The sequence below is a fragment of the Caloenas nicobarica genome, chromosome 3, assembly GCF_036013445.1.
Source record: "Caloenas nicobarica isolate bCalNic1 chromosome 3, bCalNic1.hap1, whole genome shotgun sequence".
In the NCBI taxonomy this organism is placed as follows: domain Eukaryota; kingdom Metazoa; phylum Chordata; class Aves; order Columbiformes; family Columbidae; genus Caloenas; species Caloenas nicobarica.
This window is the reverse complement of record NC_088247.1, coordinates 94038608-94181360: the sequence shown is the minus strand read 5'-3', so window position 1 is coordinate 94181360 and position 142753 is coordinate 94038608. Positions and strand designations below refer to the sequence as shown.

Here is a 142753-nt window from a genome sequence, read left to right as displayed (position 1 = left end):
GCAGCACACGTTTGACTTGCAACTTGCACAAGGTATAGTGGTTGTTTTTTTAGTCCTTTATTAAAATGCAGTGTAACGTACAACACAACGAACCGTTTCCTAAGCAAAAAGAAGTCAAGAATTTAAGGGGAGGGAAGAGACATGCCATCGTCTCTAAATTACGTGGCATAGAATTACAGGTTCCGCTCTCTTTTTAGTGTAGTCTTAATTCCCTAAGGGGAGCAAAATGATCTTTAAAACGCGTGGCTGTTTTTTCAAGTGTTCTCTGACAAAAGCCCTCTTTGATCGTTTTTGTTCTGAGTGTTAATACTCGAGGTCTTCTCTTTCGGCAGAGGATGCTAAAAGGATGGCCGCCAAAGAAGAAAAATACGATCCGGGTTACGAAGCAGCGTATGGAGGAGCTTACTGTGACCGTGCGCCATATGAAAGTGAACAGTACCATTTCTCTTCAAATGGAACCGGTAAAGTTCCGTGCTTGGGGCGTTCGTCCTGTAAAGCATTACTCCTGGTTGAAAAATAGAGGAAAGCTGGAAACTGCCAATCTCTTTTTTTGGAATTGTTTAGGGGTTGTTTGGGGAGGCTAGGGGGCTTTTTGCTAGTGGCGTCATCTGTATTTTTAGTTTTAGCGGTATCGGTTGCATTTTTTTTAACCGTATTTCGTTTTGTGTGTTCGTTCGTTTGTTTGTTTTGGCAGCAGTCGATCCACAGTACTGTGAAGGGTCGTCCTTCGGTGAAGTTCCTAATGGACAGTGGATGAGCCAGTCCTTTGCAGACCAGATTCCAGAGTTCGGTGCTGGTTTGACACGGGAGGAAGAGGGAAGCGGCGCCTAAGCTGTTCTGCAGCTGTGAGTAACGCGTATTTTCTGGGTAGGATGAGAGAGCTCTGTCTAAGTAGCGATCGGGCCATATCCAGGACGAAGGGAGCGGAGACGTCATCCCAAGTCACAGCACTGGGGAGGAAAATTTGTGTGGCACAGGACAGGCCCTGAATACGCTAGCGGAGCCGTTTCAGGGTAAGGCGTTGTCCTGGTTTTGTTAAAAACAAGACCAGTTTTCTTTTAGTGATTTTTCCTTTCAGCCGAGTTCTTCTAGGGGGCTGCACTTCTGAGTTTTAGCTTGCATGCTTTTCTCAAACACTGTGCGTGCTGCTGATACCGTCAAGGTCAAGACCAACGGAATGCTGAAGCAGCCTCATGTTTAGATTTATCGCTATGACAGCCAAGAATTCCACACATCCCATAACGGAGAGGGGCGTGTTTGGGGAGGGGTGGATGGAAGAGGTGGCTGAAACTGATTGGTACCGAGTATTGCATCCCATCATCGTCATACCCCCTATATGAGAGGGTGATCACGAGGGCCAAGCTCTCTTCGACCGTGGCCGGCATCTGGAGAGGACCCCGTCTGTCTGCCCGAGATCTGGAAGGCCTCAGGCCCTGCATCCCGTTTCCGGTTTGCTGTGAAGTCCCGCCCGTGACTTGCGGGGGCCTGACCTGCAGCTGCTGGAGCCACGCCAGCTCCGCGCACCCAGCTCCGCCGCTGCCGGAGTGACGCCAGCTCCACATCCAGCATTCGAGATGGCTTTTGTATCTTTTGTATATGTATTCCCTATTTATTAGTAGCATTAGTAAAACCCTCTGAACCCTTCCAACTTGAAGTCTAAGTCTCTCTTCCTTCCCTTTTATCTTCCTTATCGTCTTTTCCGATCTAAAGGAGGGGGTGGAGGGAGGGCGAAGAGGGTAACAGGGAGCGTCTGCCGCGGTTTGTTGCCGCCTTGCCTTAAACCTTGACAGGCGTCCCTGCCCCTCCATCTCTTTCCCCCTTAAATTCCAAGGCAAGGAGCTGGAATTCCTTATAACCGAACGGTGGTTCTTGAATTCCGCGGCATTTAAACTCTCAGTCGTCTCTGTGTGATGAGCCTCTTCGCCTGGCCTTGGACCAGGAGACAAGCCCTTGGAACACATGACGTTGCAGGGAAGGGAAAGACCTCGTTCTCTCTAAAAACCGCGTACAGCTACGTTGTTTGCATCGGGTACGGTTAGAACAGGGCGAAGGGGGTTTGTGGTTTAGCAGCTGTTAGCATTCGGTTCTCTTCAATCTCTAAGACCTTGGAGAGTGTTCTCTTTCCTCTTAGATGGAAAAATCACTAAGTTAAACACAAGCGCAGCGGTTCCAAGACTAAGAAGTCAGCTGTAGAAAGCACAGCTCTTTTCTGAGGAGCTTGCTTAAACGAGACACGTTTTTGGCCAATATTAGTGACTGAGGAAGAACTGAGATTCCCTGCTCGTGCCTGACCGTCTTCTTTCCGTCTTCCATCAGGAGGGAAGAGATGAAGTAAAAGCAATAAGCTGATCAAAACATGAACGTTTTGGTGATCTTAGGACAGTAGGTGCCTGACACACGTGAAAAACAGATGCAAACGGTATCTCGGCAATGCGCGCTGGCCAGAGATTCCTGTACCGGTGTGTTTTATCCTTTCCTCACAGGAGGCAGCGACAGTTGTCAAGCGTTGAGTGTAGCCAGTCAGCGTAGACTCTAACCCTGCTGTCACAGCTCTCACTGAGATCCCGCGCTGTCGACCTGGTGCGAGGCAGGCGTGGTGTTTGCAGTTTTCTTCCCAAATTAAGCGGCTGAATTCCGAGCGTCTTCAATCAAGAGAGGGTGCGTGACGATTCCCATGGTGTTTATTGGCGTCAGCCTAAAGCTGTTCAGGACATTGTCCAAAAGGTACAGGATTTGTCTTGTCTATTACGTAAAGTGTGCCGTATCGTGTATTGCTGTTTACGTGGATGTTTTCCCGCAGGTGCTCCAAGTGCCTTGCATCAGGGATGTGTTGCAATTCCATTTTATTTTTCAGCAAAACTCGACGTACGTAATGAGCGCCGCCGAGTATGTAGCACAGTAGGAGATAACTACTGTAAGACAATCCCGTTTGATTGGAAGGGAAAGGTCTCCTGAAGGGCGTCACCTACGAGGTTCTCTAGGTATCGAACAGAGCAAAGTGTACAACGACGGTTTCGCTAAACATTGCGGTTCTGTGCGTTCTCCCTCAGAACCGGTGCTTTTTTCATTACGGCAATACCAAAGTTCTTAATCGGTCCTAAACCTGCCCACGTTTCACAATAAAATCGGGAATCGGACTGCAGTGTCCTAGAACGTGCTCTTGCACCTTGCTGGCGGGGGTCTAAACACACAGCGGGACGTGGGACACACAGAAACTCTGCCCAACAGTCACCACGCAACAGAACCCGTTAAAATGCTGCCTAAGTTTTCATTTTGAGCTGTTGAATGTGGGCCAGGCAACTAAAGGCAGCTTGGATGTATTAGGCTGGTGCAAAAGAAACGGCGGGTTTTGCACTGTTGAAATTTGCCATTGCAAATGTGAAATTGCAATGTGAAATCCCCCGACCAAAGCCCGCGCCCAACTGGTGTCGCTCCTCCTTCCAGCGTGATGGCTGCGATGCGGTCCAGAACGTTAGAAGTTCTTTTGGGGGGGCTTTCTCGACCTTCCCGTGTGCTCAGTCTTGACGGGAACACGATGGTAGCTGGGGCTAAAGGGAGGAGGCGGGTGACAGGGGGCAGAGCGTCCCACGTTGGAGTGTGGTCTTCACCTTTTCGCAAGAGGCTGAGAAGAGGCCAGCCCTTTGGCGTCTTGCTGAAAAGCCTGGGCTGCGCTGCCCCGCGGTCCCGCCCCCCGCCCTGTAGCCCTGGCCTTTGGTTCCAGCCCTTTCCCCATAACCCCGCAGCCCCCGCGGCCAAGCCCTGCCCCGCGGCCCCGCCCCTGCCATGGAGCCCCGTCCTGCGGCCACGGCCAGTGCGGCCGCTCCTGCCCTGTGGCTCCGCGCCAGGCCCGGCCCCAGCCCTGCGACCACGCCCCCCAGAGCCCCGAGGCCCTGCGACCACGCCCCCTGCCGTGCCGGGGCCACGCCCCCCGTGCCGCGAGGCCCTGCGACCACGCCCCCTGCCGTGCCGAGGCCCCGCCCCTGGCCGATGAGCACGCCCCAGCGGCCCGGGGCTCGGCCCTCGGGCTCGGCCCTCTGTGCTGTTCTGGATCCCCAATTGCATTGCATTGCATTGCATTGCATTGCATTGCATTGCATTGCATTGCATTGCATTGCATTGCATTGCATTGCATTGCATTGCATTGCATTGCATTGCATTGCATTGCATTGCATTGCATTGCATTGCATTGCATTGCATTGCATTGCATTGCATTGCATTGCATTGCATTGCATTGCATTGCATTGCATTGCATTGCATTGCATTGCATTGCATTGCATTGCATTGCATTGCATTGCATTGCATTGCATTGCATTGCATTGCATTGCATTGCATTGCATTGCATTGCATTGCATTGCATTGCATTGCATTGCATTGCATTGCATTGCATTGCATTGCATTGCATTGCATTGCATTGCATTGCATTGCATTGCATTGCATTGCATTGCATTGCATTGCATTGCATTGCATTGCATTGCATTGCATTGCATTGCATTGCATTGCATTGCATTGCATTGCATTGCATTTTCTAAAAAACCATATTTTCATAACGTCTTTTTGTCTGTCTTTCCTTTACGTTGCTCTCGGGATGTTTCGGCATAGCCCTGCTCGTGAAATAGAGCCGTGCAACCCTAAGTGGTATAAAACCTCTTCCGAAGTGCTCGAGTATTCCCAAAAGGCTCAACTTCTACATCGGTCTGGAATGTCATAGCAATATCACGCGGTGGTACAAGCAGGCACGGGAGATCCTAAGCCATCTGGGTGATAACTTCTTGGTGCAGGTCCTGAAGGAACTGACCGGGAAAGGTGCCTTCCTAGATTTGCTGCTCCGAAGAGAGAGGTCTCGTGCGTGAAGCGGCAATTGGTGGCTGCCTCGGCCTGCGTGACCACGAAGCGGTCACGTTTAGAATCTGTGCAATCAGGAGGAAAACGGCCAGCAAGACCTCAACTCTAGATATGAGGAGGGCAGACTTCCGGTTGCTCAGAAAACTACTCAGTAAGATTCCCTGGGAAGAAGCCGTTGAAGATGCTGGGGTCTGTCTGTGTTGGCCGCTTGTTAAGTAGCACCTACTAAAAGCACAGGACCAGGCAATTCCAAACTGCCGAAAGTCTAGCGGGCGAGGCAAAAAGCCAGCTTGGTCGAGCGGGGATCTTCTTGAAATACGGCGAAAAAAAGAAATCCTATGGTCAGCGGAAGCAAGGGCTTCCGCTCACGAGAGGGCTACAGAGATGCTGCTCACCACTGTAGGGAGGAAATTCGCACAGCCAGAGCTCAGTTGGAATTGAAGCTGGCCAGTACTGTGAGGGACAATAAGAAGGGCTTTAAAAGATATGTTAATGGCAAAAGGCAAACCAGAAATAACATTGGCCCATTACTCGATGAGCATGGTCACCTCATAAACAGGGACACAGACAGAGCCCAGGCGTTTAAAGCTTTCTTCGCCTTGCTCTTCGACACCGAAGGTGGACTTGGGGGTCCCCATAGGCCCGGGTTAGAGAACCATGGCTGTGTGAACACTAAACTCCCAAGCAATGCAGAACTGGCGCAGGATTTGCTGCTCCAGCTAGATCCCTACAAGTCGATGGGGCCTGATGGGATTCATCCAAGAGCGCTGTCGTGCTTTGATTGCGGGGCGACAATAAAACCGTGGCAGATGTGTTGTTAACCTCCTCTCCCCTCCCTTTCCCCTTCAGCCCCTCCCTCTCCCCCCTTCCCACTAAGGACAGGCGATTGGGAGGGAAGGAAGGACACAGAGAAGAGAATTGGAAAAAATTAAAAATGTTTCAGTAATGCTACTAATAAAAAGAGAGAAAATAATACAAAATATACAAAACCGACCTTGAAGGTCCCGGCAACTGCTCCGGCAGACGTAGGGCCGGCACCCGAAGTCCTGGACTGGACTCTGCAGCCAACGGGAACTGGACTCAGTCTGTCACTGGGCCTCAGTTCGCAGGGACAACTCGCAAGGTCCTCTCCCTATGTCGGCCATAAGGAAAAAGGACGAGATCCTCGTGATCCCCCACTTTTATAAGAAGTATGACGTGAATTGCATGGAATACTTCAGCTGGTTCACCTCCTGCTTGGACGTCTCGCGGGATGCATCATTATCGATGACCTTGCGTTCCATTGCTATGTCTACCAAAACGTGTACCTAACTTTCAGGAAAACTGCAGTTAGTAAGAAGACTTTAGCTGACAGAGAAGCTTGTTTTTAACCAAACCAGGACAAGCGCTCAAAGAGCTGGCTGACGTCACAGCGAGACCTCTCTCCGTGATTTTTCAATGGTCCTGGGAAGCTGGAGAGGTCCCAGACGACTGGAAGCTGGCAAAGATTGTTCCAGTCTACAAGAAGGGCAACAGGGATGACCCTGGCAAGTACAGGCCTGTCAGCCTCGCTTCGGTGTCTGGCTAAATTGTGCAGAAGATTATTCTGGGACTTCCTGAAAAAATACCCGAATGCCAACGCAGTCATTGGTCCCAGCCAGCACGGGTTCATGAGGGGGAAAGTCCTGCGTAACAGACTTGATTTCTTTCTACAACAAGGTTAGCCACCTGGTTGACCAAGGGAAGCCTGTCGATGTGATCTTTTGGGATTTCAGTCAAGCCTTCGATACTGTCCCTCACAGTATCCTCCTGGACAAGATGGGCGGAACCAATGCTGGGGGGAACCAAAGCTCAGCGTCGCGGGGATGAGGGGAAGGTAAAGGAGGGGACACCGGGTGTAATAAATTTCGACTCCAATTAACTTCAACAATTACGGTTTTATTGCCAAATAGAAGCAGGCTGCAATAAGCAAAGACAGCGCTGGGCGGCCCCGCTTAATAGTGGCAGTGGCGCGCAACACGGGGCGGGTTCTTTCAGTTTTTATATCCTCCGGCCGGCCCTCCTGCGCATGTGTCTTCTGTTGCTAGGTGGTCGTCGTTGTGACTTTGCAACAACCTTGACACGCCTCTCCCGCCAAACGACCCACCACCCTTAGTTTTAAAACAACTTTCCAAAGTGCTCATCAAGTACAACAAATAACAAAACATTTCAACAAAGGGACTTTAATGAACAAATTCCTTGTATTTATCACACCGGGCGAAGGGATTCCGTGTGACACAGGGCGGGACCAAAGGTCGGGGTCACGGGGGTGGGGGGCAGGTAAAGGAGGGGACACACGAGGGGGGGGGAAGGGATTCCACGTGACACAGGGCGGGACCAATGTCGGGCGGAACCAAAGGTCAGGGTCACGGGGGTGGGGGGGAAGGCAAAGGAGAAGACACCTGGGGGGGGCCGTGCAGCACGTGCCAGTCACTGGTTTGCGGGGGCCGTACATCCTGCCGTGTCTTGCCTCACAGCCACCTGCAGCAAGGCTCCCTCCCTCCCTCCCTCCCTCCCTCCCTCCCTCCCTCCACGCACACTCCCCGCACCCTGACGCCCTTCGCCCACCACAACGGGCCTCAACCAAGGCCACCCCCACACCCGTTCCCTCGCCCGCCGCCAGCCCCGGCCCGGCCGTTACCGCGGCAACGCCGCCCGCCCTCTCCCCGCCCTCTCCCTCAGCCCACTGGCCAGCCCACAGGGAACGGACTGAGCCGCCGACCAATGAGGGGGCGGCAGGCAGGCCCGTGGCGCACGCAGCAGCCAATCCGCCGCCGGGGCCTTGCGGAGCAGGGCGGGGCCGGGTCCCCGCGTGCCCGCGGCGGCGGCTGCGCTGGGCGGGGCCGGCGGCCGCCCCGGCGGCCCCGAAGTGCCGGGAGCCCAGGCAGGGGGGCCGGGGGTGCCCGGGCGGCCCCGGGCCCTGCGGGGTTCCGGAGCACCGGCGGGATCCCGTCCTCCGGAATAAACACCTGGGAGAAGCTGGGAATTCTCCCGCTCGGAGCTGGAGGAGGAGGAGGAGGAGGGAGAGGGAGATGCTCTGAGAGGCTGCGGGAGACAACCCAGCTCTGTTTTCCTTCTGAGAGAGGAGTTGTCAGAGAAACTGGTGATGTCACCCAGCGGATTCCTGAGATCGCGGCAAAGCCCGCGTGTTCAGAGAGCTGAGAGGGTCTCTTGCCCGGCTCCCAGCCGCTGTGAATAACACGCCGCGGCTCCCTAAGGTCTGTGTGGCCCGGCAGGGAACAGCTGCCCTGGGACGAGGTGCGGAGCAGGAGGAGAAATCCCTTGTCGCGCTGGCTTTGCTCTGGGCATCGAGCCTTTAGTACCTATGGACGAGAAAAGAAAAAAGCAGATGTTTGTCAGCCTGGATGGAGTCATGCCATTGGAATCTGTCAGTCTGCAGGGAGCCTTGACAGAGAAGTTGAGAGACTGGTCATGCTATTTCCGCTTTTTTTTTTTTTTTTTTCCTAAAAGCAGAAGAATTGTCATAGTAAAACTATTGGCAGGCCGTGACTCCCTCCTGCTCAGGGAGCTCCGGAGTGCACTCGACTTTCTGACATACGCTGGTAAATTGTACTTCCTGTAACACACGCTGGGGCCGCTGCTCCTGCGGCACTTAAACAACAAATTGTCCTGGTTTCAGCAGCTGATAATCAGCCCCTCTCTTCGGGGCAAGACATGTAGCTGATCGAGAAAAACAAAAGGCTCCTTTTTCTCCTCTCCCGCAACCGCCCGTGGCATGAGGTGAGGTTTGTACAAAGGGTTAAAACAGTGAGCTGAACCGTGTAAGTTATTCTTGATGCGCTAAATATTAGCTCATGCTTCAGGGACCAGTAACGCAGTTTTTCTTGCTCTTTGTCTCAAGGTCTGCTACGTTATGCCACCGTCCAGTGCAAGACGTGCTGCGTTTCCTCGTGCGCAAGATAAAGTTCATTATTACGTGAAGCTGAAAGACTTAAGGGATCAGCTGAAAGGCATCGCGCCAAACACAGAGGTGCAGGAGGTGCAGCACACGTTTGACTTGCAACTTGCACAAGGTATAGTGGTTGTTTTTTTAGTCCTTTATTAAAATGCAGTGTAACGTACAACACAACGAACCGTTTCCTAAGCAAAAAGAAGTCAAGAATTTAAGGGGAGGGAAGAGACATGCCATCGTCTCTAAATTACGTGGCATAGAATTACAGGTTCCGCTCTCTTTTTAGTGTAGTCTTAATTCCCTAAGGGGAGCAAAATGATCTTTAAAACGCGTGGCTGTTTTTTCAAGTGTTCTCTGACAAAAGCCCTCTTTGATCGTTTTTGTTCTGAGTGTTAATACTCGAGGTCTTCTCTTTCGGCAGAGGATGCTAAAAGGATGGCCGCCAAAGAAGAAAAATACGATCCGGGTTACGAAGCAGCGTATGGAGGAGCTTACTGTGACCGTGCGCCATATGAAAGTGAACAGTACCATTTCTCTTCAAATGGAACCGGTAAAGTTCCGTGCTTGGGGCGTTCGTCCTGTAAAGCATTACTCCTGGTTGAAAAATAGAGGAAAGCTGGAAACTGCCAATCTCTTTTTTTGGAATTGTTTAGGGGTTGTTTGGGGAGGCTAGGGGGCTTTTTGCTAGTGGCGTCATCTGTATTTTTAGTTTTAGCGGTATCGGTTGCATTTTTTTTAACCGTATTTCGTTTTGTGTGTTCGTTCGTTTGTTTGTTTTGGCAGCAGTCGATCCACAGTACTGTGAAGGGTCGTCCTTCGGTGAAGTTCCTAATGGACAGTGGATGAGCCAGTCCTTTGCAGACCAGATTCCAGAGTTCGGTGCTGGTTTGACACGGGAGGAAGAGGGAAGCGGCGCCTAAGCTGTTCTGCAGCTGTGAGTAACGCGTATTTTCTGGGTAGGATGAGAGAGCTCTGTCTAAGTAGCGATCGGGCCATATCCAGGACGAAGGGAGCGGAGACGTCATCCCAAGTCACAGCACTGGGGAGGAAAATTTGTGTGGCACAGGACAGGCCCTGAATACGCTAGCGGAGCCGTTTCAGGGTAAGGCGTTGTCCTGGTTTTGTTAAAAACAAGACCAGTTTTCTTTTAGTGATTTTTCCTTTCAGCCGAGTTCTTCTAGGGGGCTGCACTTCTGAGTTTTAGCTTGCATGCTTTTCTCAAACACTGTGCGTGCTGCTGATACCGTCAAGGTCAAGACCAACGGAATGCTGAAGCAGCCTCATGTTTAGATTTATCGCTATGACAGCCAAGAATTCCACACATCCCATAACGGAGAGGGGCGTGTTTGGGGAGGGGTGGATGGAAGAGGTGGCTGAAACTGATTGGTACCGAGTATTGCATCCCATCATCGTCATACCCCCTATATGAGAGGGTGATCACGAGGGCCAAGCTCTCTTCGACCGTGGCCGGCATCTGGAGAGGACCCCGTCTGTCTGCCCGAGATCTGGAAGGCCTCAGGCCCTGCATCCCGTTTCCGGTTTGCTGTGAAGTCCCGCCCGTGACTTGCGGGGGCCTGACCTGCAGCTGCTGGAGCCACGCCAGCTCCGCGCACCCAGCTCCGCCGCTGCCGGAGTGACGCCAGCTCCACATCCAGCATTCGAGATGGCTTTTGTATCTTTTGTATATGTATTCCCTATTTATTAGTAGCATTAGTAAAACCCTTTGAACCCTTCCAACTTGAAGTCTAAGTCTCTCTTCCTTCCCTTTTATCTTCCTTATCGTCTTTTCCGATCTAAAGGAGGGGGTGGAGGGAGGGCGAAGAGGGTAACAGGGAGCGTCTGCCGCGGTTTGTTGCCGCCTTGCCTTAAACCTTGACAGGCGTCCCTGCCCCTCCATCTCTTTCCCCCTTAAATTCCAAGGCAAGGAGCTGGAATTCCTTATAACCGAACGGTGGTTCTTGAATTCCGCGGCATTTAAACTCTCAGTCGTCTCTGTGTGATGAGCCTCTTCGCCTGGCCTTGGACCAGGAGACAAGCCCTTGGAACACATGACGTTGCAGGGAAGGGAAAGACCTCGTTCTCTCTAAAAACCGCGTACAGCTACGTTGTTTGCATCGGGTACGGTTAGAACAGGGCGAAGGGGGTTTGTGGTTTAGCAGCTGTTAGCATTCGGTTCTCTTCAATCTCTAAGACCTTGGAGAGTGTTCTCTTTCCTCTTAGATGGAAAAATCACTAAGTTAAACACAAGCGCAGCGGTTCCAAGACTAAGAAGTCAGCTGTAGAAAGCACAGCTCTTTTCTGAGGAGCTTGCTTAAACGAGACACGTTTTTGGCCAATATTAGTGACTGAGGAAGAACTGAGATTCCCTGCTCGTGCCTGACCGTCTTCTTTCCGTCTTCCATCAGGAGGGAAGAGATGAAGTAAAAGCAATAAGCTGATCAAAACATGAACGTTTTGGTGATCTTAGGACAGTAGGTGCCTGACACACGTGAAAAACAGATGCAAACGGTATCTCGGCAATGCGCGCTGGCCAGAGATTCCTGTACCGGTGTGTTTTATCCTTTCCTCACAGGAGGCAGCGACAGTTGTCAAGCGTTGAGTGTAGCCAGTCAGCGTAGACTCTAACCCTGCTGTCACAGCTCTCACTGAGATCCCGCGCTGTCGACCTGGTGCGAGGCAGGCGTGGTGTTTGCAGTTTTCTTCCCAAATTAAGCGGCTGAATTCCGAGCGTCTTCAATCAAGAGAGGGTGCGTGACGATTCCCATGGTGTTTATTGGCGTCAGCCTAAAGCTGTTCAGGACATTGTCCAAAAGGTACAGGATTTGTCTTGTCTATTACGTAAAGTGTGCCGTATCGTGTATTGCTGTTTACGTGGATGTTTTCCCGCAGGTGCTCCAAGTGCCTTGCATCAGGGATGTGTTGCAATTCCATTTTATTTTTCAGCAAAACTCGACGTACGTAATGAGCGCCGCCGAGTATGTAGTAGGAGATAACTACTGTAAGACAATCCCGTTTGATTGGAAGGGAAAGGTCTCCTGAAGGGCGTCACCTACGAGGTTCTCTAGGTATCGAACAGAGCAAAGTGTACAACGACGGTTTCGCTAAACATTGCGGTTCTGTGCGTTCTCCCTCAGAACCGGTGCTTTTTTCATTACGGCAATACCAAAGTTCTTAATCGGTCCTAAACCTGCCCACGTTTCACAATAAAATCGGGAATCGGACTGCAGTGTCCTAGAACGTGCTCTTGCACCTTGCTGGCGGGGGTCTAAACACACAGCGGGACGTGGGACACACAGAAACTCTGCCCAACAGTCACCACGCAACAGAACCCGTTAAAATGCTGCCTAAGTTTTCATTTTGAGCTGTTGAATGTGGGCCAGGCAACTAAAGGCAGCTTGGATGTATTAGGCTGGTGCAAAAGAAACGGCGGGTTTTGCACTGTTGAAATTTGCCATTGCAAATGTGAAATTGCAATGTGAAATCCCCCGACCAAAGCCCGCGCCCAACTGGTGTCGCTCCTCCTTCCAGCGTGATGGCTGCGATGCGGTCCAGAACGTTAGAAGTTCTTTTGGGGGGGCTTTCTCGACCTTCCCGTGTGCTCAGTCTTGACGGGAACACGATGGTAGCTGGGGCTAAAGGGAGGAGGCGGGTGACAGGGGGCAGAGCGTCCCACGTTGGAGTGTGGTCTTCACCTTTTCGCAAGAGGCTGAGAAGAGGCCAGCCCTTTGGCGTCTTGCTGAAAAGCCTGGGCTGCGCTGCCCCGCGGTCCCGCCCCCCGCCCTGTAGCCCTGGCCTTTGGTTCCAGCCCTTTCCCCATAACCCCGCAGCCCCCGCGGCCAAGCCCTGCCCCGCGGCCCCGCCCCTGCCATGGAGCCCCGTCCTGCGGCCACGGCCAGTGCGGCCGCTCCTGCCCTGTGGCTCCGCGCCAGGCCCGGCCCCAGCCCTGCGACCACGCCCCCCAGAGCCCCGAGGCCCTGCGACCACGCCCCCTGCCGTGCCGGGGCCACGCCCCCCGTGCCGCGAGGCCCTGCGACCACGCCCCCTGCCGTGCCGAGGCCCCGCCCCTGGCCGATGAGCACGCCCCAGCGGCCCGGGGCTCGGCCCTCGGGCTCGGCCCTCTGTGCTGTTCTGGATCCCCAATTGCATTGCATTGCATTGCATTGCATTGCATTGCATTGCATTGCATTGCATTGCATTGCATTGCATTGCATTGCATTGCATTGCATTGCATTGCATTGCATTGCATTGCATTGCATTGCATTGCATTGCATTGCATTGCATTGCATTGCATTGCATTGCATTGCATTGCATTGCATTGCATTGCATTGCATTGCATTGCATTGCATTGCATTGCATTGCATTGCATTGCATTGCATTGCATTGCATTGCATTGCATTGCATTGCATTGCATTGCATTGCATTGCATTGCATTGCATTGCATTGCATTGCATTGCATTGCATTGCATTGCATTGCATTGCATTGCATTGCATTGCATTGCATTGCATTGCATTGCATTGCATTGCATTGCATTGCATTGCATTGCATTGCATTGCATTGCATTGCATTGCATTGCATTGCATTGCATTGCATTGCATTGCATTGCATTGCATTGCATTGCATTGCATTTTCTAAAAAACCATATTTTCATAACGTCTTTTTGTCTGTCTTTCCTTTACGTTGCTCTCGGGATGTTTCGGCATAGCCCTGCTCGTGAAATAGAGCCGTGCAACCCTAAGTGGTATAAAACCTCTTCCGAAGTGCTCGAGTATTCCCAAAAGGCTCAACTTCTACATCGGTCTGGAATGTCATAGCAATATCACGCGGTGGTACAAGCAGGCACGGGAGATCCTAAGCCATCTGGGTGATAACTTCTTGGTGCAGGTCCTGAAGGAACTGACCGGGAAAGGTGCCTTCCTAGATTTGCTGCTCCGAAGAGAGAGGTCTCGTGCGTGAAGCGGCAATTGGTGGCTGCCTCGGCCTGCGTGACCACGAAGCGGTCACGTTTAGAATCTGTGCAATCAGGAGGAAAACGGCCAGCAAGACCTCAACTCTAGATATGAGGAGGGCAGACTTCCGGTTGCTCAGAAAACTACTCAGTAAGATTCCCTGGGAAGAAGCCGTTGAAGATGCTGGGGTCTGTCTGTGTTGGCCGCTTGTTAAGTAGCACCTACTAAAAGCACAGGACCAGGCAATTCCAAACTGCCGAAAGTCTAGCGGGCGAGGCAAAAAGCCAGCTTGGTCGAGCGGGGATCTTCTTGAAATACGGCGAAAAAAAGAAATCCTATGGTCAGCGGAAGCAAGGGCTTCCGCTCACGAGAGGGCTACAGAGATGCTGCTCACCACTGTAGGGAGGAAATTCGCACAGCCAGAGCTCAGTTGGAATTGAAGCTGGCCAGTACTGTGAGGGACAATAAGAAGGGCTTTAAAAGATATGTTAATGGCAAAAGGCAAACCAGAAATAACATTGGCCCATTACTCGATGAGCATGGTCACCTCATAAACAGGGACACAGACAGAGCCCAGGCGTTTAAAGCTTTCTTCGCCTTGCTCTTCGACACCGAAGGTGGACTTGGGGGTCCCCATAGGCCCGGGTTAGAGAACCATGGCTGTGTGAACACTAAACTCCCAAGCAATGCAGAACTGGCGCAGGATTTGCTGCTCCAGCTAGATCCCTACAAGTCGATGGGGCCTGATGGGATTCATCCAAGAGCGCTGTCGTGCTTTGATTGCGGGGCGACAATAAAACCGTGGCAGATGTGTTGTTAACCTCCTCTCCCCTCCCTTTCCCCTTCAGCCCCTCCCTCTCCCCCCTTCCCACTAAGGACAGGCGATTGGGAGGGAAGGAAGGACACAGAGAAGAGAACTGGAAAAAATTAAAAATGTTTCAGTAATGCTACTAATAAAAAGAGAGAAAATAATACAAAATATACAAAACCGACCTTGAAGGTCCCGGCAACTGCTCCGGCAGACGTAGGGCCGGCACCCGAAGTCCTGGACTGGGCTCTGCAGCCAACGGGAACTGGACTCAGTCTGTCACTGGGCCTCAGTTCGCAGGGACAACTCGCAAGGTCCTCTCCCTATGTCGGCCATAAGGAAAAAGGACGAGATCCTCGTGATCCCCCACTTTTATAAGAAGTATGACGTGAATTGCATGGAATACTTCAGCTGGTTCACCTCCTGCTTGGACATCTCGCGGGATGCATCATTATCGATGACCTTGCGTTCCATTGCTATGTCTACCAAAACGTGTACCTAACTTTCAGGAAAACTGCAGTTAGTAAGAAGACTTTAGCTGACAGAGAAACTTGTTTTTAACCAAACCAGGACAAGCGCTCAAAGAGCTGGCTGACGTCACAGCGAGACCTCTCTCCGTGATTTTTCAATGGTCCTGGGAAGCTGGAGAGGTCCCAGACGACTGGAAGCTGGCAAAGATTGTTCCAGTCTACAAGAAGGGCAACAGGGATGACCCTGGCAAGTACAGGCCTGTCAGCCTCGCTTCGGTGTCTGGCTAAATTGTGCAGAAGATTATTCTGGGACTTCCTGAAAAAATACCCGAATGCCAACGCAGTCATTGGTCCCAGCCAGCACGGGTTCATGAGGGGGAAAGTCCTGCGTAACAGACTTGATTTCTTTCTACAACAAGGTTAGCCACCTGGTTGACCAAGGGAAGCCTGTCGATGTGATCTTTTGGGATTTCAGTCAAGCCTTCGATACTGTCCCTCACAGTATCCTCCTGGACAAGATGGGCGGAACCAATGCTGGGGGGAACCAAAGCTCAGCGTCGCGGGGATGAGGGGAAGGTAAAGGAGGGGACACCGGGTGTAATAAATTTCGACTCCAATTAACTTCAACAATTACGGTTTTATTGCCAAATAGAAGCAGGCTGCAATAAGCAAAGACAGCGCTGGGCGGCCCCCCTTAATAGTGGCAGTGGCGCGCAACACGGGGCGGGTTCTTTCAGTTTTTATATCCTCCGGCCGGCCCTCCTGCGCATGTGTCTTCTGTTGCTAGGTGGTCGTCGTTGTGACTTTGCAACAACCTTGACACGCCTCTCCCGCCAAACGACCCACCACCCTTAGTTTTAAAACAACTTTCCAAAGTGCTCATCAAGTACAACAAATAACAAAACATTTCAACAAAGGGACTTTAATGAACAAATTCCTTGTATTTATCACACCGGGCGAAGGGATTCCGTGTGACACAGGGCGGGACCAAAGGTCGGGGTCACGGGGGTGGGGGGCAGGTAAAGGAGGGGACACACGAGGGGGGGGGAAGGGATTCCACGTGACACAGGGCGGGACCAATGTCGGGCGGAACCAAAGGTCAGGGTCACGGGGGTGGGGGGGAAGGCAAAGGAGAAGACACCTGGGGGGGGCCGTGCAGCACGTGCCAGTCACTGGTTTGTGGGGGCCGTACATCCTGCCGTGTCTTGCCTCACAGCCACCTGCAGCAAGGCTCCCTCCCTCCCTCCCTCCCTCCCTCCCTCCCTCCACGCACACTCCCCGCACCCTGACGCCCTTCGCCCACCACAACGGGCCTCAACCAAGGCCACCCCCACACCCGTTCCCTCGCCCGCCGCCAGCCCCGGCCCGGCCGTTACCGCGGCAACGCCGCCCGCCCTCTCCCCGCCCTCTCCCTCAGCCCACTGGCCAGCCCACAGGGAACGGACTGAGCCGCCGACCAATGAGGGGGCGGCAGGCAGGCCCGTGGCGCACGCAGCAGCCAATCCGCCGCCGGGGCCTTGCGGAGCAGGGCGGGGCCGGGTCCCCGCGTGCCCGCGGCGGCGGCTGCGCTGGGCGGGGCCGGCGGCCGCCCCGGCGGCCCCGAAGTGCCGGGAGCCCAGGCAGGGGGGCCGGGGGTGCCCGGGCGGCCCCGGGCCCTGCGGGGTTCCGGAGCACCGGCGGGATCCCGTCCTCCGGAATAAACACCTGGGAGAAGCTGGGAATTCTCCCGCTCGGAGCTGGAGGAGGAGGAGGAGGAGGGAGAGGGAGATGCTCTGAGAGGCTGCGGGAGACAACCCAGCTCTGTTTTCCTTCTGAGAGAGGAGTTGTCAGAGAAACTGGTGATGTCACCCAGCGGATTCCTGAGATCGCGGCAAAGCCCGCGTGTTCAGAGAGCTGAGAGGGTCTCTTGCCCGGCTCCCAGCCGCTGTGAATAACACGCCGCGGCTCCCTAAGGTCTGTGTGGCCCGGCAGGGAACAGCTGCCCTGGGACGAGGTGCGGAGCAGGAGGAGAAATCCCTTGTCGCGCTGGCTTTGCTCTGGGCATCGAGCCTTTAGTACCTATGGACGAGAAAAGAAAAAAGCAGATGTTTGTCAGCCTGGATGGAGTCATGCCATTGGAATCTGTCAGTCTGCAGGGAGCCTTGACAGAGAAGTTGAGAGACTGGTCATGCTATTTCCGCTTTTTTTTTTTTTTTTTTCCTAAAAGCAGAAGAATTGTCATAGTAAAACTATTGGCAGGCCGTGACTCCCTCCTGCTCAGGGAGCTCCGGAGTGCACGCGACTTTCTGACATACGCTGGTAAATTGTACTTCCTGTAACACACGCTGGGGCCGCTGCTCCTGCGGCACTTAAACAACAAATTGTCCTGGTTTCAGCAGCTGATAATCAGCCCCTCTCTTCGGGGCAAGACATGTAGCTGATCGAGAAAAACAAAAGGCTCCTTTTTCTCCTCTCCCGCAACCGCCCGTGGCATGAGGTGAGGTTTGTACAAAGGGTTAAAACAGTGAGCTGAACCGTGTAAGTTATTCTTGATGCGCTAAATATTAGCTCATGCTTCAGGGACCAGTAACGCAGTTTTTCTTGCTCTTTGTCTCAAGGTCTGCTACGTTATGCCACCGTCCAGTGCAAGACGTGCTGCGTTTCCTCGTGCGCAAGATAAAGTTCATTATTACGTGAAGCTGAAAGACTTAAGGGATCAGCTGAAAGGCATCGCGCCAAACACAGAGGTGCAGGAGGTGCAGCACACGTTTGACTTGCAACTTGCACAAGGTATAGTGGTTGTTTTTTTAGTCCTTTATTAAAATGCAGTGTAACGTACAACACAACGAACCGTTTCCTAAGCAAAAAGAAGTCAAGAATTTAAGGGGAGGGAAGAGACATGCCATCGTCTCTAAATTACGTGGCATAGAATTACAGGTTCCGCTCTCTTTTTAGTGTAGTCTTAATTCCCTAAGGGGAGCAAAATGATCTTTAAAACGCGTGGCTGTTTTTTCAAGTGTTCTCTGACAAAAGCCCTCTTTGATCGTTTTTGTTCTGAGTGTTAATACTCGAGGTCTTCTCTTTCGGCAGAGGATGCTAAAAGGATGGCCGCCAAAGAAGAAAAATACGATCCGGGTTACGAAGCAGCGTATGGAGGAGCTTACTGTGACCGTGCGCCATATGAAAGTGAACAGTACCATTTCTCTTCAAATGGAACCGGTAAAGTTCCGTGCTTGGGGCGTTCGTCCTGTAAAGCATTACTCCTGGTTGAAAAATAGAGGAAAGCTGGAAACTGCCAATCTCTTTTTTTGGAATTGTTTAGGGGTTGTTTGGGGAGGCTAGGGGGCTTTTTGCTAGTGGCGTCATCTGTATTTTTAGTTTTAGCGGTATCGGTTGCATTTTTTTTAACCGTATTTCGTTTTGTGTGTTCGTTCGTTTGTTTGTTTTGGCAGCAGTCGATCCACAGTACTGTGAAGGGTCGTCCTTCGGTGAAGTTCCTAATGGACAGTGGATGAGCCAGTCCTTTGCAGACCAGATTCCAGAGTTCGGTGCTGGTTTGACACGGGAGGAAGAGGGAAGCGGCGCCTAAGCTGTTCTGCAGCTGTGAGTAACGCGTATTTTCTGGGTAGGATGAGAGAGCTCTGTCTAAGTAGCGATCGGGCCATATCCAGGACGAAGGGAGCGGAGACGTCATCCCAAGTCACAGCACTGGGGAGGAAAATTTGTGTGGCACAGGACAGGCCCTGAATACGCTAGCGGAGCCGTTTCAGGGTAAGGCGTTGTCCTGGTTTTGTTAAAAACAAGACCAGTTTTCTTTTAGTGATTTTTCCTTTCAGCCGAGTTCTTCTAGGGGGCTGCACTTCTGAGTTTTAGCTTGCATGCTTTTCTCAAACACTGTGCGTGCTGCTGATACCGTCAAGGTCAAGACCAACGGAATGCTGAAGCAGCCTCATGTTTAGATTTATCGCTATGACAGCCAAGAATTCCACACATCCCATAACGGAGAGGGGCGTGTTTGGGGAGGGGTGGATGGAAGAGGTGGCTGAAACTGATTGGTACCGAGTATTGCATCCCATCATCGTCATACCCCCTATATGAGAGGGTGATCACGAGGGCCAAGCTCTCTTCGACCGTGGCCGGCATCTGGAGAGGACCCCGTCTGTCTGCCCGAGATCTGGAAGGCCTCAGGCCCTGCATCCCGTTTCCGGTTTGCTGTGAAGTCCCGCCCGTGACTTGCGGGGGCCTGACCTGCAGCTGCTGGAGCCACGCCAGCTCCGCGCACCCAGCTCCGCCGCTGCCGGAGTGACGCCAGCTCCACATCCAGCATTCGAGATGGCTTTTGTATCTTTTGTATATGTATTCCCTATTTATTAGTAGCATTAGTAAAACCCTTTGAACCCTTCCAACTTGAAGTCTAAGTCTCTCTTCCTTCCCTTTTATCTTCCTTATCGTCTTTTCCGATCTAAAGGAGGGGGTGGAGGGAGGGCGAAGAGGGTAACAGGGAGCGTCTGCCGCGGTTTGTTGCCGCCTTGCCTTAAACCTTGACAGGCGTCCCTGCCCCTCCATCTCTTTCCCCCTTAAATTCCAAGGCAAGGAGCTGGAATTCCTTATAACCGAACGGTGGTTCTTGAATTCCGCGGCATTTAAACTCTCAGTCGTCTCTGTGTGATGAGCCTCTTCGCCTGGCCTTGGACCAGGAGACAAGCCCTTGGAACACATGACGTTGCAGGGAAGGGAAAGACCTCGTTCTCTCTAAAAACCGCGTACAGCTACGTTGTTTGCATCGGGTACGGTTAGAACAGGGCGAAGGGGGTTTGTGGTTTAGCAGCTGTTAGCATTCGGTTCTCTTCAATCTCTAAGACCTTGGAGAGTGTTCTCTTTCCTCTTAGATGGAAAAATCACTAAGTTAAACACAAGCGCAGCGGTTCCAAGACTAAGAAGTCAGCTGTAGAAAGCACAGCTCTTTTCTGAGGAGCTTGCTTAAACGAGACACGTTTTTGGCCAATATTAGTGACTGAGGAAGAACTGAGATTCCCTGCTCGTGCCTGACCGTCTTCTTTCCGTCTTCCATCAGGAGGGAAGAGATGAAGTAAAAGCAATAAGCTGATCAAAACATGAACGTTTTGGTGATCTTAGGACAGTAGGTGCCTGACACACGTGAAAAACAGATGCAAACGGTATCTCGGCAATGCGCGCTGGCCAGAGATTCCTGTACCGGTGTGTTTTATCCTTTCCTCACAGGAGGCAGCGACAGTTGTCAAGCGTTGAGTGTAGCCAGTCAGCGTAGACTCTAACCCTGCTGTCACAGCTCTCACTGAGATCCCGCGCTGTCGACCTGGTGCGAGGCAGGCGTGGTGTTTGCAGTTTTCTTCCCAAATTAAGCGGCTGAATTCCGAGCGTCTTCAATCAAGAGAGGGTGCGTGACGATTCCCATGGTGTTTATTGGCGTCAGCCTAAAGCTGTTCAGGACATTGTCCAAAAGGTACAGGATTTGTCTTGTCTATTACGTAAAGTGTGCCGTATCGTGTATTGCTGTTTACGTGGATGTTTTCCCGCAGGTGCTCCAAGTGCCTTGCATCAGGGATGTGTTGCAATTCCATTTTATTTTTCAGCAAAACTCGACGTACGTAATGAGCGCCGCCGAGTATGTAGCACAGTAGGAGATAACTACTGTAAGACAATCCCGTTTGATTGGAAGGGAAAGGTCTCCTGAAGGGCGTCACCTACGAGGTTCTCTAGGTATCGAACAGAGCAAAGTGTACAACGACGGTTTCGCTAAACATTGCGGTTCTGTGCGTTCTCCCTCAGAACCGGTGCTTTTTTCATTACGGCAATACCAAAGTTCTTAATCGGTCCTAAACCTGCCCACGTTTCACAATAAAATCGGGAATCGGACTGCAGTGTCCTAGAACGTGCTCTTGCACCTTGCTGGCGGGGGTCTAAACACACAGCGGGACGTGGGACACACAGAAACTCTGCCCAACAGTCACCACGCAACAGAACCCGTTAAAATGCTGCCTAAGTTTTCATTTTGAGCTGTTGAATGTGGGCCAGGCAACTAAAGGCAGCTTGGATGTATTAGGCTGGTGCAAAAGAAACGGCGGGTTTTGCACTGTTGAAATTTGCCATTGCAAATGTGAAATTGCAATGTGAAATCCCCCGACCAAAGCCCGCGCCCAACTGGTGTCGCTCCTCCTTCCAGCGTGATGGCTGCGATGCGGTCCAGAACGTTAGAAGTTCTTTTGGGGGGGCTTTCTCGACCTTCCCGTGTGCTCAGTCTTGACGGGAACACGATGGTAGCTGGGGCTAAAGGGAGGAGGCGGGTGACAGGGGGCAGAGCGTCCCACGTTGGAGTGTGGTCTTCACCTTTTCGCAAGAGGCTGAGAAGAGGCCAGCCCTTTGGCGTCTTGCTGAAAAGCCTGGGCTGCGCTGCCCCGCGGTCCCGCCCCCCGCCCTGTAGCCCTGGCCTTTGGTTCCAGCCCTTTCCCCATAACCCCGCAGCCCCCGCGGCCAAGCCCTGCCCCGCGGCCCCGCCCCTGCCATGGAGCCCCGTCCTGCGGCCACGGCCAGTGCGGCCGCTCCTGCCCTGTGGCTCCGCGCCAGGCCCGGCCCCAGCCCTGCGACCACGCCCCCCAGAGCCCCGAGGCCCTGCGACCACGCCCCCTGCCGTGCCGGGGCCACGCCCCCCGTGCCGCGAGGCCCTGCGACCACGCCCCCTGCCGTGCCGAGGCCCCGCCCCTGGCCGATGAGCACGCCCCAGCGGCCCGGGGCTCGGCCCTCGGGCTCGGCCCTCTGTGCTGTTCTGGATCCCCAATTGCATTGCATTGCATTGCATTGCATTGCATTGCATTGCATTGCATTGCATTGCATTGCATTGCATTGCATTGCATTGCATTGCATTGCATTGCATTGCATTGCATTGCATTGCATTGCATTGCATTGCATTGCATTGCATTGCATTGCATTGCATTGCATTGCATTGCATTGCATTGCATTGCATTGCATTGCATTGCATTGCATTGCATTGCATTGCATTGCATTGCATTGCATTGCATTGCATTGCATTGCATTGCATTGCATTGCATTGCATTGCATTGCATTGCATTGCATTGCATTGCATTGCATTGCATTGCATTGCATTGCATTGCATTGCATTGCATTGCATTGCATTGCATTGCATTGCATTGCATTGCATTGCATTGCATTGCATTGCATTGCATTGCATTGCATTGCATTGCATTGCATTGCATTGCATTGCATTGCATTGCATTGCATTGCATTGCATTGCATTGCATTGCATTGCATTGCATTGCATTGCATTGCATTGCATTGCATTGCATTTTCTAAAAAACCATATTTTCATAACGTCTTTTTGTCTGTCTTTCCTTTACGTTGCTCTCGGGATGTTTCGGCATAGCCCTGCTCGTGAAATAGAGCCGTGCAACCCTAAGTGGTATAAAACCTCTTCCGAAGTGCTCGAGTATTCCCAAAAGGCTCAACTTCTACATCGGTCTGGAATGTCATAGCAATATCACGCGGTGGTACAAGCAGGCACGGGAGATCCTAAGCCATCTGGGTGATAACTTCTTGGTGCAGGTCCTGAAGGAACTGACCGGGAAAGGTGCCTTCCTAGATTTGCTGCTCCGAAGAGAGAGAGGTCTCGTGCGTGAAGCGGCAATTGGTGGCTGCCTCGGCCTGCGTGACCACGAAGCGGTCACGTTTAGAATCTGTGCAATCAGGAGGAAAACGGCCAGCAAGACCTCAACTCTAGATATGAGGAGGGCAGACTTCCGGTTGCTCAGAAAACTACTCAGTAAGATTCCCTGGGAAGAAGCCGTTGAAGATGCTGGGGTCTGTCTGTGTTGGCCGCTTGTTAAGTAGCACCTACTAAAAGCACAGGACCAGGCAATTCCAAACTGCCGAAAGTCTAGCGGGCGAGGCAAAAAGCCAGCTTGGTCGAGCGGGGATCTTCTTGAAATACGGCGAAAAAAAGAAATCCTATGGTCAGCGGAAGCAAGGGCTTCCGCTCACGAGAGGGCTACAGAGATGCTGCTCACCACTGTAGGGAGGAAATTCGCACAGCCAGAGCTCAGTTGGAATTGAAGCTGGCCAGTACTGTGAGGGACAATAAGAAGGGCTTTAAAAGATATGTTAATGGCAAAAGGCAAACCAGAAATAACATTGGCCCATTACTCGATGAGCATGGTCACCTCATAAACAGGGACACAGACAGAGCCCAGGCGTTTAAAGCTTTCTTCGCCTTGCTCTTCGACACCGAAGGTGGACTTGGGGGTCCCCATAGGCCCGGGTTAGAGAACCATGGCTGTGTGAACACTAAACTCCCAAGCAATGCAGAACTGGCGCAGGATTTGCTGCTCCAGCTAGATCCCTACAAGTCGATGGGGCCTGATGGGATTCATCCAAGAGCGCTGTCGTGCTTTGATTGCGGGGCGACAATAAAACCGTGGCAGATGTGTTGTTAACCTCCTCTCCCCTCCCTTTCCCCTTCAGCCCCTCCCTCTCCCCCCTTCCCACTAAGGACAGGCGATTGGGAGGGAAGGAAGGACACAGAGAAGAGAACTGGAAAAAATTAAAAATGTTTCAGTAATGCTACTAATAAAAAGAGAGAAAATAATACAAAATATACAAAACCGACCTTGAAGGTCCCGGCAACTGCTCCGGCAGACGTAGGGCCGGCACCCGAAGTCCTGGACTGGGCTCTGCAGCCAACGGGAACTGGACTCAGTCTGTCACTGGGCCTCAGTTCGCAGGGGCAACTCGCAAGGTCCTCTCCCTATGTCGGCCATAAGGAAAAAGGACGAGATCCTCGTGATCCCCCACTTTTATAAGAAGTATGACGTGAATTGCATGGAATACTTCAGCTGGTTCACCTCCTGCTTGGACGTCTCGCGGGATGCATCATTATCGATGACCTTGCGTTCCATTGCTATGTCTACCAAAACGTGTACCTAACTTTCAGGAAAACTGCAGTCAGTAAGAAGACTTTAGCTGACAGAGAAGCTTGTTTTTAACCAAACCAGGACAAGCGCTCAAAGAGCTGGCTGACGTCACAGCGAGACCTCTCTCCGTGATTTTTCAATGGTCCTGGGAAGCTGGAGAGGTCCCAGACGACTGGAAGCTGGCAAAGATTGTTCCAGTCTACAAGAAGGGCAACAGGGATGACCCTGGCAAGTACAGGCCTGTCAGCCTCGCTTCGGTGTCTGGCTAAATTGTGCAGAAGATTATTCTGGGACTTCCTGAAAAAATACCCGAATGCCAACGCAGTCATTGGTCCCAGCCAGCACGGGTTCATGAGGGGGAAAGTCCTGCGTAACAGACTTGATTTCTTTCTACAACAAGGTTAGCCACCTGGTTGACCAAGGGAAGCCTGTCGATGTGATCTTTTGGGATTTCAGTCAAGCCTTCGATACTGTCCCTCACAGTATCCTCCTGGACAAGATGGGCGGAACCAATGCTGGGGGGAACCAAAGCTCAGCGTCGCGGGGATGAGGGGAAGGTAAAGGAGGGGACACCGGGTGTAATAAATTTCGACTCCAATTAACTTCAACAATTACGGTTTTATTGCCAAATAGAAGCAGGCTGCAATAAGCAAAGACAGCGCTGGGCGGCCCCCCTTAATAGTGGCAGTGGCGCGCAACACGGGGCGGGTTCTTTCAGTTTTTATATCCTCCGGCCGGCCCTCCTGCGCATGTGTCTTCTGTTGCTAGGTGGTCGTCGTTGTGACTTTGCAACAACCTTGACACGCCTCTCCCGCCAAACGACCCACCACTCTTAGTTTTAAAACAACTTTCCAAAGTGCTCATCAAGTACAACAAATAACAAAACATTTCAACAAAGGGACTTTAATGAACAAATTCCTTGTATTTATCACACCGGGCGAAGGGATTCCGTGTGACACAGGGCGGGACCAATGTTGGGCGGAACCAAAGGTCGGGGTCACGGGGGTGGGGGGCAGGTAAAGGAGTGGACACACGGGGGGGGGGGGGGGAAGGGATTCCACGTGACACAGGGCGGAACCAATGTCGGGCGGAACCAAAGGTCAGGGTCACGGGGGTGGGGGGGAAGGCAAAGGAGAAGACACCTGGGGGGACCGTGCAGCACGTGCCAGTCACTGGTTTGCGGGGGCCGTACATCCTGCCGTGTCTTGCCTCACAGCCACCTGCAGCAAGGCTCCCTCCCTCCCTCCCTCCCTCCCTCCACGCACACTCCCCGCACCCTGACGCCCTTCGCCCACCACAACGGGCCTCAACCAAGGCCACCCCCACACCCGTTCCCTCGCCCGCCGCCAGCCCCGGCCCGGCCGTTACCGCGGCAACGCCGCCCGCCCTCTCCCCGCCCTCTCCCTCAGCCCACTGGCCAGCCCACAGGGAACGGACTGAGCCGCCGACCAATGAGGGGGCGGCAGGCAGGCCCGTGGCGCACGCAGCAGCCAATCCGCCGCCGGGGCCTTGCGGAGCAGGGCGGGGCCGGGTCCCCGCGTGCCCGCGGCGGCGGCTGCGCTGGGCGGGGCAGGCGGCCGCCCCGGCGGCCCCGAAGTGCCGGGAGCCCAGGCAGGGGGGCCGGGGGTGCCCGGGCGGCCCCGGGCCCTGCGGGGTTCCGGAGCACCGGCGGGATCCCGTCCTCCGGAATAAACACCTGGGAGAAGCTGGGAATTCTCCCGCTCGGAGCTGGAGGAGGAGGAGGAGGAGGAGGGAGAGGGAGATGCTCTGAGAGGCTGCGGGAGACAACCCAGCTCTGTTTTCCTTCTGAGAGAGGAGTTGTCAGAGAAACTGGTGATGTCACCCAGCGGATTCCTGAGATCGCGGCAAAGCCCGCGTGTTCAGAGAGCTGAGAGGGTCTCTTGCCCGGCTCCCAGCCGCTGTGAATAACACGCCGCGGCTCCCTAAGGTCTGTGTGGCCCGGCAGGGAACAGCTGCCCTGGGACGAGGTGCGGAGCAGGAGGAGAAATCCCTTGTCGCGCTGGCTTTGCTCTGGGCATCGAGCCTTTAGTACCTATGGACGAGAAAAGAAAAAAGCAGATGTTTGTCAGCCTGGATGGAGTCATGCCATTGGAATCTGTCAGTCTGCAGGGAGCCTTGACAGAGAAGTTGAGAGACTGGTCATGCTATTTCCGCTTTTTTTTTTTTTTTTTTTTCTAAAAGCAGAAGAATTGTCATAGTAAAACTATTGGCAGGCCGTGACTCCCTCCTGCTCAGGGAGCTCCGGAGTGCGCTCGACTTTCTGACATACGCTGGTAAATTGTACTTCCTGTAACACACGCTGGGGCCGCTGCTCCTGCGGCACTTAAACAACAAATTGTCCTGGTTTCAGCAGCTGATAATCAGCCCCTCTCTTCGGGGCAAGACATGTAGCTGATCGAGAAAAACAAAAGGCTCCTTTTTCTCCTCTCCCGCAACCGCCCGTGGCATGAGGTGAGGTTTGTACAAAGGGTTAAAACAGTGAGCTGAACCGTGTAAGTTATTCTTGATGCGCTAAATATTAGCTCATGCTTCAGGGACCAGTAACGCAGTTTTTCTTGCTCTTTGTCTCAAGGTCTGCTACGTTATGCCACCGTCCAGTGCAAGACGTGCTGCGTTTCCTCGTGCGCAAGATAAAGTTCATTATTACGTGAAGCTGAAAGACTTAAGGGATCAGCTGAAAGGCATCGCGCCAAACACAGAGGTGCAGGAGGTGCAGCACACATTTGACTTGCAACTTGCACAAGGTATAGTGGTTATTTTTTTAGTCCTTTATTAAAATGCAGTGTAACGTACAACACAACGAACCGTTTCCTAAGCAAAAAGAAGTCAAGAATTTAAGGGGAGGGAAGAGACATGCCATCGTCTCTAAATTACGTGGCATAGAATTACAGGTTCCGCTCTCTTTTTAGTGTAGTCTTAATTCCCTAAGGGGAGCAAAATGATCTTTAAAACGCGTGGCTGTTTTTTCAAGTGTTCTCTGACAAAAGCCCTCTTTGATCGTTTTTGTTCTGAGTGTTAATACTCGAGGTCTTCTCTTTCGGCAGAGGATGCTAAAAGGATGGCCGCCAAAGAAGAAAAATACGATCCGGGTTACGAAGCAGCGTATGGAGGAGCTTACTGTGACCGTGCGCCATATGAAAGTGAACAGTACCATTTCTCTTCAAATGGAACCGGTAAAGTTCCGTGCTTGGGGCGTTCGTCCTGTAAAGCATTACTCCTGGTTGAAAAATAGAGGAAAGATGGAAACTGCCAATCTCTTTTTTTGGAATTGTTTAGGGGTTGTTTGGGGAGGCTAGGGGGCTTTTTGCTAGTGGCGTCATCTGTATTTTTAGTTTTAGCGGTATCGGTTGCATTTTTTTTAACCGTATTTCGTTTTGTGTGTTCGTTCGTTTGTTTGTTTTGGCAGCAGTCGATCCACAGTACTGTGAAGGGTCGTCCTTCGGTGAAGTTCCTAATGGACAGTGGATGAGCCAGTCCTTTGCAGACCAGATTCCAGAGTTCGGTGCTGGTTTGACACGGGAGGAAGAGGGAAGCGGCGCCTAAGAGCCGTTTCTTCTCGGCCATCCATACGTGCTGCAGTCTTAATGCAGCGGTCAAGATTGCTACCTCGGTTCTCCAACTGAAGCATATGAATAGTATTTCGTCTTCACTAGTTATTTTATTCTAGCCCAAAGTAAGTGTGGGGTAGGCTCAAATCAAGGAACTAGAGAATTTTAAGAAACTGTCCAGGCTTTTTAAAAAGAAAGCTAGCCCTTTTCTGTATAGGAGTTTTCTCTTTAATGTATACCACTTCTTGTATCTTTTGACAAATTGTTTTCTCGTTTGTGAAGATTTCTTTGGCGCGTTAATTTTATTCCCCAGGTCGTCGCGTAGTAGTAGCGGCGGCAGCATACTTTTTACCGATGCCTCAAAATTTGCATAATCTCATAATCCTTTTCTATCCAAAGGGGAAAATGGGAAGTGCACCCTTACCTTACACGAAGTGGTGCTTTTAATCAGGCACAGTTAAGCCACTTGTGCTTTTTAAGTCTGCCTTTTACCTTCAAAAGTGCAGCAAGTTGTGTTCTGCAGCTGTGAGTAACGCGTATTTTCTGGGTGGGATGAGAGAGCTCTGTCTAAGTAGCGATCGGGCCATATCCAGGACGAAGGGAGCGGAGACGTCATCCCAAGTCACAGCACTGGGGAGGAAAATTTGCGTGGCACAGGACAGGCCCTGAATACGCTAGCGGAGCCGTTTCAGGGTAAGGCGTTGTCCTGGTTTTGTTAAAAACAAGACCAGTTTTCTTTTAGTGATTTTTCCTTTCAGCCGAGTTCTTCTAGGGGGCTGCACTTCTGAGTTTTAGCTTGCATGCTTTTCTCAAACACTGTGCGTGCTGCTGATACCGTCAAGGTCAAGACCAACGGAATGCTGAAGCAGCCTCATGTTTAGATCTATCGCTATGACAGCCAAGAATTCCACACATCCCATAACGGAGAGGGGCGTGTTTGGGGAGGGGTGGATGGAAGAGGTGGCTGAAACTGATTGGTACCGAGTATTGCATCCCGTCATCGTCACACCCCCTATATGAGAGGGTGATCACGAGGGCCAAGCTCTCTTCGACCGTGGCCGGCATCTGGAGAGGACCCCGTCTGTCTGCCCGAGATCTGGAAGGCCTCAGGCCCTGCACCCCGTTTCCGGTTTGCTGTGAAGTCCCGCCCGTGACTTGCGGGGGCCTGACCTGCAGCTGCTGGAGCCACGCCAGCTCCGCGCACCCAGCTCCGCCGCTGCCGGAGTGACGCCAGCTCCACATCCAGCATTCGAGATGGCTTTTGTATCTTTTGTATATGTATTCCCTATTTATTAGTAGCATTAGTAAAACCCTTTGAACCCTTCCAACTTGAAGTCTAAGTCTCTCTTCCTTCCCTTTTATCTTCCTTATCGTCTTTTCCGATCTAAAGGAGGGGGTGGAGGGAGGGCGAAGAGGGTAACAGGGAGCGTCTGCCGCGGTTTGTTGCCGCCTTGCCTTAAACCTTGACAGGCGTCCCTGCCCCTCCATCTCTTTCCCCCTTAAATTCCAAGGCAAGGAGCTGGAATTCCTTATAACCGAACGGTGGTTCTTGAATTCCGCGGCATTTAAACTCTCAGTCGTCTCTGTGTGATGAGCCTCTTCGCCTGGCCTTGGACCAGGAGACAAGCCCTTGGAACACATGACGTTGCAGGGAAGGGAAAGACCTCGTTCTCTCTAAAAACCGCGTACAGCTACGTTGTTTGCATCGGGTACGGTTAGAACAGGGCGAAGGGGGTTTGTGGTTTAGCAGCTGTTAGCATTCGGTTCTCTTCAATCTCTAAGACCTTGGAGAGTGTTCTCTTTCCTCTTAGATGGAAAAATCACTAAGTTAAACACAAGCGCAGCGGTTCCAAGACTAAGAAGTCAGCTGTAGAAAGCACAGCTCTTTTCTGAGGAGCTTGCTTAAACGAGACACTTTTTTGGCCAATATTAGTGACTGAGGAAGAACTGAGATTCCCTGCTCGTGCCTGACCGTCTTCTTTCCGTCTTCCATCAGGAGGGAAGAGATGAAGTAAAAGCAATAAGCTGATCAAAACATGAACGTTTTGGTGATCTTAGGACAGTAGGTGCCTGACGCACGTGAAAAACAGATGCAAACGGTATCTCGGCAATGCGCGCTGGCCAGAGATTCCTGTACCGGTGTGTTTTATCCTTTCCTCACAGGAGGCAGCGACAGTTGTCAAGCGTTGAGTGTAGCCAGTCAGCGTAGACTCTAACCCTGCTGTCACAGCTCTCACTGAGATCCCGCGCTGTCGACCTGGTGCGAGGCAGGCGTGGTGTTTGCAGTTTTCTTCCCAAATTAAGCGGCTGAATTCCGAGCGTCTTCAATCAAGAGAGGGTGCGTGACGATTCCCATGGTGTTTATTGGCGTCAGCCTAAAGCTGTTCAGGACATTGTCCAAAAGGTACAGGATTTGTCTTGTCTATTACGTAAAGTGTGCCGTATCGTGTATTGCTGTTTACGTGGATGTTTTCCCGCAGGTGCTCCAAGTGCCTTGCATCAGGGATGTGTTGCAATTCCATTTTATTTTTCAGCAAAACTCGACGTACGTAATGAGCGCCGCCGAGTATGTAGCACAGTAGGAGATAACTACTGTAAGACAATCCCGTTTGATTGGAAGGGAAAGGTCTCCTGAAGGGCGTCACCTACGAGGTTCTCTAGGTATCGAACAGAGCAAAGTGTACAACGACGGTTTCGCTAAACATTGCGGTTCTGTGCGTTCTCCCTCAGAACCGGTGCTTTTTTCATTACGGCAATACCAAAGTTCTTAATCGGTCCTAAACCTGCCCACGTTTCACAATAAAATCGGGAATCGGACTGCAGTGTCCTAGAACGTGCTCTTGCACCTTGCTGGCGGGGGTCTAAACACACAGCGGGACGTGGGACACACAGAAACTCTGCCCAACAGTCACCACGCAACAGAACCCGTTAAAATGCTGCCTAAGTTTTCATTTTGAGCTGTTGAATGTGGGCCAGGCAACTAAAGGCAGCTTGGATGTATTAGGCTGGTGCAAAAGAAACGGCGGGTTTTGCACTGTTGAAATTTGCCATTGCAAATGTGAAATTGCAATGTGAAATCCCCCGACCAAAGCCCGCGCCCAACTGGTGTCGCTCCTCCTTCCAGCGTGATGGCTGCGATGCGGTCCAGAACGTTAGAAGTTCTTTTGGGGGGGCTTTCTCGACCTTCCCGTGTGCTCAGTCTTGACGGGAACACGATGGTAGCTGGGGCTAAAGGGAGGAGGCGGGTGACAGGGGGCAGAGCGTCCCACGTTGGAGTGTGGTCTTCACCTTTTCGCAAGAGGCTGAGAAGAGGCCAGCCCTTTGGCGTCTTGCTGAAAAGCCTGGGCTGCGCTGCCCCGCGGTCCCGCCCCCCGCCCTGTAGCCCTGGCCTTTGGTTCCAGCCCTTTCCCCATAACCCCGCAGCCCCCGCGGCCAAGCCCTGCCCCGCGGCCCCGCCCCTGCCATGGAGCCCCGTCCTGCGGCCACGGCCAGTGCGGCCGCTCCTGCCCTGTGGCTCCGCGCCAGGCCCGGCCCCAGCCCTGCGACCACGCCCCCCAGAGCCCCGAGGCCCTGCGACCACGCCCCCTGCCGTGCCGGGGCCACGCCCCCCGTGCCGCGAGGCCCTGCGACCACGCCCCCTGCCGTGCCGAGGCCCCGCCCCTGGCCGATGAGCACGCCCCAGCGGCCCGGGGCTCGGCCCTCGGGCTCGGCCCTCTGTGCTGTTCTGGATCCCCAATTGCATTGCATTGCATTGCATTGCATTGCATTGCATTGCATTGCATTGCATTGCATTGCATTGCATTGCATTGCATTGCATTGCATTGCATTGCATTGCATTGCATTGCATTGCATTGCATTGCATTGCATTGCATTGCATTGCATTGCATTGCATTGCATTGCATTGCATTGCATTGCATTGCATTGCATTGCATTGCATTGCATTGCATTGCATTGCATTGCATTGCATTGCATTGCATTGCATTGCATTGCATTGCATTGCATTGCATTGCATTGCATTGCATTGCATTGCATTGCATTGCATTGCATTGCATTGCATTGCATTGCATTGCATTGCATTGCATTGCATTGCATTGCATTGCATTGCATTGCATTGCATTGCATTGCATTGCATTGCATTGCATTGCATTGCATTGCATTGCATTGCATTGCATTGCATTGCATTGCATTGCATTGCATTGCATTGCATTGCATTGCATTGCATTGCATTGCATTGCATTGCATTGCATTGCATTGCATTGCATTGCATTGCATTGCATTGCATTGCATTGCATTGCATTGCATTGCATTGCATTGCATTGCATTGCATTGCATTGCATTTTCTAAAAAACCATATTTTCATAACGTCTTTTTGTCTGTCTTTCCTTTACGTTGCTCTCGGGATGTTTCGGCATAGCCCTGCTCGTGAAATAGAGCCGTGCAACCCTAAGTGGTATAAAACCTCTTCCGAAGTGCTCGAGTATTCCCAAAAGGCTCAACTTCTACATCGGTCTGGAATGTCATAGCAATATCACGCGGTGGTACAAGCAGGCACGGGAGATCCTAAGCCATCTGGGTGATAACTTCTTGGTGCAGGTCCTGAAGGAACTGACCGGGAAAGGTGCCTTCCTAGATTTGCTGCTCCGAAGAGAGAGAGGTCTCGTGCGTGAAGCGGCAATTGGTGGCTGCCTCGGCCTGCGTGACCACGAAGCGGTCACGTTTAGAATCTGTGCAATCAGGAGGAAAACGGCCAGCAAGACCTCAACTCTAGATATGAGGAGGGCAGACTTCCGGTTGCTCAGAAAACTACTCAGTAAGATTCCCTGGGAAGAAGCCGTTGAAGATGCTGGGGTCTGTCTGTGTTGGCCGCTTGTTAAGTAGCACCTACTAAAAGCACAGGACCAGGCAATTCCAAACTGCCGAAAGTCTAGCGGGCGAGGCAAAAAGCCAGCTTGGTCGAGCGGGGATCTTCTTGAAATACGGCGAAAAAAAGAAATCCTATGGTCAGCGGAAGCAAGGGCTTCCGCTCACGAGAGGGCTACAGAGATGCTGCTCACCACTGTAGGGAGGAAATTCGCACAGCCAGAGCTCAGTTGGAATTGAAGCTGGCCAGTACTGTGAGGGACAATAAGAAGGGCTTTAAAAGATATGTTAATGGCAAAAGGCAAACCAGAAATAACATTGGCCCATTACTCGATGAGCATGGTCACCTCATAAACAGGGACACAGACAGAGCCCAGGCGTTTAAAGCTTTCTTCGCCTTGCTCTTCGACACCGAAGGTGGACTTGGGGGTCCCCATAGGCCCGGGTTAGAGAACCATGGCTGTGTGAACACTAAACTCCCAAGCAATGCAGAACTGGCGCAGGATTTGCTGCTCCAGCTAGATCCCTACAAGTCGATGGGGCCTGATGGGATTCATCCAAGAGCGCTGTCGTGCTTTGATTGCGGGGCGACAATAAAACCGTGGCAGATGTGTTGTTAACCTCCTCTCCCCTCCCTTTCCCCTTCAGCCCCTCCCTCTCCCCCCTTCCCACTAAGGACAGGCGATTGGGAGGGAAGGAAGGACACAGAGAAGAGAACTGGAAAAAATTAAAAATGTTTCAGTAATGCTACTAATAAAAAGAGAGAAAATAATACAAAATATACAAAACCGACCTTGAAGGTCCCGGCAACTGCTCCGGCAGACGTAGGGCCGGCACCCGAAGTCCTGGACTGGGCTCTGCAGCCAACGGGAACTGGACTCAGTCTGTCACTGGGCCTCAGTTCGCAGGGGCAACTCGCAAGGTCCTCTCCCTATGTCGGCCATAAGGAAAAAGGACGAGATCCTCGTGATCCCCCACTTTTATAAGAAGTATGACGTGAATTGCATGGAATACTTCAGCTGGTTCACCTCCTGCTTGGACGTCTCGCGGGATGCATCATTATCGATGACCTTGCGTTCCATTGCTATGTCTACCAAAACGTGTACCTAACTTTCAGGAAAACTGCAGTCAGTAAGAAGACTTTAGCTGACAGAGAAGCTTGTTTTTAACCAAACCAGGACAAGCGCTCAAAGAGCTGGCTGACGTCACAGCGAGACCTCTCTCCGTGATTTTTCAATGGTCCTGGGAAGCTGGAGAGGTCCCAGACGACTGGAAGCTGGCAAAGATTGTTCCAGTCTACAAGAAGGGCAACAGGGATGACCCTGGCAAGTACAGGCCTGTCAGCCTCGCTTCGGTGTCTGGCTAAATTGTGCAGAAGATTATTCTGGGACTTCCTGAAAAAATACCCGAATGCCAACGCAGTCATTGGTCCCAGCCAGCACGGGTTCATGAGGGGGAAAGTCCTGCGTAACAGACTTGATTTCTTTCTACAACAAGGTTAGCCACCTGGTTGACCAAGGGAAGCCTGTCGATGTGATCTTTTGGGATTTCAGTCAAGCCTTCGATACTGTCCCTCACAGTATCCTCCTGGACAAGATGGGCGGAACCAATGCTGGGGGGAACCAAAGCTCAGCGTCGCGGGGATGAGGGGAAGGTAAAGGAGGGGACACCGGGTGTAATAAATTTCGACTCCAATTAACTTCAACAATTACGGTTTTATTGCCAAATAGAAGCAGGCTGCAATAAGCAAAGACAGCGCTGGGCGGCCCCCCTTAATAGTGGCAGTGGCGCGCAACACGGGGCGGGTTCTTTCAGTTTTTATATCCTCCGGCCGGCCCTCCTGCGCATGTGTCTTCTGTTGCTAGGTGGTCGTCGTTGTGACTTTGCAACAACCTTGACACGCCTCTCCCGCCAAACGACCCACCACTCTTAGTTTTAAAACAACTTTCCAAAGTGCTCATCAAGTACAACAAATAACAAAACATTTCAACAAAGGGACTTTAATGAACAAATTCCTTGTATTTATCACACCGGGCGAAGGGATTCCGTGTGACACAGGGCGGGACCAATGTTGGGCGGAACCAAAGGTCGGGGTCACGGGGGTGGGGGGCAGGTAAAGGAGTGGACACACGGGGGGGGGGGGGGGAAGGGATTCCACGTGACACAGGGCGGAACCAATGTCGGGCGGAACCAAAGGTCAGGGTCACGGGGGTGGGGGGGAAGGCAAAGGAGAAGACACCTGGGGGGACCGTGCAGCACGTGCCAGTCACTGGTTTGCGGGGGCCGTACATCCTGCCGTGTCTTGCCTCACAGCCACCTGCAGCAAGGCTCCCTCCCTCCCTCCCTCCCTCCCTCCACGCACACTCCCCGCACCCTGACGCCCTTCGCCCACCACAACGGGCCTCAACCAAGGCCACCCCCACACCCGTTCCCTCGCCCGCCGCCAGCCCCGGCCCGGCCGTTACCGCGGCAACGCCGCCCGCCCTCTCCCCGCCCTCTCCCTCAGCCCACTGGCCAGCCCACAGGGAACGGACTGAGCCGCCGACCAATGAGGGGGCGGCAGGCAGGCCCGTGGCGCACGCAGCAGCCAATCCGCCGCCGGGGCCTTGCGGAGCAGGGCGGGGCCGGGTCCCCGCGTGCCCGCGGCGGCGGCTGCGCTGGGCGGGGCAGGCGGCCGCCCCGGCGGCCCCGAAGTGCCGGGAGCCCAGGCAGGGGGGCCGGGGGTGCCCGGGCGGCCCCGGGCCCTGCGGGGTTCCGGAGCACCGGCGGGATCCCGTCCTCCGGAATAAACACCTGGGAGAAGCTGGGAATTCTCCCGCTCGGAGCTGGAGGAGGAGGAGGAGGAGGAGGGAGAGGGAGATGCTCTGAGAGGCTGCGGGAGACAACCCAGCTCTGTTTTCCTTCTGAGAGAGGAGTTGTCAGAGAAACTGGTGATGTCACCCAGCGGATTCCTGAGATCGCGGCAAAGCCCGCGTGTTCAGAGAGCTGAGAGGGTCTCTTGCCCGGCTCCCAGCCGCTGTGAATAACACGCCGCGGCTCCCTAAGGTCTGTGTGGCCCGGCAGGGAACAGCTGCCCTGGGACGAGGTGCGGAGCAGGAGGAGAAATCCCTTGTCGCGCTGGCTTTGCTCTGGGCATCGAGCCTTTAGTACCTATGGACGAGAAAAGAAAAAAGCAGATGTTTGTCAGCCTGGATGGAGTCATGCCATTGGAATCTGTCAGTCTGCAGGGAGCCTTGACAGAGAAGTTGAGAGACTGGTCATGCTATTTCCGCTTTTTTTTTTTTTTTTTTTTCTAAAAGCAGAAGAATTGTCATAGTAAAACTATTGGCAGGCCGTGACTCCCTCCTGCTCAGGGAGCTCCGGAGTGCGCTCGACTTTCTGACATACGCTGGTAAATTGTACTTCCTGTAACACACGCTGGGGCCGCTGCTCCTGCGGCACTTAAACAACAAATTGTCCTGGTTTCAGCAGCTGATAATCAGCCCCTCTCTTCGGGGCAAGACATGTAGCTGATCGAGAAAAACAAAAGGCTCCTTTTTCTCCTCTCCCGCAACCGCCCGTGGCATGAGGTGAGGTTTGTACAAAGGGTTAAAACAGTGAGCTGAACCGTGTAAGTTATTCTTGATGCGCTAAATATTAGCTCATGCTTCAGGGACCAGTAACGCAGTTTTTCTTGCTCTTTGTCTCAAGGTCTGCTACGTTATGCCACCGTCCAGTGCAAGACGTGCTGCGTTTCCTCGTGCGCAAGATAAAGTTCATTATTACGTGAAGCTGAAAGACTTAAGGGATCAGCTGAAAGGCATCGCGCCAAACACAGAGGTGCAGGAGGTGCAGCACACATTTGACTTGCAACTTGCACAAGGTATAGTGGTTATTTTTTTAGTCCTTTATTAAAATGCAGTGTAACGTACAACACAACGAACCGTTTCCTAAGCAAAAAGAAGTCAAGAATTTAAGGGGAGGGAAGAGACATGCCATCGTCTCTAAATTACGTGGCATAGAATTACAGGTTCCGCTCTCTTTTTAGTGTAGTCTTAATTCCCTAAGGGGAGCAAAATGATCTTTAAAACGCGTGGCTGTTTTTTCAAGTGTTCTCTGACAAAAGCCCTCTTTGATCGTTTTTGTTCTGAGTGTTAATACTCGAGGTCTTCTCTTTCGGCAGAGGATGCTAAAAGGATGGCCGCCAAAGAAGAAAAATACGATCCGGGTTACGAAGCAGCGTATGGAGGAGCTTACTGTGACCGTGCGCCATATGAAAGTGAACAGTACCATTTCTCTTCAAATGGAACCGGTAAAGTTCCGTGCTTGGGGCGTTCGTCCTGTAAAGCATTACTCCTGGTTGAAAAATAGAGGAAAGATGGAAACTGCCAATCTCTTTTTTTGGAATTGTTTAGGGGTTGTTTGGGGAGGCTAGGGGGCTTTTTGCTAGTGGCGTCATCTGTATTTTTAGTTTTAGCGGTATCGGTTGCATTTTTTTTAACCGTATTTCGTTTTGTGTGTTCGTTCGTTTGTTTGTTTTGGCAGCAGTCGATCCACAGTACGGTGAAGGGTCGTCCTTCGGTGAAGTTCCTAATGGACAGTGGATGAGCCAGTCCTTTGCAGACCAGATTCCAGAGTTCGGTGCTGGTTTGACACGGGAGGAAGAGGGAAGCGGCGCCTAAGAGCCGTTTCTTCTCGGCCATCCATACGTGCTGCAGTCTTAATGCAGCGGTCAAGATTGCTACCTCGGTTCTCCAACTGAAGCATATGAATAGTATTTCGTCTTCACTAGTTATTTTATTCTAGCCCAAAGTAAGTGTGGGGTAGGCTCAAATCAAGGAACTAGAGAATTTTAAGAAACTGTCCAGGCTTTTTAAAAAGAAAGCTAGCCCTTTTCTGTATAGGAGTTTTCTCTTTAATGTATACCACTTCTTGTATCTTTTGACAAATTGTTTTCTCGTTTGTGAAGATTTCTTTGGCGCGTTAATTTTATTCCCCAGGTCGTCGCGTAGTAGTAGCGGCGGCAGCATACTTTTTACCGATGCCTCAAAATTTGCATAATCTCATAATCCTTTTCTATCCAAAGGGGAAAATGGGAAGTGCACCCTTACCTTACACGAAGTGGTGCTTTTAATCAGGCACAGTTAAGCCACTTGTGCTTTTTAAGTCTGCCTTTTACCTTCAAAAGTGCAGCAAGTTGTGTTCTGCAGCTGTGAGTAACGCGTATTTTCTGGGTGGGATGAGAGAGCTCTGTCTAAGTAGCGATCGGGCCATATCCAGGACGAAGGGAGCGGAGACGTCATCCCAAGTCACAGCACTGGGGAGGAAAATTTGCGTGGCACAGGACAGGAGTAGCGATCGGGCCATATCCAGGACGAAGGGAGCGGAGACGTCATCCCAAGTCACAGCACTGGGGAGGAAAATTTGCGTGGCACAGGACAGGCCCTGAATACGCTAGCGGAGCCGTTTCAGGGTAAGGCGTTGTCCTGGTTTTGTTAAAAACAAGACCAGTTTTCTTTTAGTGATTTTTCCTTTCAGCCGAGTTCTTCTAGGGGGCTGCACTTCTGAGTTTTAGCTTGCATGCTTTTCTCAAACACTGTGCGTGCTGCTGATACCGTCAAGGTCAAGACCAACGGAATGCTGAAGCAGCCTCATGTTTAGATCTATCGCTATGACAGCCAAGAATTCCACACATCCCATAACGGAGAGGGGCGTGTTTGGGGAGGGGTGGATGGAAGAGGTGGCTGAAACTGATTGGTACCGAGTATTGCATCCCGTCATCGTCACACCCCCTATATGAGAGGGTGATCACGAGGGCCAAGCTCTCTTCGACCGTGGCCGGCATCTGGAGAGGACCCCGTCTGTCTGCCCGAGATCTGGAAGGCCTCAGGCCCTGCACCCCGTTTCCGGTTTGCTGTGAAGTCCCGCCCGTGACTTGCGGGGGCCTGACCTGCAGCTGCTGGAGCCACGCCAGCTCCGCGCACCCAGCTCCGCCGCTGCCGGAGTGACGCCAGCTCCACATCCAGCATTCGAGATGGCTTTTGTATCTTTTGTATATGTATTCCCTATTTATTAGTAGCATTAGTAAAACCCTTTGAACCCTTCCAACTTGAAGTCTAAGTCTCTCTTCCTTCCCTTTTATCTTCCTTATCGTCTTTTCCGATCTAAAGGAGGGGGTGGAGGGAGGGCGAAGAGGGTAACAGGGAGCGTCTGCCGCGGTTTGTTGCCGCCTTGCCTTAAACCTTGACAGGCGTCCCTGCCCCTCCATCTCTTTCCCCCTTAAATTCCAAGGCAAGGAGCTGGAATTCCTTATAACCTTGGAACACATGACGTTGCAGGGAAGGGAAAGACCTCGTTCTCTCTAAAAACCGCGTACAGCTACGTTGTTTGCATCGGGTACGGTTAGAACAGGGCGAAGGGGGTTTGTGGTTTAGCAGCTGTTAGCATTCGGTTCTCTTCAATCTCTAAGACCTTGGAGAGTGTTCTCTTTCCTCTTAGATGGAAAAATCACTAAGTTAAACACAAGCGCAGCGGTTCCAAGACTAAGAAGTCAGCTGTAGAAAGCACAGCTCTTTTCTGAGGAGCTTGCTTAAACGAGACACTTTTTTGGCCAATATTAGTGACTGAGGAAGAACTGAGATTCCCTGCTCGTGCCTGACCGTCTTCTTTCCGTCTTCCATCAGGAGGGAAGAGATGAAGTAAAAGCAATAAGCTGATCAAAACATGAACGTTTTGGTGATCTTAGGACAGTAGGTGCCTGACGCACGTGAAAAACAGATGCAAACGGTATCTCGGCAATGCGCGCTGGCCAGAGATTCCTGTACCGGTGTGTTTTATCCTTTCCTCACAGGAGGCAGCGACAGTTGTCAAGCGTTGAGTGTAGCCAGTCAGCGTAGACTCTAACCCTGCTGTCACAGCTCTCACTGAGATCCCGCGCTGTCGACCTGGTGCGAGGCAGGCGTGGTGTTTGCAGTTTTCTTCCCAAATTAAGCGGCTGAATTCCGAGCGTCTTCAATCAAGAGAGGGTGCGTGACGATTCCCATGGTGTTTATTGGCGTCAGCCTAAAGCTGTTCAGGACATTGTCCAAAAGGTACAGGATTTGTCTTGTCTATTACGTAAAGTGTGCCGTATCGTGTATTGCTGTTTACGTGGATGTTTTCCCGCAGGTGCTCCAAGTGCCTTGCATCAGGGATGTGTTGCAATTCCATTTTATTTTTCAGCAAAACTCGACGTACGTAATGAGCGCCGCCGAGTATGTAGCACAGTAGGAGATAACTACTGTAAGACAATCCCGTTTGATTGGAAGGGAAAGGTCTCCTGAAGGGCGTCACCTACGAGGTTCTCTAGGTATCGAACAGAGCAAAGTGTACAACGACGGTTTCGCTAAACATTGCGGTTCTGTGCGTTCTCCCTCAGAACCGGTGCTTTTTTCATTACGGCAATACCAAAGTTCTTAATCGGTCCTAAACCTGCCCACGTTTCACAATAAAATCGGGAATCGGACTGCAGTGTCCTAGAACGTGCTCTTGCACCTTGCTGGCGGGGGTCTAAACACACAGCGGGACGTGGGACACACAGAAACTCTGCCCAACAGTCACCACGCAACAGAACCCGTTAAAATGCTGCCTAAGTTTTCATTTTGAGCTGTTGAATGTGGGCCAGGCAACTAAAGGCAGCTTGGATGTATTAGGCTGGTGCAAAAGAAACGGCGGGTTTTGCACTGTTGAAATTTGCCATTGCAAATGTGAAATTGCAATGTGAAATCCCCCGACCAAAGCCCGCGCCCAACTGGTGTCGCTCCTCCTTCCAGCGTGATGGCTGCGATGCGGTCCAGAACGTTGGAAGTTCTTTTGGGGGGGCTTTCTCGACCTTCCCGTGTGCTCAGTCTTGACGGGAACACGATGGTAGCTGGGGCTAAAGGGAGGAGGCGGGTGACAGGGGGCAGAGCGTCCCACGTTGGAGTGTGGTCTTCACCTTTTCGCAAGAGGCTGAGAAGAGGCCAGCCCTTTGGCGTCTTGCTGAAAAGCCTGGGCTGCGCTGCCCCGCGGTCCCGCCCCCCGCCCTGTAGCCCTGGCCTTTGGTTCCAGCCCTTTCCCCATAACCCCGCAGCCCCCGCGGCCAAGCCCTGCCCCGCGGCCCCGCCCCTGCCATGGAGCCCCGTCCTGCGGCCACGGCCAGTGCGGCCGCTCCTGCCCTGTGGCTCCGCGCCAGGCCCGGCCCCAGGCCTGCGACCACGCCCCCCAGAGCCCCGAGGCCCTGCGACCACGCCCCCTGCCGTGCCGGGGCCACGCCCCCCGTGCCGCGAGGCCCTGCGACCACGCCCCCTGCCGTGCCGAGGCCCCGCCCCTGGCCGATGACCACGCCCCAGCGGCCCGGGGCTCGGCCCCTGGGCTCGGCCCTCTGTGCTGTTCTGGATCCCGCATTGCATTGCATTGCATTGCATTGCATTGCATTGCATTGCATTGCATTGCATTGCATTGCATTGCATTGCATTGCATTGCATTGCATTGCATTGCATTGCATTGCATTGCATTGCATTGCATTGCATTGCATTGCATTGCATTGCATTGCATTGCATTGCATTGCATTGCATTGCATTGCATTGCATTGCATTGCATTGCATTGCATTGCATTGCATTGCATTGCATTGCATTGCATTGCATTGCATTGCATTGCATTGCATTGCATTGCATTGCATTGCATTGCATTGCATTGCATTGCATTGCATTGCATTGCATTGCATTGCATTGCATTGCATTGCATTGCATTTTCTAAAAAACCATATTTTCATAACGTCTTTTTGTCTGTCTTTCCTTTACGTTGCTCTCGGGATGTTTCGGCATAGCCCTGCTCGTGAAATAGAGCCGTGCAACCCTAAGTGGTATAAAACCTCTTCCGAAGTGCTCGAGTATTCCCAAAAGGCTCAACTTCTACATCGGTCTGGAATGTCATAGCAATATCACGCGGTGGTACAAGCAGGCACGGGAGATCCTAAGCCATCTGGGTGATAACTTCTTGGTGCAGGTCCTGAAGGAACTGACCGGGAAAGGTGCCTTCCTAGATTTGCTGCTCCGAAGAGAGAGGTCTCGTGCGTGAAGCGGCAATTGGTGGCTGCCTCGGCCTGCGTGACCACGAAGCGGTCACGTTTAGAATCTGTGCAATCAGGAGGAAAACGGCCAGCAAGACCTCAACTCGAGATATGAGGAGGGCAGACTTCCGGTTGCTCAGAAAACTACTCAGTAAGATTCCCTGGGAAGAAGCCGTTGAAGATGCTGGGGTCTGTCTGTGTTGGCCGCTTGTTAAGTAGCACCTACTAAAAGCACAGGACCAGGCAATTCCAAACTGCCGAAAGTCTAGCGGGCGAGGCAAAAAGCCAGCTTGGTCGAGCGGGGATCTTCTTGAAATACGGCGAAAAAAAGAAATCCTATGGTCAGCGGAAGCAAGGGCTTCCGCTCACGAGAGGGCTACAGAGATGCTGCTCACCACTGTAGGGAGGAAATTCGCACAGCCAGAGCTCAGTTGGAATTGAAGCTGGCCAGTACTGTGAGGGACAATAAGAAGGGCTTTAAAAAATATGTTAATGGCAAAAGGCAAACCAGAAATAACATTGGCCCATTACTCGATGAGCATGGTCACCTCATAAACAGGGACACAGACAGAGCCCAGGCGTTTAAAGCTTTCTTCGCCTTGCTCTTCGACACCGAAGGTGGACTTGGGGGTCCCCATAGGCCCGGGTTAGAGAACCATGGCTGTGTGAACACTAAACTCCCAAGCAATGCAGAACTGGCGCAGGATTTGCTGCTCCAGCTAGATCCCTACAAGTCGATGGGGCCTGATGGGATTCATCCAAGAGCGCTGTCGTGCTTTGATTGCGGGGCGACAATAAAACCGTGGCAGATGTGTTGTTAACCTCCTCTCCCCTGCCTTTCCCCTTCAGCCCCTCCCTCTCCCCCCTTCCCACTAAGGACAGGCGATTGGGAGGGAAGGAAGGACACAGAGAAGAGAACTGGAAAAAATTAAAAATGTTTCAGTAATGCTACTAATAAAAAGAGAGAAAATAATACAAAATATACAAAACCGACCTTGAAGGTCCCGGCAACTGCTCCGGCAGACGTAGGGCCGGCACCCGAAGTCCTGGACTGGGCTCTGCAGCCAACGGGAACTGGACTCAGTCTCACTGGGCCTCAGTTCGCAGGGGCAACTCGCAAGGTCCTCTCCCTATGTCGGCCATAAGGAAAAAGGACGAGATCCTCGTGATCCCCCACTTTTATAAGAAGTATGACGTGAATTGCATGGAATACTTCAGCTGGTTCACCTCCTGCTTGGACATCTCGCGGGATGCATCATTATCGATGACCTTGCGTTCCATTGCTATGTCTACCAAAACGTGTACCTAACTTTCAGGAAAACTGCAGTTAGTAAGAAGACTTTAGCTGACAGAGAAACTTGTTTTTAACCAAACCAGGACAAGCGCTCAAAGAGCTGGCTGACGTCACAGCGAGACCTCTCTCCGTGATTTTTCAATGGTCCTGGGAAGCTGGAGAGGTCCCAGACGACTGGAAGCTGGCAAAGATTGTTCCAGTCTACAAGAAGGGCAACAGGGATGACCCTGGCAAGTACAGGCCTGTCAGCCTCGCTTCGGTGTCTGGCTAAATTGTGCAGAAGATTATTCTGGGACTTCCTGAAAAAATACCCGAATGCCAACGCAGTCATTGGTCCCAGCCAGCACGGGTTCATGAGGGGGAAAGTCCTGCGTAACAGACTTGATTTCTTTCTACAACAAGGTTAGCCACCTGGTTGACCAAGGGAAGCCTGTCGATGTGATCTTTTGGGGTTTCAGTCAAGCCTTCGATACTGTCCCTCACAGTATCCTCCTGGACAAGATGGGCGGAACCAATGCTGGGGGGAACCAAAGCTCAGCGTCGCGGGGATGAGGGGAAGGTAAAGGAGGGGACACCGGGTGTAATAAATTTCGACTCCAATTAACTTCAACAATTACGGTTTTATTGCCAAATAGAAGCAGGCTGCAATAAGCAAAGACAGCGCTGGGCGGCCCCCCTTAATAGTGGCAGTGGCGCGCAACACGGGGCGGGTTCTTTCAGTTTTTATATCCTCCGGCCGGCCCTCCTGCGCATGTGTCTTCTGTTGCTAGGTGGTCGTCGTTGTGACTTTGCAACAACCTTGACACGCCTCTCCCGCCAAACGACCCACCACCCTTAGTTTTAAAACAACTTTCCAAAGTGCTCATCAAGTACAACAAATAACAAAACATTTCAACAAAGGGACTTTAATGAACAAATTCCTTGTATTTATCACACCGGGCGAAGGGATTCCGTGTGACACAGGGCGGGACCAATGTTGGGCGGAACCAAAGGTCGGGGTCACGGGGGTGGGGGGCAGGTAAAGGAGGGGACACACGGGGGGGGGGGGGGGGGGGGGGGAAGGGATTCCACGTGACACAGGGCGGAACCAATGTCGGGCGGAACCAAAGGTCAGGGTCACGGGGGTGGGGGGGGAAGGCAAAGGAGAAGACACCTGGGGGGGGCCGTGCAGCACGTGCCAGTCACTGGTTTGCGGGGGCCGTACATCCTGCCGTGTCTTGCCTCACAGCCACCTGCAGCAAGGCTCCCTCCCTCCCTCCCTCCCTCCACGCACACTCCCCGCACCCTGACGCTCCCTCCCTCCCTCCACGCACACTCCCCGCACCCTGACGCCCTTCGCCCACCACAACGGGCCTCAACCAAGGCCACCCCCACACCCGTTCCCTCGCCCGCCGCCAGCCCCGGCCCGGCCGTTACCGCGGCAACGCCGCCCGCCCTCTCCCCGCCCTCTCCCTCAGCCCACTGGCCAGCCCACAGGGAACGGACTGAGCCGCCGACCAATGAGGGGGCGGCAGGCAGGCCCGTGGCGCACGCAGCAGCCAATCCGCCGCCGGGGCCTTGCGGAGCAGGGCGGGGCCGGGTCCCCGCGTGCCCGCGGCGGCGGCTGCGCTGGGCGGGGCCGGCGGCCGCCCCGGCGGCCCCGAAGTGCCGGGAGCCCAGGCAGGGGGGCCGGGGGTGCCCGGGCGGCCCCGGGCCCTGCGGGGTTCCGGAGCACCGGCGGGATCCCGTCCTCCGGAATAAACACCTGGGAGAAGCTGGGAATTCTCCCGCTCGGAGCTGGAGGAGGAGGAGGAGGAGGGAGAGGGAGATGCTGTGAGAGGCTGCGGGAGACAACCCAGCTCTGTTTTCCTTCTGAGAGAGGAGTTGTCAGAGAAACTGGTAATGTCACCCAGCGGATTCCTGAGATCGCGGCAAAGCCCGCGTGTTCAGAGAGCTGAGAGGGTCTCTTGCCCGGCTCCCAACCGCTGTGAATAACACGCCGCGGCTCCCTAAGGTCTGTGTGGCCCGGCAGGGAACAGCTGCCCTGGGACGAGGTGCGGAGCAGGAGGAGAAATCCCTTGTCGCGCTGGCTTTGCTCTGGGCATCGAGCCTTTAGTACCTATGGACGAGAAAAGAAAAAAGCAGATGCTTGTCAGCCTGGATGGAGTCATGCCATTGGAATCTGTCAGTCTGCAGGGAGCCTTGACAGAGAAGTTGAGAGACTGGTCATGCTATTTCCGCTTTTTTTTTTTTTTTTTTCCTAAAAGCAGAAGAATTGTCATAGTAAAACTATTGGCAGGCCGTGACTCCCTCCTGCTCAGGGAGCTCCGGAGTGCGCTCGACTTTCTGACATACGCTGGTAAATTGTACTTCCTGTAACACACGCTGGGGCCGCTGCTCCTGCGGCACTTAAACAACAAATTGTCCTGGTTTCAGCAGCTGATAATCAGCCCCTCTCTTCGGGGCAAGACATGTAGCTGATCGAGAAAAACAAAAGGCTCCTTTTTCTCCTCTCCCGCAACCGCCCGTGGCATGAGGTGAGGTTTGTACAAAGGGTTAAAACAGTGAGCTGAACCGTGTAAGTTATTCTTGATGCGCTAAATATTAGCTCATGCTTCAGGGACCAGTAACGCAGTTTTTCTTGCTCTTTGTCTCAAGGTCTGCTACGTTATGCCACCGTCCAGTGCAAGACGTGCTGCGTTTCCTCGTGCGCAAGATAAAGTTCATTATTACGTGAAGCTGAAAGACTTAAGGGATCAGCTGAAAGGCATCGCGCCAAACACAGAGGTGCAGGAGGTGCAGCACACATTTGACTTGCAACTTGCACAAGGTATAGTGGTTATTTTTTTAGTCCTTTATTAAAATGCAGTGTAACGTACAACACAACGAACCGTTTCCTAAGCAAAAAGAAGTCAAGAATTTAAGGGGAGGGAAGAGACATGCCATCGTCTCTAAATTACGTGGCATAGAATTACAGGTTCCGCTCTCTTTTTAGTGTAGTCTTAATTCCCTAAGGGGAGCAAAATGATCTTTAAAACGCGTGGCTGTTTTTTCAAGTGTTCTCTGACAAAAGCCCTCTTTGATCGTTTTTGTTCTGAGTGTTAATACTCGAGGTCTTCTCTTTCGGCAGAGGATGCTAAAAGGATGGCCGCCAAAGAAGAAAAATACGATCCGGGTTACGAAGCAGCGTATGGAGGAGCTTACTGTGACCGTGCGCCATATGAAAGTGAACAGTACCATTTCTCTTCAAATGGAACCGGTAAAGTTCCGTGCTTGGGGCGTTCGTCCTGTAAAGCATTACTCCTGGTTGAAAAATAGAGGAAAGATGGAAACTGCCAATCTCTTTTTTTGGAATTGTTTAGGGGTTGTTTGGGGAGGCTAGGGGGCTTTTTGCTAGTGGCGTCATCTGTATTTTTAGTTTTAGCGGTATCGGTTGCATTTTTTTTAACCGTATTTCGTTTTGTGTGTTCGTTCCTTTGTTTGTTTTGGCAGCAGTCGATCCACAGTACTGTGAAGGGTCGTCCTTCGGTGAAGTTCCTAATGGACAGTGGATGAGCCAGTCCTTTGCAGACCAGATTCCAGAGTTCGGTGCTGGTTTGACACGGGAGGAAGAGGGAAGCGGCGCCTAAGAGCCGTTTCTTCTCGGCCATCCATACGTGCTGCAGTTTTAATGCAGCGGTCAAGATTGCTACCTCGGTTCTCCAACTGAAGCATATGAATAGTATTTCGTCTCCACTAGTTATTTTATTCTAGCCCAAAGTAAGTGTGGGGTAGGCTCAAATCAAGGAACTAGAGAATTTTAAGAAACTGTCCAGGCTTTTTAAAAAGAAAGCTAGCCCTTTTCTGTATAGGAGTTTTCTCTTTAATGTATACCACTTCTTGTATCTTTTGACAAATTGTTTTCTCGTTTGTGAAGATTTCTTTGGCGCGTTAATTTTATTCCCCAGGTCGTCGCGTAGTAGTAGCGGCGGCAGCATACTTTTTACCGATGCCTCAAAATTTGCATAATCTCATAATCCTTTTCTATCCAAAGGGGAAAATGGGAAGTGCACCCTTACCTTACACGAAGTGGTGCTTTTAATCAGGCACAGTTAAGCCACTTGTGCTTTTTAAGTCTGCCTTTTACCTTCAAAAGTGCAGCAAGTTGTGTTCTGCAGCTGTGAGTAACGCGTATTTTCTGGGTGGGATGAGAGAGCTCTGTCTAAGTAGCGATCGGGCCATATCCAGGACGAAGGGAGCGGAGACGTCATCCCAAGTCACAGCACTGGGGAGGAAAATTTGTGTGGCACAGGACAGGCCCTGAATACGCTAGCGGAGCCGTTTCAGGGTAAGGCGTTGTCCTGGTTTTGTTAAAAACAAGACCAGTTTTCTTTTAGTGATTTTTCCTTTCAGCCGAGTTCTTCTAGGGGGCTGCACTTCTGAGTTTTAGCTTGCATGCTTTTCTCAAACACTGTGCGTGCTGCTGATACCGTCAAGGTCAAGACCAACGGAATGCTGAAGCAGCCTCATGTTTAGATCTATCGCTATGACAGCCAAGAATTCCACACATCCCATAACGGAGAGGGGCGTGTTTGGGGAGGGGTGGATGGAAGAGGTGACTGAAACTGATTGGTACCGAGTATTGCATCCCGTCATCGTCATACCCCCTATATGAGAGGGTGATCACGAGGGCCAAGCTCTCTTCGACCGTGGCCGGCATCTGGAGAGGACCCCGTCTGTCTGCCCGAGATCTGGAAGGCCTCAGGCCCTGCACCCCGTTTCCGGTTTGCTGTGAAGTCCCGCCCGTGACTTGCGGGGGCCTGACCTGCAGCTGCTGGAGCCACGCCAGCTCCGCGCACCCAGCTCCGCCGCTGCCGGAGTGACGCCAGCTCCACATCCAGCATTCGAGATGGCTTTTGTATCTTTTTTATATGTATTCCCTATTTATTAGTAGCATTAGTAAAACCCTTTGAACCCTTCCAACTTGAAGTCTAAGTCTCTCTTCCTTCCCTTTTATCTTCCTTATCGTCTTTTCCGATCTAAAGGAGGGGGTGGAGGGAGGGCGAAGAGGGTAACAGGGAGCGTCTGCCGCGGTTTGTTGCCGCCTTGCCTTAAACCTTGACAGGCGTCCCTGCCCCTCCATCTCTTTCCCCCTTAAATTCCAAGGCAAGGAGCTGGAATTCCTTATAACCGAACGGTGGTTCTTGAATTCCGCGGCATTTAAACTCTCAGTCGTCTCTGTGTGATGAGCCTCTTCGCCTGGCCTTGGACCAGGAGACAAGCCCTTGGAACACATGACGTTGCAGGGAAGGGAAAGACCTCGTTCTCTCTAAAAACCGCGTACAGCTACGTTGTTTGCATCGGGTACGGTTAGAACAGGGCGAAGGGGGTTTGTGGTTTAGCAGCTGTTAGCATTCGGTTCTCTTCAATCTCTAAGACCTTGGAGAGTGTTCTCTTTCCTCTTAGATGGAAAAATCACTAAGTTAAACACAAGCGCAGCGGTTCCAAGACTAAGAAGTCAGCTGTAGAAAGCACAGCTCTTTTCTGAGGAGCTTGCTTAAACGAGACACTTTTTTGGCCAATATTAGTGACTGAGGAAGAACTGAGATTCCCTGCTCGTGCCTGACCGTCTTCTTTCCGTCTTCCATCAGGAGGGAAGAGATGAAGTAAAAGCAATAAGCTGATCAAAACATGAACGTTTTGGTGATCTTAGGACAGTAGGTGCCTGACGCACGTGAAAAACAGATGCAAACGGTATCTCGGCAATGCGCGCTGGCCAGAGATTCCTGTACCGGTGTGTTTTATCCTTTCCTCACAGGAGGCAGCGACAGTTGTCAAGCGTTGAGTGTAGCCAGTCAGCGTAGACTCTAACCCTGCTGTCACAGCTCTCACTGAGATCCCGCGCTGTCGACCTGGTGCGAGGCAGGCGTGGTGTTTGCAGTTTTCTTCCCAAATTAAGCGGCCGAATTCCGAGCGTCTTCAATCAAGAGAGGGTGCGTGACGATTCCCATGGTGTTTATTGGCGTCAGCCTAAAGCTGTTCAGGACATTGTCCAAAAGGTACAGGATTTGTCTTGTCTATTACGTAAAGTGTGCCGTATCGTGTATTGCTGTTTACGTGGATGTTTTCCCGCAGGTGCTCCAAGTGCCTTGCATCAGGGATGTGTTGCAATTCCATTTTATTTTTCAGCAAAACTCGACGTACGTAATGAGCGCCGCCGAGTATGTAGCACAGTAGGAGATAACTACTGTAAGACAATCCCGTTTGATTGGAAGGGAAAGGTCTCCTGAAGGGCGTCACCTACGAGGTTCTCTAGGTATCGAACAGAGCAAAGTGTACAACGACGGTTTCGCTAAACATTGCGGTTCTGTGCGTTCTCCCTCAGAACCGGTGCTTTTTTCATTACGGCAATACCAAAGTTCTTAATCGGTCCTAAACCTGCCCACGTTTCACAATAAAATCGGGAATCGGACTGCAGTGTCCTAGAACGTGCTCTTGCATCTTGCTGGCGGGGGTCTAAACACACAGCGGGACGTGGGACACACAGAAACTCTGCCCAACAGTCACCACGCAACAGAACCCGTTAAAATGCTGCCTAAGTTTTCATTTTGAGCTGTTGAATGTGGGCCAGGCAACTAAAGGCAGCTTGGATGTATTAGGCTGGTGCAAAAGAAACGGCGGGTTTTGCACTGTTGAAATTTGCCATTGCAAATGTGAAATTGCAATGTGAAATCCCCCGACCAAAGCCCGCGCCCAACTGGTGTCGCTCCTCCTTCCAGCGTGATGGCTGCGATGCGGTCCAGAACGTTAGAAGTTCTTTTGGGGGGGCTTTCTCGACCTTCCCGTGTGCTCAGTCTTGACGGGAACACGATGGTAGCTGGGGCTAAAGGGAGGAGGCGGGTGACAGGGGGCAGAGCGTCCCACGTTGGAGTGTGGTCTTCACCTTTTCGCAAGAGGCTGAGAAGAGGCCAGCCCTTTGGCGTCTTGCTGAAAAGCCTGGGCTGCGCTGCCCCGCGGTCCCGCCCCCCGCCCTGTAGCCCTGGCCTTTGGTTCCAGCCCTTTCCCCATAACCCCGCAGCCCCCGCGGCCAAGCCCTGCCCCGCGGCCCCGCCCCTGCCATGGAGCCCCGTCCTGCGGCCACGGCCAGTGCGGCCGCTCCTGCCCTGTGGCTCCGCGCCAGGCCCGGCCCCAGCCCTGCGACTACGCCCCCGAGAGCCCCGAGGCCCTGCGACCACGCCCCCTGCCGTGCCGGGGCCACGCCCCCCAGAGCCCCGAGGCCCTGCGACCACGCCCCCTGCCGTGCCGAGGCCCCGCCCCTGGCCGATGACCACGCCCCAGCGGCCCGGGGCTCGGCCCCTGGGCTCGGCCCTCTGTGCTGTTCTGGATCCCCAATTGCATTGCATTGCATTGCATTGCATTGCATTGCATTGCATTGCATTGCATTGCATTGCATTGCATTGCATTGCATTGCATTGCATTGCATTGCATTGCATTGCATTGCATTGCATTGCATTGCATTGCATTGCATTGCATTGCATTGCATTGCATTGCATTGCATTGCATTGCATTGCATTGCATTGCATTGCATTGCATTGCATTGCATTGCATTGCATTGCATTGCATTGCATTGCATTGCATTGCATTGCATTGCATTGCATTGCATTGCATTGCATTGCATTGCATTGCATTGCATTGCATTGCATTGCATTGCATTGCATTGCATTGCATTGCATTGCATTGCATTGCATTGCATTGCATTGCATTGCATTGCATTGCATTGCATTGCATTGCATTGCATTGCATTGCATTGCATTGCATTGCATTGCATTGCATTGCATTGCATTGCATTGCATTGCATTGCATTGCATTGCATTGCATTGCATTGCATTGCATTGCATTGCATTGCATTGCATTGCATTGCATTGCATTTTCTAAAAAACCATATTTTCATAACGTCTTTTTGTCTGTCTTTCCTTTACGTTGCTCTCGGGATGTTTCGGCATAGCCCTGCTCGTGAAATAGAGCCGTGCAACCCTAAGTGGTATAAAACCTCTTCCGAAGTGCTCGAGTATTCACAAAAGGCTCAACTTCTACATCGGTCTGGAATGTCATAGCAATATCACGCGGTGGTACAAGCAGGCACGGGAGATCCTAAGCCATCTGGGTGATAACTTCTTGGTGCAGGTCCTGAAGGAACTGACCGGGAAAGGTGCCTTCCTAGATTTGCTGCTCCGAAGAGAGAGGTCTCGTGCGTGAAGCGGCAATTGGTGGCTGCCTCGGCCTGCGTGACCACGAAGCGGTCACGTTTAGAATCTGTGCAATCAGGAGGAAAACGGCCAGCAAGACCTCAACTCGAGATATGAGGAGGGCAGACTTCCGGTTGCTCAGAAAACTACTCAGTAAGATTCCCTGGGAAGAAGCCGTTGAAGATGCTGGGGTCTGTCTGTGTTGGCCGCTTGTTAAGTAGCACCTACTAAAAGCACAGGACCAGGCAATTCCAAACTGCCGAAAGTCTAGCGGGCGAGGCAAAAAGCCAGCTTGGTCGAGCGGGGATCTTCTTGAAATACGGCGAAAAAAAGAAATCCTATGGTCAGCGGAAGCAAGGGCTTCCGCTCACGAGAGGGCTACAGAGATGCTGCTCACCACTGTAGGGAGGAAATTCGCACAGCCAGAGCTCAGTTGGAATTGAAGCTGGCCAGTACTGTGAGGGACAATAAGAAGGGCTTTAAAAGATATGTTAATGGCAAAAGGCAAACCAGAAATAACATTGGCCCATTACTCGATGAGCATGGTCACCTCATAAACAGGGACACAGACAGAGCCCAGGCGTTTAAAGCTTTCTTCGCCTTGCTCTTCGACACCGAAGGTGGACTTGGGGGTCCCCATAGGCCCGGGTTAGAGAACCATGGCTGTGTGAACACTAAACTCCCAAGCAATGCAGAACTGGCGCAGGATTTGCTGCTCCAGCTAGATCCCTACAAGTCGATGGGGCCTGATGGGATTCATCCAAGAGCGCTGTCGTGCTTTGATTGCGGGGCGACAATAAAACCGTGGCAGATGTGTTGTTAACCTCCTCTCCCCTCCCTTTCCCCTTCAGCCCCTCCCTCTCCCCCCTTCCCACTAAGGACAGGCGATTGGGAGGGAAGGAAGGACACAGAGAAGAGAACTGGAAAAAATTAAAAATGTTTCAGTAATGCTACTAATAAAAAGAGAGAAAATAATACAAAATATACAAAACCGACCTTGAAGGTCCCGGCAACTGCTCCGGCAGACGTAGGGCCGGCACCCGAAGTCCTGGACTGGGCTCTGCAGCCAACGGGAACTGGACTCAGTCTGTCACTGGGCCTCAGTTCGCAGGGACAACTCGCAAGGTCCTCTCCCTATGTCGGCCATAAGGAAAAAGGACGAGATCCTCGTGATCCCCCACTTTTATAAGAAGTATGACGTGAATTGCATGGAATACTTCAGTTGGTCAATTTTCAGTTCACCTCCTGCTTGGACATCTCGCGGGATGCATCATTATCGATGACCTTGCGTTCCATTGCTATGTCTACCAAAACGTGTACCTAACTTTCAGGAAAACTGCAGTTAGTAAGAAGACTTTAGCTGACAGAGAAACTTGTTTTTAACCAAACCAGGACAAGCGCTCAAAGAGCTGGCTGACGTCACAGCGAGACCTCTCTCCGTGATTTTTCAATGGTCCTGGGAAGCTGGAGAGGTCCCAGACGACTGGAAGCTGGCAAAGATTGTTCCAGTCTACAAGAAGGGCAACAGGGATGACCCTGGCAAGTACAGGCCTGTCAGCCTCGCTTCGGTGTCTGGCTAAATTGTGCAGAAGATTATTCTGGGACTTCCTGAAAAAATACCCGAATGCCAACGCAGTCATTGGTCCCAGCCAGCACGGGTTCATGAGGGGGAAAGTCCTGCGTAACAGACTTGATTTCTTTCTACAACAAGGTTAGCCACCTGGTTGACCAAGGGAAGCCTGTCGATGTGATCTTTTGGGATTTCAGTCAAGCCTTCGATACTGTCCCTCACAGTATCCTCCTGGACAAGATGGGCGGAACCAATGCTGGGGGGAACCAAAGCTCAGCGTCGCGGGGATGAGGGGAAGGTAAAGGAGGGGACACCGGGTGTAATAAATTTCGACTCCAATTAACTTCAACAATTACGGTTTTATTGCCAAATAGAAGCAGGCTGCAATAAGCAAAGACAGCGCTGGGCGGCCCCCCTTAATAGTGGCAGTGGCGCGCAACACGGGGCGGGTTCTTTCAGTTTTTATATCCTCCGGCCGGCCCTCCTGCGCATGTGTCTTCTGTTGCTAGGTGGTCGTCGTTGTGACTTTGCAACAACCTTGACACGCCTCTCCCGCCAAACGACCCACCACCCTTAGTTTTAAAACAACTTTCCAAAGTGCTCATCAAGTACAACAAATAACAAAACATTTCAACAAAGGGACTTTAATGAACAAATTCCTTGTATTTATCACACCGGGCGAAGGGATTCCGTGTGACACAGGGCGGGACCAATGTTGGGCGGAACCAAAGGTCGGGGTCACGGGGGTGGGGGGCAGGTAAAGGAGGGGACACACGGGGGGGGGGAAGGGATTCCACGTGACACAGGGCGGAACCAATGTCGGGCGGAACCAAAGGTCAGGGTCACGGGGGTGGGGGGGGAAGGCAAAGGAGAAGACACCTGGGGGGACCGTGCAGCACGTGCCAGTCACTGGTTTGCGGGGGCCGTACATCCTGCCGTGTCTTGCCTCACAGCCACCTGCAGCAAGGCTCCCTCCCTCCCTCCCTCCCTCCCTCCCTCCACGCACACTCCCCGCACCCTGACGCCCTTCGCCCACCACAACGGGCCTCAACCAAGGCCACCCCCACACCCGTTCCCTCGCCCGCCGCCAGCCCCGGCCCGGCCGTTACCGCGGCAACGCCGCCCGCCCTCTCCCCGCCCTCTCCCTCAGCCCACTGGCCAGCCCACAGGGAACGGACTGAGCCGCCGACCAATGAGGGGGCGGCAGGCAGGCCCGTGGCGCACGCAGCAGCCAATCCGCCGCCGGGGCCTTGCGGAGCAGGGCGGGGCCGGGTCCCCGCGTGCCCGCGGCGGCGGCTGCGCTGGGCGGGGCCGGCGGCCGCCCCGGCGGCCCCGAAGTGCCGGGAGCCCAGGCAGGGGGGCCGGGGGTGCCCGGGCGGCCCCGGGCCCTGCGGGGTTCCGGAGCACCGGCGGGATCCCGTCCTCCGGAATAAACACCTGGGAGAAGCTGGGAATTCTCCCGCTCGGAGCTGGAGGAGGAGGAGGAGGAGGAGGGAGAGGGAGATGCTCTGAGAGGCTGCGGGAGACAACCCAGCTCTGTTTTCCTTCTGAGAGAGGAGTTGTCAGAGAAACTGGTGATGTCACCCAGCGGATTCCTGAGATCGCGGCAAAGCCCGCGTGTTCAGAGAGCTGAGAGGGTCTCTTGCCCGGCTCCCAGCCGCTGTGAATAACACGCCGCGGCTCCCTAAGGTCTGTGTGGCCCGGCAGGGAACAGCTGCCCTGGGACGAGGTGCGGAGCAGGAGGAGAAATCCCTTGTCGCGCTGGCTTTGCTCTGGGCATCGAGCCTTTAGTACCTATGGACGAGAAAAGAAAACAGCAGATGTTTGTCAGCCTGGATGGAGTCATGCCATTGGAATCTGTCAGTCTGCAGGGAGCCTTGACAGAGAAGTTGAGAGACTGGTCATGCTATTTCCGCTTTTTTTTTTTTTTTTTTTCCTAAAAGCAGAATTGTCATAGTAAAACTATTGGCAGGCCGTGACTCCCTCCTGCTCAGGGAGCTCCGGAGTGCGCTCGACTTTCTGACATACGCTGGTAAATTGTACTTCCTGTAACACACGCTGGGGCCGCTGCTCCTGCGGCACTTAAACAACAAATTGTCCTGGTTTCAGCAGCTGATAATCAGCCCCTCTCTTCGGGGCAAGACATGTAGCTGATCGAGAAAAACAAAAGGCTCCTTTTTCTCCTCTCCCGCAACCGCCCGTGGCATGAGGTGAGGTTTGTACAAAGGGTTAAAACAGTGAGCTGAACCGTGTAAGTTATTCTTGATGCGCTAAATATTAGCTCATGCTTCAGGGACCAGTAACGCAGTTTTTCTTGCTCTTTGTCTCAAGGTCTGCTACGTTATGCCACCGTCCAGTGCAAGACGTGCTGCGTTTCCTCGTGCGCAAGATAAAGTTCATTATTACGTGAAGCTGAAAGACTTAAGGGATCAGCTGAAAGGCATCGCGCCAAACACAGAGGTGCAGGAGGTGCAGCACACATTTGACTTGCAACTTGCACAAGGTATAGTGGTTATTTTTTTAGTCCTTTATTAAAATGCAGTGTAACGTACAACACAACGAACCGTTTCCTAAGCAAAAAGAAGTCAAGAATTTAAGGGGAGGGAAGAGACATGCCATCGTCTCTAAATTACGTGGCATAGAATTACAGGTTCCGCTCTCTTTTTAGTGTAGTCTTAATTCCCTAAGGGGAGCAAAATGATCTTTAAAACGCGTGGCTGTTTTTTCAAGTGTTCTCTGACAAAAGCCCTCTTTGATCGTTTTTGTTCTGAGTGTTAATACTCGAGGTCTTCTCTTTCGGCAGAGGATGCTAAAAGGATGGCCGCCAAAGAAGAAAAATACGATCCGGGTTACGAAGCAGCGTATGGAGGAGCTTACTGTGACCGTGCGCCATATGAAAGTGAACAGTACCATTTCTCTTCAAATGGAGCCGGTAAAGTTCCGTGCTTGGGGCGTTCGTCCTGTAAAGCATTACTCCTGGTTGAAAAATAGAGGAAAGATGGAAACTGCCAATCTCTTTTTTTGGAATTGTTTAGGGGTTGTTTGGGGAGGCTAGGGGGCTTTTTGCTAGTGGCGTCATCTGTATTTTTAGTTTTAGCGGTATCGGTTGCATTTTTTTTAACCGTATTTCGTTTTGTGTGTTCGTTCGTTTGTTTGTTTTGGCAGCAGTCGATCCACAGTACTGTGAAGGGTCGTCCTTCGGTGAAGTTCCTAATGGACAGTGGATGAGCCAGTCCTTTGCAGACCAGATTCCAGAGTTCGGTGCTGGTTTGACACGGGAGGAAGAGGGAAGCGGCGCCTAAGAGCCGTTTCTTCTCGGCCATCCATACGTGCTGCAGTTTTAATGCAGCGGTCAAGATTGCTACCTCGGTTCTCCAACTGAAGCATATGAATAGTATTTCGTCTCCACTAGTTATTTTCTTCTAGCCCAAAGTAAGTGTGGGGTAGGCTCAAATCAAGGAACTAGAGAATTTTAAGAAACTGTCCAGGCTTTTTAAAAAGAAAGCTAGCCCTTTTCTGTATAGGAGTTTTCTCTTTAATGTATACCACTTCTTGTATCTTTTGACAAATTGTTTTCTCGTTTGTGAAGATTTCTTTGGCGCGTTAATTTTATTCCCCAGGTCGTCGCGTAGTAGTAGCGGCGGCAGCATACTTTTTACCGATGCCTCAAAATTTGCATAATCTCATAATCCTTTTCTATCCAAAGGGGAAAATGGGAAGTGCACCCTTACCTTACACGAAGTGGTGCTTTTAATCAGGCACAGTTAAGCCACTTGTGCTTTTTAAGTCTGCCTTTTACCTTCAAAAGTGCAGCAAGTTGTGTTCTGCAGCTGTGAGTAACGCGTATTTTCTGGGTGGGATGAGAGAGCTCTGTCTAAGTAGCGATCGGGCCATATCCAGGACGAAGGGAGCGGAGACGTCATCCCAAGTCACAGCACTGGGGAGGAAAATTTGTGTGGCACAGGACAGGCCCTGAATACGCTAGCGGAGCCGTTTCAGGGTAAGGCGTTGTCCTGGTTTTGTTAAAAACAAGACCAGTTTTCTTTTAGTGATTTTTCCTTTCAGCCGAGTTCTTCTAGGGGGCTGCACTTCTGAGTTTTAGCTTGCATGCTTTTCTCAAACACTGTGCGTGCTGCTGATACCGTCAAGGTCAAGACCAACGGAATGCTGAAGCAGCCTCATGTTTAGATTTATCGCTATGACAGCCAAGAATTCCACACATCCCATAACGGAGAGGGGCGTGTTTGGGGAGGGGTGGATGGAAGAGGTGACTGAAACTGATTGGTACCGAGTATTGCATCCCGTCATCGTCATACCCCCTATATGAGAGGGTGATCACGAGGGCCAAGCTCTCTTCGACCGTGGCCGGCATCTGGAGAGGACCCCGTCTGTCTGCCCGAGATCTGGAAGGCCTCAGGCCCTGCATCCCGTTTCCGGTTTGCTGTGAAGTCCCGCCCGTGACTTGCGGGGGCCTGACCTGCAGCTGCTGGAGCCACGCCAGCTCCGCGCACCCAGCTCCGCCGCTGCCGGAGTGACGCCAGCTCCACATCCAGCATTCGAGATGGCTTTTGTATCTTTTGTATATGTATTCCCTATTTATTAGTAGCATTAGTAAAACCCTTTGAACCCTTCCAACTTGAAGTCTAAGTCTCTCTTCCTTCCCTTTTATCTTCCTTATCGTCTTTTCCGATCTAAAGGAGGGGGTGGAGGGAGGGCGAAGAGGGTAACAGGGAGCGTCTGCCGCGGTTTGTTGCCGCCTTGCCTTAAACCTTGACAGGCGTCCCTGCCCCTCCATCTCTTTCCCCCTTAAATTCCAAGGCAAGGAGCTGGAATTCCTTATAACCGAACGGTGGTTCTTGAATTCCGCGGCATTTAAACTCTCAGTCGTCTCTGTGTGATGAGCCTCTTCGCCTGGCCTTGGACCAGGAGACAAGCCCTTGGAACACATGACGTTGCAGGGAAGGGAAAGACCTCGTTCTCTCTAAAAACCGCGTACAGCTACGTTGTTTGCATCGGGTACGGTTAGAACAGGGCGAAGGGGGTTTGTGGTTTAGCAGCTGTTAGCATTCGGTTCTCTTCAATCTCTAAGACCTTGGAGAGTGTTCTCTTTCCTCTTAGATGGAAAAATCACTAAGTTAAACACAAGCGCAGCGGTTCCAAGACTAAGAAGTCAGCTGTAGAAAGCACAGCTCTTTTCTGAGGAGCTTGCTTAAACGAGACACGTTTTTGGCCAATATTAGTGACTGAGGAAGAACTGAGATTCCCTGCTCGTGCCTGACCGTCTTCTTTCCGTCTTCCATCAGGAGGGAAGAGATGAAGTAAAAGCAATAAGCTGATCAAAACATGAACGTTTTGGTGATCTTAGGACAGTAGGTGCCTGACGCACGTGAAAAACAGATGCAAACGGTATCTCGGCAATGCGCGCTGGCCAGAGATTCCTGTACCGGTGTGTTTTATCCTTTCCTCACAGGAGGCAGCGACAGTTGTCAAGCGTTGAGTGTAGCCAGTCAGCGTAGACTCTAACCCTGCTGTCACAGCTCTCACTGAGATCCCGCGCTGTCGACCTGGTGCGAGGCAGGCGTGGTGTTTGCAGTTTTCTTCCCAAATTAAGCGGCCGAATTCCGAGCGTCTTCAATCAAGAGAGGGTGCGTGACGATTCCCATGGTGTTTATTGGCGTCAGCCTAAAGCTGTTCAGGACATTGTCCAAAAGGTACAGGATTTGTCTTGTCTATTACGTAAAGTGTGCCGTATCGTGTATTGCTGTTTACGTGGATGTTTTCCCGCAGGTGCTCCAAGTGCCTTGCATCAGGGATGTGTTGCAATTCCATTTTATTTTTCAGCAAAACTCGACGTACGTAATGAGCGCCGCCGAGTATGTAGCACAGTAGGAGATAACTACTGTAAGACAATCCCGTTTGATTGGAAGGGAAAGGTCTCCTGAAGGGCGTCACCTTCGAGGTTCTCTAGGTATCGAACAGAGCAAAGTGTACAACGACGGTTTCGCTAAACATTGCGGTTCTGTGCGTTCTCCCTCAGAACCGGTGCTTTTTTCATTACGGCAATACCAAAGTTCTTAATCGGTCCTAAACCTGCCCACGTTTCACAATAAAATCGGGAATCGGACTGCAGTGTCCTAGAACGTGCTCTTGCACCTTGCTGGCGGGGGTCTAAACACACAGCGGGACGTGGGACACACAGAAACTCTGCCCAACAGTCACCACGCAACAGAACCCGTTAAAATGCTGCCTAAGTTTTCATTTTGAGCTGTTGAATGTGGGCCAGGCAACTAAAGGCAGCTTGGATGTATTAGGCTGGTGCAAAAGAAACGGCGGGTTTTGCACTGTTGAAATTTGCCATTGCAAATGTGAAATTGCAATGTGAAATCCCCCGACCAAAGCCCGCGCCCAACTGGTGTCGCTCCTCCTTCCAGCGTGATGGCTGCGATGCGGTCCAGAACGTTAGAAGTTCTTTTGGGGGGGCTTTCTCGACCTTCCCGTGTGCTCAGTCTTGACGGGAACACGATGGTAGCTGGGGCTAAAGGGAGGAGGCGGGTGACAGGGGGCAGAGCGTCCCACGTTGGAGTGTGGTCTTCACCTTTTCGCAAGAGGCTGAGAAGAGGCCAGCCCTTTGGCGTCTTGCTGAAAAGCCTGGGCTGCGCTGCCCCGCGGTCCCGCCCCCCGCCCTGTAGCCCTGGCCTTTGGTTCCAGCCCTTTCCCCATAACCCCGCAGCCCCCGCGGCCAAGCCCTGCCCCGCGGCCCCGCCCCTGCCATGGAGCCCCGTCCTGCGGCCACGGCCAGTGCGGCCGCTCCTGCCCTGTGGCTCTGCGCCAGGCCCGGCCCCAGCCCTGCGACCACGCCCCCCAGAGCCCCGAGGCCCTGCGACCACGCCCCCTGCCGTGCCGAGGCCCCGCCCCCGGCCGATGACCACGCCCCAGCGGCCCGGGGCCCGGCCCTCGGGCTCGGCCCTCTGTGCTGTTCTGGATCCCCAATTGCATTGCATTGCATTGCATTGCATTGCATTGCATTGCATTGCATTGCATTGCATTGCATTGCATTGCATTGCATTGCATTGCATTGCATTGCATTGCATTGCATTGCATTGCATTGCATTGCATTGCATTGCATTGCATTGCATTGCATTGCATTGCATTGCATTGCATTGCATTGCATTGCATTGCATTGCATTGCATTGCATTGCATTGCATTGCATTGCATTGCATTGCATTGCATTGCATTGCATTGCATTGCATTGCATTGCATTGCATTGCATTGCATTGCATTGCATTGCATTGCATTGCATTGCATTGCATTGCATTGCATTGCATTGCATTGCATTGCATTGCATTGCATTGCATTGCATTGCATTGCATTGCATTGCATTGCATTGCATTGCATTGCATTGCATTGCATTGCATTGCATTGCATTGCATTGCATTGCATTGCATTGCATTGCATTGCATTGCATTGCATTGCATTGCATTGCATTGCATTGCATTGCATTGCATTGCATTGCATTGCATTGCATTGCATTGCATTGCATTGCATTTTCTAAAAAACCATATTTTCATAACGTCTTTTTGTCTGTCTTTCCTTTACGTTGCTCTCGGGATGTTTCGGCATAGCCCTGCTCGTGAAATAGAGCCGTGCAACCCTAAGTGGTATAAAACCTCTTCCGAAGTGCTCGAGTATTCCCAAAAGGCTCAACTTCTACATCGGTCTGGAATGTCATAGCAATATCACGCGGTGGTACAAGCAGGCACGGGAGATCCTAAGCCATCTGGGTGATAACTTCTTGGTGCAGGTCCTGAAGGAACTGACCGGGAAAGGTGCCTTCCTAGATTTGCTGCTCCGAAGAGAGAGGTCTCGTGCGTGAAGCGGCAATTGGTGGCTGCCTCGGCCTGCGTGACCACGAAGCGGTCACGTTTAGAATCTGTGCAATGAGGAGGAAAACGGCCAGCAAGACCTCAACTCTAGATATGAGGAGGGCAGACTTCCGGTTGCTCAGAAAACTACTCAGTAAGATTCCCTGGGAAGAAGCCGTTGAAGATGCTGGGGTCTGTCTGTGTTGGCCGCTTGTTAAGTAGCACCTACTAAAAGCACAGGACCAGGCAATTCCAAACTGCCGAAAGTCTAGCGGGCGAGGCAAAAAGCCAGCTTGGTCGAGCGGGGATCTTCTTGAAATACGGCGAAAAAAAGAAATCCTATGGTCAGCGGAAGCAAGGGCTTCCGCTCACGAGAGGGCTACAGAGATGCTGCTCACCACTGTAGGGAGGAAATTCGCACAGCCAGAGCTCAGTTGGAATTGAAGCTGGCCAGTACTGTGAGGGACAATAAGAAGGGCTTTAAAAGATATGTTAATGGCAAAAGGCAAACCAGAAATAACATTGGCCCATTACTCGATGAGCATGGTCACCTCATAAACAGGGACACAGACAGAGCCCAGGCGTTTAAAGCTTTCTTCGCCTTGCTCTTCGACACCGAAGGTGGACTTGGGGGTCCCCATAGGCCCGGGTTAGAGAACCATGGCTGTGTGAACACTAAACTCCCAAGCAATGCAGAACTGGCGCAGGATTTGCTGCTCCAGCTAGATCCCTACAAGTCGATGGGGCCTGATGGGATTCATCCAAGAGCGCTGTCGTGCTTTGATTGCGGGGCGACAATAAAACCGTGGCAGATGTGTTGTTAACCTCCTCTCCCCTCCCTTTCCCCTTCAGCCCCTCCCTCTCCCCCCTTCCCACTAAGGACAGGCGATTGGGAGGGAAGGAAGGACACAGAGAAGAGAACTGGAAAAAATTAAAAATGTTTCAGTAATGCTACTAATAAAAAGAGAGAAAATAATACAAAATATACAAAACCGACCTTGAAGGTCCCGGCAACTGCTCCGGCAGACGTAGGGCCGGCACCCGAAGTCCTGGACTGGGCTCTGCAGCCAACGGGAACTGGACTCAGTCTGTCACTGGGCCTCAGTTCGCAGGGACAACTCGCAAGGTCCTCTCCCTATGTCGGCCATAAGGAAAAAGGACGAGATCCTCGTGATCCCCCACTTTTATAAGAAGTATGACGTGAATTGCATGGAATACTTCAGTTGGTCAATTTTCAGTTCACCTCCTGCTTGGACATCTCGCGGGATGCATCATTATCGATGACCTTGCGTTCCATTGCTATGTCTACCAAAACGTGTACCTAACTTTCAGGAAAACTGCAGTTAGTAAGAAGACTTTAGCTGACAGAGAAACTTGTTTTTAACCAAACCAGGACAAGCGCTCAAAGAGCTGGCTGACGTCACAGCGAGACCTCTCTCCGTGATTTTTCAATGGTCCTGGGAAGCTGGAGAGGTCCCAGACGACTGGAAGCTGGCAAAGATTGTTCCAGTCTACAAGAAGGGCAACAGGGATGACCCTGGCAAGTACAGGCCTGTCAGCCTCGCTTCGGTGTCTGGCTAAATTGTGCAGAAGATTATTCTGGGACTTCCTGAAAAAATACCCGAATGCCAACGCAGTCATTGGTCCCAGCCAGCACGGGTTCATGAGGGGGAAAGTCCTGCGTAACAGACTTGATTTCTTTCTACAACAAGGTTAGCCACCTGGTTGACCAAGGGAAGCCTGTCGATGTGATCTTTTGGGATTTCAGTCAAGCCTTCGATACTGTCCCTCACAGTATCCTCCTGGACAAGATGGGCGGAACCAATGCTGGGGGGAACCAAAGCTCAGCGTCGCGGGGATGAGGGGAAGGTAAAGGAGGGGACACCGGGTGTAATAAATTTCGACTCCAATTAACTTCAACAATTACGGTTTTATTGCCAAATAGAAGCAGGCTGCAATAAGCAAAGACAGCGCTGGGCGGCCCCCCTTAATAGTGGCAGTGGCGCGCAACACGGGGCGGGTTCTTTCAGTTTTTATATCCTCCGGCCGGCCCTCCTGCGCATGTGTCTTCTGTTGCTAGGTGGTCGTCGTTGTGACTTTGCAACAACCTTGACACGCCTCTCCCGCCAAACGACCCACCACCCTTAGTTTTAAAACAACTTTCCAAAGTGCTCATCAAGTACAACAAATAACAAAACATTTCAACAAAGGGACTTTAATGAACAAATTCCTTGTATTTATCACACCGGGCGAAGGGATTCCGTGTGACACAGGGCGGGACCAATGTTGGGCGGAACCAAAGGTCGGGGTCACGGGCGTGGGGGGCAGGTAAAGGAGGGGACACACGGGGAGGGGGGGGGGGGGAAGGGATTCCACGTGACACAGGGCGGAACCAATGTCGGGCGGAACCAAAGGTCAGGGTCACGGGGGTGGGGGGCGAAGGCAAAGGAGAAGACACCTGGGGGGGACCGTGCAGCACGTGCCAGTCACTGGTTTGCGGGGGCCGTACATCCTGCCGTGTCTTGCCTCACAGCCACCTGCAGCAAGGCTCCCTCCCTCCCTCCCTCCACGCACACTCCCCGCACCCTGACGCCCTTCGCCCACCACAACGGGCCTCAACCAAGGCCACCCCCACACCCGTTCCCTCGCCCGCCGCCAGCCCCGGCCCGGCCGTTACCGCGGCAACGCCGCCCGCCCTCTCCCCGCCCTCTCCCTCAGCCCACTGGCCAGCCCACAGGGAACGGACTGAGCCGCCGACCAATGAGGGGGCGGCAGGCAGGCCCGTGGCGCACGCAGCAGCCAATCCGCCGCCGGGGCCTTGCGGAGCAGGGCGGGGCCGGGTCCCCGCGTGCCCGCGGCGGCGGCTGCGCTGGGCGGGGCCGGCGGCCGCCCCGGCGGCCCCGAAGTGCCGGGAGCCCAGGCAGGGGGGCCGGGGGTGCCCGGGCGGCCCCGGGCCCTGCGGGGTTCCGGAGCACCGGCGGGATCCCGTCCTCCGGAATAAACACCTGGGAGAAGCTGGGAATTCTCCCGCTCGGAGCTGGAGGAGGAGGAGGAGGAGGGAGAGGGAGATGCTCTGAGAGGGGGCCTGACCTGCAGCTGCTGGAGCCACGCCAGCTCCGCGCACCCAGCTCCGCCGCTGCCGGAGTGACGCCAGCTCCACATCCAGCATTCGAGATGGCTTTTGTATATGTATTCCCTATTTATTAGTAGCATTAGTAAAACCCTTTGAACCCTTCCAACTTGAAGTCTAAGTCTCTCTTCCTTCCCTTTTATCTTCCTTATCGTCTTTTCCGATCTAAAGGAGGGGGTGGAGGGAGGGTGAAGAGGGTAACAGGGAGCGGCTGCCGTGGTTTGTTGCCGCCTTGCCTTAAACCTTGACAGATTTAATTGGTGGCCTGTACGGGGATGAGATGAGAGAAACCGCGACAGGTTTTTATTGCTGCCATGACTGGGATTTGCATGAGAAATCGTGACAGATTTTATTGCACCGGAGCAGGGATGGGCTTTACCTGAGACGGGCTAAGAGCAGTATCTGACAATTACTGTTTAACAGTGTATCGGTTAGAGTGAGAGGGCACCGGACGTTGATGTGCGCGTGAGTTTGAATCCTCTGGTGGGAGGAAACCTTGGGAAACGACAGATCTGTGTGCTTTATGAGTCATAAAGCAGACTGTGGTTTGAGTTTGGTTTTGATTTTAAAGCATGTTGTTGCAAATCTGTTTGGATTTAATAATGCCTTTTTTGGGCTTAATTCTTCTTGGTTATGTTTTTGTGCAGAACATTACTTTTGGAAGTAGAGATCATCTGGTTATAATTGCTGTGATCTTGGGTTGTGTTTCACTGATTCACGTGGTTTTAGTTAAGTCCATGATGTATTTTTACTCATTCTTACCGTACTTCGGGAGTATGCATTTTTGGAATTCTTCAGTAGAAGCAAAAGAAATTAGAGAGACCTATGCCTTTGGTTTTCTCAGTTTCGGGAGTGAAATTTTAGGAGAGCTATTTAATTATTCTCTGCCCGTGTCATTAGAGCAAATTACAGAGGCTTTGGGGAATTTTGAATATCCCTGGAACTTTGAGCAAAGTCTGTTGGTATTACTGGGTCTCTGGAATGTGTGTCAGTCTTTGGTGGTGATAAAACTATTTAGGAGGATTGTAGTGATTCTAAGTTCTGTGGCAGGAGTTGCCGCTTTTAAAGCTACAAGCACTGCAGTCGCGCCCGTGACAGCTGCTGCACCCCCCTCGACAGACTCTGCAGCAACTCCAGTTCCTGACTTGGATACAGCAGCCACTACAACTGCAATGGCAGTTTCTGCATCCACTCCAAGCCCCACAACATGTAACGTGGCCATTCAGACTTCAGCAGTATTGGTTGCCCCAACAAAGAGGAGGCAAAAGAAAGCACAATTGGAATCCATTGCGAAGGAAGATGAAGAGCAAGAGGAGGAAGCAGAGGGTCCTTCTACAAAAGAGCAGGGAGAGGTTGTTTCTGGAATAGAACAAGGGGACGATGAAGAAGAATCAGAGGAGGAAGAGGAGGGTCCTTCTACAGCAGAGCAACCAGAGGGCCCTTCTGAAGCTCCTCCTACAGCCCTTCTTCGACTCCTTCCACCGCTATCCTGGGATAGCACGGCAAAACAACCAGTGGGTCCTTCGAAAGCAAAGCGACCAGCAAAGGACGAGCTAATAGAACGCTCCTTATCTCTGAAGGAGCTGAGGACTGGGAAACAAGACTTTAGCCGTCGTGAAGGCGAGCCGATTGTCGCTTGGCTCATTCGATGCTGGGACAATGGGGCTAATGGTTTGGACTCAGATGGCAGTGAAGCCAGTCAGCTGGGATCCCTGGCCAGAGATGGTGGCATTGATAAGGCAATTGCAAAGAAGAAACAAAGTCAAAGCCTCTGGAGGAGAATTTTGTCAGCAGTAAAAATCAGATACCCTTTAAAAAATATCATATGTCACCCAAGCAAATGGACTACGATGGAGAGAGGTATTAGGCATCTGAGAGAACTGGCCGTGCGAGAGAGAATTTACAGTGACCCACGGACACTTACAGATCCTGAGGAAGTGCCATGTACCCGAGGTGTAGTGCGGAAGTTTGTGCAGAGCACACCACCATCTTATGCCCGCACTTTAGGATTACTCACCCTTTCCAGAGACGACGAATCAACTGTGGGTGAAGTAGCAAACATGTTGCGGCAGTGTGAAGGCACTCTTTCTTCTCCCCTACAAGCCCATGTCGCAACTGTGGAGAAACCGTGTGACAAACTGCCCAAGAGGGAGGACAGATCCTACTTGTCGCATGCAAGGACCCGAGCCACAGCTATTAGGAGAAGACGCCCTTCTGCAGAACCAGCTCAAGAGAAACGCAATATGTCACGAGGTGAATTATGTTTTCTTCTGCTTGAGCAGGGAGAAGAGATGAGTAATTGGCATGGAAAACCCACTGCTGACCTATAGGCACGAGTACGTGAGTTGAAAAAGAAAGCTCCCAAGAGAAAAGCTGCTTCAGTTTCCAGTGGTGGACTTTCCAGACAGAATAGGAGGGATTCTTGTGTCTCCCTACCAGAGACTGAGCACAGCACCAATTGCCTAATAATGAGTGGTAGGAGGGATTCTTGTGTCTCCCTACCAGCGACTGTGCAAAGCACCAATTAGTGGGGCCCAGCGTCCAGCCAGGTGGAGGAGAGGGACGATGACGACAGAGCTTATTGGACTGTGTGGATTCGGTGGCCTGGTACGTCAGAACCACTTGAGTATAAAGCCTTGGTAGGCACTGGTGCACAGCGTACAATGATGCCTTCGAATCCTAAAGGGTCCATATGTGTCAGTATTGAAGGAGTGACTGGGGGATCCAAGGAATTGGCTGTATCAGTGGCTGAAATGAGCCTAACTGGAAATAAGTGGGAAAGGCACCCTGTTTTGACTGGTCCAGATGCTCCATGCGTCCTTGGTAGAGACTACTTGAGGAGTGGGTATTTTAAAGACCCCAAAGGGTATTGATGGGCCTTTGGTATAGCAGCTGTAGAGATTCAGCTATCTATTTTGCCTGGTCTTTCTGATGACCCTTCTGTTGTAGGACTGCTTAAGGTCGAAGAGCAACAGGTGCCGATTGCTACCACGACGGTGCACAGACGACAATATCGCACCAATTGAGATTCCCTGATCCCCATTCCTAAACCCATCTGACAGCTAGGGAGTCAAGGAGTGATCGGCAAGACTCACTCACCTTTCAATAGTCCTATATGGCCTGTGCCAAAGCCTAATGGAGAATGGAGACTGACCGTAGATTGTCGTGGCCTAAATGAAATCACGCCACCATTAAGTGCTGCTGTGCCGGATGTGTTAGAACTGCAATAGGAACTGGAGTCAAAGGCAGCCAGATGGTATGCCACAACTGACATTGCTCATGCATTTTTTTCTATTCCTTTAGCAGCAGAATGCAGGCCACAGTTTGCCTTTACCTGGAGGGGTATCCAGTACACCTGGAATCGATTGCCCCAGGGCTGGAAACACAGCCCTACCATCTGCCATGGACTGGTTCAAATCCCGCTGGACCAAGGTAAAGCTCCGGAGCACTTGCACTATGTTGATGGCATCATCATATGGGGTGATACAGCAGCAGAAGTCTTCAAGAAAGCTGAGAGAATACTTCAAATTCTTTTGGAAGCTGGTTTTGCCATGAAGAGAGGTAAGGTCAAGGGAGCTGCCCGAGAAACGCAGTTTTTAGGAATTAAATGGCAAGGTGGGCGTCGCCAGATCCCGATGGAGGTGATTAACAAAATAACAGCTATGTCCCCGCCACCTAGCAAAAAGGAAACACGAGCATTTTTAGGCGTTGTGGGCTTCTGGAAAATGCATATTCCAGATTACAGCCAGATTGTGTGCCTCCTTTATCAAGTGACTCGAAAGAAATGTGACTTTCAATGGGGCCCTGGGCAACGGCAAGCTTTTGAACAAATGAAACAAGAGATTCTTCATGCAGTAGCCCTTGGACCAGTCTGGACAGGACAAGGTATTAAGAATGCGCTGGATACTGCAGCTGGGGACAATGGTCCTACCTGGAGCCTCTGGCAAAAGGCACCAGGCGAGACTCAAGGTCGACCTCTAGGATTTTGGAGTAGAGGATATAAAGGCTCAGAGGCCAATTATACTGCAACTGAGAAAGAGATACTGGCAGCATATGAAGGAGTTGGAACAGCTTCAGAAGTGATTGGTACTGAAGCGCAGCTCCTGCTGGCACCCTGATTACCGGTACTAGGCTGGATGTTCAAGGGTAAGGTTTCTTCTGTGCATCATGCCAACCGAAGCTACATGGATTAAGTGGATTGCATTGATCACACAGCGGGCTCAAACAGGGACACCTAATCGCCCGGGGATCTTAGAAATGATCACAGACCGTCCAGAAGGCAAAGATTTTGGACTATCACCTGAAGAAGAGGAGGTGATGCGTGCTGAGGAAGCCCCGGCCCGTAGTGAATTGCCAGAGACTGAAAAGCAGTATGGCCTGTTCCCTGATGGATGCTGTCGTCTTGTAGGAAAACATGGAAAGTGGAAATCTGCTGTATGGAGTCCTACACGACTGTACACAAGTAAATAGAAAGAGAGCATTCTGGCCTTCTGATGACATACTTCTTTCCTCAGGTTTTTCTCTGTGTTTGTTTTTTAGAATTCCTATTTGCAGTTGTCTGTTACTCAACTTAGCACAGTAAGCTGCACTGCTGGCCAGCAGCCACAGCGGGAGGTTTTAGTTTGTAAGATGTTTAAAACAGTGAATATCTTCCTTTTGGCCAGGGCTTGCAGCTCTTGGCTCTCTGCATTGGACTCTTTCTGCCTCAGCACCCATTCCTTTGGCTTCTTAAACTTCATTTAAAGAAGAACGCAGATTCCAGGTATGTCTGAACATTATTACCCAGCTAGTCGACTAGTCTTTCTGAAGTACCTTATTTCCAATCTTTTTTCAATCAATTTAATATTTTAGATCTTTTGACATATATTTTAAAAGAAATTTGAGTAGAATTGTGCTCTAGCGCTACTAAACTGTAGTACATGTCACTGCTACGCATCATTTAGGAAAGCTATCCTTTGCTTTGAAAAACACTCTGTACTGGAACCCTGACTGTATGTTACAAAACCATGAAAACCAAAATATGGCAGTTACACAAAATACTCTGAGCTATGTTCATCTTTGGCACAATTGTGCTGGTCTCAGTGGACTAATTCTTTTTGTAATTCCACATGGAAAAATGCATTGGAAATATCACAAAGTGACATCTGAGTGCTTCTCTCATATAGCACCCCCAGAGAGATTTACTCCCAGTTCACTATCCTTTTAATCAGCCCCCAAGAATTGCCTCATTTTTCTTTTTGTCACAGGACTGAATTTGGGAAATATGCAATATATTGTCAGCGATGTGTAGAGCGTACCCAGCAGAACGGAGACCGGGAAGCCAGACCTTCCAGAATGGAAATTCTTTCCACTCTTTTAAGAAACCCCTACCACCATTCGCTGCCCTTCAGTATTCCAGTTCATTTCATGAATGGCATATATCAGGTAATGTCAAGTAGATGAGGAAATCTAACTTCCCAGCCTCTTGCTGAGATTAGAATATACATGAAGTAGCATATCAGAAACAGAATTATAAGTGTTAAGGTGGGCATGGTTCAAGTGTCAGCCTGTGCCAGGGCTGGCAATGGCAGGCACAAAGTAATTGAGTCAGATTTGATCAACGAAGAGTAAAGGTGTGGGGGAAATTCTTTAAAAGAAAGAAAAAAAAAAATAAAACCTCTTACAAGTGAAAAATACTGAAGTTCTGTTTCGTATTGAACCTGACCACCAGATGAATGAATTAGAGTGAAGAACAGGGAAAGGTATGAAATTCCACTTCCTTTCATCAGTCATCTTGAAGTTAAATATCTCAGGGAGGGCCTGGAAGCACAGTTGACACTCCTGTTATCAGTCCTGAAGGAAAACCATATTCGTTACAGAACAAACACAGCTTCACTCTTTACTCTTTCGGGGCTTCATCAGTCAAAGCCTGGAGGAAACTCACTATGGGCTGCCTCACATCCTGGTTTGTGTTTCTAACCCTGAGAGCTGGCTGAAAAGATTTTTTTAACAATTCACAGTATTCCTAGACAGAAAGCAAGTTTTTAATATGAAATCAAAACTACATCGAACAAACATTTCATTTCAGGTCACGGAAGAACTCTTGCTCTTTTTTCCCCCCTCTAAGTTTCTTAATTGCTTACTGCTTGCCCAATAAAACAGAAAAAAAAACATGTATTGAAATGATTCTAAAAGGTTTCAAAATGGAAGTTTGAAGAAGAAAAGGAATAACTGCTCATTGGTTCTTTATTGCTCATGAACATAAGGGTTATGAAAACAGTAATTAAATAAATACATTACTTCAGTGGGATTAGCAAATAGCCAATTGTAGTCATATTGAAAACTCTTGTATTCATCACTAAAGCTAGATTCAACACTTTTTTTTTTAATTCCTACCACTGAGAAGCCCAAAATAGAAGTCTAAGATCTTTTTTCAAGGTATTTTTTTACAACAAAAGAGGTAAGGGGCTTTCTATCAAATACAGGAAATAGCCTCAAAGTAAGTATAAGTGAATATCAGCAACTACGATCTGTATGAAAGCCATTTGCCGTCTCTTGCTAAAATGCTTTAATATTAGTAACAACAGACCAAAAAAATCATGTTTGGGAAAATAAAACTTAGAAAGCTCTCTCTGTTTCTGGCCTATGTAGTACTGACAGAGCAACATTTGTAAAATATTTTAGATCTGCCAATGTAGATCTGCCAGTAAATACCCCCTGAAGTTGTACATGATGAAAAATGATTAATTGATCTCATTTGTTTCACCACCATATTGAAAAGTGTAGGAAATTACAGTTTTCTTCATTTTCTTCATTTTTAATTTGTCACATAAAGCTCAGATACCAGACTGCTTTCTGTTATGGAAATTCTGTAACAGAAATTCAAGTGTAGCAAGTGCAAGGAAGCTAGTCTAAACAAAGAAAAGAAATGCAAAAATATTACATTTGAAAGCTTTTTGATAGTGACTTTGGTTTCACAAACAAAATGCAGGAAGGTATGATCCGCTGGGAAGTTCATCAATTTTTGAATGGAGAAAAATGCCACTAAATGGACTTCCCACGTGGAGATCTTGAATATTTTCCAAACCCTTTATGGATTTTTTTCATTTCCAATGACAGCAATTTCTTCACAGGGGATGGATTTGGTCTTATATTGCCAGTGTTATTCTAGAGGTATTGTCCTTTACTGTCTTCGTTTTTTGGAGGAGGAGGAGGAGGGGGTGGTCCTGTTCTTTTTTTTAAAGTTTGATAGCGAAATACATTTTGGCTGCTTTTTAGGTTGTTGGGTTTGATGCCTCTACCACAGTGGAGGAATTTCTGAACACCCTGAACCAGGATACACGAATGAGAAAACCAGCTCAGTCGGGATTTGCACTGTTTTCTGATGATCCCTCTGGCAAGGATATAGAGCACTGTCTTCAAGGAAACATCAAGGTAAACAAAAACCTTTAATGAGCTCTGCATATAAACCAGCAAAATATCTTCATTTTACAGAGCTCTCTTCAGACATTGTAAAAAGAAAACATTTTTCATGCTGAAAAATGTCTTTAGGTTTGTTTCCTCATAATGTAAAAGGAAAGATTAAAAAAAATTTCACTTTTTCAACTGCTGAAATTCTTTCAGTGAACTATATTTTAAAGCTTTTTCTAGGAGACAGATATTCATAGAAGTAGCAGCTGGGTTAAAGAAGGAAAATTAAGCTTTTACTAATCACAGTCCTTTAAAACTTAAAAGCAATTGGAGTCCAAGATGCATTTAGAGATTTCAGTTAACATTTCTTGTATAGCTCCAAAAGACGACCATTTGAAGTCCAAAAAGTCATTCATATTACAGAATCACAGAACGTTAGGGATTGGAAGAGACCTCAAAAGATCATCCAGTAGAATCCCCCCGCCGGAGCAGGAACACCCAGATGAGGTTACACAGGAAGGTGTCCAGGCGGGTTTTGAATGACTCCAGAGAAGGAGACTCCACAACCTCCCTGGGCAGCCTGTTCCAGTGTTCTGTCACCCTCACTGAGAAGAAGTTTCTTCTCAAATTTAAGTGGAACCTCTTGTGTTCCAGTTTGAACCCATTACCCCTTGCCCTATCATTGGTTGTCGCTGAGAAGAGCCTGGCTCCATCCTTGTGACACTCACCCTTTATATATTTATAACCATTAATGAGGTCACCCCTCAGTCTCCTCCAAGCTAAAGAGCCCCAGCTCCCTCAGCCTTTCCTCATAAGGGAGATGCTCCACTCCCTTAATAATCTTCGTGGCCCTGCACTGGACTCTCTCCAGCAGTTCCCTGTCCTTCTTGAACTGAGGGGCCCAGAACTGGACACTATCCCAGATGTGGTCTCACCAGGACAGAATAGAGGGGCAGGAGAACCTCTCTCAACCTACTAACCACCCCCCTTCTAATACGCCCCAGGTACCATTGGCCTTCTTGGCCAATTAGGGAAGGAAAAAAACAGAGAAAGGGTTCCTTATCTAAATACAGAAAAATTAAGGATCAGTTCAGGAAATGTCCAATGTTTGGCTTGTCATTGTTCTGAATTCTGAATTTTACTTTACTCTGTTGCTAGAATTAAATACTTTGAAGTAAAGATCGGCAAAACACAATATGATCCAGGCTTTAATAAAATACTAGCTATTTTTCAAGCTTTTTAGCAATTAGTGAAAAATGAATGTTTTGTGCTTCTGTCATGTAGTTCTTTTGCACCCTTTGGCCGCCATTCACAGCTGCACTTTGCATTACAAGGTGCGGTACAATGAGGCCTTAGTGACAAACAAATGCAGGGTCACCGTGATCAGCTCTCTTCCCCTACTAGAATAATTACTATATGGAAAGCAAAATGTATTAAAAATGCACTTATTTTCTTGGTAAATTCAACTTCAGAAGCTGGTCATGTTCCTGCTTCCAGGAAGGCTCTTTTTTGAAGGAACGGGGATGTGAAGCCCAGCCGGGCTCCCAGGACCTCTGTTCCCCCTGCTCCCCATCTGCCCACCTACAGCACTGCTTCTGAACCGCTCTTGCCACACTGTGTAACAAACTCCATACAAACTTTACAGCTGTTACTAGAAATGACCTGAAAAACTCCAGCATGCAGCAGGAAGAGAAGGCAGAGATCAAAGGCATTTGATTGATCATGTAACGACTCCCTCTGTATAATTGCACATTCATTGGCTGCTGCTAAATCAAGTCCCTGGCCTTTCCACAGAAGCAAGTTCTGTGATTCTGGCTCGTTTCCAATGGCAGTGTGTGTGTTGTAGGATAAACAAACAACAAAAACGTTATTAAATGCTCCAAGAAAGAAACGCATGTAAAGCTATCTTTCATTAAGTTTAATAATTCAAGCTATGGGTGTTTCTGATACATAATAGGTGAAAGATAGTAAAATAGTTAGAAAATCTCCATTCAAAGGTGTTTTCAAAGAGGAATATATGGCAAAGGCAGTTTTGTATTGCTTTCCTTCTAGATCTGTGACATTATTTCAAAATGGGAGCAAGCCTCCAAAGAACAACACCCTGGGAAATGTGAAGGCACAAGGACTGTCCGCCTTACTTACAAAAACAGGTTTGTACAGCAAGTATAAAACCTCTGCCTTGTCTCAAGATTTGTTTTTAATTTCTGCAGAGTTTCTTCATCTGGAAAATATTGGCTTACTCAAAGCTTGCAACAAAAATAGTAAATGGGTGTAACTGGAGAATTTAAAAGAAAAAAAAAATAATTATTTTTTCCTAGTTCTTAAGAGGTGAGCAGGGCTGCCAAAAAAAAAAGAGTAACACTGAACTCAGAAGACTGAAATTAAACATTTGCCCAAGTAGAAGTGTTGCTCTGCTGATGTGTTTTGACACTGACATAAACATGTGGCATTCAGAGCAGATACTGCTCATCCTCTGGACTAATGCATTTCCCTGTCTTTTTCGTTTAATAACTTTGTCTTTTCTGTAGGCTTTATTTTTTGGTTCAAGTCCATGGGGAGACAGACAGAGAGAAGCTGCTGCTAGTCTATCAGACAAATGATCAAATAGTCAACGGACTGTTCCCCGTAAACAAAGAACTAGCGATGGAATTGACAGCTCTTTTAGCTCAGGTAATCCTTGTGCTCATAAATAAAGGAACTGTTGCAGGCTTGCTTGACAGTCAAGTGACCTCCACCTTTTACAGGAGATAGTGCAGGCAATCAGTTGGGCTGGGATCTTTGTGCAAGGCTGACTCTGTACGGCAGTTACAGCGTGTGCTGTGCCCAGCACTAGTATGGAGAAAATGTGCTTTACCTCCTAGGCGGTCAGGCCCCCTTTGATTAAATATCATCTTATCATGTACCATTTCCTCATTCACTATTCCTTACATGATTTCTGCAAGTTAATACACCAAGGTAACAGCTGTTTAATGGAAGTCTAAGACTCCTTTACTAGAAGTGGTTTTTATAAGAGCTGGTTTATTTTTAAAAAATTAACGGCTCAAGGGAGAGTTATTGAGAAAGTGATTTGATGGTGTTACTCAATGAATCTAAACTGGTTTGTGTCAGCTGGAGATGTAGCAATCTCAGCAGAACTAGTATTATATTTGTACAATTTATAGTTGATGTTTATGTTTTTTCCATGGTAAATAGAAAATAAAATAATAAATTAATTGCCTGACTTTTATATCAATAAATATATATATATTAATTGGCAAACTGGTTTTCACTTTATACTTGGTAAGACAGAGGAGAAGAGAGAGCTCATAATACCCAGCTAGAAAATTACTGTGGAGTAACAAAAAATGTTCTTCTTCACGGTCTTTCCCTTAGGTAGAGATTGGAGATTTTGAACAGCCTTTCTCAACTCCAGCAGGGCAAGTCACTTCCCAATCCAAGTCCAATCACACACTAAAACAAGTTTTGGAGAGATTCTACCCTAAGAGATACAGACATGGTTGTACAGAGGAACAATTAAGGTGAGATGTATTTTGCAATTCACATTCTCTAAAAGTCTAGGGGTGAAATGAGGAGGTTGGAAATTGTCATTAGGTACAACTTACTGTTATGCCCTATTTGTCTAAATCTGTGTTTGAAACTCATATTCTTGCTGAATTGAAGAACCCATTCCCTCTGTGTATTTCTAATCTAAACAGACCGTCAATGAAGCATGCATTCCAGCAAAAGCTGGATGAGTTACTGCACAGTGTTACAAAACCCAGCGATTTTGAAATCCTTGTTTTTCTTATCCAGCAAACCAAAATGAAGTCTGTGCACAGACTAAAGAACTACTGAAAGTAACAGACATGAGGATCTGATCTGAGCGTTTGCTATTCAAATGCACAGTCTCTGGCAGCCAGTCAAATTGGCAATACGTTCACTTAGTGGACTTGCTAGTAAGGTATCACTTAATTTAAAATGAATAATCTGGAAGTCATTTCAATCAACACCTATTGACATGAAGAGCAGAACAGTGTAATAAATTAGCCAATGTCAATACAGCAATTTTGAAGACCAATAAACATCACAGAAATGTTTTCCTCATTCTTCACTACAGGGTTGAGAAATTTTAAAGCCATTACCATACGCACAAACTAACATTATCACATACTCAGAAGATAATAGGGACATTCAAAAGTATACAGACAACATATAAAAAGTTATGCAATTAACTTCAAAGAACAAAGTAGAAGAGGTCCTAGATTAGACTAACTCCTGGAGGATAACTCCCTTTACTAGTCATTCCACCTCCCTTTCCTGGATCTGCACCTGATGATCTTGTGGCTGCCAGGTGAGTTGTTCCTGCTGGTCCGTGTGCTAGAAAGGTATTCTGGGCTTGGTCTTTTGGAGGATTAGTTTTCCACAGGATCATTTTATTGAACCAGCTCACCATGGGGCCGCAAAAGAGCCAGTGTGAATGCATCAGGCATTAGAAGCACCTGCTTTGGTAGCAGCGCCCAGATCACACTAAAAAGGAGTAGTGTTAAGCTGTATCTTCCACGTCTACTACTAGTCACAGGTAAAGATACATGCTAAGCTGGATGGATTTTTCAGAATGACAACTTGCATAGCTGTTGAGTACTGATAAGAGGTAAATTGATTATCTGTAGACACATTTAAAGCTGTACTAGACTTTTTCCATTTATCCTGCAACTGCTACATCAGTGTTTAATCATAATGTTGCCGAAATTAGAAGATACTTCGTGATTTTCATGTGCATAAAAATATTAAATGATGTTTTAGATTAATTTCATGCTGTATAAGTGATAGTTGTTGTATTAATTTAAATTATCAATTTAACAAATGGGGTCGTTTTTATTAAACTCGCTATGGGTAAGCACTTAAATTCCCTTCAATAACTAAATTACATATTTCATTTCAACAGACAGCTTTGTCAGCGATTGTCTACAAGATCGATGGCTCTCCGGGGGCACAGCACTGCAGACTGTGTGCGCATTTATCTCACCGTAGCCAGAAAATGGTCTTTCTTTGGTGCTAAATTGTTTGCAGCAAAAGTAAGTTTAGTAAGTTTGAGTGGTGGTGGGGTTTTAATATATCATTATATTTTAATATCATAAATTTATTACTTATTAATAAATTATGTTTTGAGATATTATATTTTAATAAAATATATTATAATATAATTTGCAAGTAGTAATGCCTTTTTGTTGAAAATGAGTGTGTTATACATAGCTGATTGAATCTCTTGTCAAATTACTAACTTGGTTAAGCCATATACTGGTGAAATGTAATAGCTGTAGTACTAAGTATACCATAATAGTAACTTTCCAAGACACATATTGCTTGCTTTGCATTATTAATCTAGCTGGTATTTTTTCATTTTCTTACATCTTATTTTGAGATGGCCTTTTTGTTTCAGACTTTTTTTACCTGGTAACTAATAGAATATTGAAAAGGCATCATTAACTGGCTGTGGAAGCTGAACCTTGCAGAAACACTAAATGTTGTTATAGGGCATTTAGAGCACTCCCTTCTGTGCTGGTCTCTCTCAATTTCTCTTAAACCACCAGTGTCTTAATTCTCTTGATTCAAGTAACAGCTATGTTAAAAAGAACTGTCACCTCACCCCTCGTGTTTTATTAGGTATTCCCAGTATAAATATGTATAAATATGCTTATCAGAACTCTGTTCTTTGCCTATGTGCTAGTGAACAAACTTTAAAACACCTGACTTTTTAAAAAAATCTATTTATGAAACTATAAACTTTATAGGACTAAGCACCGAGGGGAGGCTCTGAGGGTATTATGCTGAGTTCATAGTTCTGCCCCTGGCCGCCTCCATGGCTCTGGGCAGCTACTTCTATTCCCTTACATCAGTTCCTCCCAGCGTAAATCTCAGTAAGATATGTGGATGGAGAGAATTCTATAACACCTGAGAGTTAATAATTATTTACGTATTGCCTCATTTTGAAGTAGTAATTAAAGAACATTTCCTTTTGTAGCCTCTAGCAACATCCTCAGTTGAGAAGTCCTTCATATGGTTTGCTGTACATGAAGACGGCATAAGCATCCTAGATTACAGCTCTATGGTAAGTGAAATTTCTGTTTTAATTTTGGTCAAAGTAGATTTTAATACTAAGTATATGGAGAGACTCACCACCATACTACATGAAAGATGGCATTAGCCTTCCATGCTAAGTTATCTAGTTTTTCTCTTAAAGGAAAAATTCATTCCTTTCAAAATGCTTTAATGTTATCATCGTTATAGTAGTACTAATAATAGAAATAAGTAATGAATTCTTTGCACAGAATTTATTTTTGTTTATCAGATACAGTTTTTCTGTCTTTTAATGAAATGTTAATGTTTTAATCATTCAGATCTCAGGAGATCCATAGTTAGAGTTCTTACAATAACATTAATTTTCTTTTCCTGGAGATTTAATTTTCCATTATTATTCATAATACATATACTCGGCAAAGAGCAGTTACTTTAAAAGATTGTTATTTTCATTGTATTATTTTTGTTTAATAGTAGGTAATGCAACCCAGTGTTATTTAATTATGTCATTTTAGTCTCTGATTTTCCTTTGATTTGCAATAAAAGTTTTCACAGAAAACGGCTCATGGTAATCAGTGTAAAAAAAGCAGTGCCTGAGAAGATCCCTGCTTTAGTTTATATCCTGCAAGGAAACAGAATGGCATGGCGCTATTAGCAAGTGTTAATATTGAATATCAGAAAATTAAAATCTCAACTTTATAATTGTACTGATGTGGGCCTTTTCATTACATTGCTTTGCAGTTTAAGAAATAATAAAGAACACGAGGAGAGCAAACAGCAGCTCTGTTCAGAGAACGAGCACAGAGAGCTTGCATCAGACTGCAGAAAGCTCTGTGAACTCTCTCTGCTCATAGAGTGAGCTCTGGCATTTCTGCAGAGCGCCGCCAGTTTACAATGTCAACAGGGCTGACTTGCTGTTCCAGAAATGCTCAGGTGCCAGGGAATATTCTGGTTTTCTGTAGGAAGGATCCACAGTATCAGAAATGATCATAGAATCATAGAATCATTTTGGTTGGAGGAGACCCTCAGGATCATAGAGTCCAACCATAACCTAACTCTAGCACTAAACCATGTCCCTAAGAACCTCGTCTGAATGCCCTTTAAACACCCCCAGGGATGGTGACTTCACCACTTCCCCGGGCAGCCTGTTCCAATGCCTGACAATCCTTTCCAGGAAAGATTTTTTTCCTAATGTTAAATGTAAACCTCCCCTGGCACAACTTGAGGCCATTTCCTCTTGTCCTGTCACTTGCTACTTGGGAGAAGAGACAAAGGGGTAGTTAGAGAAAATATTATTTCAAATTAAGGGCAAAAAGAGGTTTAGTAAACAAAGGATATTAAGTCAGTTATTGTAAAGATATTATCTCCCAAAGAATTTTAAATGTGGACATCTGCAGCACATCAATATGAGTCATAATGATAAATTAAATGCTAAATCAGTGACTCAAAGGCCCCTGGTGTGGTGTTGAACATTGAACAATTAGAGGCAAGACATGGAACGCAGAGGAGACTTGCAGAGCATTTATATTTCATTAGACACATGAAAAAAGAGAACAGAATTTAATTTCATTTGTATGTATGTAAACTACATCAGTGCAGAAAAAGAAGTCCTGGATTTAAATTCCTTTAGATTCTCATACTCTGCCATTTACTTTATTTAGACACTGCTTCGATTTCAAATGGAATTCCTAAGATTAACTTCTCCCAAAGTCAGTCAAGACTTGTGTAAATTGAATTACACACTTGAGTTGAAACCTGCTTATAATATCTTTGATCTAATAATTTGGAATAGAAACAGAGGTCAAATTTACAAGAGTTATCATCTGCAGTGGAACTTCCTCATAGTGAAGGTCTGAATGGCGCTATCCCAAGATGTACAATTCATTTCAAGATTCATAAGAGGCTAAAACCAACATTTTGAAAAATACACATGTAATTTTACTTTTTAAATAAGTATTTGTCATTATCTGTTTTTCTTGCATTCTCCTGCTTATAGCTTTATGTTTTGATTTTGGGGTTTTCTTTTTTAAGCGATTAACAGTTACATATACATATAAGAGTCTGATGACTTTCGGAGGCTACCAAGATGATTTTATGCTGGTTGTTAACAATGCTCAGACAAAGGACAAATCAACTGAAAAACACCTTTTTGCCATGGCAAAACCAAAGGTTGGTATATTACCTGAAACAGTTTCCCACCATCTGCTACTCTTCTACTTTTTCTAGTGGATAATCCTTAACATACGGAAAAGATGAAACACTACCACTCTCAGATTATTGACTCTTGCCAGATGGTTTTAGGAAGCAAAACAATTAGTAATATAAGAGCTAACAGTGACAATACCGATGCGTTCCTTTTCTTTTCATGTCCCTAACATTCCAAATTTTTCATGGAAGGACAAAGAAGGCTCTTAAGGACAGGAAGTATTTGCAGTACCCAAAAACTCATCCGTTTGCTTGATCAGCACCAGAGATAATTTTAAGAAGGTACATTTGTGTTCTACAATGGAATTGTAGAACACAAGATCTGAAATATCATTTACTTTTTAAAAATTCTAGGATATTTTTACGTTTGGTAAAGAAGCTGTTCATGGTTTTCTAAGTCTAGATTCTCTCCTTCACTGGTACAATTGACTATATTTTTTAAAAAAAGCAAATATTTCGAAGTCTTTTGCTGTTAGTCAGAACAATTTATGAAATTGAATACAAAACTCCACATATGAATTTGGGTCAAAACATGACTCTTCTTACAAATAAGCATAGTAAAATACATCTGTTTAAGTTTCCCTCAGATTGTGCCCTTACAGATAGGGTTGTGTGGATTGCCAGGAGAAAATACAGTAAAAAGTCTTCATTCCTTTTATCTACCCTGCATCTTTAGTCCTCTGAGCACTCGGTATTTTCTAGCAAAACTGAGGGAACACGTCATGAAAGTTTTTTCTAAGAGTGTCATCTTTCGGACTTCAAAATCTCTCTCAAAGTGAAAGAAGCCATCTGTTTGAATCAGTTAAGGCTGTGGACGACAAAGTATCTAGTATACTGATGGGGATAACATTACATTATTTGCAAGGAGCAATAGAAAAAAGCTCTATTAGGCATCTCCTTTCTCCCCATCATTAATTTGTTTGATAAAGTGCAAGTACTTTTCCAGTCGATGGTGACTGTCACTTGCTAAAAAGTTAGCCATTTTTTCCGCAAACACATCACTGTATTTTTCAAAGAGTTGTATGTGTTCCTGTTATAGATTCTTGAGATCACTCTACTGATTGCCAGCTACATTAACAACTTCCATCAGCTGAAGGGAGCTGCTCATCACCTCTCTGCTCCAGCATTACTGACACCTCAGAGTGGACAGAAACTCAAGGAAATGGGGAGTCAGCCACTTCTTGCAAACAACAGACCAATGAAATGTCGCACTTTGTTATGAAAGGATTATGCATCATGATAATGCCTCTTTGTTGCAGGGTGTTTCTACACTGATTGAAAACTTTCTGATGTACACGACATAAAGCATAAGCAGGTCCATAACCACAAGAAAGGCAGACAGGTTTACAGTCACTTCAGTGGTATATAACAGGAGAAGCCCTTTAATTAAAGCCCTGGCCTGAACTGTGATGATGATGAGCTCATTTAAGGATTATGTTTTATCAGGGGTCACTTGTCCCTACAGCTCAAAAATAAATGTGTATTGATAGTGACGGGGAAAGGTGGCCTTACATAGAGTTTTGGTCGTTTTCTAGGTACTTTCTCAGGGACCAAATTGTCTTCAACTCTTCATCTCTATTTTTCAAAATTATACAGGTTGTATAACCTTAATTTTGAAAAGGAATTCTTGTTTGAAAAAACAGTCAAATACAAAGTATTTTCTACTTCCAGCATCCCTTCTTATTTGCAATACAAGCACCATGGGCCTAAAAAGAACAAACTGTTTGGTTTGTATAATTGTCTCTCCTTAAAAACAAACAAACCCACATAAGCACATCATGGAACTATTATAAATTTAAACAGTATTCTCATGATACATTCTGGCCTTTGTTATAGAGTTATTTTGCTTGGCAAATCTTCAGCCTTGGTCTGGTAAGTTTCTAAATAATCCCACTCTGCCCCAACCTTTTGGAAAAATCGGAGTTGGACAGGCACTGTATTTAGTATAGCTTTGTTAAACAACATCCCACACCTAATTTCTTCTTCGGTCCATAATAATAATAATAATATAACACAGATGCAGGAATGACTCACAATTCAAAACACAAGAATAACACAGAAAGTCATTGCCTGAACTATTGTGAGTAAACTTGGAGACGTGACATATGAAATCCATGTATAATGTGTATAATGTATATACATTGATTCAGAATAATATTTTGTGAAATCTATACTTCTTCGTTTTAATTTGTTATCTATACATTCCATATTATAGTACTAATATAATGTTCTTGCACACTGAAGACATAATGCTGCATCTGCACTACTGGACCTGAGAGCACTTTCCAGTTGCCTTTTTCAGCTGCAAACGTCAGTGCTACGTAGGGTCAAGTATATAGAATTACATCCTTTTTTTCTTCCAGTCCTCACATTTTTGTTTCCATGCAACAAAACCACTTTCTGCAGGCTCTGAAATGGATCAGCAGCATACTCTAGTAGATAATTTAGATCCAACCACAGAGAAGGTAGTCAAACATGAATCACTGATTTATATACATCTCAAGAGTTTCCACTTCTGCTCATGCTAATGATCATGGATCATTAATCCCTTACTGCCAGCTTTTAACATGGTGGGATTTTTGTTTGTTTGGGTTTGTGTGTTTGGGTTTTTTTGTTTGTGGTTTTTGGTTGGTTGGGTGTTGTTTTGTTCGGGGTTTTTTTGGTTGGTTGGTTGGTTTGGGTTAGGTTTTTTTTGTGTTTTTTGGTGGTTTTTTTTTTTGGGGGGGTGTTTGTTTTTTAATTAACTGAAGTAATTTCAAAATGATGACCTTTAGTATTTGAAGGCTGAAAATCTCCTTTATGACATTTAAACATTTCAGATATATACATACTCATATTGAGAGAAAAGGAATTTTCAGCTGTTTGCCCTCTATGGAATGTAGGGAGTTTCCTCCTGAAGAATTAAAACAGATTGGAAGGGAGATACTGTTGTGAAAAGAACATGCTCTTAAAAAGTGGAAAGACAAACTAGCAGGCTGACTTGATAAATACATTTCTTCCAAAAGCTCTCAAAGTCCTGCCACAGCTACTTAAGTCTGCAGGACTCAAGCACCATTTTATGAAAGGTACTATGGGCCAGTGCTTTGTCTTGAAAATTACGAGCAAATAACAAACATACTATATCTAGGTGCTTTCACATCTGCACTGCAGGAAGAGCTACCTGGTTACTTTTCCCGTTTGGTGGTGGCTGTGGCACTAGATCCTTCTCTTTCAAGGCGGCAGGGTCAGCAGCAGGAGGTTTACTTCCCAGGAGGCAGCTGATATCCTGCTGTCACTGAGGAAAACGAATTGGAAGCTACTGAGACCCTGGCAACTGCAGCATCTTTTTTGCAGCGCCTCAGGTGAAGTGATGCAGATAGCATGGTGTAATTGGGCTAGCAATTAACACGCCTTTGCAATCAGCAGAATAGTTAGCTTTCAGAGAATTGAGGAAAGTAGGGGGGTTGCAAACTTTTAAACAGATGCTACTGTATCAGTTCTACTCAGGTCAGGTCGTCGTCTAAAGCTTCTCAGATATGATGATTAGAAACTTCAATTTACAAACACAAAAATCTTCATCATGAAATTATGATAGCTATCAATCTAGAATACTCCAGCTAGTAATTCTTTCCTAATTGTCCAGTTTTAAATGAATGTGGCAGGTAAGGTTCTATTAGAAGGCAAAAAAGTGGAGCATTTTGCTCATAAGCTTGTTCATGCAGTTTTTAAAATTTTTGTTAAATGTGGAGGCAACATGCTACACAAAACAAACAGCTGATGTGCAGACTGAGTCTTTTAAACATGTACAGCTTTAAAACCAGCTGGTTTATAAAGCAGTATACAATATGTGAAGTAGAGTATGACCTGCCTGCCTTTGGGTAGCTAACTCTAGTAATGGCTTTGCTTTTTTGGCGTTAAGCTCTTGCTGCTGCAATATATCCCTATATCATAGTGCCAGAAGCAATCTATGCCTTAGTTTCCCTTTTTTTTGGCAGCACTTTCCATACCGACTACCACTAACTGCTCATTATAGGTCGCCATTCATCTTATATTGCCACATTACCAGAAATGCTGTGTTAATTTTTAGGAAATAAATGCACTCAGAATCACAGTTACCATGACAATGCTACACTAAACAATGAAGGTTCTTTCATGATTTTGATTAGCAAGAGTGAGGTTTCTGTAGTGATAATAACCTCCACAAACAGACACTTCTCTTTAAGTTAATAGAGCAAACAAGTAAAGTCTTTTACACACTCAAGCTCGGCTTCCAAACACAGCTATGCAAATCTCAGGGGAACTTGCTCCATGTTAATCTAGCTCCAGAGCTACTTAGAGGATCTCACGCAATGCAAAACAACAAACCTGGACATTTCAGAGTCCAGGCAGATATTTGTTCTGCCTTCCCCACCCAGCCTGAGCCTTATGAGTGATCCACATCTCAGTCTTAATCTTGAGTCATCCAGCAAAACAATTCATCCTGTGGTACCTAATCCACGACTAAAGCCCACGTAGGAATTGGACCTTTGTTACCTTCTGATCTTCAGCAGCGATAAGACAATGGGAGCTATCAAATGAGCAGCAACCTCTGGGACTGATACTGAAGAACTTTCCATGCTCCAGGCTTGCAGAACCTAGGTTGTAAAAATATTCTTAGGATGTGATTAATGTGTTGCCACATGCAAGGAGACTACACCTTCTATCATGAATTTCAGGACATCTTTTGTGCTTGCTTTGAGCTAGTGGTCAGGAACAGCAATCAGTAGAAATGGTCAATGAATCTGTGCTTGACAACAACTGATAGATCACTGCTGTCTGTATAAACAATCACATTGACTTGGAAGTAATAATCGGTATGCAATGCAAATTAATATATTATTTGAACATCACTTTGCCTTGTCAATTTTTGTGCAGCAGTATTAGCAAGCAAACTGCTCATTTCTAAAACAAAACCTATTTACTCCTATAGTATAGTAGGAAATGATAAAGCTTTGAGTTTTTAATACAATCCAGAAAATTAGTTGTTTTCTGGTATTTTAGATTTGGTTTATCTTTAAATTTAAAATAGACACATGTATTTCCCTATAAAAGAACACTGGTAGGTATTTGGTGTTGGAGTTCCTTGGCAGACTAATGCAGTTTTTATAGGTTAGGTCCTGAAGGAAAAAAGTCATCCTTGCATAAAGGAATGCACAGCTTAAAGCCTTAGGTAGAGCTTTAATAGCCCATACTGCTTAGTGCAACCCATTAGTTCGAGTAATTTTAACTAAGGTGATTACTAACTCAGTATTTATGAAGAAAAAAATGTTTACAGTTTCTTATGGCATGAGCAGCAAAGGAAATGAAACTGAGTCAGATGAAACTTAGAAAAGCGAAATCTCACATTTAATTTCCAGATTGGAGTTCAGTAATTAATTGTACGCCCTTACACAATGCTTCCCCAGCTCAGATGGCTGCATCTTCCAGGTTTGCCACCTCTCTGCCAGTGATTAAATCACTGTAAAAATACTTTGCTTTTTAGTGTTATACTCTTGCTCTTGCGGTAACATATGCCTAGACCATAGCGTCAGGAGCAATTCCTACCTTAGTTTTGCTTCCTTTGGCAGAGCAAGAGCAGCTTTGTCCAGGGTTTTCACCACCTCTAACTGCTGATTACAGATCAGCACTGGCTTCATATACCAAGATATCAGAAGCGTTCTGTTGAAATGAAATTGATGGAAGAAATGCACTTAGAAAGGCATCAGCATGACCTGCCGCAGTACAACACTAAACAACGAAGTTTCTTTCTGGATTTTAATTAGCAAGACCATGGTTTCCATAGGGGCTTAGCAAATAGTTTAGAAAACCCAGGTAAAAACCTGGAATTAAATAAAGGCGGGGGAAAATAACCATACAAAAGCTTCTGGAACTGAAACTGAGTAATTATGCAAGATAAACTTAGAAAACATTCTTATTTAAAGAACAAGTATTACTTAGGGTCTGTAGAAGGTTACATAAGCCTTCTTTGGGGAAGGAAGAAGTAACAGCTAAAATTAATTCTGAGTTAATTATTATGTACGAGGCCACTTTCCTGGTTTTGATCAAACAGATAAGAGAGGATTTCACTTTTTTTTAAGGTTTTTCTCTCTCTAGTCTCCCAACACACAGAGCAGCCACAGGTCACTTCCCTGACACAGGACACTTTCGACTTGTGAGAATCACCCACATTCTGTATCCCCTTGACATGCCGGGTCGTCCCACGGTTTTACTGCACCTTTTAAATCCTAATTCCTAATCTAAGCCTAACATGATCTTCGGATTTCATCTCTGATACACTTTATTTGAAATAACCTAGCCTGTCTGCTGTTACAGGAACTTAGCTACAGTTGTGATGGTTGACTTGTATGCCCCGGTAACTACAAAATAATTAGTGCTTTTCTTGTGCACCAGTTCACTTACTCGGGGGTGGTTAACTCTCGCGCTTCATTCCTTCCACTGTTAACAAAGCTGTCGTGGGGAGCACGAGTTTATGAGGCTGAGGTAAAATCAGACTCCCGCCATTTATGACTTGTTCATGCACGCCCGACTTTCTCCCCCGCTCAAGTATTTTGTCTCTTCACAAGGGCTCGCTGACTCCGCCACCCTCACACCAGCTCCTCTCCCCCTGCTAGTGCGGCCGGGCGCCATTTTCAGCACCCGAAGAACGTGAGAGCTCGAGCTGCGGGGTCCAGACAACAACTCCGGGGCCCCGGCGGCGAGCGGGACCTTGCGGCGGAACCGCCGCGGGTCTCCGCTCACCTCGGGGGCGCGGCGGAGCCCCCAGGCACAGCAGCCCCCAGGCACAGCAGCCCCCGCCCGCCGCGCTGCTCCCGGCTGCCGGCAGCGGGCAGCGCTGAGGCGAGAGCAGCGACCCGCCCGCCGCGGTACCGCCCCCGGCGCGGCCCCGCTGGGAAGCGGCCGCCGCCTCTTTCCGCCCCGCCGCGGAACTACACCTCCCAGCGTGCCCTGCGCGGTTCCCATGGCGACGGGGAGCCAGGCCCGGGCCCCGAGGAGCGATGCCCAAGGGCAGGTAACGGGGAGCCCTGCCCGGGCTCGGCGAGGGGGTTCGCCCCCGCTGCCCTGGGGAGGAGGAGCCGGCGGCCGGGGGGAACAGCCTGGGAGAGGGAAGGAGGGAGGCAGGCAGGCGTAAAAGGGGCCGTTTCGGCCGCTGTCGAGGCGAGGGCCGGGATGGGGGCGCGCCCGGTGCGAGGAGCCGGTTGCTCCTGTTAGGGACGCCACAGGGAAGGGGGAGGCCTGAGCCACCGCCCCGCAGGTGGCCACGGGGGAGCCTGAGGAGGAGCCTGAGGAGGAGAAGCCATCGTCGCCCCAGGCAGGAGCTTCCCCGGGACACCGAGGGCAGGTCCTGAGCCCCCCGAGCCCCCTGACCCGCCTCCGGCTGCTCCGGCGCCCGGGAGCTCCCGGCCCCAGAGGCCGCCGGCCCGGCCCGCGGCATGTGGAAAGCCGCAGTCGTTCGAAAAACTTAAAAAAAACCCCTTTAAAACCTTTAAACGTGCCCAAACAAAGCCTCCCGCCGCACCACTGGCGTTCAGTCGGCGTGTACCAGAAGCGTTACCTCACGAGCCTTACGTAACCCAGTTTCGTTAAGCGCTTTTGGTAAGCAGAGTGTGTATAACAGGAAACAATAATTAAGAATAATAATAATAATCACGTGGTTGCAATAGCCTTCATTTATCGATTTAGATATTTTCAGGAATTATGGTCAAGCCTCCATTGTGTTTCTCTAGTGACACCCTGCTTTTCCGACTAGTGGCACTTTATGGGATCTTGCAATAGCTGAAGTGGAGAAGAGAGAAAACCCCGGTGAAGACGGCAAGAGTGTGGAAGTTTGGGAAAAATCAATATTATTTATGGGAAACAAAAATGGGGTAACGCTAAATACTAGATGATTCTATGCCTTCTTTGAACTCAGTTTGTGTCGGGGAAATTATATGCTAAGTATATGGCCCACTTAATTCTTCTAAAGACAAAATATGTTCTGATTCTGCAGAGAGTGGGCGTTCCACAGAGTGTGGACCAGTCAGACATTATTACAATTCGGAAGTTCAAGTTTAGGGTTTTGTAGAACCAAAATGTCAACCGTTGTTATCAATATGTGCTAATTCTCTGGGGTTTGGCTTAATTAATCTTTTTAAAAGTAGCTATTACAAATAATGCTACTCACTTCAATTGTTTGACATGTCAAATTTCCCCTTGTAAAGCTTGAACTGGTAACAATCCAATTTCAGTGCATTGATACTGATTTTGTTGTAAATTGGCATCCTGCTGTGAATGGTGTTTGTGTTTATGTCAGACCGATTTGAACATGACTTACCAGTGATTGCAAAATCATGACTCCACATGCCTAAGATTGTTTTAACTCATTGTCCTTAACTTTGTTCATGAGTAATTTCATATTTTTCTTCTGTTGTAAAGTAAATAAAGAAATATTTGCCTGTGACCAAGTGAGCAATATTTTTAAGAATACTTTTTTTTTTTTTTTTTTTAGAATGATTGGTATATGTGCAACCTCTCATCAACAATTTAAAATACTTTTTTCAAAGAAAATAGAGTGACTTTACCTGATTTCAGATTTACTTGAAATTCACTGGTTTTGAGACAGGAAAGGACACAGGAGTACACTGTAGAAGTGCTAGCTCCTTCCGTGTTGCAAGATACTCAGTGTGTCAATTCCAACAATGTAAAGACATGTTTTTCTGTATGTTTATTTGTATTTTAAGCTTTCTTTTTATTTCCATCTCGTCAGTAATCATATAGTTCCAGTGGAAACCAAACATTAAATAAACGTGTTACTAATAATTAAAAGCTGTTAAACAGTTTAACAGAGCTGGCTAGGTTGATCACTAATGTCTAATTTTAAGCACACTATTCCTATTACCATATTTGTCATTTCTATTAGTTTATAATTGTAATAATGGTAGTGTAACTTGATTCTGACAGAAAGTTGGCAGTTAAGTTTCCGCTATAAAGCTACGAACAATTACATGAGTTTACACTTTTCTGGTACTTTATTACTGGAATATTAAATGAGTGAGTTTAATTAAGTGATACAACTTTTTTGCTTTAATGACAGTACAGTAAGGTTCTGCTTTGTTTTTAATTTCCAGGGAAAGACCAGTATTATACTGAGGTGTCTTGAGAGGTATGTGTTAAATTTTTAAAAGTATTTTTCAGCTGTGGATTAGAATTTTTCATATATAGTTATACTGTGTGATAAGTCATAATATATGTGTACAGATGTCTCCTGTGACCAGTTGATCACTTATGGACAAACTTATTTCCCTTCATTACTAGCTGTCATCTGACCCCTTCAGCCCTTCTTCTCCACTATTAGAGAGCTTAAACGTCCATCTCTTCAGCTTGATGCTGCTACTTCTCTTGTCCTCAGCAACTGAGACCTGTTGTCTTAAAGTGTCCTCTCTGTACTGCTGTTTCTAAGCCAAATTCCAAACTGACTGATAAATATAGTTTATTAATAGTAGAATTAACTTTCTTCATTTATAGGATCTTAACAAAACAAATTTATTTTTCCTTGCATAGGGAAGAGATTCCAAAGCCAACATTAGCCTTGGAATACACTTTTGGAAGAAGGGCAAGGAGACAAAATACAGTGAGTATCTGGAAAGTATTGTTTACTATATAGATGTGTACTCACGTAAAAAATGATACGCGTTTTATTTTCATTTATAAGAACCTTAGGAGTTTTAGCTTATTGTTTGTGAAACAAAAAGGTTTTTTAAAATATAATTTTATTAAAATTAGCTAGCATAATTTGCTATTTTAATCTGTAATATGTTTTTCCCTCTCACTAAAAGGCAGTAGATAAAAGACTAAAGTATAACACAAAACAATCAGATTAATTTATAAAAACTACCTTGTTTGTTGTATTTGAATAACATAGGATGCATGCATTTAACTTTGTCTTTTAAATGCTAAATGAGTACATTTTTATGAGAGAAGCGGTCATCTTAGAGGATGTTAAATCAGAAATATTGAACCTATTCCCATCACAGCACAACACTGCCCAGCAGCAATAACTATTGCTGCGGGTAGTTGCTGTTTCTCCTACTGAAGCAGGGAGTGGAAAATCTGACTCTGTCTGCAAGATCAAAATCACTCAAAACTTTTCCCAGAAACTAAATGCAAAGGTAGAGGTTCATTACTTTTCCAGTTGTGAACCTCTCAAAAAGCGTTAGTCTTGAGCTGCAATAAACAAAAAGAAAGGGAAGAGCACCTGATTTTTTTTACGTTTATCATTAATCATGCTGCTTCCTGGCTTTTTTACTCTACTGTAGTCATTTATCGAGACAGTCAGAGGCATGCCAGGAGTCTTTCCTAAGTGTTGTAATGAGATTTCTTGAATATAGGGGTTTCTTAGTTTGGTTTTGTTTTTTAGAAAATACTAAGGAAATAATATATGCTCTTGTTCTAAGTCACTCTCATGAAAAGCCAGTTTATCAGGTTAAGATTTTCGCTTGGTGTTGCACGGAAGCAAACATTTCTGACATAAAGAAACTCTTTTACAGGCTAAAGATATATCTCATTTTTGGGAACTGGGTGGTGGAACCTCATTACTGGAACTGATTCGAATACCAATTACCAGCAACAACATAAGGTAAGTGATTAATATCACGATTCCAAAGTTAATTTCAGGTATCCTTCACACATAGGTAAATCTCTAGACCTTTTATTGCGGAAAACTCTTTCAAAATGTAAGAGCATTTATATTATTTGCTAAAAATCATTGTAATACCACTGATACCTTTGCTTTGACCTTCCTTTTCATGATTCTCTTCTAATAAGCCACGTTATTAGCAATCTCCAACTACAAGAGAAAGTAATAACATGAAGGAAATAGGTTTGCCTTAAGTAGATAGAAAAGAAATACAGAAAAAGAGAAGACATAGTATGTTTATGCTCAGGGAAAGAGTAGAAAAAGCAGCTTGGGGGCATACAAAAAAAAATCTGGCTTCCTACCTCTGTATGCAAAAATTGATGCTGTCTCTTTGAGAGGCAGTATTTTAGGGTGGAAAAAAAAAAAGACAGAAATTTGGGGAAAAAAAAAAACCAACCCTCTGGATTTTTGGCAAGTGAAGCAACCATCTGATGAGAGGGAGACCATCCAAGATAGATCATGATTCTGAGAGGGACTAAAACTATTAAAATCATTTGAAGACAAAAGGAAACAGGAATTTAGAGAGGATTAAGAGAATGCAGTGAGAAAAAGCCATAAAGTGATGGAATAGCACAGGAAGAAGAAATGCATGAAGAAGAGTTGCATGAAGAAATGAGAAGGTAATGGGGGGATGTATTTTGTTTCTTCTGGTTAGGGAAGATCAAGCTGAAAGGGGAAGAAGAGAAAAGGATCAAAAGATGTGTTTTGTATTACGACGCATTGCTTTATTTCTTTGGTAGTGAGCCTTCTGTGAAAAAAATACAGAAAAGGAGGGATACAATTTTTATCGCATACATTTGCTACTGTTTTGGCTCTTGAGATAATGCCATTATTTAGTGAGAGACCAAGACAGATTAAAAAAACACTTCTGGCATGTGAAGAGCTTCAGGGAAAAAAATCAACTATAATTTTTCAATTGTTGCCTAAATGAACTTTACTGAGCTCCACCTCCATCAGTCTTTTCTTCCTTTTTTACCGATAAGGAATCTTCGAATGTGCATGATCTTAAGATTCTTTGATAGGACAGGAACATTGTTCTCTAAGACCACTTGTGTTTATAAGGCAATATTTAAACATACTACTCAAAAATTCTACCATTTCAACTTCAATATAAGTGCTTTTCACTGTTTTTCTCATCTGTCTGTAGTCAAGCAATTTGCTTGTTTAAAAGTTCCACGAACTGTATCTAATTTCACCGAGAGACACTTCACCAAATGTCTTTCCCACAGCATTTTAAAGTGAAATCGGACATTTACTTTGCTTTGTCTTTGTCATACCACTCCTGTCTGGAATCCCCTTTTTTCAAGTCAGGATGGAATGTGAAAGAATGATTGCATCCAGTCAAGTGGCTGCATTTGTGATGTTCTTATTTACAGTTGCACTTTAACGCAGTTAGAGTTTTGAGAGGAGAGGAGGGGAGTTACATGTAAACATTTCTCATCCTAATCCACCTGGTAATTGCTAAGTATGTCTTGAGTACTCTGGCTTCTTCCATTGATATTGCAGAAGACTTTCTCATGCGTTCATGGGATGTTCCAGCTAATTAGCACAGTCCATGGCACAGAATACTGCCCTTAATCAGTTTTTTCCATTTCAAAAAGAATAATAAAAGTAGAGAACTTCTTAATACAGTAATGGTTAGGAAAGATCCTAACCATTTGCTAACATGGCTTTATCTGGGATTGTGGAGTTATGAGATGTCAGGGACACATGGTAGTAAAAGCACCTGGTCACACAGGAAGAGGGAGCTAAATGGGGTCAGAATATTTTGTATTTTACTGCTTTGAAAGAAAGTCTCCAGAAACAAAGTTTGATATATACAGTCCCCCAAAACCTCTGGTGGAAAGTGGCCAAAGTAACAGTTCTGAACAAGAGACAATGGAAAGGTTTCTTCAGAGCTCAGAGTAGCCTTAAAAGAGCCATCTCCCTTTGTCAGCATATTTAATTCTATCTTAGCTTTTGTATTTTCACAGTGGTTCCTTTCTCCATTTGTACTACAGGTATGGTTGTATATGAAAATGTTAATTGTCTCACGTGCTAAAGATTTGACCAAATAATGGCTTTTTCATAGGTCATTTGCTGCGGTTCTTGTACTGGATTTGTCCAAACCTAATGAACTCTGGACTACTATGGAGAAACTTCTGCAGGTCACCAGGAACCACGTGAACAAAATTTTAACCAAACTAGAAAAGACAGATCCTGAAGTAGCTACTGAAATTAAACAGAGGATGCGGAACAGTCTGCAGAAGGATCATCCAGTAAGTTACTTCTAATATTTTCTCCAGATGTCACAGGCCTTTTTACAGTTAAAGATAATGCTTTTACAAATCATAAACAACTCTTTTAGATTTTTATGCATGACTGAAAATCCATTTGATGTAGATGAACCTGTTCACTGGAAAATTATAGCAATTTAATAAAAATTCAATAAGAGCAGAAACAAGGAAAGAAGGTTTCTTATATCTTTTTGTTAGATATCTAATGTGATTGTTATGGCATGTTACACCAATCAAAAGAAATAGTTTTAGAGTAGCAGTTTGCTTTTTTTCCCCCTCATCTTTTTAAAATGAAGATGAAAACTAGAATGTACAAAAGTCATCTAGCAAGAGACTAGCTGAAGGTACAAATTTAAGCAAAGAATATAGTTATAACAGCCATCAACATGACTATATACTTTGCATTTATTTAAATGTCTATCACGAACTCAATGCCTTTTGATAATCTGACAACTAATTAAATTATAAAGTTTCAGAAATGTTAACATCAGTCCTTTAAACATAATTGCTAACTAAATCTCTAGAAAAGCTAAACTAGGTTATGCACAATAGAAATGAAAAGTCATTGTGCATTAAACCTCTGCAAATGTTGTGTGTATATAATGCATAAATAAGCATTCAACAATTCAAAGACTTGGCACATAAATCTAGTTACTGTAACATCTATAAAATGCTGCAATACAGAAAATGCTTATATAGCTCAAAAATTTAAAAGTAACTTAACATTTTTGAGAAAGTAACATAGGCAACACTCAGTGGATTTACAGTATAGGATTTGAGAGCTGCTAGATTATGATTTGATTTGTTTTGTTTGTTTTTTACTTTTAGAGGAGGTAATTCACAAAAAGAAAATGCCTACCAGCACACTTGGCAATAAATCATGACCACAGTGTCAAGTTTACATATAGGGGCTTGTTTATCAGAAAACTGCAAGCTTTTTTTAGTAAGTAAAAAGAATGAAAGAATAATGGGATTAATTGTTAAGAAGAGAAGACTCGTTATACTTGCCCTGTAGGGAACACAATTATACCTTCTAAACTAGAATTCCTGTTCAGGCTTCACTATCAAAACCAGAAAGGATGGAAACAAAATGCTTTGTTACTCCTTGGTTCTCTTTATATTATACTTTCATCATTATTCAAGAAAAAAATTATGCCATTTTTGTGGGAGGAAATACTGTCTTTTATAGTCAAAGTAAATGACAGTTTACACAAATTTATATTTGCCTTTTTATAGCTAACCATATTTTTATGATAAACAGGAACTGGTGAGGTTCTTAGAAGTTTCTTTTAAGGATTAGATATATTCCGTTGGCCTGGATAAAGAATTAGTGGCTGTGATGATAAAGCATAAGTATCAATTAACAACTATTAATTGCAGACCTTGTTTAAAAAGGCTAGATATGCCTAAAGTAGTCCATAGTCAAAAATTAATGCCATAGACAAAAGATGACTAGGGTTCAGTATGCCAATTTTAATGTTTCTGATGTTATCCTGAATTAATTTTTTCTTAGTTAAGAAACTAAAACTATTTTTTTTCAGTTCTCTATTTTATACACCCAGTTTTAAGTTATGATAATTTTGCTCAAAACTTTTTCCTTGACAGTGTATGAGTGAAGCCATTATTTTTCCTCTCAAAAGGATTTTCAGTATGTGCAGCTTCTTGCTGTCATCTAACCTGTATATGAAATAACTGGCTTTAGAAGGGAACACGTCAACCTCTGCTACAACCAAAGTAGCTTGGCTAAATAATTGCATGAACATATTAAAAGATTGTCTCATTTCACATGGACTACAGGAAAACCTTCCAGATTGCAATTTACTTATTAAACCTTTATCAGAAAATCACATTAAACATTATTTAAGAATTTGGAAAATGTGATGTGGGGAAGACAAATGTGTGGCACAAGCAAATAATTCAGTCTAATTTTCCTGAGCTTTTGTCTGTATTACTCTGGATATGATGCAGGGCTGGGGAATGTGTCAAAGATCCAGTTTCATTAATCCAGTCTGGCAGCTGTTCTATGGATATATGGGGTTTTTCCTCTCTTCCATTCGCACCTAATGTTGAAGCTGGAGTATATAGTGTAAGAGCCCTTTTATGGTAGTAAGTGTTCTGACTGCTCAGAGGAATTATTTCCTGACTATTTATGAAAAAAAAAAAAAGAGAAAATTGTAGAATATGGTATGGATATTGCATTAGAGTTTATTCATCTAACTTAAGGTTTTGAAAAAATAGACCTTGTCTTCTGTGAATTAATTTTAACCCCTTTTAGTTATTTTAAGAATTTCAGTCTTCTACAGTTTGTTTATACTGCTCAACTATCATATATCTGTTTAACAGGATTATGAGTTAGTTGACCCTTTTCCAATACCCTTGGTGATAATTGGAAGCAAATATGATATTTTTCATGTAAGTAATACTTAATTTTGTTAATAATGAAAAGATTCTCGGTAAATATTCTAAATACTAAAAACTTGGTAATATAATAGTAATCAGTTGAACAAAAATATGGCCAGTCAGCCTTCTACCACAAAAAAAAACCTTTCCATCCAACAGCATTATGGAAGGCATACTGTCACTCCTTCACAAAACACTCCCAGACTGATGATTTTTGAGATGTACTTGGAAAATGTTGAAATATAAGTTGCTGTAGACCAAAGAGGGAAGCAAGAAAACATGATGTTTTTGACTTTCTTTTATAATGAGAGAAATCCCGCTCCATGTGTCCCATCTGACAGCAGCTGTGAGTTTATGGCACTGAAAGAGAGTCTTCTCTCAAGTCAGCTGGTCGGATTTTTTGGTAGTCGTGGCAGCATGAACAGTAAACTATCCTTTCAGTTGGAAGCTTTTTTTTAAGTACTTCTTGAGTTTTTAGAGACAAGTGAGTAATTGCATCTTTGAGGGAGAAGAGGAAAGAAATGTCATAGTATTGCGGGATTCTCTCCCAGGACATTTAAAAATCCAAAGAAATGCAAACTCAATTTTCAAGCAGTGCTTGATCATGAGAAACTAGAACAATCTGTCTGATTTTTAGCTGCTGTGCTGGCAGCCTCTGCTTCTCTGGATGACTACATAGTACGTTGATAGCTGGCTGACTCTTTGAGTTACTTAATTCTTTATTATAAGGTGTTGTGCCTTCTTTCATACCGAGGCTTTCTGCTGAGCCATGACCTCTTTACATATCAGTGACTCTCCTGTAGTAAGCACAGAATAACAACCCAATTCCATTGGGGTCTATGGACAGACTCCTACAGGCTTCATTGGCACCAGGTTTTTGTCCACTTCATCCAGGGAAAACCATACTCTTGTATTAAAGTAAAATTGATGAAAAGGTATTTTTATGCACTATTCAAAATTTGCAGGTATTAGAATTTAGTAAGCATACACCCAAAGGTTTACTGCAAGTTAAATATTTTCACAAAAAGAAAAAAATCCTTATTCTTCTATCAGGCAGTATTTCTACTTCTAAAAATTTGAAACAAAATGAAACAAATTAATTGAAAATTTAATACACATTCCAAATTAATAAACTTTTTCTGAACTAGCATATTGCCTGAATTAGCCTCCCTCTGTAAAAAAGAAGCAGAGAAATTGTGACATTTCTTTTCAGGGTAGGCTGTTACTGATTCTGTCTTAAGATATAATTATGCTGACAGCTGAAAGCCTCATATATTGTAGCCTAAGTGCATTGCAGTTTACACAAAAAATGAAAAGTTCTAGCTGTAATATTTTGTTTTCTGTTTCTTATGTATATGTTCCAATATGAACTTTTTCAGAATTTTGACTCTGAAATGAGGAAAATAATAAGCAAGACACTTCGATTCGTTTCACATTATTACGGAGCATCATTAGTGGTGTGTATATTCAGTTTCTAACTAAAGATAGAGAAGATGAGCAATATTTGTTTTACAAAGCAGTATTTTAAGAACTAGAAATGTATAACTCCTTACAAAAAGTGGGATTTAATTTGTTTTACAGTAGCTTTCTTCAGGAGCTAATCTGTCAAATGGGTTACAGGTATTGGAAGGGATGAATGGATATACCCTGTGAACAAACAAACTACATCATTCCCAGTATCAGCAAAAACTAAACAAAAATAGTTGCCTGTTAGCCAGCTCAGTTCCTGTGTTGAGTTCACTGCATGTCTGGCAAAATGTTTTTGGTACAAGGAAGCAGGACAGGAAAAGGTGATGACCGCAAATAGAATTAGAGGAGTGACCTTTTTGGTAGAAGCATGAGCTTATGTCTAGTGACGTGGCTTCAGTAAATGTAAAAACTGACATCCAAGGGCTCGTCCTCGCAGCAGTTTAAGCATACCAGCTTACCACACTTGCAGTATTGAAGACTAAAGGCAGGGATTTTTTTACAGTAATGAGTAGGAACTGCCAACCATGAGGACAATGAAGTATTTATATGGGTGTATAAGTTGATTTTGAGTTTGGCAGCTCAAAAGTGGAGGCAGAAACATGCATTGAGTTTCATAATCCAAGAAAGCTGCCTCTTGGGCTCTCTCTATATCAGAAGATGGTTCTAATTGTATCAACCATCGTTTATGTAATAAATAATACTTAATAGTGGCATATTTTGATTACCAAACAACTTACGTTTGCTTTAAATTGTTATAATCACGGCATGTCCTTTAGCACCCATGTACAATTGTACAGCTTTTGTACTTTGACACAGGAATTTATCTTTCCTTATCTGAGAATACAACTGTCTTTTTTTTTTAAAGTATTTAATCATTATTGTAATTAAAAATGAAAAACTAGGAGCCTAAAACTCTTTGGCTGATAAATCCTGATTCACATTGAAATGAATGGGAGAATCCCCACAGTAGGGATATGACTTCTTTCTCAAACATGAATCTGTAAGGATACAAAAGCCCTTAGAGAGGAGCAAGTACGCTGTTGGAGAAGGTACTCTGAGAGCTTCTTTCTGATAAATCTGTAGCAGTTCTGCAACTATCGAGCTGCTTTTATGACATGTGAACAATGTTATAGTTATTCATTACATTTCTAAATGTTTACGGTGTTCTGGATAGTTTTTAATGTCATTTAGAATCTTAATAACTCATTAGTCTTGGGCAAAAGATTTGTGTTAATACGCATACTTCTAAAGTTTTAAATCAATATTTTAAAATGTATTCTTTAATCTTTAGTTATGTGGTTTTTCATTTAATCTTTCTTGATCTATATATTCAGTGCCAAATACATTCATGTTTTGGAAAGGGAGAATGAGATTTTTATTCTAGTAAATTCAGTGAACATATACCAAATTTATTGAGGTCAGGAATTAGACAGGCTCCATCTGAAATCCTTTATGCAGATGACATAATATAATATTTCTGTGCTGGAAGATCATAACGTATATTTTGTTTTCTGATTTATTTAGTTTACCAGCAAATCTGAGGCTCTCCTGCTGAAAGCCCGTGTTCTTATTAATCACTTGGCATTTGGCTGTGACAAAAGGTAACATTATTATTGCCTAACTATTAAATGTTTTACCCAGAGTCTAAAATCACTTAATAAAAAGTATCTTACTCACCAAATTTTTTTTTTCTTAAATATGATCTCCGAAAGATTCTTGTTCATGGACTTTTACTCCTGTGTCTCAGCTGCCTACCTCTGCACAGGACAGTGATAACTCCTTGGTTTTCATCCCAAAATGATGGATTAGAAATGTGGTCACCACTAGAATTGACTAGATTTTTATTTACATGTATTTGTATGCAAAGCCCAGTAAAAGTCTAGTCGTGGCAAGAATAATGTCTTTTTTCGTTGATTGCTAAATAGTCACTTCATATGTTTTCTTTTTTCTGTTTAGCAAGTCTGTATCAGTGGATCACAGCAAACCTCTCTTTATACCAGCAGGCCTGGATTCGCTGAGCCAAATAGGTTAGGACATTCCCTGTTAGTTGTGTTTGTTGCTTAATTGTTTTTTAGATAAGAAAGAAATTTTAAGCAAATATAAAATGAAGTTAAATTATAGCACATTTACATCTTTTTTAAGAGATTATTGAAGGAAATGGCTTAGAAAGTTTAACATTACAATTCAGTATTTATATTATTGAGAATTACTTGTGCATTTTTGTTAGGTAGGTTGATAAAGTACCAGGACAACTTCAAATAGTAAAGTACCGACAAGCTTAGATCTAAAAGAAAATATCATCTACAGTACCAGTCAGCCTGTTTCATGGTAGATCAATGTTTTTTTCAAACTTGTTGCAGCTTGTCACTGTAGAAGATAAAATATTAAATTAGATCATTATCCAAAATGATTTGATAATTCATGTTGTTATGACAACATACCTGTATTACTTTGTGCTGTGCTGTACTCCTTAGGACCACCACCTGCCTCTGACAGTGATTTTGGAAAGATGCGTGCAAACACACCATTGGAACTGTGGAAAAAAGTATTTGAGAAAACATTTCCTCCCAAGGTAGGTATTTACATGTCTGCTGCACAGCTGCTTTTCTCATAGAGTAGTAGTATTATAATGATACAGGGAATTAACTAACTAGCACTTAAAGAACTAAGGAGCTAACACTTAGAGACCTAACCCTTAACCCACATCACAATTGACACTTAGAACCCTTAACCCACATCACAATTGTCTAGCCTTGCTTAGCTTTGTGTAACTTCTTGTAAGAGAAACAAGAGTCCACTGACGATTTCACAGGCCTTGCAAAGATAAAAAAACCCTTGGGTGCATCCTTGGTGCATCCTTGGGTGAACTAGATAACAGAAACTTGGGCACAGGACAGGAGATACGCCAGTTCTAACCAACTCAGCAGTTTGAGTCCAGCGAACTCAGCACACCAAGCCAAAGGTGAAGGTGTACAGACAAGAAGACCTCAGTTCACGATCACTGTGCAGGTGCAACCAGGAGGGGCCAGAGGTGGAGACTATGGAAATGATTTCCCGGAACTCATTGTAACAAGAACCGCCTTCTCAGGACAGGTTATGAATATGTATAGGCGTTCCTAGAACTTTCATGAATATGTAACACTTTACAGCATTTAACCAAGCTACTGGAAATTTGCACACGTCTTAGGTGGAATTATTCCCCCATGTGTCCAGCGCTGTAAATACATACCTTCTTTACAATCTCAAAGGTTGTAAGGTCATTTCCGCTCCTCAATAATAGCACTACCAATTTTTGTCTTTCAAGTCCAGAGACTGGAATTTCGGTCTCACCTAGCAGTCCCATTTCTTCCAACATTTCTAATTCATACATTTTTAAAAGACACGTAGTGGTGCTTTGATTATTAGCTTCTACATCTTCAGCCACCTTCCTACATTTAGTAATAGTGAAAGTACCGATGTAACCCTCTGTTCTTTCCGGAGTTATGTCATTGCCTTTCGTTACATTGAGAGACAAGCTATACTCAACATTTTTGGAATTTTTTAGGGTGACATATTCCCTAATGCCTAAACCAAATGACACTGATGTTCCAAGAGAGCTCTTTGTGGCTGCAGCAAACTACCTCATTTTCCTAGGGCATGAGGCTTTGAATGAGGCAAGTGTGTTAGGAGTTCCTTGCCAAAATCTGCCATTTTGCTATGGGAATTGTTTGGCTTTGCAAGGTAATTAGAACCCCTTGGCACCTATGTAGTGATAAATCTTGTACATATTTCAGAAGTTTCTGGTCCCAAGAGGCAAACCCCCAAATACTTCTTTTCAATAGAACTATTTGCTGCTGTTAGGAAATCAAAATTCTTTTCTATTTGACCTGAGCAAATAGAGGCCACTGCTTTCTCCTCATGTACTATACTGTGTCACATTTCTTTACCCTTGTCCTTTTCCTGCCCTACAGCTCACCTGGGCAGGCAAGGAAGTCAATCAGGCTATGAAACTCCCTCAAATTAAGGTGCACAAACTGGGTTTTTTCTAGTTTTCAGTCTGTGGATTTCCATTCATAGTGAGGAGTCTGAATTCACCCTTTCCCACTCACTCGACTGCTACATATCAAAACTTACAAATTATTTCTGGTGGTTTATGACCAGAATAAATTATCACTAAAATGCCACTGTCAGTTCAGGATACCCCAGCATGATAAAGATTAAACCCTACTTTCAGAAACTATACAGGACTTTTTCATGTTATTTTTGCTCATAGCCTTTTAAAACACAAAAAGCTAACATTCCCAGCCCCCTCTCCCCCCCAATAACTCTTGAACTCTGAACTCTCCATGAAACAGCTGGAGAAACAAATACATTTCTTATCTTGCAAGCTCCATCAATGTTCTAAGGTATCAGTCTAATTAAAGAATGAAAGATTTGCCAAGTAGATTCCCGATCTTCTGTTTTGGTTCCAAAATATGCTTTAAACTTTAAAGCTGTTTTCACGCATTGTGAATTTCTTTTTCCATTGCCTCATCTAATAATAATTATAATTCTGCTTTATTTTATTCTGACATTTGTGTGATTGCCTTCTTGCTACTTTCCATTTTTTAGGAGTAAGGAGAAAGGTGCAAGACATCATTTATAAAAATTCTTTATTTGATACCGTTTCTTTATATTACTGTATTTTCTTCTTTCTTTTTTCTTGCGTCATGGGGATATTTTCCTTTTGAGGAGAGAATAATAAACAACTACGACATAAGAATATTTTCTTTCCTTTAAGATCTAACTGCACTATTACTTTCTTATCATTTTACCAATCTAAGATTTTTTTTTAAATCTAATCTGTATCCTATAGCACAGAGTTCTTCCATAAATGCATTATTTTAATACATTCGTATTAAAAGTAAATACTTGCATTAGATCTACAGCGTGGCATTTTCTTGTTAAAAGAACAGAAGATAAAATGTATCATTTGGGTTTTTGTCATTTTTCCTTTTAGAGTTCCTGTGATTTACAAGATACCAAGGACCCTGCACAGAATTCACAATACGCTGAGTATGAAGTCGATGTCATGAGAGCTCAGAAAAACCAGGTATGTGGTTGTTCACCAATTGCTGTTCACAGTCAGGTGTTCCAGAACCACCAGCATTGCTGAAATAATTGTAGCATATACTTGTAGTGCCCTTTTTGGCCTTAAATAACCTCAACTTTAGTTTTCAGCTTAGTAGTTGTGGTTTTGTTTTGGTTGGTTGGTTTTTTGTTTGGTTGGTTTGGTTTGGTTTGGTTTTTTCCCATTACTAGACATTAAGCCAGGAGAGCACTGTTAGATCCGTAAGTGTGGTCTCTTGTAGTTTCTTTAGAAATGAATAAATCACATTTTCCCTCTAGCTCTCTTCCAGAATTATTTCACTAAAATAATATTGAAGCAAAGCTGCAATTTTTTCTTGGCAGTAATTTCTTCATTTCTGCACCCTGTGCTCTCATTTTGGTGTTGACTACCAGAAAGCCTAGGAAGCGGTATCAAGGTTTAGGGTGAGGGGTGTTTACTTTTTAAATGTTTTGTCTTTTTCCTTCAAAAGTTTTTATTGGAACTGGAAAGGTACAGAGATTATAGCATTTGTGACTTGAGTTCGCAGGCTGTGTCTGTTTTGTCTTAAACAGAGTGAACAGAATTATTCCACGTAGCGATATTTGGCTTAAACCCTGAATTCCAGGAAAGACTTTTAGTGGGAAATGGGTATTTTTTTTCTCCTTATTAATTTTGAAGTGTTTCTGCATTTCCCTACATGGGTGGTGAATTAATTTCATAGAAAAATTCTGTGACAAATAAGACAAAGATTAGAGCATTGCCTTATATTAATAGATATTAGTGTATAACATCACACGCATAAAAATACTGTATATAGTCTTCATCAATATCATAGGTATGTGCCTGTTAAAATCAGTCCAAGATGTATGTATTTTTCTTTGTTTGGAAGAACTATCACGTATTCTGGAAACTCTGTATTTCATACAGGTTCATTTTTTTCACACACGGATAAATCTTTGCTAGAATGTCTGAGAAACATGCCAGTCTCACAGCTTAAACGTGGGCTATTCACATACCATTTGCCTTTGTGGACCAAGTTACTGCAGTGAAAGGAGGTTTTTCTAACAGTGCTTAAAACGATGGATTGTATCAATCGAGATCTTACATGCTTTTACAGACCCGCACTCTTAAGATGAAAGGCAGTTTTATTGACTTGCACAGCAGTTAATCTCAACTAACCCTAAAATACCATGGCAAATTTCATCTTTTTGCATGCTTGTAAAAGAAAGCCAAAGGATTAGGTTAATGCTGCTATCGCATTTTTGTAGAGTTTAGTTAGACAGCATAAGGCAGTAAACCTGTAGTTACCTGATCCAAAGAAACACATTAATAATGTACAAGAATAAAGCAATTTCAAGAATCCACTGCAGTCTTTGAACTTGCACATTACCTGTAATATCCTGTTAGTGTAGGCATCAGTTCTGAATTTCTGTTACATCAAGAGCAGTATTAGAAAGCATTAAAGTCTGTAAAGCACATTGCTTTTGGAATTTATAATGTAATCTCATTCTCAGTATATCTGTATATCTCAAAAAAACTATGTGGTGTTTTAGGCTTGTTATTTTTAGATAATACTTATGTCTTGCAAAAGAAGATACAGGTATGAGTTGATGAAATCATGCAGAAAATGATTAATTTTCTGTTTTTAAAGAAAAGAGACATGCTTTTAGAATCTTGATCTGTTCAAGGGCATTGCAAACCAGTGTAGCTTCTTTTAGTTAGACTTCTACAAGTAATTTGAGCATCAAAGAAAAAATTACTTTTGTTATCTACAGCTATTTCCTAAACTTCTCTATCATGAAGTTCAATTATTACAAGATTATTTGCCCATTATTTAAATGTTTTATACACCAAGAATTTAATTCGATTTGAAATACACCAAGATAGCAATATACATCTAAAAGAAAGGAACACTGTAGTTGCAGTGAGTCTTGAAGTGCCTTTGGATTTCCCAGTTATATGAAAAGTGGCACAAAAATCCTGTTTTTAAAGCAGCATTTTAAATGCATCATAAGTCTGACAGTCTTTATAGTCTCATGATGTCTATTGTGTAGGAGGAACAGTATATTAAGATGTTTAATCTGCAACCCGTTGCTAATGAAATCATGGGAGATAACCCATAATGGAAGTTTCATATGACAACAGTGTATATTTTGACGGCATTTAAGTGCATGTTATCATTTTTCTCGGTTACTTCCGGTTAATTAGTATGGCACTTTGGACTTTAGGTGATAACCAGTTTGCTTGTTTATCTCAAAGATAAGCTTTAAAGAAAAAATAAATACAAAAGTATAGCAATAGCGAGAAAATATAGACCCTGTCACTGGGTCTGACAGATGAACTAGCGTGACCGACTGACTCTTGGTCAGAACAGCTCAATGATACTGCAATAGATTTATAGCTAACTGTGGTAATACAGAGTTTAATTAAGTCAATTCCAACTTGGTAACCTCAGCTGAAGGCTTTGTCTGCAGCTAGAGTTTGTACACTCTAGCGGAGTAAAAGGTTAACGTCTCAAATATAAAATTAGAAAACATTTTTTTAAAAAAGTACAGACACAAGAAAGTACCTGGCTGACTCTCATGTACCAGCTGTCAGCTATTAATAGTATTTATCTGATATGCTTTTTGGCTGTAGAAGTTGCGAGTCCAGCTCAGCAGCATTGTGTGACAAGAGTGTTTTCTTTTAGACAGATTATTTTGCTTCCTTAGTATTTCATAGTTAACAATGAGATGTACCGCCATTTGTAGACCTTTTGCTCTGGAAAGCTCACTGAGGCTCTCTTTTAGTCAGCATAGCTTTGTTCAGGATAGAGCACATCTCTTTCTCAACTATGTCTTTTCGGAATTCTTTTCCTAGTTCTCACCCCACAGACATGCAATGTGCAGGTTTATATCAAATAGTGCTGTTGCAATTGTTTGCTACTTTTTCATTCTCTGGAGTTAAGCTATGAGAGAATACAGCGCCAGGGACCTTTTTGGAATTTACATTTTTAATGTATTTCTTAACTAGCAAGTTCTCTCTGGGAATTACTGGAATTTTCTGCTCTTTACAGGGCTTTCAAGATTCAAGACAAACATTCATTCTTTATATTTATTAGGCTGTAAACCTGTAGCTTGCTGTAAACTCTTCATACAGTTCACATAAAACATAAACAATATGGCGAACTTGTCATCCATTTCTCTCCACTCTCTGCCAGCTTTTTGGCTTTTGATGCTTTAATGTCCCCTTAATTTCACTTTAGGTACACACATAACTCGAATAGGAGTGAGATCTTTTAAAATAACATTGTCGATTAGAGCTGCACATACACCCCCTGCATCTGTGGGTGCTTGAAAGTCTTGTTCCCTAGTTCCTTCTAAATGTTTGTGCCAGTGAGATGGCACATGGGGGTGGCTGCTCTGTTTCCTTTCGAATCATGCTCTCTAGCAGAGAGGTCAATACACTAAGATGTTTTTTGAAGGTTTTTCTTTCTTTCAGGTCTAAGCTAGGCTGTTACACCTTCTACTGCTAATAGTCAAAATAGGCACTTGGGCCTTTTTCACCTGGATGTTTGACTGCAGCTTCATTCATTAAAGCAAATGATGAAGGTCACCTGGAGCTCAAAGCATTGGAGAGCCTCCCGGTCAGGTACTTAAGGCAGCAGTGTCATGCAAGGCCAAAGTTCCCCCTGGCTGGTCCTTGTTACACATCTTTTACTTTAGGGACTGGTGCCAGTTTTAGCTGGAGCCTCATGCCATAAAGTAGACTCAAAACAAACAAACAAAAAAAGGTAGATGCTTGGTGCCAGCTATAAGAAGCTATGGAAGCGGATCTCAATGACAAGGGCTGTCTATTAAGACTTTAACAAGTCTTAAACAGAAGGAGGGGAGGTTCTATAATATCGCATAAGGAAGCATAGTCCTATTTCCCCTAAAACAGGAGTGACCTAATTAACCATGGCATTCACAACTGAAAGTCATCTGCAGCTGTCTGATTGAGATTGGGACTGTGTTGGCCGACAGAACGAGCACCATATTTTTTCAGCTTATTTCTCTAACATGACCATACGGCAGAACTTCAGGAGACAACTTCAATCTCATTCAACAAAACAGAAAATTGCATATTATGCGATGAAACTCCTTGGTCAGACCAGTTACTGGGCAGAGAGGTAGAACAGGCACCTTAATGTGGGCAACAGAGCAGTAGCATCTTCTGTTTTCTCCAGAGGAGAAGTGCTAGTCTTCAGAGTGTGGAGAAAAGGTTAATTTGGCTGTTTATCCAGCTGCCAAGAATAAGATTTCTTGTTTTCACATGTCCAAATCGATACCAAAAAAAAAATTACGTTGGTTTAAAAGCATTATTAGAGCATTGTTACTAAATTTCCTACTGAGGTGCAGGTGCTTAAGATTTTTAATCCTCGTTTCAGTGCTTGGTTATTGTCACTATGTTCCAGATTAAAGGCACTTGCAGTAAGAAACTGCATGAAAAAGAAAGTTGAAGTCATGTCAGTCCCTCAGAACTGAGGAAATGCAACAATTAAGGCTTTTCCTCACAATCTTAATTTTTCCTCCTTGTTTGTAGACATTATAGTATTGTCTTTAATTATGTGATCATATACTGTTTTGCTGATGCCTCAATTCAATTGTTCAGTATTTCTTTTCATCATCCTTATTCTTTGTGTACCTTATTTCTCAACCTGCCATTCAGACACTTCAATGAACACAAAAGTATTATTTTTTTTTTCCTCTGAGAATGTGTGGTAATGTTATCTTATCTGCATGCCTCACGAACACCAGTTAAGTCTTTCTTCCCAATCCCTTTATGAGCTTAGGTGTGATCTTCCCCAGCTGAGAGATGAAGAATTTGTAGAAACAGAACTACAGAAGCAGGAAGGTTAAAAAAAAAAAAAGTTAAAAATCCACTTTATGCCAGTGTTGAGGCATGTAGGACACGATGCTAGCACTAATCCTGTTCAAAGAGCTCAGAGCACATTGAAGGCATATTTAAATTGCAGTTGTTAATTCTTGGTAAATCTGATCTGTGCCCCCTACACTTGGTGCTGAGAAAGCAAAGGAAGCATAATGCTGGCATGAACATTTTGGTGTACTTTGAGGTAAATTCTTTCATAGGATCTTCTTTCAGAACGGAGAGAGGATCTCATAGCTGATCATATAGTTACAGTATATTCCAGAATTCTGCATATGTTTGTGGTATAGGACTTTACGAGCAGGAAGGTTCCCTTTTTCAGAAGGGTCTCTGGAGTGATCTTTAAGCTGTATTTGAAAGATTTTTCCATTACATTTCTGACTTCTTATACTTTCTGTTTTACATGAAAACTAAGGAAATGTACTTTCCTGACAGCGTTTTTCGTCATGAATCACTGGATTTGTTAAAGTTTATCTTTCATAAATATCCTCCCATTTAATCCCTTCTTTTTTGCTTTCATTTCTCACTGTTTAAATGTTAGTCTTACCTAGATGTTTCCAAAATAAATATTTATAATTTTGTTCCATACTTTTGTATGTGGTTTTGATACTTTGCATTTCTGTGTTGTTTTGCATTGCCTTTAAACTGCATTGCCTTTAAACTGCATTGCCTTTAAACTGCATTGCCTTTACACTGCATTGCCTTTACACTGCATTGCCTTCTAGCTAGTGAAAATTACAGCAAAATAAATTCTGATAAATTATCTGCCTCTTTCTTGAAACACTTCAGTCAGATGATAAATCCGTAAGGCTAATTCTTTAGGCAACACCTGTAGACATGACCTCCAGACAACATTGTCTTTATAGGTAAAACTTCGTTGTCTAATTTTACCCCTTCCTATGGCCTTTGAGAAAGTTGTTCGAGTTGAAATTATTTACTTAGCATAAATCAGGTTACATGTGCTTCTTAAAACATCACAGTATTCTTTCTGTTTCTAACTGTTGGCAAGTTTCCAACAGTTCAGTATGTTCCAAGCTCATAATTACTTTATATTAAAAAATGAGTGAAAATACTGAGTAAAGTCTGGCTTACTGAAAGAACAATTCTGTAGTTCTGGAGTTGTATTTAATAATGGAACTTACTAGATTTAGACTGGACACAACGAGAGTTACTTAACCGTAAAACCAGACCTCTGCAAGCATCATGAAGAATATGCACTAATTCAAAATCCTCTTATTGCTCGTAAACCTGTGGTGCTTTCTGAAAATTCTGCACTGCTGCTGACAAAGCTGCTGAAATTATTTCCTGAGAGAAAATGTATTCTTTCTGTACAATTTGTAGATGATGATTTCTTTGTTGCTTTGCTCATTATTTTCTTCTTCCTCCCACTGTGATCTGGACTGAGAATTAATACTTCTGGCTAATTCATCAGGTGTGAATTTTGTTCATTTTGTCACTTGTGGTATCTGTATGTCTACAGTGGAACCTCCCTTAGCCTGTGAAGTCCATTCTATTAAAATCAGAATAGCAATCATATAAAACACATGCCTACTTTTGAGGGTCTTTGCTACATTTACGCTAATCCCTGGGTTTTGTCCACCTCTTTTCCTGATCTAAGATATGATGACTTTTTTTGCCTCGCAAGCAGTACGTGGTTGGGTCTGACAGCACCTCATTAGAGCATCATCTTCCTGCAAATCCATTGGAAACCTTCTTATTTTTAAATGAATGAAAAGCAATCATAGTGCTTTCTAAATTAATTTTTGCTGAAAAAAATCTTCAGAAATAATTCCTGACAGTATGCAACATTACATAAAATTCAGAAGATGAAATTGTTTGGTAAGGCTGCTAGAACCTTTTATTATGCGCTTCAAAATTCCCAGTAGCACTTTTGACTGAAATGAGGTCATTTGTCTCCTATGCTGGTACTCAGCTGATGTCAAGTATAGCGTCAGGTAGGTTGCCTGGTCTTTCATTCCTCATTTGCTTTCTTTATACCTCCGCAATCTGAGCCTCTGTTTGCTTCTAATGATTGTAATTACCACATTGGGTTTGCATTTTATTTTTTACATACAGGTGTTAACTTTTCAATCTACTAAACAGTAGCACCTCAAAGAATATTGTAACTACTATTTTAACTAATCAAACTAATCAAAAACCAAACCAAAAGTAAAAGCGTGGCATCATAGTCCATCATGAGTAATACACTTCCTTGAAAACCTCAAGCAATGATGATTTGCACAAATGACCAATGCTGTAGATTAAATAGATATGGTATGTCAGTTCCTCTAAAATATATTTCTGCTTACTGCTTTCTGGAGGAGCCTGTGTTCTGCAGGGGTTTCTAAGATCAACTGGTAGCTCTCTAAGTTATCACCACTGATGACATATAAGGAATGTAAGGGGTGGGTGTCACGAGGATGGAGCCAGGCTCTTCTCGGTGACAACCAACAGTAAGACAAGGGGTAATGGGTTCAAGCTGGAACACAAGAGGTTCCACTTAAATTTGAGAAGAAACTTCTTCTCAGTGAGGGTGACAGAACACTGGAACAGGCTGCCCAGGGAGGTTGTGGATTCTCCTTCTCTGGAGACATTCAAAACCCACCTGGACGCCTTCCTGTGTAACCTCACCTAGGTGTTCCTGCTCTGGCAGGGGGATTGGACTAGATGATCTTTCGAGGTCCCTTCCAATCCCTAACATTCTGTGATTCTGTGATTCTGTGATAAGCTTACAGAAGTTCATTCAGGCCTGTGCTTACCAAAAAAAAAATAATAATGAAGTAAGTAGACTTTCTTCTTCTAGTTTCTTTTCTGTAACCTTAAGGAATTACCAACCCATTTTGCTTCTTCAAAGGCCCTGACTTCATGCGTAGTAGTTTCTGTTGGGTAATTCTGATTTCTGTTTTTAAAACGCATTTCTGTATGTTCATAGGGAGCCTGGTTTCTCAAGCTGAATGTCTAAGAAAAGACACAAAATTTCTTCTTCCTTAGAAAGTAGCTAGGTCTAACTAAACAAATCAATAGAGCTCCCTACATGAGAGCAAATGTAGCAAAATTTATAGCACTTGTAGTATAATTTTGTTTAAGATAAAAATATATATAGTACATTTTTTTCTACAGTGAAAAATGTTTGTACATGCTTTAAATGTTCAAGTGGCTAATGTATGTATCTTATAACTTTTAGTAATGAGGAGATTAGATTAATATGTATGTTTCTCTTTTAGGAACTTGAACAATACAAAAGAAATGTCTCCAAATCCTGGAAAGAAATGGATTTTGACTCTGACGAGCTGCTATAGGTGTCTTCAGTTTAACATTTACAAAACTACTTTAATCATTTTAACATTACAGTAGCAATTTAACCTGATGCAGTTGAAAATATAGAATACCAATCTACAAAATTAGTATTTATTAAGTGTTCCAGTTATTATTTTTAATAAAAAGAGCTGTTCATTCAGTCCAAATTTAAGTATATCTTGGTATTAACGCAGAGTTTTAAAAAGTGGGGAGAAAGGAATTCTAGGTTGTTCAGAGATGGGTTTGAATATGAAGACTGGCGTTAGTCAGTTCTACCTATTTTATAGGTTATAACACATTATTTGGTTTACTTTTGAATGCTTCTGCCCTAAACATGTATTTAAATATAAACAAGTTTTCACACCCAAAATATGAAGCTGCATAGGAAAGTGTCTGGCATATTATCATAGTTCTTTGCATATATAATTCAAAAGCAAACTTCAGGATAGATTTGCTTCATTGTTCAATGTATATGCATAGGATAGGTCCACAAAACCTGGCAACATAAAGTGGAATTAAAACCATGTTTGACCTGAATTCAGAAGTTTGATTTAGCTCTGCTTCAGTATCATATAGTTTAATACAGGAATTATTTATTGCAATGTATAGATTGTCAAATATTCAAATGGTAGGAAGCCAGTCTAATGAATGTCATAAATTACTGGTGGAAGTCTAATTTATATAGGTTACTGGTGGAAGTACAATTGATTCACATGCAGGCTAAGCTGGTGAAATGCTGCCTGAACTAGGGATGGGTTTTTGTCCATGGACATCCTCGCTAGTTGGAGATTGCCTGAGTGTTTTGAGAATGTGCAGGACAAGATCTAGATTAAAATCAGAGGTATCTCTTGAGAGCTAAGACTTGTTGTCAGAGAATAAATGTCACAACAATCACTTGGCAGACAAGATCGTAAGAACATCCCCTGACGAACAACTCTACATGCGCATAAAAATGGGAAAGATAAACTAATGTGATATCTTTCCAGCTCTTTAAAGTTATTTGTTATTTTTAACATATTTGTTCACCAAATGTTTATCTGATATAACATTTGTATTTTAGAATATTACACATAAGATATGAGAAAAAAAAATCTTAGCCTCACAGTTAAGTGGAAGAACTTGCATTAACTTGAGGATTTCAAATTCTTCATTACAAAGTGCATGATCTCAAAGCTATCAAATTAAAGTAATTAGATTATTCTGGAATTCTAAGCTATAAATATACTTACCTCCTTGAAGACATCTCTAGCTGTCCCTCTGTAATAAATAATTTCTTCACTGAACATGCAAAATAAGTTATTTAAGAATTCTGTGTCTGTTAACCTTTCCGTTTTGAGAGGTACTTATATTGATTAAATGGATAAATTAGACTCCTTGGGATGTTAGTGAGCCCATGAGAATAATTTCCAAAGATGCAAACTACATCAGTTCCAAGAACTGGAAGACAACTTTTATATGTTTTTAACTAGCTAAATTGACGTTTTATCAACAAAGAAAAATTTGTAATTTGCAAACTGCTTCCGAAACAAGATAATGAAATGGAGGAACAGATATAAATAACATAACTGTCTTCTCTGATTTACCATCATTTTCAGGACAAAAACGTGTTAGGTAACTTTTATATTGCTTAAAGATCCTGTACTCAGTGATTGTAAAGTATGCATAAGATTGAAGTGGAGTGATTTCTTGATTCTGTCTTTATTTACATGTAATTGGTTGATTGCATTTCTACAAATCCCCAAAATGGTATCAAAACAAAGCACAGGAGTTAACATACAAGATTTACTAGCAATTATACCTCTCTGCTTATAGGTAATGCTTAAAAAACAAAATAGTGTGAAAAAGATTAGAGCACCATTGATACATTGTTAAAAATTGACAGAAACAACTGACTAAATTCAAAAAGTCCTTTAAACCGTTTAATGCTGTTGATTTGTCTCATTTGGGTGTGGGAAAATACCAAGGTAGAAACAAACATGAGAAGGTGAATGTGGTTCTATATGTATAATCACTTAAATTATATCTAAAATCCATCCATTTAAGCCTTCAAGCATGATCAGGTTACAAGTGTAGTATTAGACATTGTTAGCACTGCCACATTTTATTGCCTGCTAATTAATTTTGTCTCTTATTTTGAAGCTCAGGATTGCTATAATGGCAAGTCCTGGTACAAAAGCATAAAGGATTAAGAAATTGATTGTGAACCGGGACAACGCATCAGGAAAGTTTTTTTCAATGAACTGAATGCCATGGGAGAAAACACACATCGGATTAATTGCAGTGGAACTGTTGGCTCCACCTGTCAAGACAAAAAAAAATGATCTCTTTAGTAGGTGAATCAGTAAAATTAAAACTCAGGCTGCAGTATCTGGCTTATACATTTAATATACCTAGGCCTAATGGTATTTTAATGAGGAAGTGTACCCACAACAGTATTTCCCATCGTTTTGGAATAATAACAGACAAACCATATGTTTCTGCAGTTAATCTATGCCATATTTTTTGAAGGGAAGAAGAAAGGGTCACTAGGAGCTTTCTGTTTTCTTCATGCCAAACTGTCCTGGTTCTGTTAAAAACAAGTTTCTCTTTTAGTGAATTTCCCTGTCAGCTAAAGTCTTCTTACTAACTGCAGTTTTCCTGAAAGTCAGATAAATGTTTTGGTAGACATAGCAATGGAACGCAAGGTCATCGATAATGATGCATCCCGCGAGATGTCCAAGCAGGAGGTGAACTGAAAAATTGACCAACTAAAGTATTCCATCCCATTCACGTCATACTTCTTATAAAAGTGGGGGATCACGTGGATCTCGTCCCTTTTCCTTGTGGCCGACATTGGGAGAGGACCTTGCGAGTTGTCCCTGCGAACTGAGGCCCAGTGACAGACTGAATCCAGTTCCCGTTGGCTGCAGAGTCCAGTCCAGGACTTCGGGTGCCGGCCCTACATCTGCCAGAGCAGTTGCCGGGACTTTCAAGATCGGTTTTGTATATTTTGTATAATTGTCTCTCTTTTTATTAGTAGCATTAGTAAAACATTTTTAATTTTTCCAACTCTCTTCTCTCTGTCCTTCTTTCCCTCCCAATCGCCTGTCCTTAGTGGGAAGGGGGGAGAGGGAGGGGCTGAAGGGGAAAGGGAGGGGAGAGGAGGTTAACAATACATCTGCCACGGTTTTATTGTCGCCCCGCAATCAAAGCACGACACAAACAAAAGAAGATTTATGGCTTTTCAGACACATTATCTGGAGAGGCCTCAAGAAGCAAGTTGCCCAATGTGGCAGACTGACAGTGTTCATATTTGGTGAGCGCTCCCAAAATTTAAGAACTGGAGCCTGTCTGAAGGGCACATTAAATATCATCTGTTTATGATGACTGCCAAAGTCATGGATTCCTTTTCTAAGAGTTGCCGTCTCTGCTCTTGTAATAAAGAGGGCCAGGAGAGATTAGTAGTTAAAGAAGATACAGCCTTGGAGAGGAGCACAGACACCTGGCTACACAGCACAAAACATCTTAGGGTAGGTCCACAGCTGCAAGTTTTCCCCCCACGGATAGATGTCAGCTACTAACCCTGCCAGCCTGATGGATCCTGACGTTTTGCTGGTTGCTCACAACCAGGGGAGCACAACCTGGCAGATCCCAGCTGCTTGATACGTGCCAGGGTAACATATTTGACCTGAAGCCTCACTGATACCAGAGGAAACAGGTGTTACCTGTCCCTGCTCCCTGCACTGATATTTGATCTCATATTGTGCAAGTCTATTGATCTTCTGTTTGTGTAACACTGCTCCAATAAGCACATAACAGGCTGCAAAGGGGGATCAAAGAAGAGATGAAAAAGAGAAAGGTGAAAAACTGAAAGAATGAGAAATGGTTGGAAAAAAAGTCAAACTCTTGTCTAGTTTGGCATTATATTAAGTCTTTAGTAATTAATATGCTGGGGTTTTTTTAACAGCTCACAAGTTATCTTCAGCTTACCAAGATACTTCTATTGTATGCAGAAGGAAAAGAAGCACCGACATGTCATTAAAATTATTTATAATGGACTTAAAGGCATTTTTTTTTTGACACTTACCACATGTGAAGTTTAAGCCATGAAATTCATTGACTACAAGAACCTCACTGCTGTATTTTTGAAAGGTAAGATAACCGAGAATTTTAAAAGGTGTCGGCATTTCTTCGATAGTCCTTAAAGAAACAGAGAAGTTAAATTGGCTTTTGCTACATTCCAAAAGCCAATTCTACCCCAAATTAAAACAAACTCTCATCTTTGGTTGTAACCTCTTACAGAAACAGCTCTTGGTTGCACATGTAGGGGTTTCAAATATGAAGCCCATTTTTAAGTGCTAAAAGAGGAGACAACCATGAAGGCTGTCTCTGACTTTGGTAGTGTCACAAGGTTCAGCCCCGACTTGTTTATGGGCAGTCACAAATAATGCTATAAGGTTGGTTGCTATTCACACTGCAGTCATGACAAAACCCAACATAAACTTTAGTTGCGAAGGTGTTGCTTCTGGGGTAAGAAATCACCACCCCCTCACTCCATCTTCAAAAAAGACTGAATATCAATTCACTGGAACCATAAAAACAATACAAAAATAGAAGAATAATGAGAAGAGAAACGGAGTATGAAAATTTTGAAATAGCATTATTCAACAAGACTGGGCAATTCCTACAGCTAAAATACTGCAAGACTTTATAACTAAACAAGCAAATGAACAGGAAAAAAAAAAAACAAACAACCACCAGCAACCCAAGTCTCAGTGCTATTTTTAATATCCTTCATTGCCTATGAACTTTAATCAAAGAGATTCACAATATTAATTAGCAATGTCTCTACTGTAAAATAAGGTTAGAAACCACTCTAGTACTTCTTAGAAGTTATCATTAAGGCATTAGATTATGGCAGCGGGAATAACTGTCTTGTCACTATAAACATACATGTTCTTGACATCCGGCAGAGACCAAATTAATTAGATATTAACCTAGTTTTACTTGATAAGCAAGTATTAGCTGAAATATTCTCTGAAGAGGCAAACCATCATCAACTTTGTGAAGACGCATATGCTTTTCTTGAGGACAACTTGATGTCAGCTATTGTTCGGCTTACTTAAGTTTTCATCAAAAAGATCTCGGGTGAGCGTATCACACTTGCTCAATGTCTCAAGAAAACTTCTTTTGACAATAATACACTTACGCTGGTATGTTTCTCAAAAAATACTAATTTCAGTATTGACAAATAGAAGGGGAAAACAGTACAAAGTTCATGCAGTTACAATGCAAAAATATTTATTTGCATAGTAATAGAGCAACTGGATCATCATTTTCCACATATTTACTACACTACTTTTTTATTTATTATTTTTATGTAGTTCAGTCTGCACAGATAGAAAAAGTGTCTGAAAAGTTTGATGGCTAAACTAGAGAATAACACTAAGAACATAGTTGAGAACGACTTTTTTTTTGAACCATCCTTCCCAGTGTTTAATGTCTGATAAGTTGCAGCAGTTACTAAAAGTTGTAGTAACTATTTTTGTAGACTCCTTCAATGAGGATAGCATCTCAGGTCATAAGGTCGGCATAAGTAAGACAATTCAGCTGAGCTGATAATAATTGCTCGGTTTTATCCTCAATTTATTAGCAAAAAATAAAAATAAAAAAGTTAGTATCTTTGTTGATATCTCAAGTTCTTAAGTGTCATTTTGTGTGTTTAATACAAGGTCTAACATAATGAGGCAGTTCTACCTCTGAAGGATAACAGCTGCACTTTCCATTGCTATCTGTGCATTATTGTGCTTCAGCAATATGGGCTGTTCATGAAACTCTTCTATAGGCCAATGTTATTTAACATTAACACCACAATGAAAGAAAACTTCTTCCTACCTCACTAGTCCAGTTCCCACTATCACACCTGCTGAATTAAGTAGCACCACTCCGCTTTGGACTATTTGTGGGTTTTGAACCACGCCAAGTACAACAAGTGTTAGTAGTTCACCAATGATGTGAGATGCCAAGGAAACAGCAAAAAAAAATCCAAATCTGGAAGCATCAGGATACAACCCTATGGTCCTGTACAAAAATGAACAAAAGAACATTTACAAAACAGTGTTTTGATACTAAACTTGGAATGTAGCTTTTATTTTTATTTCTTTTTGCAAATACTCATTAAGCAAACTGTTACGTCTTAACCCTTAGTATATCGTTTGGAGCCTTAACATAAAGGACATCCATTTAATATCATGACATAAGTGCAAATAAATTAGGTTTTCTCCATCTAGATTGAAGATGGTTACGTAAATATGTAGTTGTAACAGAAATCCATGTTGTTTCAAGACAACCGCTGTGGCTTTTAGGATCCCTTAAATTAACCTCCATCTCCTTTTAGAGTCTATGCAGTGGGACTTACTTATGTGAGTCACATATTTAAAGAACCCCTTTATATAGCTAATTAACAGATGGAATTTTGCACTTCTGATACTGTGCATGCAAATGTAAAAATGGATATACTCAATTAAATGGAAGGCAAATTGATTTCACTACCCATGTAATTAATCCAAATGCAATTTCCTCCATACTCCTGCGCTCTTTAATACAACACACTGTCCCCAGCTTTTCCCTAGCTCACCTAAAATAAAAAGGGACCCCCTATCTGTACTAAAAAGCTAAGAAAGGCCAGCAACTGCTTGTCAAGTCAGCCTTATAGCGTACATGACAGATGAGAAAACCTTTTATTACATGGTGCCATATCACTCTTTTTCCAAAATACCTCAGACCAGAAATGCCTCACGCTAGGTACAGACTGCATGCTTTGCTTAGCTAACAAGCAGCTATTCAACACTTTATTTTCTTTTTCATTGCTCAGTGCAAAGTTCTATGTCTTTTTTTTTTTAAGCCGCTATTTTCAAACATGGTCTTGGAAACTGAAGTATTAATTTTCTCACAGGCTTTCCTGTAGCATTTTGTGTGTGTAGCACCAAAATAATCTCTACTACAAACATGGCTGAATATTGACTCTTCAAGCACTAAACATTCCCTGAGCTACCAGGTATTTAACAAACTTTAATGACAGATCGGTGCAGAAGGAGCAGCTTTCCAAAGTCCTAGCATGAGAGTGTCACCTTCTCCGAAGTGCTCGAATAATTTACATACAGCTATGTCGATACAGACTAGTAAATCTGGGATAGGAAGAGAAGAAAGACTAAAAGAGAAGAAAAAAGAAAAAAACAACTCAGAGAATATTACAGCAATAGAACAGTAGGATAATATAAACTGTTAGAATACTTCCCAGAGGTACATTTAACTGGGAAAATCTGCATAAACAGAGTACATTTACTTGATTGCAAAACTGGCTGTATTTGTTCTTGGCCAGACCTGCCTTGTGTCTGATCAGGTAAGAGTTTGGGCCTGCCTGGCAGAAACTGACCCTACAAACACAAATTCTGAGGGAACTGGCTTGTAAGAACATGTACCAGAGGCTATCAAAGACTCTCCAAAAGTTAGCTCCTTCAGAAAAGTTTAATCCTGCACAGATACAATCTTCAAAATTTCATAGAGAAACTGCTTGCCCCAAGAGGTCTAAGTGCACTTGAAGTCACTCCAACACATCACTGATGGCTTCCAAACAACCACAAGATAGCAAAGATATACGCAAGCCAATATCTGTAAACATTATCCATTAACCAGAACAAGACTCTTCATCGTTGATTGTGTTTGAAGCTACCAAAGCTCAAGGGCAAAGTCTCTGCCTCTACAAATTTCCTGGTTTTCAAGGAGTGGGTGTGACAAACAGTGACTCACAATCTTCAGGAACTCCACAAACATTCCCTCATTGAGCCTGAAAATCTTTTTTTCCAAATTGCTGCCTTCTCAGCAGCCAGCTCACTAGCAGACAGAAATGGAAAGGCTCTGGTGACCACAGCGCATCTCTGAATGCTTACTGGGAGGAGAAGTGATTTCTGTTTGTCTGTGAAGAAGGACTTATCGGGGAGCACTACCACGCACACAAGTCCTCACATCTGGAGGAGCAGAAACCTCCCTCTTGGGGCTTCTGTTTCTTCATTGAGGAGCTGACAGCTATTGAGATCCCAAATGGAAAGAACTGAGTAAATGCTGAGCACTGCACCTCATTACCTACTACAGACCAGGAAGAAGAAATCAGCATTCTTCTTTCCTGAATTTTTCTAGATGGGAAAACAGCTATCATTAAATTCCCATATCTGACTAACTCCCTGGGCAGAAGTTCTTATTCAACAGCCCAAGCGGTTTTGTGCAGTTCTCCTTCATTCATTTTCAAACTGTCCAAGGGCATCTTGTAAGATGCACCAACACGCACAGCTACAGCAGAATAGCTCCTGCACTTTCTCTCGTTTACAAGTGTTTGTCCATGTATTATCTCTCAACAGCTAACCAGAGAATATGCATCCAGGAAACAACCCAAGCCTGCTGTTCATTTGTACACATTTTACTGTAGACTGCTGTCTGATGGCAACTTTACTACCAACTGACTCATGAAAACAAAAATTAACTTTAGTGCACTACACACCTCTCCTTTCATAATCGGGAAAACAAAAATCCAGAAAATGATCGAAAGACAAAGATTGGTACTTACATACTTTGCTATTAGCTTACATAAGCAGCCATGGACTCTACTGAAGGTGAGAAATCAGCAGAACAGAAATTAAGAAGAGCTGGCCTATACGATAGATAAGGCAATCAACAGATTAAATATTTCATCATCCCATTCTGAGGTGTTACTTCACTGTGATGCGAGGAAGTGAATGTACTAGGGGAAAAAAGCAAGCTTTACAATCAAACCCTTTCTCCCACTGTCGGAAATCCACTTTCATGCCTTTTTCTGGAGAGTGAAAGAGAAGGATCCAGATCTCATCACTTCCTTATGCTGTAGCTAAACCCCAAATGTCCCAGGAAATGTGAAGCTTTGTTACTGTCACATACCTGCTGTCGTCTTTCTCACTTTTTTTTTAAAAATTATTTCCCGTCTTTCTAAATGTAATGTAAAATGACACTTCATGCTTTTGGTGTGACATAAGAATGATAAATGTCCCAGGCCCATTAAAACTTCCCAAGTTACCTAGAGAACTGGCAACTTACTCACTCTGTAAGAGTTTTAACACTGCCTGAAAGAGAAGGGTTAAAATTGTCTCATCTTCAGCTTTCTCTGTAATCATTCTGAGAGATGAGCAGGAAGCCATGCCAGGAGTCCTGGTGCTGACATGGGAGTTGAAAGTGATGACAAAAAGAAAAATAACAATCCGATAGATGGTACAAGTGCTTACCAGTATACAAAGGTGCTGAAAATTGCCACGCTGATGACACTGAAGGGCAGGAAATGTACTATATAAGCTAAAAGCATTTGCCACTTCTTATACAAGCCATCTTTACTTTCTTGGTCACTGATAGCACGTAAAGGTGGGACTGGATAAAATATACAAGAAATAAATCACCATTGAATAAAGAGACCAATAACTTGAAGCACAGAGACAGCTTTGAAAATACATCAGAAACATTCTGTCTAAACCAGTCTGAGCACTTCTTCCCCCACTGTAAATGCAAACCATGCTCCCTGCAGATGGCAAATTTGGTAAGCTTAATGACAGAGGCCTAACTAGGCAGCATGCAGGATAGCCTTCTCTTTTTGCAGATACAAATTAAAGACATGAAAAAACTGCTGTCACTAGATAATTTCTTGAGGTGCTCTGCTCTCAAGGTGATGACAGCAGCATATGTTCCCTACATGAGTAAAAGAGATTTTAGGGCTGTAAAATAGAAACTACTGTTGATCTTAGTATGGCAGCTGTAAGAGAAGGACCCTCTAATGTAGTCATCACATAATACTCCTAAATCTAATTATGCTTAGTTGTTGCCAAAGCTGATTTATACTTCCATCCTTTCCATGTCTTTGGTTTTGATCTCACTTAAGATGTTAACTACAGACCTAGACTTTGTCCTGCCTTTGTAAGGTCGCACACAGGCAAGTGAAGGGCTCTTGCACAGGTCAGAATAAGGGCCCCCTGCACCAGCCAGCTGTGACTGGGAGAGGCAGGGGTCAGGGCACACCCCTTCGTTAATGCACTGGACCTGGAGCCCCTCTGATGGGCTTATCTTTTTCTGTGGTGCCAAGCTTCCTGTTGCTTTGCCTTTGAATTTCGTGCATCTGTATCAGCTCTGACATCACCTAAAATCCTGAAGAGCCTTTAAATGACTGCCTTCGAAAAAGACTTTTTCCCATTTACAAAACAGTGGCAGCAATGCCTGCTGCTGCACATAACACAGGACAGAAACTCACAAAGGGCAACAGCATTGAGCATCCCTGTGTAGGGGGTGGCACTCACGCACTGGTAGACAAACCCCACACGGTCCTGCACAGCTCCTTTTAGCAGGTCGTTCCTTAATCGAAGAAGGAAAAATGCTACAAACAAGCCAAATAACAGATTCTGGAGGAGACGCGTGGTGATGCCCATCTTATCTCTGGAGAAGTTTTTTGTTATCCTCCTGATAATGAAACAAACCAATAACAATATACTTGTCGGTAGGGTATTTAGCTTTGAACAAATCTTACACACACAGCGTCCACAAAAAGGTAATATGTTAAAGAAGACAGGAACAAGCACAGTGGTAGACCAAAATAACCTAGAAAGTGCATTTATATATGGGGGAACAACCCAGAAGATTAGTGGATAAGAAAAAGATTTTTCTTAAAAAAAGAAAAAAAAAGTCTTACCGGAAAAGAATCCATAATTTGTCAAAGGCACTGGGTGAGTCTTTGTTTTTGAATGGTATTGGTGGCAGCTCTTTCATACACTTTGTTCTTTCAATGGTGGCCAGTACTTTGCTAAAGATCTCTGAGTTTTTGTAGGCTGATACAATTACCTGAACTCTACTGTAGGTTTCGAGTTCCCGTTCCTTGCTGTGAGTGTCCACAGATGTCAGATCCACTGTAAATTTACAAAGCATTTACTATACATACACATCACTTTCCCTTCAAATCTCTTCCCCCCTTGCAACTAACCTTTCCTTGTCTCTATCCTAAAATCTGCGAAAGGTCCATTTAAAGTATTCAAGATTTCTTTTACTCCGCCCCTCTGTTAGAAGCAGCAAGAATGAATAACTGTGCAGCCACCACAGTCTCTGTGGTTTGTGGCCTCTGTAGGACCCTGAAGTTCAAGTCCATCTGGAAGTGCACGGACTGAGCGCTGTGCTGGTCAGACCTCCAGCGTTCCCCTTGCACAGCGCAGAGCTGTGCTGCCTGTGGAGCGCCGCTGCTGCCAAGAGCAAGCCAGCACCAGCTGAGGATGAACATCCATGAGTGAGGATGAAGAGGTGACTTTCTGGTCATGTATTTCTCCAGTTTTCAGCCAAATGCTCAGACATGGCTCCCTGATTCCCCCTCGTCCTCTGCCTGCTCCTCCATAACCGTGGAGCTTTATTTTTTCATTAGTCTGAGCTCAAGCTGCAGAAATGCTGCTCATCTCTACTTGAGCTGTTCCTGCATCATTGCACTGGGTTTCACCCACCTCCTTCTCAGACATGCTTCTGTTTTAATGCGAAGTTAGAGGATATTCAGCAGGCCAAATTCCCCTAGCAGGCTCAGCCCAAGCTGAAAAAAATATTAGTCACTGCCATAGAACTTATGAAAGACAAACACTTCACAGAATCAATCTTCCTTTCTAATAAATCCAGCTATACCTACTCCTGTCTCCAGCAATTCTGTTATCAGCAGATGGGAACTCTCAGCATGCTATTTGGACAACTCTTACGGATTCAGCAATAGGGCTAAAATGCATTAGAAATTTCCTTTTTCCTTGAAAGCAATGAATTACCTAAGGTTTCAAAAACTAGATTGTCATTCTCAGGAATAGCTGTTCTTACAGATTTTTATATTACTCTTCTACATCGGATAAGACGTCTTTATCGGTTATTTATTCCTAAGGTTTCTGCCCTCCTTAGATTTCAGTTTTACTGTGTTATGCTCAACTTTCAAAGTACTAGTTGAAGAAGAGGCCTTGTCCACAATTCTTAATGTATCCTCGACATCTGAATTAAGCTTGTGAATACTTCCCTACTCTTCTGAAAGCTGGAATTCAGCAGAATTGTCTTTAATGGTAAACATATCCAAAATGAAGTCTTCACTTTTGTAAAGATGAACATCCAAAGTGCAGATAGGCTTTTTAAAACTTGGCCAGTGTGTCACACTAGAAATAAATGACAACCAGGTATGTTTAAAAAAAAAATAACACCAAGTAGTCACCAGACCAAATAGCTAATGCCTACCATGCATTTGTACTTTTTAAAATAAACACATGTGACATTTCAATAATACAATCCACACGCAATACATAGGATCTATTCTCCTCCACTGTTGGTGTAAATGATGGCAGAATCTGTCCCTTCATTCACATCATTAAATCACACAAAAAATATAAACTGCTGATTTTCCAAAGACTAAACATTCTGATGATTCTTTGCTCTAAACTATATTTTTTCCCTTTCTTGTCACATTCAAAGGTTGACATTTGAAGAATGCAGTACTCTCTTTACCAAGCTTTTTAAAAAGTGGGTCTGAATCTCAAATCATCTATGCTTTTCAAGACTGTTCAAATTCATGAGGGCAGAATTATCCTCACTGTCACACCAGTATTTTCAGCTTCATCCCATTCCAGCTTCATGTCAACAACCATCCTCTCTTCTCTCTGCGTTTAGGATGCCATCTAGACAAGAGGAAAACATTGCCTTCTCTGAAGGCAGCTTTTTGGATCGGTCAAATTCCCTGGTTAATGCTCAGCTACTATCATCAGAAATCAGCCTACATACTACATTGAAAAAGAGAGATATATATACATGTATGTATACGTGTACACATACATGCACAAACACGTACACATTCTCTTCAAATGTGTATCTGCATGGATCAGGTACAGGGATGTCCTGCAGCAAAACCAAGACTCATTTCCAAAGTTTCATGCTGACACTTTTTTTCATCCCAAATCGGTAAAACAGTACTCTTCAGCTTTTGCCAACAGCTTGCTGTCATCGTCTCCTGAAGCATCCCTATGCTCTCCTCCAGTAGCTCACCCTGGTGCTAGCAGCTCTCCAAACTTTCAGAAACCTCAAACTCAGAATCTCTGGAAATTGATGCCTCGAGTCATCCCACACTTATTCTACATTCTTCCTTCCAGGCAACAACTGTTTTCAGTTGCGTGGCATCACCAAGTCCGTAAGAGCATGGGACTTCCCACAGTTTTGGAATCAAAGTGACTTCCAGCATCCAGTGGACAGCCATAGGGAGATACCATCAGGAATCTACAGGTTTCATGAAGTTGAGATTTCCTTTTTACTGGTAATTTACTCCTTTCTGCTGCATTTCAGACCTACTGCAAATTTTTGCCATTTTATGGGTAAGTGATGGTTACATGGGCCTAGGCCTCTCTCTTCTCTGAGCTGAGAATAATTACAAAGTTGGGAAAAAATTCAAACACATTTCTACCTCTGGAAAAAACTGGGGAAGAAAACAACTTGTTTGTCTAAAGCAGAGGTAGTTACATTTATACGGTCCTAAAATTACATTCTGCCCTTTGAAGGCAACCACGAGGCTGACGTGGCCCTCCAGTGAAAATGAGTTTGACACCCCTAGAAAGGAAACCCACGTTTTTACCAAAACAGTTTAGACAAACTTACCATAGAAGTCAAGAGGATTTGATTGCTCAGAACAAGAATAGCCACAGTCACTAAAAAACGTGATCATTTCCATAGGGTTCCCACAGAAAACCAGTTCTCCAAAGCTCATGATGGCTATTTTGTCAAATAACTGCAGGGGGCAAATTAATATATTAGCAATATGTACTAAGAAGAAATGAATTAATTCTTCAGTACAGCTACTGTCTTGGTAACAAAAAAGCTTTGACAGGGAAAACAGTTTTGACACATTCAAATTTCCTTAGTGTATTTCCCTCAAAGGAAGTCTGTGGTTTCTTTCACTCCTCTCGGTGGTTATGCAAGATGACATGTCTTTAAGCTCTTAAAACTAGTGGTTCTCAAAACTGCCAGTGACAGCAGCATACAGAGGCAATCCACAAACAGAAATGGGAGCTGTGCACTTCTGACTTCACTTCTAATGCACCTCCATTTACTCACTGACCTCCTTTGGTGCTTAATAGCCCCAGTCCGTAAAATCCCCAAATTGTTGGGAAGGCTATCCTGAAGTGCTTAAGGATTTTAACAGCACTCCTCTTCAGGTGAACATTTGCCAGGGCAGGGTTCACACCAGCTACAATCAATCCATATTCCCAAGGTACCAGGACTGCTTTTGGTCCAGAAAAGCACGGCCACTCCCCTCTGACTTCATCATCACTCACGCTCAGTTCAGTCACCCAGGGAAGAGCTGCCTTGCACGCATGTGGAGGGTGGTGGATGTGCCAGAAGACCAAAGTGCGAAACAGTAACAGGAAGGGAGAAATGCTTTCTGCGCCACAAGCCCGGCAAGGCAGGTCTGTCCCACCAACGTGGCCAAGGTCTACCCACATCATCTGACACGAGGAAAAAAGAAGAAGTTTTTTTTTTCCCCCCATACCAAATCATGGCTTTATCTGTCTCACATTGAAAGTGTTCCTGAAATATTAATAGGTAAAGATAAATAAAGTACTAGTTTTTACAGTGCCTGCACACATGGGGTGATTTACATGGCTTCTCCCAGTGGTTTTGGTTTGAGTATCTACATAACACAAAGGTTAGGCACACAGTCTGTGTGCATACTATTTTTACAGGACAGTACAGGTCCCAAAGTGCCTCGTGACTGGCAGAAGGCCAGAGCTGTAAAGTTCAAGACAAGCCTGTATTTATTCAGTGAAAGGGAGGGAGTCTTTGAAGGCAACTATACTGGATCTTGTACTTTTAGCCTGAAAAGAGCCTAGGTACTAAAAAGCCTGGCCAAAAAAAGAAAAAAAAAAAAGTGAACAGTGAGTAGATATCATTTACCCTGAAGAGTTCTGAGCGAGGCTGATGAATTGTAATAATCACAATCCTGCCTCCGTGTGCAAGCTCTGTGAGAAGCGAGACAATCTGGTTTGCAGTCAGGCAGTCCAGCCCTGTTGTTGGTTCATCAAGCAGCATGATCTCTGTGGAACGACAAGGAACAGCATTAAAACTCAGGTAAATGGGCAGCAAATGCCTTTGAAGCTAATTTGGCGAATAGTATAGAAATTACTTTACATGTGAAGGTCCACATGTAAAGCAGAGTATGCATAGATATTGCCATGATGTGATCTTTCAGTTTTAGTTAGCTTCAGTGGTTCAGTTTCAGTGATTAAGGACATAAAAAATGACTGCAGGATCAGAGCATAATCATTTTTTTCTAAGTTCAGGTGAAATGTGAAAATTACCAAAATAGACCAGATGTATACATCTGCTTCTAAGAAAAATAGCAATGATAAATTTCAGCATGTATACAAATGTAAATATAACTGACATAACTAGCTAGAAGTTATAATCAGAATTAAATCTATATATACAGACAGAATTAGTTATGAACAAACTAAAAGTTGTTAACATACAGCATATATAATTCCATAGATGAGAGAGGTGGGGGGTTTTGACTGCCTTTTCTTCTTTATTTTATTGCACATAGAAGGTTAAAAGTTACAGTCAAATCCATTATTTTTAAACAGATGAGACACAGCACAGAAGAGAGTAGCTCAACCTTGATCAGGATAAGGGGGAAGGAGAGCTTTCTCTATATGTTTATCTTCAAGGAATATCTCTGGTGTTTACTATAGAGTTTAGTGAATTTACTGGCTGATAACTACACCAGTGAGCTCTCCAGGAGTCACCAGTAGCAGCGAAATACCTCACTTTGCTATTTAAATGCTCCTTCCTGCCTGGTATGGAGTCCTGGTATATCTGCCAGTCTCAAAACTGACAAAATTTACAGTGCTGTTTTCCATAGCTGATCCTTCTAGTTACTCTGCTTTGATTTTCTTCCATCAGAATTTTTTTGGCTCTGGAACGTACATGGCGCTCACTCATACATGGCTCAATGGCAGCTACTCCACTACAAGGCTCAATGCTGGCATATGTGTGGCTCTAAAGTGCCCCAAAACTACAAATTAATGTGCCACGACCAACATTTCATACACTGGAAGGGTGAGCCTGAAAAGACTTGAAATGGATAAATGCAAGTCTAAACCTACATTCAGTCCCTAAGATTTTAAAATTGTCTACTTACCAAGATCAGCTAGTAGAGTAACGGCAGACCTAAGTTACTACCCATCTTTTTCTGTCATTACTAGACCAGCTTTTGCTGAATTACAGAATGTAAATGCTTTTGTGTTTTAAAGTGCTTTATGGAGGCCCATGGTAGGAGCACAAAGTGACAGTACTTTGCTTTATTTTGAAAATCCATGCAGTGGTACTTACTGGGATCTTGTAATAGTTGGGCTGCAATTGAAACACGACGCTTCTCACCCCCAGAAATTCCTGCAAAAATACGGCTTCCGATTATTTTGTCAGCAATGTGGCTGAGACTCAGCTCAGCCATAACCGCATCTACCTGAAAAATAATTACGAATTAGAAAGACTAAAAACAGTCCAACTTGGATACCTGTGTGCAAAATGAAAAAAATGAAAGAAAAAAATACATTCTTTTAAGCTGTGGCTTTCCCAATATGCTGCTTGCATCCATTCTAGTTGAAAAGTATCTGGCCTCATTTCTATTTGATAATTTTTAATATATTATTTCAATTATTATTTTTAAAATTGTATTTTCATTTATTCTGAAACTAGTAGAATTGTAGCTTCACTTGACATTAAGAGATTAAGACTTCAGAGGTGGGACTAGAGCTTAAGGTATGAAGCATAATGTGCTGGTCTGGCTTCCAAAATAAGGGAGGAGAAAGGCATATCAGTTCTGGGGAAGTATAAAATACAGAGTAGAAGGCAGGTGAAGAGAGAAGACAGAGAACAAGAGCCTTTGGTCAAGAATACCCAATCTTTATTCTCAACAGAGGCCAAAGAGTCCTTTAATAGGTCTGGAACACACCTATTTTACCAAGACAGTAGCTTGTGGGGGGCTTATTAGACCAAGTGCTTTTCAGAGCTGTTCTGGTTTGTGAGACATCCTACAGGAGCCAGAGGAGTGGCAAAGCCACCTCTGCTGTCCATGAGGCTCGCCAGCGTACCTGGCCTCAAACACCCCAGAAAATGACATTTCCCAGCTGGGGAAGGGGAACCAACCTTGACACCAACAGCAGCTCCTCCTGCTGCAGCTTTGGGCAGGAGAGTTTTGTCCCAGTGTAATGGTGACTCCCTGGGGCATCAGCACAAGCCCCTTGCAGAGGTGGGGAGCACCAGAGAGCTCATGGCCTGCCCCTCAGCAGGAGGATTTCTCCCCATTTGCAGTATGAGGATTACAAATCCTTTTAACACGTAAAAGCCATAGATGCAAAGTGCTGCTGGTGAAAGCATTACATGACATCATGTCTGCTTTTCTGGTGGAAGACGATAAAATACAGACCTTCTTCTTGATTAAGTCATTGGAGCGTTTCTGAAGGGTTAGTAAAGCAGTGTAGGTCAGAGACTCTCGGATGGTGAGGAAGCTTAACAATGTGTCGCTCTGAACAAAAAGGTGAAGAGAAAGCAGCAGTTAGTCCTGTAATAATTAAGATCTTGCCCCCGCTCGCACAACCTTCATTTATTCAGATAATTTATTAACTGCTTTGTACCAAATTTACTAGTAAAATCACCATCAGGTTACGTTACTCCTTTACACTATCAACTTTACTTTCTTTACATGAGAGGAATCACAGTGCACAAAAATAAATTTGTAAATCAACCTGTGGTACATAAGAGAAGCAATCTCTAAACTGTTCCTTCTTCAGCTGACGCCCATTCACATACACTTCACCAAAGAAGTTGTCTTTCTGACCCAGTCTTCCTGATATTGCATCCAGAAGTGTTGTTTTCCCAGATCCTTTCAAAGACAATAAATTAATCATTTAATAAGATTCATTTTGTGATTTCAAGAGTGGTAGCCTCACTTGGATGGAGGTGTAGGAGAAGAATGTATTATTTTCTCAATACCATGAAAATAATAGGTCCTGAAAACACAGCTGGTTAAGGGGAAGTAAATGGGAAACCAGGCATGTGTGTAAATTAGCATTTAATTCATACAAATCCACACTTCATAGTGCAACTAATGGGTTTAGAAGTAACCTTATATTTTACTGAGTTTATAATTGTTAGATGACAAAAGACTGAACTCTGAAAACCAAGCACCGCAGTTTTACAAGGCGGAGGTTAAAAGCAGCTCCAATTTCATCATTTAAAACACAGATCTCAGTGACATTCATACCACTGTGGAAGTCACTGGTATTAACTCTAATCTTATTTCTTTTATAGTACTGGAACAACTTACCAGAGTTTCCTAAAATGCCCATAATCTGGCCACTCTCTATGTGAAATGAAACATCCTTAAGTATTTGCCGGGTCCATTTTTTGTAATATAAAGAAAGGTTCCACCATGGGCCAACATGTTGTCTTGGAAAACAAACATGAAAAAAGATGAAATAGAGAAGATTTAAAAGTTTTGCGTAAAGCAAGTGAATGGTTTATAGCTAATTGCCTATGGGATAGGAGCCTGCAAGGATTTTAAAGTGTTGGAAAAACAAACAAACAAACAAACAATTTTTTTCCCCCTGCCTCCCGCCCAAGCTTTAACTTGATAACTTCAACATTATCTGGAGGGTAAAACGGAGTCTGAACAGATTTATCAGAATGACTGCTAGGACGCTTTTGTGGGAAAGTGCACAGTCTTTGGAAATCTCCTCTAAAGCACCTCCTCCAGAGACAGGTGAAGAAGAACTGGTGAACCCTCCAGAGGACGGATGGGCGCTGCCTCCCTCCAGCCCTGCGCTCGACCCCTGTGGCGGATGGCCCAGAGCCCTCCCTCCTTCTGTACCCGCAGCCCACCTGTCCCAGCCCCTCTCCCCTCAGTCCCTGGGGTCAGAGCAGCTCCTGGGGGGCAGGGGCTCCCCTGCCACCTTCCCGGCCCTACCTGATGGTGTAGGAGACACCCTGGACACTGATGCTGTCACCGGGCTGTGCCGCAGCCTCCTCCTCACTCATCTGCCCACAGCTGCTGCTCCTCTCCAGGGCAGGAGAGCCCCTGCCCGACATCCTACGGCTCTGGGGCCCCGCGGGCTCCCTCCCTCAGGCTGCTGGCCAGGTGCCCGAGGCTGCCACCACCATGTCCCCTCGGTGTGGGGAAGGGGCCTCCCCACTGTCCCCAGGTCGGAGCAGGTCACTGCCCCAGCACTTGCCACCCGGGGAAGCACCCAGATGAAAATAGAGAGGATCACAGTTCTTCCTTTTTGCTGAGAACAACTGACAGGCAATTAGCTGAGGACCTTATCTGATGTACCTTTGGCCTGGGCTGTTACTGTCTCAGAGGAAGGGAACATTTCCCTGTCCACGGGGTCACGCCAGCCGCAGAGACGCAGCGCGCCAGGAGAAATGGTGCTGCGGTGAGGGCCCCGGGCAAGGGCCGAGCTCCAGACCAACAGAAAGGCTTCCACAGCTTTCAAAGAGCCCATAGTCAAACCACCGCAGGGAGAGAGACCTTCCACTGCCAACATGAAGGAAGCCACTGAAAACATCTCTCTGGAGAGTGATGGCTGGAGCGAGGAGGCGTGCGAGGGCTTGCCGGTGAGTGAGAGCTGCGGGGAGCAGGGGGGACCCGATGGGCTCGGCCACCCCGTGGCCACAGCGCCTGCCCGGGACCTGGGAGAGGTGGGCGGCCAGCAGCCGGCCCTTACCTGCTCCAGCTCTGAAACAGGGCCGTAAAGCATCCTCGCCCCCCAAAAAGAGCACACTGGGGACGAAGCCGGTGCCATGCAAACCGCGCTCAGATGCCGTGGTGGTGGGGCTGAAGGACAGGATCTTCAAATAAGCGGATGGAGCAGAAAGTCCCCGAGCGTGGCCTAGACTGGCTTTCCCAGGACACACCTTTGGGCTGTAAAACCAGCTCCTCACATTTGCTGGGGACTACCTGTTTGGTTTGTTTTTTGTTTTTTGGGGGGGAGGGGTTTGTTGTTTTTTTAATTAAGTTTAACATAAGCTAGAGCACAGAGTGTGTTGGCAGCAGGGCGAGCTTGGAGGGCTTTAACACGGCTTTTCAGGCTGTTTGGTGTCATGCTGCTTTCCACTGTGTATCTAGACCGAAAAGATTAATCAGCCTCATCTGCTGTGAGAGTAGGAGGTTGCACACAAAGGTTGTGGTCACCATCTGCTGAAGACACCACAGGCATGGATAGGGCCCACTACGTGGGAAGCAGGTACAGTTGCCTTGGCTAGGAAATGAGTCTTTGACTTGCAGGAAAGGTACGAGGCTCTGGGAGAGATACGGCTGCCTGGAGTAAAACTACAGGCAAGCACACAGAATTAAACCCAAAGCCAGAAAGCTGCCTCAGCAAAGACTTCTTAATTGCAGCTATATGCAAAAGGTTAACCAAGCCACGTAAAGACTCTTCTTTTAATTCGTATCTCAGAACACCAAGTTCCAGTTGACAAAGTGTGAGTTTAAAAGACAAAAGAGGAGAACAACAGACTGTACTTGTGGTTGTGCACCTACTTGTTCACAAAACCTCCAAGTTAACAAGTCCTTGTGGAATACAATAATGAACGTACTTCAGTGAACCTTAAATTTTAGCTGCCATAACTTAAGAATTTCATATGTACCATCTTGATTCAGTAGACTACCATTGCTGAAGCAGTACATTTTTTCCTCAAAAATATAAATAGAGATCAATCTCTTTATAGTGGCATAAAATTTATCACCCTTTTGAAAGTGATCCCATTTAAACTGAAAGCAAGTTGAAGAGCATAGCACAGCATGTTTGACCCTCACGCACACCACTAGAATAAAATGTGTTTCACACTGATTAACAGATAACTCATTTCCAACCTTCAGACTTTTGCACTACAGTAACCTTTTCTGAACTCAAATTTTAACAACACTTTTGTAATTAACTGTTGTAATTAACCTAATAACTCTTCCAGACCAAGGCCCAGGATATTATTTTTTGCTCTGAAGAAGATAACAGTCTGTATTTCACATACAGCGGAGAATCAAACATTCTTGAGGTCAAAGAACTCAACTACCAGGTAAAAGCTGTACTTTATAAACTTTCCTCCAGCAGGGAGCCTAGCCAGCATCACCTGTTTCTATATGCAAGCCATTTTAAAAGCTAAATTTGAAGTTCACAATGCTAGGTTCACATGACTGTTGCACAGTCAAATACAGAGAAGTTTTGTGAGCAGAGTCATGCTCCAGGCTGCAATATATCTGATAAATCTAGGGGATAAGACAGGAAAAAAGGTCTGTTTCTAGGCTCTGTTTTTACTCAGTCTTGAGCCAATTTATTCCTCTGAGGGCTGGGGCAGATGGACTTTCTGTACTGCTAGGGATGGTGGGGGCCCTTGCCAGCAAGAGTGAGTATGCAGAAGGAGACAAAGAGAGAATGACAAACAAGGAGAATTTCAGGGAACCAGTGAAATTTTCCTTCTCCCTTCGTGTCACCATGGCATCTGAAGTAATTTCACAATTTTCAGGTTTGTGTCATTTCAAATTACATTAAAATTTTTAAACATTTAAAATTTATAACAGCAATAAATTACCAAAGTAACAGAGGATAGAAAGAGCTTTAGTGATTAACAGAATAAGAAGCAAAGTGTAAAAACCATACTTGGCTGTAAAAGAACTTTCTTCCATATGTTTCTGAAGATTAACATTATTTTAATATATTCTCTGTTTGTAACATCATAATTTGAAGACATTTATTGCTAAATAGTTTATTGTGTTAATTGAAGAGACTTGTTTCTTTCTTTGTTAGGTTAACATGATGTCCCAGATTCCCTGGTATGAAAACCTCATGCAGATGAAAATGCCCTGGACCTGGAAATCACATCCCCATTCTCGTGTGTCAATAATCCAGAATCTGAATTTAAAAGTTCAAAGTGGTCAGATGCTAGCTATTATAGGAAGCACTGGTAAGAGCAATCGAATTACATTATTTGACCGACTCTCAGATAAAATGTACACAGCCAAGAGCAATATTCTGCAGTCTTGATTGGCAAAATCTAGTTGAGAAATAGCTATTGGAAATATGTTAGAAATACATTCTTTACAATGTGTGAGGAAACAAAGTATGAGGAAACAAAGAATGATACTGGGGAAAAAAAAAATATTTTCAAAACCAATTTTGTTATGACTTGTACGTATTTGCTCTTTGTATCCTGAGGTGTAGTGGAGCGTTGTTCTAACTGTGACCTGCGGTCCCAGCTCTGCTGGACATGGATCAGTTTCATGGCTTAGGTTCAAAACAGGCCAATTGCAGACCTTCCTGGGTAACATAGTGGACAAATGAGTCCAGACCCCATGAGAAAGATCCATGGCAACTTGCAAAGCCATAAGCAGGAATTCCCTTCAGATTGAAACAGTTCTAACAGGATGGGATATCACATTTGGATTAATTAAGAGAAACTTACTGAGAAGAAAAGACAGTTCCTCTTCCATTTGGCTTTAAACGGTGTCTCTCCTTCCTTAATTTTTTTTTGCTTTCATTTTCTGGTGGGTCTGGCTTAGTCTTCTGCAGGGTGGTTAGTTGAGTTTAGGCTTATCTAGGGGGATAAGAAGTAGACATGTGACCTGTTAAAACTGAAGTAAAATGTACACATAGCCCATGCTGTGTCTCCACAAGACAATTACAATAGGTTAGCTCAGTGATTCAGTGAAGATGCCCTCCCTCAAAGGCAAGGCACATTTGCCAGAGAAGTTTTAACTTATTTCTACAAAAGAGGTTTTTCTTCCCCATTGTCATGGGGTTTTTTTTCTTAGCACATATTCTTAATGTAATTGAAGTTGTACCTTAGAGATCCTCCCAATAATAAAAGGAAAACCTTGGGATGAAATAACTTACTGAGTTATAGATACAGCATCTTTGTAAGGTAACATACACTGAGCACAATCCCCTTTCAGCAAACTAGTCAAACTATTTTTAAAAGATGTTTATCATCTATTTCATCAAATGCCTTTGTAAAATGGATTAAACTGCTGATGGGTTTCACACTGTCAATGACAATCAATATGTCACTCTTAAATAGAGCAATATGTGGTTTACAGATGGATGGGTTTCTTCCTTAAAATGTATATATAAAGAAATAAGTGTGGAATTAATCTTTCAACAGGGAGACTAGAAATAAATGACATCTAATCATAATAAGAGAGCTCTGTATGTTTACATACAGTATCATACAGCAAAAAGGAAAAATCCATTTGCTATTTAATTCCAAATCAGGTTTTGTTTTCATTGTTTTACTTTTCTTACCTCTGAGTATAAGCCAGCTTTTCTTAATTAAGTGACTTTTTGTCTTATTTAAGTCATAATAAATTTTATTTCAATCATGATTAAGATTCGTATTGTCTGTATAATCAGTCAGTGCCTTAGTCATGCAGCTGCTCCAGCTGCCATTTCTGAATTCACAGTTCCCTCCACCAAGCAAAGCTCTTGCCGAGCACTTAGTTGCCAGCCCCGCAGGCAGTGCAGGATCCCACCTCTCACCTGTGTTACAGACATGAAAGAGAGATAACAAGAGGACAAAGAGATGGTGCTTCTTGAGTTCACGAGCTATCTGCAACGCCCAGCTACCCAGTTCTGCTGAGAAATGACAAAGGTTAAAGTCATGTACTCCATTCCAGAGGAGAGAGATTTGCTGAACATGAGCTTGTAGTCAGTATTTTCTTTCAAGCCCATTCTGTCTCTGTGGCTTTGGAAAAGCTTCAGGAAGGGGTCGGGAAAAGATGTTAAGGAACAAAAACTTCTATCCTCTGTGACAAAGTCACTTTTCAAAATGATCCCCTGGAAATTAATCTGATTTTCCATTTTGATTTTTTCCAGCTGGTGGAAAGACATCCTTGCTTGACGTGATAACCTGCCGGGCTCAGGGAGGCAAAATCAAGTCCGGCCAAATCATGATCAATAACAAACCCAGCACTCCCCAGCTTGTTAAGAAATGCATAGCATACGTGCGGCAGGATGACCGACTGCTCCCCCACCTGACTGTCAGAGAAACACTATCGTTCGTTGCTGAACTGCGCCTTCCAACGTATTTTTCAGACTCACAAAGGAAAAAAAGGGTAATTAAGCTGCTGGAAAAAAAATAAAGTTGTCAAAAATGTGTTTGATGGGAATTATCCAAGAGATCCTCCGTGTTTGGAGTCAGAACAGCTAATCTGGCACTTTTTAATGCAGATTATGAATTATAAACCTTTTTCTTCTTTCAAGATAGAAACCAGCTATTGTTCCAAAGCTCATAAAAAATGAAAATCTAGAGAAAGCATTAGAGAGGCTGAAATAAGAACTGCTGATCACTGAGCCTTTTTGAATGTTATCTCTAAAAATCAAGATTTGTTTTCAAGTATATCTTGATCAGATAGCACTGAAATATCCAGATGAATTTTAACCACATTAATTGTATTTTCAGCTTTATCTACACACGAATGTGCAAATAAACTCTTGCTTTATCTCTGTTACCCTCTGAATCCCCCCAGGTAGAAGATGTTATAGCAGAACTACGCTTGCGTCAGTGTGCGAACACCAGGGTAGGGAACGAGTACCTCCGCGGCATTTCGGGAGGCGAGAGGCGGAGAGTGAGCATCGGTGTGCAGCTGCTCTGGAACCCAGGTGAGCAGAACCCCAACACCTTCCTTGTGCCCACCACAGAGCACAGGGGAAATGAATGGGGCAGTAAATGAGGACAGGGGCAGTGACAGAGCCAGGCAAAGCCCCATGGGAGGCTTCACCCCGCTCTCTTTAGAACCACCATCACACAGATTACTGAAAGTCACCTGAAGTGTTCTTGACAGCAGTGCTCTGGCTTGTGCATATCAGTATGAGGTTTGTTTTTCATCTGATTGCCTGCCACAAGTTACTTGGGAAGGCTGCTGGCCCACAGTAACATTGGGATTGTTTTCCTTTCCTCCCACACAGCCCATTTACATGTGCAATGGTAACAGGGAAGGTCATTTTCTTGGCTGAGTCATCAGTCCTTGAGGTCTTGTGCAACTCACTGATGTGGCTGGCTCAAGCTGCAGGTGAACTAGAAATTTCCAATTGTCTTCAGTAGAAGCAAAACACAAAGCTAAATCTGCAGCTGATTTTGCAGGATTGAATCCTCTATCTGCTCATATACATATATATATATCTATCTATCTCAAAAGCACTAGTAATCTTGGCTGAGCCTCTTGTTGAGCAAGATTTCCCACTGGGAAATGGATCTGAGAATTTTTTGCTTGTATAAAGTTATAGTTTTGTAATTATTGGGAAAGCAGAAGTCTTTTTTTGTAAGAAGTGATGGTCAGGAATAGATGTGCTGGCACTGAAGCTAAAAAATAGTTAGTTTTAAGAAAAATAAATAAAGTTTTCTTTACATTTCAAATGTGTTACACCCCTCAGCACAGAAACCATGCCTGTGTACAGACACTGCCTTGTGGTGATTGTGGCCATTAAGTTCTATAATAACACAAACATTTCAAAGTAATGAAACACTTGCAAGTTTGTAACAACCAATTGGAAAAGAAACAAATAAAAAAATCCAAATGTATGCATATCTCTTCATATTTATGTGCAAAGAGGTGCAAAATAGAGCACAGGTTGGGAGAAAGAGGCACGACCTAAATGAATACTGTGTGAGTATTTGCACATGAATAATGCAAGAGGTTTAAATACTTGAGCATTTAGGTTAAAATATTTCAGTAGGCAGGATACAAAACTAGTACTACTGTATTAATTAATATTTGTGTACCTGATATTAGTACAGGTAGTGCAAAACTGCAGAGAAAAATCTAAATCTGCACCCCAATGAAAAATAATTTCTTGTTTCCAGTGGGAGCAAGATAAGATTTAAAATAATTACTCCTGGTCATAGTGCTCAGTAAGATAGGGGAAGAAATTTCCATTGTTGAATACTACATGATGCTGGTATGAAATATACTTTGGACATTAAAAAATGGGAAAAAACCTGCCTGGACACATTCCCGTGTGATCTGCTCTGGGTGAACCTGCTTCGGCAGGTGGGTTAGACTGGATGATCTCCAGAGGTCACTTCCAACTCCAACCATTCCATGATTCTGTGAATATGTCCATGAGATTTCATACACTAGTACCATTTGACTTAGAACATATTTTCCAAATCAAACATGCTGCTTTCCACAGCTAAACTTATTGTCTTTGGCAGGAATACTCATACTTGATGAACCCACATCTGGACTGGACAGCTTTACTGCACATAACCTTGTGATAACGTTATCCAGACTGGCCAGAGGAAACAGATTAGTTCTCCTTTCAGTTCATCAGCCCCGGTCAGATATCTTCCAACTGTTCGATTTAGTTCTTCTGATGACTTCTGGAGTCACTGTCTATTCTGGAACAGCTAGAGACATGGTCCAGTACTTCACAGAACTAGGCTATCCCTGCCCACGGTTCAGCAATCCTGCAGATTTCTATGGTTTGTATCAAGCACTGCTGTAAAAAAAAAAAAGGTTACTGGAAATCATTCGCTTTCTTAAGTGTATCAGCTAACATTGATTTTTATTGACCAGAACTGCCTTAGAAATGCCTTATAGCTGACTCAGATCAATACTGCAGCAAGTTCAGATTTTAATAAGATCCTTATTGCCAGTAGGGACAAAATCAATTTCAAATAATCCTCCTTCTAACTCTGCCAGGTATAGCAACTCTTCCACATGTTTAGCACACTTATTCCCACATTTTAGCTGGTTGAAACTTTTACCCTCACTGAGAAAGACAGGGATAAACTGATCAATTGCTTTCTGTAGCCAGTTCTCTGACTTGTAGATCAAGAAACGTGGGAAGCTAGTTTCCCAGGGTGAGGAATAATACGTACCCAGAACAGTAACTGGGAAAGAGGGGTGCTGCCTGACAGAGCATATTGACAGGGAGAAAATACAAACCTGGAACAACGATCCTTTTATTCCTCTTCACAAAGTTAATTATATGGTTCCAAATCCATTCCTCTTCTGTTTTTTGCAACATGCGAAGGGAATCTGGCCCTGTTAATCTAATGGCTGTAGTCTCTTACCACAGAGTTCAGTTCCAGCCCTCAGGTTTTGCACTCAGTTTGGCTGGAAAGCCTCATACAGCCATGAATCTTCACATTCTGGAGTAAACTCCTCAGTTGTGCCAATGTGGCAGGTGGTGTCAGCTCATATCAGCTGTTCAGAGATAAAACAGAAGTTAACCTTGGTGTCCAGCCCTGCAAAAAGACCTTTGTCACCAGCAGGGTTCAGAGCAGTCCTCTGCCTTGGGGCAGGCTCACAGCACCCCCAGGTGGGAATGGAGAATATGAGGCAGTCCTGGGGAAACTTGTAGCTGCAGCCTGTGCTAAACACAAACTCCTGTGACAGGGAGGTGGGGAGGGACGAGAAAGGCACGTGGAAGATCATTTAGTGGTATGCACAGAGTCGGTACCCATAAGAAGAGAAGACAAATATGGCAGCAGGAAGGTGGAAATGGGACAGGATGATGGAGGATGCTACAGCATTAAGGAGCACCTGGTGGAAACGCACAAATGCTGGCTGTGTGTCTGACGGAGAAACAGGAGACTATGGTAGAAGGGAAGAGGGAGGGCAGGTTGCAGCTCATTTCTGAGGCACTCCTGCTGGAGAGTGGCTGAACAGAGATGATCAGCCCAACATAAGGAGTTACAAAATGTGCAGCAATAGTTCCCTTAGAAAGCATCTGCAAAATGTCAGGTGTTGTGATTCTACACTGAAGGTCAGAATTGGAGAATACTATTATAAGTTTAGATTTTTAAAAAATCATTTCGTTAAATAAAAAAATAATGCTAAGTCAACTATTGTTCCTGCTACTATGTTGTCCTTAGATAATATTCTTCTTGGGCTTTCTCAGTATCAAGTAAAGTTTATAGCACCTCTGTAAGATACAAAAAAGATGATAACTGTCATTTTGCAGATGCAGAAAAAACATGTGATTTAAGTCATGTAACAGACTGTCAATGCCTACATGCCAAGAGAGAAATTTAAACTGTTCATTCTCAGCACCCCTCTCAAGCCACTATTAATTTTAGAAAAATCTGACATAGTGGTTTACAATATTATAATAATCGATTATGAAAGTGCTCAGAGATTCATTGAATGACTAAATAAGAAACATTTCCCAAGACAAAACACACTTTAACAATCTGTCCTTCTCTAATTACCTAAAGTAACTGATAAACTTTTAACCATTGTAGCTTAATGCATGCACACAGGTTGTACTGTCTGTTCATGATGAAATCTCTGATTCTAAACACATCCTAAAGTTACCACACCTGTAGTATATGGACTCATGTCAAATAATGTCTTGCAGTTGATTTGACCAGTATTGATAAACAGACTGCAGAGAAGGAGATGGAAAGCCGAAAAAGAGCAAATACTCTTGCCAACTTGTTCCTAGAAAAAGTCAAAGATTTTGATGATTTCTTATGGAAAGTTACCGAAAAAGACAATGTTTCAACCACATACAGCAATCAAAGGTAAAGAAAAGAGTGTCGTATAGCAGATCTGGAATAATGGCTACAGCCTGTGCCTTTTTATTTTTATTTTTGTCTCTTTTCTTTTGGGCAGGTCCCATGTAAATTCAGAAGAGGCGATCAACATACTTCGCCCTTCAAGTGATCGGTTACCAGGAGTCTTAAAGCAGTTCACTGTATTACTAAGGTAACCTCATCTCCGGCTTAAACAGTTACGTATCATGCCCATTTGTATTTGAAAGCATAAGAAAGAAGGACAAAATGAGAACCAAGTGCATGCTGAAAGTGCATAGTTAGCGCTAGGCCTGAGGATGCCGTGGAGCAGAGGTGTTGCCCCCTGAGCAGGATGGCAGCCAGAGGGACGGCCCCACCATTCTGCCCCAGAGCTCCTTCCAGCCACAGCCACCTCCAGCTCACAGCACCGGGAGCCTGCGGCTTTAAGCAGTGGCAGCAGCATCCAGGCTCAGGAACGTGCGTCCCAGATTTGGGTACAACCATCCCAATCTCCATGCCACAGCATGGTGACTCAAACCTCAGCAAGTCCATGGCGGGCTCAGGCGTTGCCATCCTCACACTTCTGCCTCAGATTTGAAGCCAGGATGCTTCACTGATCATAGTCAGCACAGATGAAGGCTGCAGTTAGGTCTCACGCTTGTGTACTCAAAAGAAACATGATCAACGGGCTTAATACATGTAGACCATCACTACCAGTATCAGCTGTTGTTAGTATATGTCACAGGTCCTTAACAGAGAGACATCTATAAATGAGGTAATTGCTTCTGCATCTCTGAAATCAGACTGTCCCACCCCCGATGCCTTCCTTCAAACTTTCAGCATTTCAGACCTGAAAGGCTGGGCGGCTACACTCAACAGCTTTGATTAGGTAGAATCCTTTACAGAATCAGATAGCCCAACTTCCGTCCTACTCAAAGTAATCAATTTCTACAAATTGATGTTAGCAGAGCACTTGGGCAATATATCTGAAAATAACTGGCATTAGTAAGTACAATACCTTATGGTCAATATTGCTGTTTTCCTAGTCGTCAAGTCTCCAATGACTTCAGAGATCTTTCAATGTTATTAATCCATGGATTTGAGGCCCTTCTCATGTCATTATTAATTGGATTTTTGTACTACGGCCACGAGAAGACCGGACTCTCTATTCGCGACACAACAGCATTGTTGTACATGATAGGTGCACTAATCCCATTCACAGTGATATTGGATGTTATTGCCAAATGTAAGTGTCAGTTTTCTTTTAAATCTTATAAGCAATCAAAATCAGCAAATTCCTAAATCAATGAAAAAAAATCACACTTCTTAACGCAACCCTAGGATGAAATCCATTTGTTTGTTTCTATCTTGCAGGTCATTCAGAAAGAGCTATGCTTTATAATGACTTGGAAGACGGAATGTATTCTGTTAGCCCATACTTCTTTGCTAAGGTAATTGATTTTGTTGCCAGAAAATACACACAGATGACTTTAACATTAAAAACCACAAACAAAACATGTTGTATAAATGATCACATTAATATCAGACTTTGTTCTTTTGTGTCCGCCAGCTAAGGCTATCCTTCTTGCTTCCTTGGCACTAATGGATTAAACCTCACACTACTTCAGATCTGTTGCCATAAGTCACGGCTGAGATCCCACCCCAGAAAAGCCAAAGAGGAACCTTTTACTGGGTTGTTCGGCTAAAATTTGAGAATTCTCAAACTCAGATTTGGGGGGGTTCAGACAACTTTACACACCTGCACATTTCATTAGCTGAAGCATCTTTGAAAGTTGATTACGTCTTAATCTGTAAAACAAAATGCTAACTGTGACATTTCCAGTAGTTGTTTGGACCTGTACAGGTCAGAGACAAACAACTGTATTATGTGCATTAAGAGCCCAGGTTTCTAGAAATAAATTAGAAATTTTAAAAAATTACATTCTCTTTTTTTACAACGGTTTAGAATAATCCCTTCGTTGTGATGTTGCCACTGTTAGATGAGTTCTGCCTGCCATGGCATCTGTAATTTAGGTTTCCGTTTCTGCACGAGACTTTAAATGCTTATTAGTGGTTGCCAGAGAAAAATATTCTTTGCATTGTGTCACAGAGATTGCACATTATTCATAGAGAAATCGAAGTAATTTGTTACAACCTTAGTATTAGAGGATAGTAGCAACCCTCTTCAGAAGAAATAATTATAATACTCTCTCTATGTATATTTAGATGTTTGAGAAAATCGTAAGCATGTTTTTGTTTTACAATGAGTTAAGTAGTTACTAACTGGACTGCCTTTGGGACAAAGTGAGGAAGTGACCAACAGCCAAATTTATCTCAAGTTTGGTCTCACACTAGGTTCAACCAAATTTGGACAAAATATACAGTTGTGACAAGCCAGTAACAGTATTACTGTTACCAAGCACACCAGTTCTCAGAGAAAGTATCTTCAATTCTTAGAAGCTGCCAAATTGTAACCAAAAAAAAAAAAAAAAAGACAACTAATCTGTAACAAGAATCCTCTCAGTTTAACAATTAGCTATAGGAATTGTCACAACTGGAGAAAAAAATAGCGAGGATTTTAATTTTTGTTGTAGATTGGTTTTGCATGTCACTGACATCACCTGACAGGGAGGTGATTGCATCCTCGGGGAGTATTTCCTGTAGTTTTTATAAACAGTCCATAAGTGCATCGAGGTGCATCTCTGATGGTTTTGCAATTTGATTTTGATTTGCATTTGACTTATTCTCTTTTTTTTTCTTTTTTTTCCCCCCCGCTTCCTGAACAGGTTTTGGGGGAGCTCCCAGAGCACTGCGCTTTTGTTATAATTTACGGGGTTCCCATCTACTGGCTGGCAAACCTCATTCCCAAGCCAGAACACTTCCTGCTGAACTTCCTCTCAGTGTGGCTGGCCGTGTACAGCGCCCGCACGATGGCACTTTGGATGGCAGCGCTGCTGCCGACGCTGCAGCTCTCGGCCTTCTTCGGCAACGTCCTCTTCACATCGTTCTACTTGAGTGGTGGCTTTGTGATAAGCCTGGAAAACCTCTGGACAGGTAAGACAAAGCTCACACCACCCTTCCGAAGTGAAACATGGATGGCTTTCATCAGCAACTGGTGGTTGGGAGGCTGAGTGAGTCTGGTGTGTGTAAGCTCAGATTTATTCCTACCTTTGCAATTATCTTCTTGAGTGGTGATCGTGGAGAGAGATCATTCATTTTACATCAGTTTCTCCATCTGAAAATGAGGTAAGAATAGGTTTGGTCAAAAAAGCACTAGTGAAAGGCTCAATTCTTACAGAGTTGCTAAATTTTTCAGTAAAAAAAATTATATCTGCTAGACGAAGGTTGAGCTCCAGTGAGACTTAGTTGATAGAAATTTGATAGAGATGGGTATTAGCTCTCTCCTAATTTTCCATCTCCATGTAATAATATAAGGTATATCTACCCTTTTGTCCAATAAAAAAATTATTATATGTTTGCAGCCTCTCATTGCCAAGAAATTAGACAAACCTGCTGCATTTGGCAGCAACACAGCAGTTTTGAGGTCCCAAGTAAGTTTTCTGTATGTATATAAATTTCTTTCTTTCTGCTATTTTTTCCAGTTCCATTTTGGTTCTCAAAAATCTCTTTTCTCAGATGGAACTTTCAAAGCATGGTGCAAATTCAGTTCAGTGACGTCACATATGACATGACCATTGGAAACGTTACAATTCCAATACCGGGGAAACTTGTAAGTCACTAACAAATATGTTACAAACATTTGACAACTAATTAGAATGAGATCTATATGCCCATCATATTTAAGTAGATGCTGCAGGTCTCAAATTTGGCAAGCACTAAATCAATAAGTGAAGTTGCTTAACAAATGGTGTGTTTTAAATTTGACCCTACAGCAGTCGCTGGAAAAAATAAAGAAAAAAAACAAACAAAGAAAGGAATAAAGGGTAACTGTTTTCTGCACAAGCCCTGACTGCGTGCTTGCTGCAGTTGATCGGGAGCAGAGCTGTGTTCCTCTGACACGCTGCAGTCCCTGGACATAGTGACATAGCTCAGCTGTAACCAGCTTTCAAACCACCTCTGAAAAGTCACATCCAGCTGGAAATCATGGGCAGAGGCCGCAGGGCTCAGGGAAGTTCACACGTAAAACACACTTCACGCATCGAGCGTGGAAAATTTCGTCTCCGTTGCTAATTTTGCCTTACGTGCGGTTGCAGGTGATCCAGGCTCTGGACCTGGACTCCTACCCTCTCTACACCAGCTACCTCGTCCTTGCCGGCATCGTGTGCAGCTTCCTCCTCTTGTACTACTTGTCCCTGAGGTTCATCAAGCAGAAATCACACCAAGACTGGTAGCGGCAAACCGCGCGGAGGGGGCAGCAGGTCACCAAGCCCCTTGCGAGCGGCCAGGGAAGACTCGGGAACTGATTTTGGGTGCCCCCCGCAGCCGCGCAGCGGGGAGCGCCGGGTGCCGCGGCCCGGCCGCCACGGGATGGCAGCAGAACCCCAGCAGTGGGGAGGCAGAACCTGCAGCAGCCTGGGACCGGGCTTGGGGGAGGGTTAGGTTTTATATTTTGGTGTGTTTTGGTGTTTTGTTTTGTTGGGTTTGTTTTTGGTCTTTTTTTCCTTTGACACAGTTTTTAGAAGTGACAAGACTTCTGTGAGTTCGCCACACCTTGAAACATTCTGAGCAATGGGCCGGTGATTTAAAAGGACCCATCCCCACTTTGCAATAATTGATGTTTCGGTCAGTGATGCTCGAACATACAGTGATCACGTACTTAATTCTGAGAGCATGGAGATCAGCACACACAAAACACTGCTTTCTGTAGCATGTGTGACCTTCAGCACCCATAAAAACACTGTGGAGGAAAGAAACACACGAGATTTCACTGATGCT

The 142753-nt window shown here is 45.2% G+C and overlaps 4 protein-coding genes across 5 annotated transcripts; 3 read left to right on the top strand and 1 right to left on the bottom strand.

Annotated features, from left to right (window-relative positions):
• The first annotated feature begins 63483 nt into the window (after positions 1 to 63483).
• Positions 63484 to 81256, top strand: LOC135987778 (pleckstrin homology domain-containing family H member 2-like). Its single transcript, XM_065632928.1, has 11 exons — positions 63484 to 63548; positions 68160 to 68257; positions 68742 to 68919; positions 70753 to 70908; positions 72937 to 73034; positions 73413 to 73554; positions 74257 to 74402; positions 75809 to 75938; positions 76886 to 76972; positions 78973 to 79110; positions 80186 to 81256. Exons 1-11 carry the CDS (start codon positions 63540 to 63542, stop codon positions 80366 to 80368), a joined length of 1365 nt encoding a protein of 454 aa, XP_065489000.1. The 5' UTR covers positions 63484 to 63539; the 3' UTR covers positions 80369 to 81256.
• Positions 81257 to 86091: 4835 nt separating this feature from the next.
• LOC135986584 (cytoplasmic dynein 2 light intermediate chain 1-like) lies at positions 86092 to 112268 on the top strand. Of its 2 annotated transcripts, none has more exons than XM_065630706.1 (13): positions 86092 to 86173; positions 86912 to 87029; positions 88269 to 88303; positions 88702 to 88771; positions 89688 to 89776; positions 91908 to 92094; positions 94456 to 94524; positions 95892 to 95969; positions 97507 to 97583; positions 97939 to 98009; positions 98457 to 98554; positions 100961 to 101053; positions 109183 to 112268. In XM_065630706.1, exons 1-13 carry the CDS (start codon positions 86160 to 86162, stop codon positions 109255 to 109257), a joined length of 1074 nt encoding a protein of 357 aa, XP_065486778.1. In that variant the 5' UTR covers positions 86092 to 86159; the 3' UTR covers positions 109258 to 112268. The 2 variants fall into 2 exon arrangements, with proteins under 2 accessions (XP_065486778.1, XP_065486777.1); XM_065630705.1 differs by having other exon boundaries at positions 86105 to 86169.
• ABCG5 (ATP binding cassette subfamily G member 5) lies at positions 111294 to 128431 on the bottom strand. The gene is made up of 13 exons (XM_065630704.1): positions 128310 to 128431; positions 127671 to 127792; positions 127090 to 127226; positions 126771 to 126869; positions 125675 to 125807; positions 124238 to 124377; positions 122942 to 123071; positions 119988 to 120201; positions 119553 to 119758; positions 118543 to 118681; positions 115130 to 115315; positions 113316 to 113434; positions 111294 to 111548 (listed from the first exon to the last, which is right to left on the bottom strand). The coding sequence occupies exons 1-13, from the start codon at positions 128429 to 128431 to the stop codon at positions 111367 to 111369; spliced, it is 1929 nt and encodes a 642-aa protein (XP_065486776.1). The 3' UTR covers positions 111294 to 111366.
• Positions 128432 to 128887: 456 nt separating this feature from the next.
• Positions 128888 to 142209, top strand: ABCG8 (ATP binding cassette subfamily G member 8). The gene is made up of 13 exons (XM_065632052.1): positions 128888 to 128959; positions 130313 to 130417; positions 131146 to 131302; positions 133210 to 133448; positions 133863 to 133995; positions 135548 to 135817; positions 137701 to 137866; positions 137958 to 138050; positions 138904 to 139103; positions 139232 to 139308; positions 140644 to 140911; positions 141460 to 141587; positions 142072 to 142209. Exons 1-13 carry the CDS (start codon positions 128888 to 128890, stop codon positions 142207 to 142209), a joined length of 2046 nt encoding a protein of 681 aa, XP_065488124.1.
• The last annotated feature ends 544 nt before the right edge of the window (positions 142210 to 142753 follow it).

Excerpts from the sequence above, each read along its gene's own strand:
- ABCG5 (XM_065630704.1), bottom strand. The coding sequence starts at position 128,431 with ATGTCGGGCAGGGGCTCTCCTGCCCTGGAGAGGAGCAGCAGCTGTGGG. Across the intron at positions 125,808-126,770 it reads ATGACTTAATCAAGAAGAAG|GTAGATGCGGTTATGGCTGA; the intron begins GTCTGTATTTTA and ends ATTATTTTTCAG. Across the intron at positions 123,072-124,237 it reads CTCGCTCAGAACTCTTCAGG|TTATTTGACAAAATAGCCAT; the intron begins GTAAATGATATC and ends TGCCCCCTGCAG.
- LOC135987778 (XM_065632928.1), top strand. Across the intron at positions 70,909-72,936 it reads GTCTTCAAGGAAACATCAAG|ATCTGTGACATTATTTCAAA; the intron begins GTAAACAAAAAC and ends CTTTCCTTCTAG. Across the intron at positions 76,973-78,972 it reads TCCTAGATTACAGCTCTATG|CGATTAACAGTTACATATAC; the intron begins GTAAGTGAAATT and ends TTCTTTTTTAAG.
- ABCG8 (XM_065632052.1), top strand. The coding sequence starts at position 128,888 with ATGAAGGAAGCCACTGAAAACATCTCTCTGGAGAGTGATGGCTGGAGC. Across the intron at positions 133,996-135,547 it reads GCAGCTGCTCTGGAACCCAG|GAATACTCATACTTGATGAA; the intron begins GTGAGCAGAACC and ends TGTCTTTGGCAG. Across the intron at positions 139,104-139,231 it reads ATTGGATGTTATTGCCAAAT|GTCATTCAGAAAGAGCTATG; the intron begins GTAAGTGTCAGT and ends TCTATCTTGCAG.
- LOC135986584 (XM_065630705.1), top strand. The coding sequence starts at position 86,123 with ATGGCGACGGGGAGCCAGGCCCGGGCCCCGAGGAGCGATGCCCAAGG. Across the intron at positions 86,170-86,911 it reads CCGAGGAGCGATGCCCAAGG|TGGCACTTTATGGGATCTTG; the intron begins GCAGGTAACGGG and ends TTTTCCGACTAG. Across the intron at positions 87,030-88,268 it reads TTATGGGAAACAAAAATGGG|GGAAAGACCAGTATTATACT; the intron begins GTAACGCTAAAT and ends TTTAATTTCCAG.